This window comes from Meriones unguiculatus, chromosome 3 (assembly GCF_030254825.1).
Source record: "Meriones unguiculatus strain TT.TT164.6M chromosome 3, Bangor_MerUng_6.1, whole genome shotgun sequence".
Taxonomy (NCBI): Eukaryota; Metazoa; Chordata; class Mammalia; order Rodentia; family Muridae; genus Meriones; species Meriones unguiculatus.
In genome coordinates, this window is record NC_083351.1 from 105,793,929 (window position 1) to 105,938,107 (window position 144,179).

At 42.4% G+C, this 144,179-nt stretch overlaps 2 protein-coding genes and 1 long non-coding RNA gene across 3 annotated transcripts; all 3 read left to right on the top strand.

The window, feature by feature from the left end:
* Positions 1-9,396: 9,396 nt before the first annotated feature.
* Positions 9,397-9,858, top strand: LOC110555462 (uncharacterized protein C9orf85 homolog). Its single transcript, XM_060378706.1, has one exon. It carries the CDS (start codon positions 9,397-9,399, stop codon positions 9,856-9,858), a length of 462 nt encoding a protein of 153 aa, XP_060234689.1.
* Positions 9,859-13,645: 3,787 nt separating this feature from the next.
* LOC132653123 (uncharacterized) lies at positions 13,646-63,856 on the top strand. Its single transcript, XR_009590833.1, has 3 exons — positions 13,646-13,788; positions 14,442-14,661; positions 63,520-63,856. It is a non-coding gene; the product is annotated as an uncharacterized LOC132653123 (long non-coding RNA).
* A 16,806-nt stretch (positions 63,857-80,662) lies between these two features.
* Basp1 (brain abundant membrane attached signal protein 1) lies at positions 80,663-131,283 on the top strand. Its single transcript, XM_021648697.2, has 2 exons — positions 80,663-80,878; positions 129,648-131,283. The coding sequence occupies exon 2, from the start codon at positions 129,657-129,659 to the stop codon at positions 130,353-130,355; it is 699 nt and encodes a 232-aa protein (XP_021504372.1). The 5' UTR covers positions 80,663-80,878; positions 129,648-129,656; the 3' UTR covers positions 130,356-131,283.
* Positions 131,284-144,179: the final 12,896 nt, after the last annotated feature.

The following is a 144,179-nucleotide window of genomic DNA, read 5'->3' on the forward strand; positions in this document are numbered from 1 at the left end:
CTAAGGTGACTGCTTGACTGTGACATCCCCAAGAGGGAAAGTGTGGGTGTCCTCTATGGCAAGACAGAAAAAGCAAGCCAATACACTCTCACAATCCTCTTTATAGTAGTATCATTCCTCATTAAACAGATTAGAGATTACTCTTGGCATAACCTAAACCCACCATTAGGTCTCAACTCCATTGTCACACAGAGGATTACGTTTCAACACATCCTTTGGACAGAACAAAGACATAGAAAAACTGCAGCATCTGTCATGACTTTGTCTTGAAAGATATCTCAGGATCTCTCTGTATGGGACCATGCAGAGAGTGCTGGGTAGTGGGGTCCATTTCAAGGAATCAGGAATGCCATTTGCCCTGTGTCTCTTGGATGCCTTTGCTCTCTGACAACCTCCAAGACTTTTTTCTTTTCTTTATTCCTTCCTTCCTTCCTTCCTTCCTTCCTTCCTTCCTTCCTTCCTTCCTTCCTTCCTCCCTTTTCATTTAAGACAGATATGTTGACACTATCTTTCAGCACCTACTTTTCTCCCAGAACTTTTGTTCAGCCTTCAAAGCTACACTAGAAGTTGTGGTTTTAAAACCATTTCAGAATTTGCATTATGAATTATAGCCACCACTAATGGTGGTTAACACATTCATTATTCTTCTAAATGCTATATTGTAGGCACCATCATTTAATTCTTTCATCAATCCAATGAGATGAGTACTTGCTCTGTTAACCGGTATGTTATGGATGCTATCATCCAAATGCTTGCAGCAACCCAGTGAAGTTCATAATAGCAGAGACGCTCTGTACCATGCCAAAGACGTCCATGCAGGAAAGGTACAAGAAAGAATTATAGCCTTTGGCATCCAGGTCTTGATTTCCTGCTAATGAACCATAATTCTGTTTGCTGCTTTGTCCTAGGGACCCTCTATTCACACTGGCAGTTTTATTCAAAGGTTTAGTATCTATATTTTATTATAAACCTTGTCTCTGTAAATTCCACAAAGTAGAACCATTTACAAACTCTTAAAACGTGTGCCTGGGGACTGTGGGTTTTCCTTCCATTCAAGTCAGGGTGTATCCCTCCCAGGGGAGGATGTCTGTGCCTACATCCTCTCAGAACAATAGTGAAGCATTTGTTGCCCAATTTCTAAGTCTCAAAGCTTCTTCGGGCTTATGTAATAGACATGCTTACTGAAAGCAATTTGTGTGTGTGAATAGTTGACGTTAATGATCTACTGTTGGTGCAAAGTCTTGGGATCTTAGCTACATTCTGGGATGACTGAATATTAGATTAATGAGGCTGAACTGCTACTGTAAGAAACATTCTCTGTATAGCTCCATACATGCTTTTCTGGTCAAATCCTTTTTGGCAGCTGCTCAACTTAGCCTTTGTAGAATGAAAGCAGCTGTGGACTGTATGTAATAGAATGGGCACTGGATGTTCCAGTAAAACTTTGAGCACTACAAGTTAGACGATTCCTGTTCTAGGACAAAGCCTTTCTTCTACAGCTAAAGGAAGAAAGGAAGAAAGAAAGGAAGGAAGGAAGAAAGAAAGAAAGAAAGAAAGAAAGAAAGAAAGAAAGAAGGAAAGAAGGAAAGAAAGAAGGAAGGAAGGAAAGCAAGCAAGAAGGAAAGACAGAAAGCAGGAAAGAAAGAAAAGAAAGAAGGAAAGAAGATTTGAAACTGAGTGATAAGCTCTGGAATGAAGTTTAGAAGTCAGACCTCGATACTTTTAGAATACCCCCTGCCATGTTTAGCCAACTCACATTCAATTTCCTTCTTTCACCTCTTATAAAAATTGTAAAAATTTCAAACACTCAGAAAGATGTAAGAAGTGCCAGGTGTAGTGGAACATGCCTTTGATTTCAACACCTGTGAGACAGAGTCAGGAAAATCTCTGAGACTGAGGCCAGCCTGATCTACATATTGAGTTCTAGGTTACATGGTGAGACCCTGTCTCCAAATTCCAACACACACACACACAGAGAGAGAGAGAGAGAGAGAGAGAGAGAGAGAGAGAGAGAGAGAGAGAGAAAGAGAGAGAGAGAGAATTACTAAGGCTAAGGGGAAAATCTAATAAGACTGAACCTTTTGATGGACTCCCTACCCTACTTCTTGCTGCTCTTCCTCAGATGATTCCTACCCTGACTTGAAGTCGACCATGCCCTTGTCAGTCATCATAATTTATGATGTGCATGCATGTCTCCCGAGACAATGAATGTCAATGTGTGTATCACACGTGTCACGCGTTCTCTTAATAATTCTCTTACAATGGAAAAATCAAAGTGAAAACAAAATATTATTTTTAATTGAAAGAAGTTAGAATAATAAGTTATGATTAACAAGAAGTTAGACAAATAAGAATAGAAAATGATCTTTTTTTGCCTAATGTTCTGGATTAGGAAGGGAAAATTATGATATACATAAGTTTTTCAAAACATCTAAGATTTTTAATAAAGACGTAGGTACAAGCTGCTAGCCATGTGACACTGGCATGCTGTGCTCTCTGTGTAACTCAGTCTGCAACACTAGAGGAACCCTAGTATTGAGATATATAACACTCACAAGAGAGCCTGGAGTTTAGTACTTATTGCTTGTAATCCCCATAAATTAAAGTTCAGACTTAAGCATCCATGTTAGGGACAAAGATAATAAAAACATATTGATTGAGACTTTTGTTAGATGACATTTAAAAATCTCTAGATTGGGAAATTGCAAAGATTTGAAAATGACCTTGTTGAAACAGGAAGGTGTTGTTGAAGAAAGTATTTCCTGAGTAACAGTCAGTGAAAGCTACCAAAGAGATGCTGTATGGATTACACTGCAATGGCTTGAAAGTGAAATGTCTTGTAAAGGCTCCAGTACATGGTCCCATTTTAGGAGGTCACAGAATCTTTAGGGGATGTCATTTTGCTGGAAAAAGTAGGTCACTAGTGGTGGACTTTACAAGTCCTGGTATATCAAGATATGAGCAAGCAGCCTCCCACTTCTGCCTCACAGACAAGAACTGACCCTGTGGTTCCCCATTTTCCACCGTAGTGGATCGTATCCCCTGAACTGTGAACCAAAATGCTCCTTGCCTCCTTCAACTGCTTCCTGTCAGGCACTGGGTCAGAGTAAATAAGAAGTGATGAATGCACACAGATTTGTGCCCTTCCTGCCTCTCAGTTCATATTTGAACTGTTTCACACTCAAAACTCTAGTCTGCAGTAATGTCATGTCTTTGGGAGATACCATACTAGGGTTAGATTCTATCATAAGAATTAATGCCATTAGTAGAGGAGACTGAGGAGAACTTGGCTCTTCTTTTTCTGTTCATGACCATGTGAAGATACATCAAGAAGATCAAGAAGATGAGGTTCCTACTGACATACGGGAAAAAGCACCCTCATGAAACTTCACATCTACCAGAGAATACTTGGACTTAGTTCCCAGAACTATGAGAAATGTCTGCTTTGAAGCCATCTAGATACGGAGTTCAAGAGAGAACACAGGGATCTGGTTGTAGACCCCAAGCCAGGTGTCACCACTCACACACAGTCACATGCCTGGCAAGTTCCCACAACTCTCCAAACAAGCTGTTCACTGTAAAGTGCAAAGAATGGAAGACCAAGTGAGACAGTTGTTAGCTGTGTACATGGAGAACCAAAGTTAGACACCACAGTTAGCATTGCTGCTGTTTAGATTGTCACAAGGTCAAAACTTACAGACACAGACACAATTACTCGCACGAGAGGACTATTAACTAAGTGAACATTCTTCACAGACCTGGTCCCGTGGGGGGAATCAAAACTGAAACCCAGCTCTAGCCTGAGTAGCATGGACATTAATTCCCTTGCTGCATTCTTCTGAAAAGTGTGGTACTTAACTGAAATGTCATCAGCAAACACTTTTTTTCTTTCTTTTTTCTTTTTTTTAAAATTTTTCATCAATTACACTTTATTCATTCCGCATCCCCCCATAAGCCCCTCCCTCCTCCCCTCCCAGTCCCACCCTCCCTCCTCCCTCTGCTTGCATGCCACTCCCCAAGTCCACTAATAGGGGAGGTTCTCCTCTCCTTTCTGATCTTAGTCCATCAGTTCACATCAAAAGTGGCTGCATTGTCCTCTACTATGGCCTGGTAAGGCTGCTCCCCCCCAGAGGGAGGTGATCAAAGAGCAGGCCAATCAGATTATGTCAGAGGCAGTCCCTCTTCCCATTACTATGTAACCCAATTGGACTCTGAACTGCCCTGGGCTACATCTGTGCAGGGGTTCTGGGTTATCTCCATGAATAGTCCTTGGTTGGAGTATGAGTCTCTGGGAAGTTCCCTGTGTTCAAATTTTCTTGTTCTGTTGCTCTCCTTGTGGAGACCCTGTCCTCTCCAGCTCTTACTATTTCCTAGTTCTTACCTAAAATTCCGTTCACCTGCCCAACAGTTGCCCATCAGGCTCAGCATCTGCTTTGATAGTCTGAAGGGCAGAGGCTTTCAGAGGCCCTCTGTGGTAGGTTCTTAGGTTGTTTCCTGTTTTCTTCTTCTTCTGATGTCCATTCTCTTTGCCTTTCCGGATGGGCATTGGACATTTTAGTTAGGTTCCTCTCTCTTGCTTAGTTTCTTTAGATGCACAGGTTTTAGTGGGTTTGTCCTATGTTGTATGTCTATATGAGTGAGTATATACCATGTGTGTCTTTTTGCTTCTGGGACAACTCACTCAGGATGATCCTTTCCAGATCCCACCATTTACCTGCAAATTTCATGATTTCCTTATTTTTCATTGCTGAGTAATATTCCATTGTGTAGATGTACCACAATTTCTGCATCCATTCTTCAGTTGAGGGGCATCTGGGTTGTTTCCAGCTTCTGGCTATTACAAATAAAGCTGCTACAAACATGGTTGAGCAAATGTCCTTTTTGTGTACTTGAGCCTCTTTTGGATATATGCCCAGTAGTGGTATGGCTGGATCTTGAGGAAGCGCTATTCCTAGTTGTCTGAGAAAGTGCCAGATTGATTTCCAGAGTGGTTGTACAAGTTTACATTCCCACCAGCAGTGGAGAAGGGTTCCCCTTTCTCCACAACCTCTCCAGCATGTGTTGTCACTTGAGTTTTTGATCTTGGCCATTCTCATGGGTGTAAGGTGAAATCTCAGGGTTGTTTTGATTTGCATTTCCCTAATGGCTAGTGAGGTTGAGCATTTCTTTAAGTGCTTCTCTGCCATTCGGTATTCCTCTACAGAGAATTCTCTGTTTAGCTCTGTTCCCCATTTTTTAAGTGGGTTACTTGGTTTGCTTCTTTTCAGCTTCTTTAGTTCTTTATATATACTGGATATGAGTCCTCTGTCAGATAAAGGGTTGGTGAAGATTCTTTCCCAATCTGTAGGTGGTCGCTTTGTTTTGATGACGGTGTCCTTTGCTTTATAGAAGCTTTTCAGTTTCATGAGGTCCCATTTATTGACTGTTGCTCTTAGAGCCTGTCCATCTTACCAAAAGCAATCTACAGATTCAATGCAATGCCCATCAAATTACCAACACAATTCTTTACAGACCTGGAAAGAAAAATTCTCAACTTCATATGGAATAACAAGAAACCCAGAATTGCTAAAACAATCCTCTACAATAAAAGATCTTCCGGAAGTATCTCCATCCCTGATCTTAAGTTGTACTATAGAGCAACAGTTTTAAAAACTGCATGATACTGGCATAGAAACAGAATGGTGGATCAATGGAACCGAACAGAGGACCCAGAAATAAACCCACACACTTATGGATACCTGATCTTTGACAAAGACGCCAAAACCATACAATGGAAAAAAGATAGCATCTTCAACAAATGGTGCTGGTCTAACTGGATGTCTACATGTAGAAAAATGAAAATAGATCCATACTTGTCACCCTGCACAAAACTGAAGTCCAAGTGGATCAAAGATTTCAACATAAAACCAGACACATTAAATCGGCTTGAAAAAAAAGTGGGAAATACCCTAGAACTCATTGGTACAGGGAAAACTTTCAGCAAACACTTTTTAAGTCTGTTTCTGCTGTCGTACTGAGGTGGAGAAACCAGAGACACACAGGTATTTGAAACGATGACAGTTCCATGATAAAAGTGTCGAGGTTTGGGAGATACTATCTGAGAGCAAAGCAGGCTCAGGGAGGTGGTTTAAGGGCGATCTTTAGGGAAATGAGAAATCCTGGTATGGTCAATGTATGCCAGGTTTTCATCAGTTTTGTGGAAGACCAAATTAGTGAACATGGACTTGGATTTCAGAGCAGGGATCTCACCCTCAGAGCCAGTTTTCAGTGCAATGGCTATAAATGGTCCCTGGAGGGAGGAGCTGGCATCCAGACAGACTCAGGAAGACAAAAACCATCCCACCAAGAGAATTTCCAAGATCTCTTGGGCCAATAAGTTAATTATTTTTAGATCTATTTTTAAGGAAAAAAATGTAAAAAAGCCACAGGATTTTATAATTTTCAGTGTTATCTGAGCAACCAGCCTTTGTTGCTGATACCTCATTTGTTTATCCACTCCTTGATTCAAGGGATTTCTCCTGGCTCTGGCTCCTTCACTCTATGACAAGACTGAACTTTCTCCCCACTCACTCTGTCCTGGATACTAGAGACCAATGGGCCTCTCTTCCCATTCATTCCGTTCTGTTTTCTTGGGACTCATTCTCACGTGTCACTCAAAGATGCTTGGCTCTCCCTCTGTTTTCTGTATTATCTCAGTGAGAGGATTTGGCTCTTTCAAAATGAGTCCTACTCATGAATCCTTGAATCAGCCAGAGTCTGTGTTCACCTGTTGTCACAGCATTTACAGTGCATACCATTTAGGCTCCTTGCATTTTGCAACCCCTGCACACTTTTCCAACATCTGAGCCATATTTTCTGCCTATGAAAGTGTATGGATACATGTATCCCTTTGGAAGTATATACTAAAGTTCATCCTGAAAACTGTACCAGTTTTAAATATAGTGATAATATGGTGTGATATGGGATACATGAGGATTTCCCAAGCACCCACACACCAGCTAAAACTGGCACTTCCTTTGTTTTGTACAGCCTCTGAGCTAAGAAGGGTATTTACATTTCAAAACATTTGAAAACACTCTTAACTTTAAGACAAGGGAGAAACTAAGCCATGGAGCAGAAATTCGGGGAAAGGCATATAGAGATACAAGGGGGAAATCCCTGGCTCACTCCTGGGAAGAAATTAATATGTTTAGAAATGGGAATTCCCACGTAAGGGAATTAGGCAGTCCTCACACTGTAACCAACAATGTAGCGTTGGTTACATTTCGCAAGTGCTTTTCTAGGACTCACATCTTAAGTGTGTGTGGGTGGGCATATGTGGTGGTTTGGGTGAGAATGTCCCCATAGGCTCATATGTTTGAATGCTTAATCCTCAGCTGGTTGAATATTTTGGGAGGGATTCGGAGGTGTGGCCTTGTTGGAGCTGTGTCAGTGGGCAGTGCTCTGCCTTTCAGACTTCTGCAATGGTGTTGCAGAAGTCAACACCATTCCTAGTTAGCTATTTCGACATGTAAGCTCTCAGCTCCTGCTCCCGCGCTGTGTCTACCCACCTGCTGCCATGCCTCCGACCATGATCACGGACTAATGCTCCGAAACTATAAGCCCCCAATAAACTATTCCTTCTCTAAGTTGTCTGGGTCATGATGTCTCCTCACAGCAATGGAAAGCTAACTAAGACAGCATGTTTGTATGTGTGTATGTCAGTCATGCTAGAGGATATACAAACATTTCATTCATTTCATGTGGTTCAGGGAACTGTACAATGGACCTGTCTAAGACACAATAGTCATGCAATCTCTCCTCATATCCTACACACTGATATCTGCCAACTGTGTGGATGAACCAATGGGAATCTGTTGACACTGAGAGAAAGTCATCTACTGACTATATCACCAGCAGCTGAATAAATATATATAAGTGACTGAATTACACAACAGCAGAACCACAAACAGCTGAGCCCAATTTTTAAAAAAATTTTAAATACTTTAATTTAAATGAATATAAAAATAGAATTAAGAGGCTTTTCTTTGTGGTTAAGCCAGAGTAGAAGATAGGCAGATATTTTTTTAAATGTAAAAAAAAAATTATATTAGTTTGTTTACTTTACATCCCAAGGGCATCCCTTCCCTTCCCTCCCCCAGTTCTCCCTTCTTCCCTCCTCCCCTCCCCTCTCCTTTTCCCCCTAGAAAAGGGGAAACCCCTCCCCCTGTATTAACCTTCCCCAGCACATCAAGTCACATCAGGCCTGAGCATATCTTCATCTCCTGAGGCCAGACAAGGAGGTGTTGCCAGGGTGAAGTGATCCAAAAGCAGGCAATAGAAGCATGTAAGCACTCTGGGAGACAGAAGCAAGTGGATCTCTGAGTGCGAGACCAACCTGGTCTACAAAGTAAGTCCAGGACAATCCAGGCTACACAGAGAAACCTGCATTAAAAAAACAAAAACCAAAGCCAAACAAACAAACGAACAAACAAACAATAATAACTCTAGACTTCATCCAACAAATGACCTTCTCTGCTAACTTGAACTAAGTCTCCTTGAGTAAAAGGATGATTCAGAGCTGGGGTTGAAGAGTTACCAACCCAATTTATTGACTCCCACAATTGTGAGCTCCACGAAGATTTATGGTTTGATTTTTTTATGCATTTAATTTAAAATTAAAATTACTAAACAACAAAAGAACTGATGAGTGATAACAATCTTTAATCTACCTCCCTTTAACTCATTTGTTTAATTATCTTTTAAAATGTTTTGGTATAATTGTATAAATTATCTTGTTTTAGAATTTGAATTAGAAACAAATTACCTTTGAAATTATTGTAATTTCCAGCCTCATGTGCAGGGGGCAACTTCTGTTGTTATTTCATTATGTTATCCCTGGGAAAATATTTTTAGTTATTAAAAAAAAAACTTACATTTTTAAGAGCCCAAAGTAAGAGAGCTACAAAGTAAACCCTCATAGTTAGGCATTATGACAGCTGTTTTTTTTTTTTTTATGTCTTTTAATCTAGACACATTTCAAATCCAAGAACAAAAAATCGAAGCCACAAGAACAAAAAAGAAATATACATTATCCCATCATGCTTCACCTTTTACCTGCCTAAACATGTCACCCCCCAAATGGTGAAATGTGTAAATTTGAAAGTAGCCTCTCATTCATCCAACAGAAAACTTTTTAAACTCTTTGGGACAGTGTTGCCCAGAAGTACTTTAGATGTCTGTTATCCTGTGGGAAAGTCAGAGTCCTCTGATGGGTAATGGTCGGATGGACACAAGAGCTATGCTTGGTGTATAGGCTGCATAATTCATGCATAACTTGGGACATTAAAAGTGTGTTTTTGCCTCTTCCCTGTAAACCTAAAGGCTGCACAGGCTTAAGGTGCTTGTAATTTGAAGATGAGTTCCCAGAAAGGCAATGTGACTCTGTCTAGGCCTCAGAAGCACCAGAATACGTTCACCTTCAAAAATGACAAGTTTGATAAGAGTGTTCAGACCAAGACAATTAATGCAAAGCTTCATGATGGCGTTTGTCAGCCCTGCAAAGAAGTTCTTGAATGGAGTATAAAATACAGCAAATACAAACCACTGTCAAAGCCTAACACATGTGTTAAATGTTCACAGAAGGCAGTAAAGGACTCTTACCACATAATGTGTAGACCATGTGCTTATGAACTTCAAGTTTGTGCAAAATGTGGAAAGAAAGAAGATATTGTTATTCCATTTAATAAAGAAATTTCAGAAAGTTCTGAAAATCAAGGTTTTAACCATGGAAGAAGCTGCAAAAGGAAAGAAGATAGTGATGAGGACTTTGGTGCTGAGGCTGACTCAGATGGCGGGGATGGAGACACTCATGCCTGACAGCATGGAGTCAGCTGCAGAGGGCTCAGCAAATGCACTGACACCCTAAGGAGGGAGTCAGGAAAGGCTATTTGTTAGGCAGAACTGGATCATGAGCAACACCAATTATAACATTTGAGTAACAGAAACTTTCAGGTTTCTGCATATACAGAAACCTGCATATACAGAATATGCATGGAAACACAGCGGCCTGTTGTGTAATCTATGGAAATTGTCTAGGAAAACATATTAGCTAATGTCAAATTATCAGTGCTGAGAACTGGTGATTGCATCAGAACTAGCTCATGAAAAACTAAGATGGTTGGCTTAGGTTGCCTTTCCATAGCTTAATCTCAAGTGTGTGGCTTCCTTAGCAAAAGCCCCCTTACAGCTTACAAAGCAAATACATTATTTTTATATACTCAAAATCATGTGTTGTGATTTTCCTTCAAAAATATTTATATATATATATTTCTTCCTTTTTTTCCCTTTATCTTTTCTAGTTTAGAAATATATAAGAAAAAAAATATAGTTACTAACTAGAAAGGAAAAAAATCCAACATTCATGCCCAAGTGGAGATCTTTGCAGGATCAGAAGCTCCTGTGAGGTTCTTCCTCATAAGCTTATCCATCTCAGAATTTCATTGTCCTGAATTATCACTTTATTGCCAGTGTTTCTACTTGTAAACAGTGTAAGCTGGCTTCATGTGATTGTTGAAAAATGTGTCCTTGTGTTTAAAATCCCAAAGCTATTGAAAAGTAGCCAAGCAGTACAATTAACGTTTCCATACTCTTTAGCCTAATCTCCACGTATGTATATATGATATGTATGTACATGTACAAATGTGTGAATATGTTTGCTGACCCATTGAAATAAATGTGAAACTCCGAAAAAAAAAAGTGTGTTTTCCTCACATGCTGTAAAGGATGTGGAGAAAGAGGAACCCTCCTCCATTGCTGGTGGGAATGTAAACTTGTATAACCACTTTGGAAATCAATGTGGAACTTTCTCAGACAATTAGGAATAGCGCTTCCTCAAGATCCAGCGATACCATTGCTAGGCATATATCCAAAAGACAGATGCTCAAGTACACAACAAGGACATTTGCTCAACCATGTTTGTAGCAGCTTTCTTCATAACAGCCAGAACCTGGAAACAACCCAGATGTCCATCAACGGAGGAATGGATACAGAAATTGTGGTACATTTATGTATCATAAATACGGTAATAGGAACAGGGACTGTCTCTGGCATGAACTCAGTGACTGGTTCTTTGATCACCTCCACCTGACAGGGGGGAAGCCTTACCAGTCCATAGAGGAAGACCATGCAGCCAGTCCTGATGAGACCTGATAAGCTTGCAAGTGGAAGTGGAAGAAGGACCTCCCCTATCAGTGGACTGGGGGAGGGGCATAGGAGAGGTAGAGGGAGGGAGGGTGGGATTGGGAGGGAATGGGGAAGGAGCCACAGCTAGGATACACTGTATCTAATAAAAGCGAATAAACTGTAACTAATAAAAATAAAATAAAAATTAAAAAAGTGTGTCTTCCTAGCAACATGTACAAAAGCTGTCACAACCAAAGGGAAGGTACATTTAAGACTAATGCACACACACACGCACACACACACACACCAGCTGCTTTTATGCACCTATAATGCAGAAAACTAATCCTGCCTTAGCCTAGCAACGATTTTACAAAAGTGCCAGTGGCTTTTTAAAGGTCTTTGCAATGAAAACACCTCCATCCCTCTTAGGAAAGCAGAGTGTCTGACTCTAAAGCCTGTTTTTCATCTTTATTAAATCTAGAAGCAAAAATGGAAAATATGTCACTTTTCTTTTGAAGGTTAAAACAATTTGTTTTGGCTAGTGTAGAGAATATTTTCTCATAGAGAGTACTAATCTCATTGTAAGAAAAATGAAATGAGATGTATTTTGAGATGCCAACATTCCCTGTAAAGAGAACCAGTTTCACAAGAAACACACAAAACACCCACCCATGCTGTATCATATTAATGCAGCTTAGACAATGACTAAGTGTGTGCATGCATGTGTGATATTTTAGTGAACAAATAAAAGTCATCTGTTAGGAAAACATGCACATGCCGCCATTTTAACAATGGAGCTAAGCAACGTCCTACAGTAAGTGAGAGGCCAGGGCAGCAGTGTCCACTGCTAAGTGCGATCTCTCTTATTAGCAGCCAACTACCACTGAGACCCCGTTTTCCCTTATTTTGTCCTGTGGGTTGGAGTTACCCTAATCTGAATTTAACCTACTCTTTTCAAAACATGAGTTGTGATGAAAAACTTCTTACTAATTCTGAGACCTGTGTCATCCAATAGATTTATAACCATCCCTTCAAACCAAGGCAGCTTTAACAAAATGAAATGGTATGAATCACAAATCTGAGTGTAAATAAAATGAGATTTATTTATTTATTTTTTTTTATAAAATGAGAATTATTTTGGTGGATAGGTGCTTATGTGCTTTTAGCTAATGACTGCTTTTTCCACATACATATGAACACTTTTGGTAAAATGTCACTCATTCAATGTATTGAGTACCCGCTGCTGGCCTAGATGTTTAAGTTCCTGGAACCTGGAGATGAACGTACACTTGTAACAGGGTTTGTGACCCCTAAAACCTTGTTGCTCTCTCCCTCTCCAGAGTGCATTTCCTCAAAATTCATCATGCAGAAAGATCGTCTTCACTACGAGGGGGCTTAGAAAATATCTTTAGAGCTTTAGGAGCAAATCTCTCTCTGGCCTTTTGCTCCCTTACCTCTTCCTTCATCATACTTTTCCAAGGTAAACCAGAAATGTGAATTCTTCTTCTCCCACTGAAGCCATAGAAATCAGAGCCCCCGTTCCTCAAAAGCCCTTCCCTGGTCTTTCCCTGGCCACAGACAAACCCTGTCTTGTCTGGCAGCAGAATATGTGACTCCTGCTCTAGAACAGGGTTGTCTAGCCCTCAGGAGAAAAGGAAGTTGCAGTGAGAGGCAGAGGAGTGTCTTAGCAGACAAGCCTTGCTGGCTTCCTTTTCAATTCATCAGACCCTTTCCGTCTACTCCAGCCTGCGCAGGAATCTGAGTTAAGGTACGCACTTTGACAAGCCACTCCACTCAACAGGAAGACTGAAGTGTTGCGTAAAACTGTAACTGTGTAACTGTGTTATGTCACCTTTTGTTTACCTGGCTTCCTGTTAAGCATGCTGGACATACCTATTTAGTTACGATTCCTCCTTTGTCTGACTCTGTATCCTCTCAGGGGAAAAGGTCAATGACCTTTCTTCATTGTGACTTGCAGAGACTGCAGATCTGTGTGGGTCTTGGCTGTGGCTAACACAATCTTACACCTCTGAAGTGTTTGGGAAGCAACAGAGGGACTTAAGGCAGGAGACATTAAAAAAAAAGGTTTATATATTATTTTTAACTGTGTGTGGTTACATGAGCCTGTGGACATTAGAAGAGGATACTACCCTGTAACAGGGGGATTGTAAGCCATCATGTAAGTGGTGAGAACCAAACCAGGCCCTCAGCACAAGCAGTAAGCACCCCTGAGAGCTGAGCCATCTCTCCAGTCTCAAGGCATAGACTTCTGACCAAGCAGATTGCCGGTCTGCACTGATCAGAGCTCCTAATGCAATGACTCATGATGAAAAGGGTTTCAGAGTTTCCTCTGGGCCCTTGGTTTCCACAGCCACAAGAGAACTTCCTTTGTTGCAGGAAGAGCAAGGCCTACCAATCCGGTACTCTGTTATAATCTGTCTGTGTTTTCTCTATTTTAGCCCGCTGTTGGTAGCTGGCTGCACAAACACATAAACTGGTCCGCTGCTGCACACCCGTGGAGGAAGGATGCAGTTGAATTCACTGGGACACATCCACTGAGTGAGCACTGAGGAGATGCAGGGGTCTGGGTCCTGGATGTGGCTGGCCAGGCTTGTGTTCTCTGTGGTGAGTCTGGCTCCCTCTGAGACTACATGGAATGAAAGTACCCATCAGGGCCTCTACACTCTCTTCTTATTTCAAAACAAAAAGGCCACGGGTCTCTGAGTCACAGCAAAACCAAACTGAGTTAAAATCCTGTATTTAAGGGTATAAAAGATAATTTAGGGACACTCCTGCTGAATACAGTACTTCTTTATTTTTAGGAGTTCCTGTGGGTATCAAAAATCTACACGCTCGTGTTTTTTTCTATGAAATAGCAAATGATGTGCCTATAACTTACACACATCCTCTGAACACATCTCCAGGTTGCATGTGCCTCCTAGTATATTGTATACGGAATAAAACTAAATGTAAAAGCATGCCTGTACAACTCAGGACAGAGGCAATTTACTTCTATGTGTTCTCAGTGACTCTGTACGTGTGGTTGTACAGTAGGATTGCAGACAGGATGTTGCTGGGATAATGTAACGCTGTAATTTGTGGGGGGACTTGTTAAAATAGAGTAGGGCTAACCTTGAGCCAGTTGAGGGGAGTTGTTATTTATTTATCTTTTACTTCCAGGTATGCTAGTTATTATAGTAGCCATAGTTAGTTACCTAAGGGAATAAGTGGATTTTCTTGAGATTCAATGCCAGCTTCTGATGCGGGTTTTCTTTCAGACTCAATAGATAGTTTAAGCTGATCTAGAGAAGAAGTCACAAGTCGCCTTCCTGGGTATTTTCATCACTGATACAAAGCAGCAGTGACAAATCCGCTGCACCCAAGTCTCCTTGATGGACGCTTAAGCTTGTACTTCCAGAGGCCAGTGGGTAAGAAGAGGTACGGTGGGTGGAGAAAACGCCAGCTGCTGCACCCCAGCCTTTGCCTTTGCTTCTCACTGTAAGTATCTTCAAACTTACCAGTTGTCTAAAGTTAGGCTTCGTTGCTATGGAAAATGCCTGAGACAGATAGGAAAGATTTATTTTGGCTTTCAGTTCCTAGTGGTTTCAACCCATAGTTGCTGACTGTTACTGAGGTCCTGAACTGAGTCTGAGTTTCATGGCGATAAGCATGGAGTAGAGAGAGGTAGATTGCCTCGTGGCAGACAGGATGGGGAAGGAGAAGGGATACCTTTCTAGGTGTGTCCTTAGGAACCTATTTCTCTAAAGAGACCCCACCTTCTTCTTTCTATCATCCCAATATATCATGATATTACGGATCTGTCAAGGGATTGATCCACTTACTAAGTTAGTAATCTTAGTTTCCAGTCACATCTCCAAAGCTGATTAGCTGGCAAGTGACCCCAAGAGCAGGAATCTAAGGAGACACTTCATATGAAAACCATAGATGGGTCTATGCTAGGACAGCATTTCCAAATTATTCTCTGGGGAAACCTGTATGGCCATCCTGTCCTGAGCACCAATGGGAAGGCAGCCCATCAGATTCCAGCAGTGGGAGAAGCCCAAAGGATGCTTCCTGTTATCATCTTGAAGAAGAAGAAAAATTGTGGCAAAATCATGAGTTAGACTCTCTCTCCTAAGTGTTCTAAGTTCTGTAGCTCTCAGTAGATCCATACTGTTCTGTTTTCACTTGGTTAGGGTGTGAAAGCCAGAGTAACATGAGGAGGCCGTTCGTACCTTCTTCAGGACAGACACCTGGTAAAACTGAGTTTTCCTATCTTATTGCACATGGAAACCTCTTCCCATGGCTGAACATAACTTGGGAGATGATAGTCTTGTCACCATTGTATCTTGTGTGGTAATAAACTTACTAGGCAAGACTTTCAATTTAGCACGTTTTGGCTTCTAGAAGCATCTGTAGACTGCGTCTAATTTCTACAGGAGCTGGAGAAGTACTGCATTTCTGATATCCAAAGGTCTGAGAAGTTATGTCTTTCCCCCTTGGAAACCAGCTGTCTCACAAGGGCTCAGAAGCACAAGAAACACACACAGGCTGGACAGGGTGTTCTTCATTCTGGAAGGCTTTTCAAGAGCAAGTCAATAGCCCTCAAGGGAGAACAACTGGTACCTCTGATGTCTACAATATAATGGGTACATGATGGGATTTTAGGAAGTTGTTACTGAACAAGGGACCTCTACTTATAACACACTCTTGATTCCCAAGTAAATGGTGGATTTTGAACTATAATATTTATAATATACTTTGTTTAACAGTTGTATTTACCTGTAAGGAAAAATTTTAAGAGTGTTGTTTTTTAAATCACTTAAACCATCTCTTTAAATACTTTACCATAATGATTCTGTTTAAGATGATGCATCAGCCTTGACATAAAGAGCACGTACCAATGGTCTGTCAAGATGTCATAAGGTGGCTTGCACTCCAAAATAATGTCTCACGTAGATGAATGGGTCTAGGCCCACAAAGATAGAGTTGTTTGTCCCCAGAATACCGAAAACAGGCCAGAACTTCTGTCACCTGGATCTTATCCTTTCAGTCCTTCTCATACTCAATGTTACTATTCTGAAAGTTATTTCTTTCCCTGAGAAAATATAAGATAGGAATTGAGTTCTAACTCCTCATGAGGAGACAAAGTCTTACATTGTCCTCCAACACTTAGCAAATGATGTTCATTCTATTTTCTATAAACTACAGCAGGGGGTGAGGCTTGCATTCATTCAAAGGCCAAGTAAATGGCAGTTCACAACTGTGCTAACGAGATCAAGGTTTTTATTAATATCCTAGTCCATTTTCAGTCACTCTAACAAAATAGTTGAGACTATATAAATCCATAAACAGTTGAATTTATGAATGTAGGGAGTGCCAACACTTTGAAGCTGACATATGTTTCTATCTGATGAAAGAAAGCCTTTTGCTGCTTCATGAGCTGGAATAGAGTATCATGTGGCAAAACAGAGACAACTATGGTCATTGTGCTTCTTGCAAATCCTTCAGCATCATCAGTGGGACCGCATCTTTTAAATGCCTCAGCCCAAATACCATCAACATATTTGGGGAGACCATGTCCCAGCGTGTAAATTTGGGGTGCACACTCAAATCATGTCACTTAGTGTTTGGAAAACTGATGTCTGAAAAGGAAGGGAAGGACAAAGGATTAAGAGATGGAGAATTGGGACTGTGACTCAGTCCTGACAAAGGCTCCAGCTGAGAACAGAGGAAGCCTTGAGGCTGGGCAGCCCTGCAAAGCTGATTCAGCCTGGTATGTACACCTCAGTGTACATCACTCCCCGGATGGGGCATCCTGGGTTGCAGCGGGAGTCTAGGACAGAGGCTTCCTCTGACCTTCAGATGGGGCAAGCACTGGAGGCTGTGGGTCTGCTAGCAGGAAGGCTTTATTCCTGAAGGGTAGTCTGTGGTCATTTTCCAGGACTCCTGCCTCTATCTGAGCTGGTGATTATTAGTTCAAAATGTTCTACATGAACCTCATGTGCCTCAGAGAACAGAGGCTGAATCCAGATTAGAAGTCGCTACCAAGCAGATTCCTCGCTGAAAACAACTCCGGACAGATAATAGTAATCTTTTTAAAGGCCATCCTGTTGGATGCCAATGCTGTTTACTTTGGTAGAAATTAGAAGTTATAAATGAAAATAGAGGCCTAGATATTTTAAAAAACACAGGAACACCAGAATATGAATATAACTATTATTGGTTTTTTAACTTGAGTATTTCCCTACATTTGTATATTTACATTAGTTTTTAAATTTTTAAATACTACATGATATAAAGAATAAAGTTGTAGCCAGAGAGCAGTGCACATCTTTAATCCCTGCACTCAGGAGACAGAGGCAAGCAGATCTCTGAGTCTGAGGCCAGCCTGATCTCCAGAGCAAGTTCCAGGACAGCAAGGGCTACACAGAGAAACCCTGTTTTCAATAAAACAAAACAAAAATAAAAAGACTAAAGTTGTCCCTGCCTCTAAGACAGTCTTTAGTCTCTGATGCAGACTCCTGGTCTAGAGCCAGCCCACCAGCTCTTTCTCTCCATTACACATGATGAGTAGGCAGGGGCCCTGAGTTCCCTGCTTCATGCCAGCACTGTCTCAGAGGCAGCCCGGCTTCCCCCGAAGGTGTGGCTAAAGGAGATGTTCACGTGGAGTCCAGGCTTGTTCAAAATGCACAGTGTCGGGGTGTTTTCCTCTGCAGTTCATGCCCTTCTCCCTGTCTTTCTGCTTGACTTGTTGGGAACCTCCTTTTCTTTCCATTGAGGAGAATTTCCATTAACCTTCCACATATTTGTGGACCTCAGACAGGGATTTCATTTTCATGTTTAGGCCCATTCAAGTGAAGGTCGCTCCTTTTCCTACCTGAATCTGGGAGGGGATCAGGATTGCCCTCAGTCTCTTTCTTGTGCCTGGACACAGCTCCATTTCTCCTGTGAGAAAGCCCTCTTGGTTTTGAGTCATGTTGCACACCTAAGGGACCCTCCCCCCCCACTAAAGAATGCTGCTGTCTGCTGAACATCAGATTGTTCCACACAGTGGAAAGCCTTGGGGACTTGGTTCATGTTTTCCATCTCTTGGTCTACATCTGTGGCATTTAAGACCAACCGGACATCCATGTAAACAATCCACACAGTAGCCTTTGCTGCTTCTTTATCTCAGAGACATAAGCATTTGTTTCTACTTCACTTTAACACCTTGGTCTCTTTAAAACTCTGAGTTACTCATCTCTACACTTGTGTGACAAAACACTTGACATTATACACACACACACACACACAACATACGTATGTATGCACATTACTCAAGATAAATAATTTGAACAGGAGGGTTACTTTGGCTCGTGGCTTTGGAACACAGTTCTGTCTAGTGCTTAGGCTGTTAGTGGTGGTGGGGGGCAATAGTGTGTTTCAGAGGAAACCAATCACCTCGTGGAGGCAGAAAGCAGAGGTGGAGAGTACAAAATAGATCACCCTGGAAGACACACCCTGATGTACTTCATCCAACTAGGAGGCCCCATCTCCTAGAGTTTTAAGACTGCCCAATAACCCACTAAGGAATGAATCCATAAACTGCCTAATCCATTCATAAGGTTAGAGCCACCATGACACAATGGCCTCTTAATGACCCCTCTACGGAACCTTGCTGCTTTGGAGACCGTACTGGCTGGTTTTGTGTCAACTTGACACAAGCTAGAGTCATGAAAGAAAAAGGAAACTCTCTTGAGGCAATGCTTCCATGAGATCCAGCTGTAAGGCATTTTTAGAATTAGTGCTCATTGGGGGAGGATCCAGCCCATTGTGGGTGGTGCCATTCTTGGGCTTGTGATCCTGGGTTCTATAGGAGAGCACGGCATGGGAAGCAGGCCAGTAAGCAGCCTCCATGGCCTCTGCTTCAGCTCCTGCCTCCAGGTTCCTGCCCTGTTTAAGTTTCTGTCCTCAGTTTCTCCAGTGATGAACAGGGATGTGGAAGTATAAGCCAAGTAAACCCTTTGCTTACCAGCTGGTTTTTGGTTGTGGTGTTTCATTGCAGCAAAGAAGCCCTACCTAAGACAGAGAACAAACAAACCTTTGAAGCATGTACTTCTGGGGGATACTTAAGATTCACACCCCCAGCTCCAAACTGATTTACCTCTGAAGAACCACAGCAGCAGAACCTGTACTTTGGGGGTTTCTCAAGAAGCAGACTTTGAACACAGGGGATTCACATGGACATGAATCCTGCTAGGAGTGGGTGGAGTATCGAGACAATGGAAGGAAATAAAGTACTGAAGGGTAGAAGGGCAAGCCAGTTCTGACTGTGGGCAGCTGGAATACTCTCTGGGAGACAGAGAGCTGGGGAAGTCTGGGAGACAGGAGTAAACACCCCAGACTTGGCTCACCGTGGGCAGGTGAGGGGGTAGCTATCCGTTTGCGTCCATTAGGGTCGCTTCTTGCAGCATGACTGCCCAGGCCTTCTGACCTGCCAGAAAGTTCAGTCAAGAGCAGATGGCGGCTTGGCAAGAGCAGAAGCAGCAGCTGCTTCAGCGGGGTGGGCACCCTCATTCTCTTCACCTATCCCTTCAGCTCTCTCCTCCATTCACCTTCTCTTACCAGGCAGCTCATCTTTACTGGGACCTCTGATCACTTGGAAGTGTCCACTTTCAGTAAACCATGGCTAAATTCATACCATGTGGAGCCTGAACCCCAAAGACAGAACATTTTCTCTTGAGCTGCTTAACTTCATTGTTTTCTTATGTTTTTGTTTTCTTCTAAAAAAAAAATCCACAATTGAGGATTTCCCCGCTAAACTCAGACGATCATGGTGAGAAATAATTGCCTATCCAGGCAAACCGGTGCCACTACAAATTGATGGATGTCTGTCTTGTTTTTCTTTCTTGTTTGTCAGCTGCCCCTTTAATGACTCCCAGCTACTCATTTAACCTTTCCTCCTCTCCCCAGCATCCTCCTTGACTTTTACTCCTTTCTTTCACAGCTGATGACTCAGCCACATTGCGGGAGGGAAGTTCCTGTGTGCACTCTGTCGCTTTCTCTTCTTCTTTATTGTTTGGCCCTCTCCAGGCCGGACCTCCATGCAAACTATCCCAACTGTCATTGATATCCTTGCCAGTTCTTCTTCCTAGAAAATACCACCCCCCATATTTTGTTCCACAAATATATCTGTTTTTTTCTTTATCTTCCTGGTAAAGAAAAGTCCCATTTCTTCATGTATGCACTGAGCCCTTGAATTTCACCACTTTCTGTCGTGGTCTCTTTTCCTCTGTATTTTATCCTTATACAATGTTATGGCCTCCTCATCTACTTTTATGTGCACAGTTCAGACTCATCCTTTGAAATCTAGACTCAGAACAAAATGGTCTAGTTGACAGCCACTCTTGGATGTTTCAGGGATATGCTAAAATTAATATATTCAGATGTAAATGGATACTCTTCATTCCAACTCTCGCCCATTTTCAGGATACTTCCTCTTGATAATCTATCCATCCTAGCACAGAGCCAGAATCTCTGAACCAGCCTCAGTGTTCCTTATCCTATTGGATGCCACCTCTCGAGTGTCTTTTAAGAAGTATAATATTTTAATTAATTCTTTGAAAATGTCAAAGCTGAGTAGAATATAATTTGATTATATTCACTCCTGAATCCTCCTCCCAACTCCTCTAAAATCTACCTGTCCCTCCAAACTTCATGTTCTCTTTATATTTTAAATCCACCAAGAACAATCTGTGCTTTGGGCCAGAGGGCCTTCCACTGGAATCCACAGGTTAAGCTTCTGATAAGTACTGCCAGTCAACAGCCTGTTTTCCAGCCTACCTATTCCTGAGAGTGGGATTCCTCCCGGTTTGGGGACTCCCCTCCTCCAACTACCAAGACTGTGTGCCTAAAAGTCCATGGGCCTAAAAGTTAAACTCCTTACTTTTATCTTCTGTTATGTGTGGGATATATGTATCTGGGATGCTGAGCTAGCTCATGTGGGATGAAATAAGGACAAGGACAGGAAAGACAGGAGGACAAACAGACTCAGATGCTTATAAGTGTGATGCAGGGACTTAAGAGACAGCAAACTTTGTTGACATCTGGGATCAAGTGGCAAAGTATACAAGCGGTGTAGGGGGAAGGGTTTGGCTCGGATTGGGAATCTGCAGACAATATGAGCGCAGGAAGAGGTAGAAAACAGCACACTATTAGCCTGGTATATCTGAAGCACAAGCCAGCTTTGCAAGTAGAGTAGAGATGCCTCCATTCCTCTGTGGGACTGCTGGCAGGCGCTGGCGGTGGGGATGTCTGTAGCCGTTCTCCCAGGGCGGATGTCCTTGCAGTAATGCATGGCCTGGGGAGTCAGCGCTGGTGTTTGGTTTCTTCTCCTACATCACTCTGTCAGAGCTTCATTAGTTCTCAGACTGCATTTTTGGACCTTAAATCACCAGTATTTTACCTGGCATCTGGCCCATGATGGGTCCTCTACACCTCCCTGAAAGAAAGGGAAGTTTTCGTAGGTGGTACTTGCCAAGGGCCTGGCATTTTCTATGGACTAATCTTAAGTTGGCTAATTTTATCCTCAAGCATGGGTATGATACTAGCTCCCACTTCACAGGTGAGAGCTCAGATGATAGCAGTGTGAAGCGGCTTGGCCAAGGCCACTGCCACCGGCGGGAGAGGCCCTTGTTGTCTGTGCTCCTGCTCTGAAGCTGCCTCTTCTGGAGCTATTCTCTTCTTCATCTCCTGGGCCTGCAAATTTAACTTGCAGAAGGCTGAAGATTTAAAATCTGGGTTACATGTGGTTTGTAACCCAACTGATCTCAGTGAGTTTCTTTTTAACTGGTTTCCTTCTTAAGAAACCCTGGTTTTGTGTGACAGGAAGCCCCATTTGTTTGTAGAGGTAACCTCAAAGAATTAATTCTCTTAGTCCTGGTGGGTGAGTTCTCTTGCAGGGAGAATGTCTACTTCACTCCCCCTAACTACCTACCAATTCTTCTTAGTGTCTTCCCTCCAAACTGGGGAGATTTTTTTTTCACCCAACTTTTTATCTCCTCATCCATTTATTGAGGTAATTCGTCACTTTGGAAGAGTGATGTTAGAAGCACCTGGTTTTGGGGTAACACTTTTTTAAAGAATTAGCATGAGATCTAACATGTTAATTTTTAAGAACAATGTGTAATTTAATTTTCTCTAGCTAGGCTTATGTCTTCAACGCCTTTGGCGAAAAATGGGAAATTTTATATTTGTTCAACTTTGTCATCTTACCCAAGAGTTGAACATTTGTATTTGGTCCAGAAACATTCAGAGTTTAATTTTCCTTTTTACTTAGTTGTATTTCTCTAACCTGTGATGAGAACTGAACAACAGAGTAATAACAGAAGGCTTATGTGTCTGAAGTCTTCTAGTGAAAAAAAAAAAAGGAATTCACACCTAGCTTGCATTTCATGAGGATTTCACATGCATTACCATTTTTCTCTGGATCCCCAGCGGACTTCTAAACATGTATATGTTGACATTTTTGGAGTGAAATTAATAATCAAGAGTTTTTTTTTTATTCTAACTTTGTTGGGGGGGGAGGAAAAGGCATTGTGTCCAATACGCAATATCAACACCATGGCCAACTTGCAATGCCTTCTTAGATTTAGATCTTGAATACTATTTAGTTAAAAAATAATAATAATCTTTTTCCATCCACCCCAGGTCTCTTCTAAACCTATAGCTTGTTGGCTTCAGAGCCTGTAAGTGCTCTTGCCATTTCTCTTGAAGACCTGATCTTCATAGAGGCGCGCAGGATTCTCTGCTTGCCTCTTTTCCTAAAAATAGAACTGTGTGATATTACAATAATTTAGACCACACTTAAATGTGAAGGGTGCAAAACTCCAGCTTTTCTGCTTATTTCTCTTTAAATTACATTTCATTTTTTAAACTTGACCTGAGGAAGATGCATGTCTGTGTGGCTTTAGTTTCTGAGCTGGGGTTGGTAGATTTCCAGCTGCAGGACTGGACCTTCTTTTCTTAGATGTTACAAAGTTAGAAGCACTTTCCTAAGATCAAAAAAGTTCATTTTGGAAGAAAGACTTTATGTGGTTAGTGATGGAGAAAAGTTGGCTGGGGTTCTAATCAAAGGTGTTTCAATCCCTCTCTCCATGGATCATTTGCATGTGCCAGGCCCCATGCCCTAATTTTCAGTTTGGAAAATGTGGTCCCTGAATTAGTTTCCTAGGTTGGCTGTAACCAAATAGCAAAAATGAATGGGGTTAAAAAAAAAGAGAGATGATTCATCTTCTTATAGTTGTGGATGCTGTAAGCCCAAGATAAAATAGGTCTACCCTGAGCCTTTCCTCTTTGCCTTACAAATTCCCATCTTTTTCTGCATCCTTAAATGGCCTCTCACCTGTGCACATACATGTGTCTTACTTAGCATTCTCTTCTGGTGAGAACACCAGTCATAGAAGACTAGCAACCAGCCTGAGGCCATGTTGAACTGAGTTCCTTCTTTAAAACTCTAATCTCCAAGTATAGTTAATCAGAGATTCTGGGGGTTAAAAATTTAACATGTCAATTATAAAGACATTCAATTCAGTCCATAACAGTATACAGCTATATGTGGTATGTATCTCTTTCAGTGCATGTGTGTGTGTATGTGTGTGTGTGTTGTGTGTGTGTTAACCCCTGGTTGGCCCTTGAGTCTAAACTCAGCTCATCTGGATATATTAGTTTTCCATTACTGTAATAATATCAGAGATAATCAGTTTATAAAGAGAGAAAATTTGTCTTGTCTTGCAATTTTGGAGGAGTCACTCTGTGATTGGTTGTTTGGTCCATGGGGAGAGAACCACATCACTGAGGGGAATATGTGTCAGCACCTCAAGAGCCAGGAGACAAAGACACAGAGTGGAACCAGGGCTCACAGTCCACTTTATAGTTCTACTGCCAACGATTTAAGAAACCGTCAGAGAGCTCTTCCTCTCACAGGTTTTGTCACCTGCCAAGAAAACAGGACTTTTAAACACACAGACCTTTGGGAGCATTCAAGATCCAAATTACAGCAATGGCCCTACTCAATGTGTCTCGTTAATAATAAGTCCTCCTACAGTAGATGGGTACAAAGATAGAGACCCATAGCCAGACATTACACAGAGAGTGCCAGAACTTGGAACACTCAGCCTAAATGAGTGTTCATTAAATCCTTCCCCTTCTCCCCTCGGAGAGAAGTATAAGAGCCAGAGAGGTTGAAAGAAAACAAAGCCCTCTAAATCAACACTATCAAAGCTCGTATGAACTCCTAGAGACTGAGGCAGCGTGCATAGGATCTGCATGGTTCTGCCCCTAGTCCTCTGCACTTGGATTATGGCTTCCAGTTTAGCATTTTTATCATATTGCTGAGTGTGTAAGCCAGTGTGTCTCTGATTCCTGTGCCTTCTCTTGGGCCCTTTCCTTTGGTTAGTTTGTCTTGACCAGCTTTGAGGCATTAGTGTTTACTTTATCTTATCATGTTTTATTTTGTTATATGTTTTTTTTTTTAATTAATGAGTAAAAACCAAGAACTAAAGTAAAGGCTAACAACTGAACTGCCATTTATATCTTCTGGAAGAGGAAAAGTCAGTTTTTGAAACACTAGTTATATTAACCATTCCAGAACAGGCCTCATTCAGGAGTAGTTGACCCCACAGGTTTGTTTTGGCATGCTTTTATTTGGTTACAGTTTGGTGTTTTATTTTGTTTTGTTTGGGAGGTTTTATTTTAGTTTGTTTTCTTAGTTTTGAGGGTTCTGTTGTACTGTTCTTGAATGTAAACTTGGATGGGTAGGGACAGGAAAAGGATGAAAGAACTTGGGAGAAGAAAAGAATATAATGAATATACATTTAAATTTTGTCTTAAATAATAAAAATATAATAGAAAAGAAAAAAATAACAACTGAGGAACAATGATGACACAGAGGGATTGATGCACAACTTAATACCACAAAAGCATAAGGAGTGTTTTAACCCCAAGAAAACATTACAAATAAGTAAATTAATTTTATTATATAGTAAATATAAGAATCCAGTGTGCTGTTGGGTAATAGCAGTTTTGATCAGCAGTTGCAGAACAGTGGCTTACCTGTCTAGCCATTCTATTGTTGTGAGGGGATACCATGACCAACATAACTTTAAAAAAAAGCATTTAACTGGGGGCTTGCATATGATTTCAGGGAGTTAGGCAGTTGTCATCATGGTGGGAAATATGATAGCAGGCAGGCAGGCATGGTACTGGAGAAGTAGCTGAGAACTCACATTTGATCCAAAGTTGCAGGCAGAAAGAAGGGGGGAAGAAAGAGAGAGACAGGAGAGAGAGAGAGAGAGAGAGAGAGAGAGAGAGAGAGAGGAAGAGAAAGAGAGGGAAAGGGAAAGGAACAGAGACATAGACATAGAGAAACAGAGAGACGGAGAGAAAGAAAGACTGGGCTTTATAAATCTCAAAGACTACCTCTAGTGACAAACCTCCTCAAGGAAGACCATACCTCCTAGTCCTTCCTAAACAATTTCATTAACTAGGGACTAAGTATTTAAACATATGAGCACATGAGGGCCATTCTCATTCAAACTATCACATTACCAATAATGATTAAATAACTTCCTAGTGTTCATTAAATGATGAAAACTTAGAAAGTAATTAGTTAGTATTTGTCATCACTCACTCTAGAGCAAGCATTCTGCTCAGTGAAGTATACAATGTTAAGGCTTCTGTCCTCGAAGTATTCGCCCCTTAGTATGTCAATCCAGGTACAGTGGGGTCACATCAGGACTAAGCCCGATGTCAACAGGGCATTCCCACCCTCAGATTCCCACTCAGATCTGTCTGAGATCTAGGTCCGATCTGCTCAAATTTCCAGGCAAGCAGACAACAGAAGGTCAAATCTAGTGCCAAATTCTCTGAACATTCCTGACATGTTGAGTCACCTCTGCATTCATCTTCCTGTCTCTGCTGAACTTCATTCTCCTCTGTCTTACAGCCATTCCGTCATCCTTTCTTCAGAGTCAACTCTCAAAGTTAAGTGATAAGCTCAATTATGTGTTCCTTTCAATAAAGCACAGTGCATGTGAACATGGCTCAGCAGTTAATGTCTGTTGCTCTCGCAGATGACCTGGGTTCTGTGTCTAGCACCTATATAGCAGCTCACAACCATCTGTATTCCAGTTCCTTGGGATCCAGTGCCCTCTTCTGGTCTCCTGGGGATACTTGAATGCACATGGTACATATGAATTCACACATACACATAAAAATAAATAAGGAAATGAATAAATAAATTAATACACGTGAGTCAGCTGAATGAGGCACATTTTTGCTAGCAGTATGACGACAAAGCAGGTTATGTCACAGAGGCTGAGAGAAATTGATCTATAGTAGAGCCAAGGAAGCAGGGCAGTGCCTCAGGATAAAGACTCATGTACAGGCCTGATGACTTGAACTCCTTCTTGGACCAAACAAGGTGGTGGAGAGTACCTCTACTCTCAAGATTGCCCTCTGTCCTCCACGGCCTAGCAGTGCTCACATGCACATATATAACATACGAAATAAATAAATCAGTATTAAAGTAATGTAATGGACTCCCTTATTCTTCAAGACATTACTTAGACATTTTTATTCATTCTCTTTCATTTCCCCACTATTCTGAGAAATATTTCCTTCCCCTTTCCTGCTTCCTGCCTTCTCTGCTCTTCTATCTTTTGTTGGTTGCTTCTACCCTTTATCTTTTACACAAGCATAACTCTATTCCTGAGAGCCGTTGGAACTGGTGGGGACAATAGCAAGTTCCCTTAACTGTGTAGGCAAACAAACAAACAAACAAACAAACATAGCATGGAAGCAAGAGAGATTTGCACAAATTCAGTGAAAATTTAGGGATGGTGTGACTTTGTAAGGGTTTGTGTCACAGTGACTTTTCTGCATCTCAAAGGGTAAAGAAAAGGGTAATACATGTTTATAATTTTGAAACAGGTAATCATATTTTGTAATTATATATCTTTTTGGTTTTTATAAATCCAAGTTTTAGGACAAAAGTAGGTGGGCATGAGCTGGTTTGATGGTATAAAACAAACATTGTTAATTGTTAATAATCATGTAGGCCCAACTTTCTCATGGGCTATAACTGTTATTTGGAGGACGTAGAGGTGGGCAGGGCAAACAGATGTAATTACTGAAGGGAGGAATGCTGAAAGCCTGGGTTAATTAGCAGCAGGGAGGAGACAGACTGAAGAAACTTCTGTGTAGCAGGGTGGGGGTGTGGTGGAAAATGGATGTGGGCATGAAGAAGGGGAGAACGGAGCACAAGTGTGAGGCATCTGGCAGAGACAAAGAGTCTGGGGGCTCCATGGCTCAGCAGGTAAATGAGGTGCCATGGCGTATATTGGGGTACACATGGGATTACGTTTCGGATTTATGAGTGACAAACCTCCCCTTCTGTCATATGACAGGGCTTCGCCTCCCCACATTCACATCTTCCCTTTTCACCTCCCTTCCTTCCCCTCTCTTCCTCCTCCATAAACCACTGAGTTCAATTAGCACTTCCCAAATGCTTATGGGGTGGGGCTACCTACTGGAAGCGTGTGCAACCTACCAGTGACCAAGCCCAGAGAGAAAGAAAGGAAGAAAGAAAGAAAGAATGAAAGAAAGAAAGAAAGAAAGAAAGAAAATTGTTAATTACCTAGAAGCCTTCTCTCCTGTTTGTTTGTTTATTTATTTATTTTTAATCTGGGTTTTGGGAGTCAAATTCAGGACTTCTTGAGTTCAAGGCAAACAAGTACTTTATTATCTGGCTTCTCTCTGTATTCCAGCAGCTTGTCTTTTTCAGTGTGTGCACGCTGAGGTGTACATGTGAGGTGTGTGTGTGTGCACCATTTTCATGTGAAGGACAGAGGTTGACCTCAGGTGTGCGCTTCCTAAGGGCCGTCCAATTGATTTTGTATGTGTGTATGTGGTATATATAATGTTTGTGTCGGTAGGTGTGCACGCATGTGTGTGCACATGCATATGGAGGCCGGAAGTCAGCTTCCATGCATTCCTTAATTGCCTCTTTCCACCTTATTTTTTGATACAGTATCTCACTGGACCCAGAGTTGGTCAATCCTGCTAGGCCTGCCAGTGAGATCTACCTTTCTGTAAACCCCCAGTGCTGCTTTTTGCATGCTTGCTGGAGATTCTGAGTCGTGTTTATGCAGGCACCTGTAGTAACTGAGCCTACACCTTGTGTTTTGAAACAGGCATTCTCAGTAGCCTGGAACACATTAAGTAGAGGAGGATCTGTCCCAGGAGCCAGGGACCTGCCTGTTTCTGTTCACCACCTCGTCTAGCTTTTCGTGTGTGCTGGATATTGAACGTGGGTCCATATGTGCGAGCTGCAAGCATTTTACTGGGAAAGCTCTGTCTATGACCTGTGGGTCTGTTTATCTGTGTGTGTGTGTGTGTGTGTGTGTGTGTGTGTGTGTGTGTGTTTATCTCTATAGCCACGTCTGAGGCTGTGTGGGCAAAGACAGAAATCTGGAGTGGCAGTGGTCTGACTTCAGAGTAAAACCTGAAGACCATAATTGCAGGACTTAAGATAGAATCTTAATTATGATCTTCTATTATTTCAGAAAGGTTACTGTGGTGATTGTTTTGAACAAGAAATGCCCAAGTAGCAAAGAAGTCTTGTACCCGAAAAGGATGTGAGGAAATAAAAGAGAAAATTGAATGCATGTACATTCTTTAGTTTGAAAAAAAAAAGTTAACTTTGCTGAGTTTTCATACATGCCTTGAAAGTAAGGGCATGGATAATTTATAAATAAACATCATTCAGGAAATGCCTGCTCAGAAGTATTTTAGTGATAAGGACATGTGATCCGAGAAGGGTTGAGTTTATTGGTGTGGCCCAGGATGAGAAGCAGGCGGGCTAGATGAGGCTGTGGTGTGGGAGGGAGGGGGAGGGCAATGAGCACTAGGATTATGAAGACAGATAGGGATGACCTTTAGGAAGGAGGTTACGGAAGAGTTCACGAATGATGTACTGTAAGTGGATCTTTGGTGGAGCCCTTACCCTTGATGAAAAACTTAATGTCCTATACTTTCTCAAAGCTGCCATTTCTTTTTCACCTGGCTGAGATGTCCTCTCTCTCTCTCCCTGTGTGTGGGTTGTGCGTGTGTTTGTCTGATTAAGAGTCAGTATTTCATATGGATGAGTTTGTATTGTTTACTTATTGTTGTCTGTAAAAAATTCAATACAAACATTAATGTTGATCACAAAATATGCAATACCCACTGTTTCTTTACTCAAGTATTGGATAGGACTTATAATGTATATACAAAGAACAGCTTAGTTTATAAAACCATAATTATGCATAAATGGGGAAGCACCAAAATTGCTGCCCAATGGGATCCTGGGTTCCAAGTGAGAAACGTTTCCTCCAGATGAGAAGGTTCTCCAAGCTCTTGAAAAAACACTCAGAGACACCACTTCCAATGCAACTTATTCTTGAAGACAGATGTTTGCTTTCATAGCTGAGTAGTTTCTGGTCTTTGAAACGTATGGACTGAGAAGCCATTTTACCCAAATCCTTCATTGTTTTCTTTCTGTCTGTCATTCTTAGCTGTATTCTCTTTCTTTTTAGTCATTTGAGACCGTGGCTCCAGCAAGTCAGGAGCTATAATCTAAGTGTTGTGTTACATGCTTTACTAAATTAAAAACTTAACACACACACACACACACAAAGGGGGCTGGAGAGATGGCTCGGTGGTTAAGAGCACCGGATGCTCTTCCAGAGGACCTTGGTTCAGTTCCTGGCACCCACATGGCAGCTCAAGCCTGCCTGTAACTCCAGTTCCAGAAGATATGACACAGATATACATGCAGGCAAAACATGAATGCGCATAAAATAAAAACAATTAAAAAACCACATATCTTTGTACAAGAGGGTGTTCTTAGAACTTTCCTGCAAAGTTAATAATAATAATGCATTACACGATGCTGTGGGAAATGGGCTCCTAGGGCCAGCCTTAGGATTGCAAATCAGTGTGGTCATTGCTGGGGTCAGTTGTTGGTTGAAGACTGGTATTTAAAATTTATATGGTAATTAAAGGCACTGATAAATATTCTTAACTGACAAACTGCAATTAGAGTAATAACTAAACATAAAGGCTATTTTCTCTTTCTAAAACTGTGAGTGAAAATCAGCCATAAAAATTATTTTAAATGCATTTCCTTTGGGACACGTAGGAATGCTGACTATTCAGCAAACAGAAGCTGCATAAAGATTTCGGGTCCCATGATCTGGCTGAAGGCTTGCAGGAACAGCTGCTTATCTCATGAATGGAATTTCCTGTTAATATTCTTGCAGGCTAATTGTTCATCAGAAGTATAACAAACTTCAACAAACATCACCACCATCTTACGTTTTAATATTTTAGAGACAGCAGAAATAGTTCAGATGTTTAACTTGTTTGTGACTTTAAAAAGCAGCAGCATGATCTTTGGCTTTTGTCACTAGGACCCCTACCGGATTAACTCACCCAGAGTGAAGGCTTGGTTTGGACGCCCTCTCCTCTTCATTTACATAACGTGGCTTATGATAGGCCAAGGAAAAGAAAAACAGTGTAAAGCACCTTTATTTTGGGTGGCTTTCACATACTTTTCATCCCAACTGCATGTGGAAATAAATTTTTTTAGGATTAAAAAAAAAAAAGACTTCAAACGGACCCTTAGATTCTTTGGCAAAGACCACAAAGAAAGCTTTCTTCATCCGATGTGAGTCCCTCTGGGTGGCTGAAGGTCTGAGCCCTAGGAAGTAACAACATCTCCAGGACATCAAGGTTTGGATCTGAGGTGGAAATGAGTGTTAGTCAAGGCCTTCCTGGAGGACAGACAACAGATTTTGGAGAAGCGGTTCCATTTGTTTCTTTCCCCCAGTAAGACAGGCATTTCGCACTAGGGTGAAAACCGGAAGCTGATTTATAAAATTCCTCAAGGGAGAAATTTTAGCTCAACACTGTGTAGCACGGATCACGCCCTACTTGCTTTTCTGAGCTCTAACAGTTGAGGTGCCAAAGCCCTGGGAACCAGCTCCAGGTCTCTGCTTCCTTCTCCAGTGTTAACTCTGTTCCACTTTCAGATAAAGATGGAAAGGGATGGCAGTTTCTGGAAACCAGAACTTCCGGTTCCTCTCATTGGCCTCTTTCCCCCGAAGAGGGGTGGAGGCAAAACAGGCCGAGTGTCCGTAATCTGAAAATACAAACCTTTTCTCTTTACACCACAAGTAGAAAATGCCTCACTGACCTCATGTGACCAGTCTAAAAACTATAATGCAGAGTCATCTTCAGAATGTGTGTAAAATAGACGTGGAACACAAGTGAATTTTGCGTTTGGGCTCTTCCCAAAGATACCATGTTTATGTATATGTAAACATAGTTACTGCTAGCCACTATGGGGGTTCTGTAATGTTATTATTAAAAAGCATGAGGCTGGTATCAACCGATATTCTCTGCAAGAAGTTAATTAGGAGGGTATGGAGGAAGGGGGAAGCAGGACGAGAGAGAGAGAGAGAGAGAGAGAGAGAGAGAGAGAGAGAGAGAGAGAGAGAGAGAGAGAGAAAGAGAAGGGAAGGGGAAAGGCCCCAAGAGAAAAAGGGAGAGAGACAGAGAGAGAGAGAGTAAAAGAGAGAGAAAGAAAGAGAGTATGAGAGAGGGAAAGTAAGAGTGTAAGAGAGAGAGAGAGGCCACGTGTCAGGGTTAGCCCTTTAAGGGGCAAGGTAACCACTCCTTCCAGGTGTGGCCACCTGGCTGGCAACACACGATGACATCATAGGTTGCTGGGTAACCCAGGGGCAGGTTGTGTTCCAAAAACAGGTTCCATGAAGAAATTTCAGTACTTGTGTCTCTCCTTTTTTTTCCCCCTTAAATCTGTTTCTGTACATTTTTTAGTCTTCCTTGGATATTTGTGTTTGGTCCCAAGAAACCAAGTCTATAACTGTCAGCTCCAAGGCCACCCTCCGTACCACTGTAGTCCAAGGACAGACGGAGCACGTGCCTGGTATGTGAATAGGTCACTGTCCTTAACTGACACACTGCATTTACACATCTCATTTTTCCAGTTTTGTGCAGCACAGTTGTCTAGACTATTAACAACATCCTTGAAGTATGCTATAAGAGAACAGACTGTAGACGAATCCAATGGCCATTTCCTCCACATTGTGCTATAAGGGGAGCACACAGCAGTGAGCAGGTATTTTTCCTGCCCACAGTGTACCTGAATTAGGAAGACAGTGTAAGGAAGGTGTTGGCAAAGGATGACTCAGGGGGGTATGTATTTCAGAACACCATCTATTGCCACATGCCCTGCTAGTTAAGAAGATAAAGGATTATCAAAGAAAGAAAAGTATGCAGGATAGTTGTGTGTGACATCCTGAAATAGTTTCATCTGGCCCTTCAGAAAAGCCACCTCCTGATCCTGGATACAGGACTGCAATCAGGAATATTTCAGGATGTCTGTTATGAATAGCCATTGGAGTTCAGAGGAGGGAAATACCACCCTTCACACATGGGATCAAAGCAAGGTCGATGGGTCTGGGAAGAGAGCTGGAGAAATCCTTATTTCAATACATGGAAACAGAACAAGAAAGAGAGAGTGAGAGAGAGGGAGAGAGAGAGAAAAAAAAGATTGCTTCTCACCCTTTAAGTCCCTACACACTGAGAAGGTTTGAAAAATATTCATGTCACTTCCTAAATGTGAAAATAAATGGAAACAAAACCACACAATAGCATACTAAACTGGAAGCATAAGCAAATGGAAAATAACTAAGTGTCATTTGAACTCAGCACTCCAACTATGATTCTCTACTTGTGTAAGGACAAGAAGAAGTGTGAAGGGACTCAGACCCTCCCCTCCCCACCTGCTACTTAGCAGCAGGAGGCCTGCCCTGCGACTGTGAAATTGGTTTATCTGTGTTTGGTTGCAAAGCTAATGACTAAATATGTTAATTTTATTAAGAACCAAATTTCTCGTGTAATGAAACAGTGATATAAACAAAAATCAAAGGAAATCACCAACCTGCCTTCATTTGAGGCTTAAAAGCCATCTTACAGTAAAGATGAAGGGACAATGGCTGCCCAGGGTTGAAACTGGGACTCCAGGAGAATTTGAGGGGCTGTTGGATCTATGTTCTATCTTACTGGCTTTTGTGGTTACACAGGAACATGCATTTTTCAAGACTTGCAATGAAACTCTACAGAATGGAAGAATGAATTTTTACTGTGTGTAAAATGCTCTGCTTCAAAAATTTAAAAAATTGAAACTAGGTCCATTCCTGTTTATGATTAAATCTGTTTCTCAAGGATTGGGCTTTGTAACCTTAACTACAAATGGTTTTGTATTGCATGTTCCAGGAACAGCAATCATGTTTTTGTTTCAAAAAGTTGTTTATCACCATCTTGTAAACCTACCTTTGTTACAGAGGGTTGATATAACTGCCCTGCAATGACTACCTGTTGTTATGACCATCTTGCAACCATGTCTTTGCTTCAGGGGAGACTAACTTGTTATGCTTATGTTCTGCTCCGTAACCCTGCCTATTTTGTTCCCAAATCCTTCATTTGGAAATCCCCTACCCCTGAGCTATAAAAGCCTTGCTTTCTTCATATCCAATGCTGACCTCTTGAACACCGCCTTAGGGTTAGGCAGCCCATGTGTACAAATAAAAAAGCTTGCTTTAATTAATTGCTTGTGTTAATTAATTTGGCCAAAATGACGTGGGTCCCTGATCTTTATTTTCCCATCTTTGGGATTAACAGTAGGGGGTTAACATGAGCTGGAAGTAGTGATATGAATCCATGATGTAAACATATGTTCACATCCTAGTTTTTATTTGGTGAGTGCATAGTGAAAGATTCTAAAAGTCATGATGTCCCAGAAGCCATAGGATACCAGCAACCAGGCCTTTGGGGGACTGGCTGCTTCTAGGTTATGTTCATGCAAATTCAAGGATGAGAGTGGAAATTTCATTGGGTCAGCAAGCAAAAGTGTCAAAAGTCAGTAATACCATGTCCAGGGCATAGGGCTAGAATGCAGTTTCCTAGGAGGAAATTTTAGGAGAATCTGACCAGTAAAACAAAAGCTGTTATCAGTTAAAAAATATAAGATAAACATTTCTAAGTCCACAGTTAAAGAAAGAAAGGAAGAAAGAAAGAAAGAAAGAAAGGAGGGAGGAGAGAAGGAAAAAACAGAAAGTGAGAAACGCAAAACAAGCCGCTTGCTATTTCTGGACATAACTGCTGTAACTCTTCCCCATGAATCAAAAATGAGATGGGAAAGGTGCCTTTGTAAACACCATTATGATGACAACGAGCTGTACTTCATGAGAGAATGCCAACTGAAAAGTAGAAAGGATGTGAAATGTTAAAATCAGCTATACAGTTCATACACGTAGTAAATGTGGAAAAAGACTTTGTTTCTGATATTCATACTTTACTAGATAACTTAGCAATCTATACGTTTGTGTGAAGGCAGGTGTGAAAACATCTCTATGATTTTATTCATAGCAAATAAAAACTAAGTGTCTTAAGTACTTCTCAGGGGAGAAGAAGAAGGAGGGAGGGTGGGACTGGGGGAGTTGAGGGAGGGTTCAATTGGGATATATAATGAATAAATTGTGAAGAAAAAAATTAAATAAAACAAATAGAAATAAATAATACAGTGATTGCAGTGAAGTAGTATGAGCAATATGAAGGAATTGCAGATGCTGGGAACATGAATGGATCACAAAAACATCTTGCTAAGTGAAAGAAGCTAGACTCAAAAGGCTACAAAGCATTTTATTTCAGGTATGTGATGTTCTGAAGAAAGCAGATCTAAAGGGACAATGGCTGCCCAGGGTTGAAACTGGGACTCCAGGAGAATTTGAGGGGCTGTTGGATCTATGTTCTATCTTATTGGCTTTTGTGGTTACACAGGAACATGCATTTTTCAAGACTTGCAATGAAACTCTACAGAATGGAAGAATGAATTTTTACTGTGTGTAAAATGCTCTGCTTCAAAAATTTAAAAAATTGAAACAATTAATTTAAGCAAGTATCATTGATGGATACTAAAAACAGATGAAGTTTGGCTGAGGAAACAAGATATTTGTGGGCTGAAATACTGCCTAAAATACTCCTTGCTAATTGCACTTGATCTCATTAAGGGATTAATTATTCCTTCTATCTCTTAGCATGGTTTTAGGTAAATCAGCCTTCCTGAGGCATGTTCTCCTGACCAAGTGATTGACAGGCCCAACTGGATTAGCTCTTAGAGAAGGAGACATTAGTATGTAATGTTCTAATAGTTGGAGCAGAACAGAATGTTATGTTTCCATCAGGGTTAGACATAGATTCCATTATTTTGACCAGGAGCTTCTCCTAATGGGTCTCAATAGAGCCCTGATATCCATCTTAAAAGTCCCCAAGGCTACTGTAACACAGAAAGAAAGACGGCTTCAGGGGAGAGGTAGGATGGATGCTCACCCCTTTCACCAAAGAATAAAACTCACTCAACAAATATAGTTACGTGACTCACCCTCACATAGAAGATTATGACCCATAGTTTAAGAAACTACGGTATATATGCCAGCTGCTGTAATGTAAATCCCATTTGCTATGAGTTATACTTTGGCCAAATGCTTACTTCTTTATCTACCTCTTTAGACTTGAACTTAATTCTCATGGCCTTCCTTGAAACAATATATATTCAAGTTAAGTAACACCAGAGAGACAATGGGCTGCAGAGAGATTATAAGGCAGTCCATTTGGCCTTGTTGTTTAAACATCAGTGTAAATCTGGAGGAATGACCCCTCAGTTAGCAGCACTTGCTGCTCTTACAGAAGACCAGCCTGTAGTCACCAGCACCCAAGGTGTCTCATAACTGTTTGTAACTCCAGTTCTAAGGGATCCAATGCCCCTTTCTGGCCTCTGTAGGCACTGCAGGTGCAAGACACATAAATGGACATGAGCAAATACATAAATCTTTTGATTATTTTGAATACTTATTGCATTATTTTAAAAATCATGTGTATACATATGTGTGTATGTGTACATGTCAGTGTAGGGACCTTCAAATGCCAGAAGAGGATGTAAGGTCCCTGGAATCTGGAGTCACAGGTGTGGGTTCCTGATGTGGGTTCTGGGAACTGAACTTGAGTCATGTGCAAGAGGAGTACATGCTCTTAAGATGCTGAACCATCTCCTTAGTACCTTTACGAATCTTTTATTTAAGTCAATGTAATGAAAAAATAATTTAAAAATGAGAGAACAGTAGAAACTTGCTAATTAAATTCAATGTAAAATATTATTTCACCCTTTATGTTTAAAAAAAAATTTCAAGAGGCCTGGAGAGATAGCTCAGCGGTTAAGAGCACTGACTGCTCTTCCAGAGGTCCTGAGTTCAATTCCCAGCAACCACATAGTGGCTCACAACCATCTGTAATGGTATCTGATTTCCCCTCTGGTGTGCATGAAGACAAAGCATTCACATACATAAATAAAATAAATAAATCTTAAAACAAAACAAAGCAAAGAAAATTTCAAGAAGTTGTAACTATGGGCTGGCTAGTCATAAAGCAATGGTGATATTTTCTGCCATGAGATAATGAAAGTGTAACTATGTATAACAACACACTTATTTTTGGTTTGTCATGTACTGAAGTACTCAGGGATCAAATGTCATATTTGCAAAGTATTTCCAAATAGTTCATCTATCTATTTGTTTGTCTGTCTGTCTATTTATCGATCTCATACTGCAAAATAGTCTCAGTGATGATGGGTGTAGATTTTCACATTGTAATCATTAAAATCGTTCTTGATGTTTAAAGTTTTAGTTAAAAATTTACAGGAAAAACAGACTCTACTCCAGTCTTAAATGAGTCAGGATGTCTTGGGGACAGGATCTATACTGCAACATTTTTGAAAAGATTTATTTTTATTTTATGCGCATGTGTGTTTCGCCAGTATATCTGCACACCATGTTGTGCTTGGTGCCTTCAGAGGTCAGAAGAGGGCATGGGATGCCCTGGGGTTGGAGTTAAAGATCATTGTGAGCCACCACATGCATGTGGAAACCAGACCTTGGTTCTCTGCAAGAGCAGCAAGTGCTCTTAACTGATTAAACATCTCTCCTGTTCCAGCTACAACATTCTCAAAAGGCTCCCTGGATGCTTTTAAAAAATGTTAAAAAACGACCATTATTTATGGCTTCTGGGTTGTGATTGAGGAACTCAGGCAGCACAAATAGAGACTGTGTGATTGTGCAACTGCCAACAGGGGCTTCAGCAGGGGCCTCAGCATGGCTGCTTTGTGCACAGGGGTGGGGCCATCTCGATTTGTCTTCACTCATGTTTATGTAGGTTTGCTGTTGGTTGGAACCTCTGCTGGCTAACCAGTCAGGACATTTCCCCCGGCTTCTCTCTCTGCATGGCCTTCAGGTGATTCTAATATAAAAGCAGCATGCTTCCAAATGTGAATATCCACTACTAAACATTTATTGAGGTTAAAAATCTTTGTCCCCTTCTCTGTAACTAAAAAAAGGTCTACCAACATTATAGTTAAAAGTCCCTCCAGTAATCCTAATGAAAAGGCCTGTCTGAAAGCTTTAACCTCGGCCAGCAATCCTGCTTCTGTCTTTGGTTTTCTTCCCCCACCTTTGACAGACGGGGGGTTGAACCCATGGCCTTTCATGTACCAGGCAAACACTTTAACACTCGACCATACTCCCAAGATCCTATTGCTCACTTTAATGAAGGTCTAGTTTCTGCTAGTTTTATAAAAGATATTACCTAAGGTGGAGAGATGGTCGGCATTGAAGAGCACCGGCCGCTCTTCCAGAGGACCAAAGTTCTGTTCCTCACCTCCACATAGTGGTTCACAGTAACCATGATTCCAGTCCCAGGGATCTGATGCCTTCTTCTGGCCTCCACAGACACTGCGCTCAGGTGGTCCACATTCATACACACAGGCCAGAGACTCAATGCTCAGAAAATGAGAACAAGCAAGGCTTTAAAAAAAAGATTCTGTCTAGATGACTCTAAGATAGAGTCTCAAATTACAGCTGACTAGGGCCCAACATTGGCTTCTTGTAAACAGAGTACTGAGACATCATGGTCATGCTCATTTGTGCATGTTACATCTGACTGTTTCCAACCGCCAGAGGCAGAGCGGAGTGGCTGAATCCGAGTGACATGAAAACCTAAAAGCCTAAAGCGTCATTATCATGCTCTTTACAGAAAACTGGCTAACTCCAGATCTCAGGGTCATTAACTAGTGCTGCAGTTTTCTGTACATTAACGGTGTTGGAGAAAGGGCAATGACGGGAAGATAAAGTTCTCTGTATGTTTCTTTCTTTCTTTTTTTTTTCTTTTCTTGAAGTCATGAACATTGACTAGGGAGAGACCATTCAAATTTTCTTTTAGGAACTTCTGTTTATTTATTTATTTATTTATTTTAAGATTTATTTATTTATTTGTGTATTGCACACAGTGTGTGTGTGTGTGTGCGCGCGCGCGTGCACGCGAGTGCATAGAACCAGAAGAAGTACTTGTAGTCTTCTTTGTCACCATCCTTTGAGACAGGCTCTTGCCCTAACCCAAAGTTCGTGTTCTCACAGCTAGGCTGGGAGCTAACACAGTTCTCATTTGGCGCTAGAGTTACAGGTGTGTACAGGATGGCCAGTTTGTCATATCCAATCTGGGATCCAAATTCCCATTCTCATGATTTACAGTGAGGGTGTCTTAAACACGGAGCTGTTTCTCTAGTCCGTAGGCCTCCCTTAAGAGAGCTGCCACTATGTTAACATTTGGCGGAACTCCAATCAGACCTCATCTGCGATTTGTGGTGCAGTGGTTACGTTCATGGGTTCTGGAACTACAGTGCTTATGTTTGGATCTTGACAACTCCTCTAATAAACTTGGGCAACTCAGTCATATGACTGCTCTTTACATCAGCCTCAACTATACCGTAGCACTTGCAGTCTAGGGTTACTGTGAGGGTCAAGAGGTCAATGCCCAGAGTGCCTCAAATGATGGCTGGCTTATTAGCCAGTATTCTGTAAACCTCGGCTATTAGTAGCATTCATTTGATTTTGGATCATCATAACACTCTCTGACAAACCCCTGGCATGCTCCTTGTTGATGCAGGTTTGCAACTTAGGAAAGGAGATCAACTGTCTGACTCAAGGCTCTGATAAATATTCTTCCAAGTGATTTTTAGGGTGTGGTTCCCAAAAAAGCAGAATCAGGAACTTGGTAGAAAAGTAAATCTGGCCTTGAACTCACAATCCTGCCTCTTGAGTGCCAAGTACTGGAATGACAGGTGTGCTTCAAAGCTTTCCGGATGACTTTGATGTGTGCATGCATTCGAGAACCATTATCCTGATTTGTTTACCTGGAGTTGTGGTGAGAAGGTGTGGCAGAGAGCAACATTTCTGCTTTAGGCTGTCTGGGCACCATCCCAGCCTTTAGTTGAAGACCTGCAGACCTTAGGCAAGTGCCTCTCATGTAGTTGTGCATGACTACCCGTCAGCCATTGCCATCATTGCTCCAGCTGCACGCACAGCTGCCACAGTCAACCAACACATCACAGATCTGAGGAGCTATGGGGACTCTTACTGCTGTCCAGGGCCTTTGGGTGAGATGGTGATGTTTCCATCGCTGCATTTTGCAGGCAGATCTGTAATCCTTCCCTGAGGTTTTGGCATGTGATAGACTGTGCTTCACCGTGATTATGTGAGGCAGAAAATGGTTTTTATTGCTAAATTTTATGGGATGATCATAAAAATGGTCACTTACAGAATCTTATTACCACAGCAGGTTGAGGTCTAGGAGGTGGGCAGGGAAAAGTTCTGCTTTGGGTGTGAAAGGGAACTTAGTTTCTTCCTGATATCCTCCTTCCCAGCACATCAGTTCAGCTGGCTTCATGTATAGAGACACTGTAGCGACAGAGAGGCCATTTTGGTAAAGGCAAGTCCAGTGATGTATCTTGCATTTTTCCAGCCTTCTCTTTTCCGGACTGTTCACACCCACTGTTCTCACGAGCATTGGTGTCAATACCTGAGACAATTCACTGAGAAAGAGAAAAGCTTTGCTCCCCGTGGATCTTCTGGGCGGTCTTAGTTTGTGATCGACTAACCTGGTTCTTTCGGGGGCTGTGTCAAGGCAACACTTCATGCAGGGATGATGTGGCACGGCAAAGCTGCTCACCTCCGGCCAGGAAGCAAAGCACAGACAAAAGACTGGGATCTCCTGGTGCCCCTTAATGATCCACAGCCTCCCAATGGTTCCATGGACTGGGGACATGGAACTCCAAATACAAACTACAGCACTGCTGTTTCTTCATTGCTGAACCCCAACTCCCAATCTACCTTCTCATTTGTGAACATGCCCCTTGCTTTGCTCAGACACCACAGGAAAGTGAGGTGCCAGAGAGTTCACTCCTCATCCAGCCCTGTGAGTGAACTCTGATTGGAGCTCTGTTCAACTCAGCATTTTGTGACGGTGATTATCAGTCTATGTGTGTAACACCCAGGACAGAGAGTACCAGCTTTATGGGTCGACTGAGCCCTGAACATTCGATGTTTGTGACCGAGCAACTGAAAATTGAATTTTACTTCATTTAAACCAGAAATTTCAGGCTGGAGAGAGATGACTTGGCAGAGAGGAGTCCTTGTTGGCTATGTAGTGGCCCCGGGTTTAGTTCCCAGCACCTATATGGCATAAGCACCTGCAACACCAGTTCCAGGGGATCTGACACCTTCTTCTGGTCTCCAGGAACACTGTACACATATGATGTGCAGACAAAAATCCACAGACATAAAATGAAAGTAAACCTTTATTTAAAAAAACTTCATTGTACGTGCACACACACACACACACACTAACAGAAAATGCTTTATATGGCTGGTGGCCATTATGTTAGAAGCACAGAGAGTCTAAACCAGTGGTTTTCAACATGTGCGTCGCAATCCCTTTGGGGGATGGAACAACTCTTTGCCTAAGACCATCAGAAAATAGATATTTACATTATGTTTCATAACAGTAGCAAAATTACAGTTATGGGGTAGCAAGGAAAATAACTCTATTGTGAGGCTGACACAACATGAGGAACTGTATTAAAAGATCGCAACATTAGGAAGGTCGAGAACCACTGGTCTAAACCATGATAATTGCATCCTTGTGCCAAGATCAGCTTGGAAAGTATCATGTGAAAGTCTAGAGCATCCAACAGTGAAGGATGAAGGTCTGGGACAGACTACTTTCCTTTTGAAAGTGAGAAACGTCCAGAAGCTCAGGCCTGCACTACTTTTTGCCAGCTCTGTTCTGTGCTTTCCTTTCTTACTGGGCGTGGCTATCGCCATGTGCCACGTGAAAGGTTGCTGCCCTGGGACTGTCTTGTAACACTAAACAGAAGTTCTACATAAGTAAAAACAGTAAGGAGTGACATTTGCATGCTCCTCACTCTGTGCCAGGTTCTGGAGAAGCGCTTAGCTGACTTTGCCCATTTAATGGTAACAGCAAGGGCACAAGGGAGGTACTAACTATTATTCTGTCTAGTTGACAGAGGAGGAACCGAGGCTGGGGATGGTAGATGACTTGAGGAATCTTGAGGACCCGGGAGCACAGGACTTAAACTCAGGGAAATGTGGCCAAGGCTCTACTCCTTTTTGCCATAGCATCACTGTCCTTCTAAGGCAGAGGACTGCAGAGAGCTGCACAGCCCTGGGTCCTCCTGTCTCTAGATTCCTTGTTAAGTGAGAGAAACTTACGATCTTACGTTTGAAGCTATATTAGGTCAACTCTGTCTCCTTTGTTTGTAACCTCAAACATCCTCAGGGACAAGGAGACATTTTAAAAGTGGCTCCATTTCAGTACCTGATTGACCCAGTCCTCTGCTGAATGTTGATTGGCTGTAGCTGTGGGTCGGGAACCATCTCAGTATCAAAGGAAGGAAAAGCCCTCTAAGACTGGGGGCAGCAATGGATGTTGCAGTTCCAAATGACGGTCCCCACAAGAGGATTTCATCAGTGTTCTACTCCGGCATGCTCAGCCTGCCTCCTACATCAGCTCATTTGTCTCAAATTAGGAAAACTCTGACCAAAGGTACTATGAGAACAAGCTTCTCAAAGGCACAGATAGGCTTTGAGAACATCTCTAAAGATGTGCTGTGCTCAGTCTTTGCTGCCTCTGTTTGTATCACACAGCCAGAGTCTGGATTGTCCCTGTACCCTCAACTGTCTTTTCTTAGGGTGACCTGACGTGTTTCACTGATAAGTTGAGTGTGACATCTAGACTTACAAAAGTTTAGAAAGAGATGAATGGACCAGTGAGAGGTAAACATGGACCAAAGAGGATGATGTTGACAGAGAGCCCTTGCTCAGTAGCATGGGATGCAGTGAGCTGGCACAGGACTGCCTCTCACATGAAGCAGTTACAGTGATTCATTTTCCCTCCTCACAGCTGCCAGACATCTTTCCTGGGCTGAGGGGTAACCTTCCTTCCTTCATTCTCCTCTCCTGATGCTCCTGTTATCAGAGTTGTGGACACATGACTGTTGGAGCCTCCTCTGCTGGCCCTGACAGCCCATTATTAAAGGTAGGCTTGCCCACTCATCCTCAATGGAAAAACTCTAAACACAAATAATAGTGAAAAGCAGAGAGAGGAGATTTATTCAGTACAGCCATGTTGAGAAGAGGATGAAAGAGGTTTAGTGATTCTTCTCATTCATCCTTTGGGGTCCTGACATGAGGTTTAGGTGTAAGTAGAAAACAGGAGGTATGTATAGCTAAGCAGCTCCGGTTAAGATGTGCTCCCTGGTCATCATTGTTTCAGCTTCATTATCCTGAAAGGTGGTTTGATAGCTTTTATCTCTTCCAGAGAGTCAAGCTCCTCATTAGCATGGCACCAGGCTCCAGCCTTTTCCTCTTGCCAGTGTGACACTCCTGGGGAAATTTCAGTCCCTTGGGGCCATTCACTCAATGATCCGATAACTGAAGGGAACATCCTTATAAAACATCTTCACTCCTGCCAGGATGTCACATTCAGCTTGGGCTCAAGTAGGGTCAGAGCTGCAGGACTACAACGAGGGCTTAATTCCAGAGGAGAGGAGGATGGGGGTGACCTGTAGAGAGGCCCTGGGCCTGTCCACCAGCAAAATCTTTATTCTTCTCTCACTCGCTCAGAGTTATGGAGCATATACTATATGCAAAACACAGGCCATGCAAGCATAGGGGATTTCTTCATGGGAGACAAAGCAAACAGCTTGAGCATCCCTCCAGAGTTTTATTTGCATGTCGTTTTCAGTATATTGAAAGTGCCAGCCTCACTTTTGTAACCAAGCTGGAAGGCAAGATATCACAGTCCTGTCTCTCACAGGAGAGCATGAATACTAGCATCAAGTAACTTTCTTACTTGTAACAGGATGTGAGTAATGGCAGCATTAACTTTCAAACCCACACTGACTCATCACCCTCCTGAGTCATGTGATGTCAGACCCTGGCCTGGGTAGGCCAGTCACTGAAGGCATGCTCCAGCTCCGCCACAGAATCTCTGCGCCCCCTGCTTTCCTTGTGCCAGGAGCCCCATGTGGTCGGGAAAGACGGACTCCCTGAACCCTGCAAGAGCCTTCCAGTTAGCCTTTGAAGTATAGGAGCCTGGGATCAAAGAAAATGTTTTCTTGAACTCAGTATTTGTCCTTGCTCTGCTACAAACCTCAATTTAATTAGCAACATAAACTTTATAAAGACATCATTGGTTTAACTGATCTCATTTCTTTTAGTTCTAAGTAATTTGGACCAAATATGGGAGAGGTGGAAATGAAAACTATAGACTATGTAATACTTCTATCTTGTGACTGTTTCTGGTGGTATTCACCCAAATTTGTATGCCTGTCATGCTTTGATGAGTAATGAGTGACGGTGGGAAATTTTGGATTCGACTATTGACTTGTGTCCCAGAAAGGCAAGCCTCCCAGATTCCTTGATGCTTGAAAAGATAGTATTTTTGGAAGGAGCATGTCAACCTTGTGATGCAGTACTTAAATCAGGCGTTTTACAAGTTAGCAGAGCAGTCAACCATTACAGGGGTCTGGAACACAGGTGTTCCTTTTCTAGGTCAGAGAAGAAATCAAGTGGATTTTCCATGGTCACATGATAGATTTCCATCTGTGAGAGCAGGGGCCAAGCCCTGGTGTGGTCCACTGGCTCCGTGTGCCTTCTGACCGTGGAGAGACCAGTCCAGGCTCCTTCGCTTTCCTGCAGAACTGAAGAAAAGCCATCCTGGAACTTACAGTCTGTGCAAAACCACACCCTCTCTTCCCAGGGTGACCTTCCCTCTCATTCTTACAAAAAAGTGTATGTGTGTTTTGTGTGTGCGTTTGTGTGCTTATTATGAGTAGTTTTTTGTATGTACTTCTCAGTGCAGTGGGTTACATGTGTCATAGTTACTTTTTTTTTTATTGATAAGGCACCATGACCAAGGCAACTTATAGAAGGAGGAATTTATTGGGGCTCACAGTTTCAGAGGGTTGAGTGCATGACCATCATGAGGGGGAACACGGCAGCAAGCAGGCAGGCACGGCACTGAGCAGCAGCTAGGAGCTTACATATTAAGACAACTATGAGGCAGAGTGAGAGAGAGGTGGGAAAGGGGAGTAGGGGAGGAGGAGAGGGAGGGAGAGGAAGAAAGAGAGGGAGAGTTACTTTGTATCCATCCATCTTCCCAGGGTCTGCTTTCATTGCAGAGACAGATTTGCTATAAGCATTGGCTTTAGGGTGGATTCCATGTGGAGGTGGAGACATTTCCGGCCAAGATTTCATCGGCCCTGACCAATGTCTTGTAAAATCTATGTTCCTAGCTGTAGACGTGGACAGATTTTGGGTTGGTCATTTGAGTTCACCAGATCCCATAATGAATGGTTTCATGACTCTGGTAATAAATTACATGGTAAGACCATGAGCTAAAATTGGCAGCTCGCTGCTTGTATTTTTCGCTTTCATTTTCACCTTCCAACAACCCCCGTGCCCTGAAATTTTGTAAGACACTGCTAACATAAATGGTAATTTGTTCTTTTTCAGTCAGGGCATGCTCTTAAAACAAGGCAATAAATGGAGAAAAATAGTGAGAGAAGAAGGAGGGAGGAGAAAGAGGTAGAGGAAGAAGGAAGAACAGGAGCAGGAAGAGGAGGAAGGAGGAGAAAGAGAAGGAGGAGGAGGAAGCAGAGAAAAGCCATGATCTACATTAGCAGAACTTGTAATATATAGGCCAATATCTGCTCGCTGCCCCCAAATAGAGGCTAGTTTAGGTTCCTCTAGAATAGTCTTCCTTGATTCATCCTAAAATGACCCCTCACAGAGTCTTTCCTTTAGTAGTCTGCTAAGTGCAATCTCCTGACTTGGTCAGAGTTTTCTAAAATCAATGTAACATGTATTTCCCTCCCTCTGTCCCTTACCACTGCCATCATTTCTTTAGCTGGGAAATTTCTAAGCTTCTTACTGGAATTTGTTGCATGAGGTTAAAACTCCAACAAGCAAAATGGGATCTTGGCATGAATCTGTTTTGTTTTAGAGTCACATTCAGAACAAGTTACAATGAAATAGATTGCCTGGTAATGAAACTCCTAATGATTTCTCTGAAATCTTAATTGAAATGATTACTCTAGAGGATTTTGCCAAACGAATAGCATGTAATTTGTAATAAAAACAATTTCAGTGTGAATTGAAACATGAGCAGAAACATTGTGGAAGCCAGGAACGTGCGCTAGCCTGCATAAACTTGATTCTCTTTTCTTTCCTTTCTTTCCCTTCCCTCTCTCCCTTCCTTCTTCCCTTCCTCTCTCCTCTTTTCACCCCTTTCTTTCTCTCTGTATCTACTAAATACAATTACCACAGTGAGTGGGTGGTTGCTGTCTGCTGAAACTGGACAATGGGCACAGAGACTATCAGTACTTTCCTTCATTCTGTTTTATATGCTTGACACTTTCAATAATAATATAAAAAAAAAACAAATTTTCAGGGTCATCAGTTTTCTGTAGTGGCTTAAGGTGATCTGCACTCCCTATGAAAGTCAGCATGAGCCTGTATCATACATAGAGATTTTAAAAATAATAACCTATTGCCATTCCTGGAGCTCAAAGCTGTCTTAGAACTCTGGAACCCTTCTCATCTACACCAAGCCATCTGCTGGGAGGGATCCCCTCCAAATTTAGATAGATTGTTTATTTGGGCAAATCTTTGCTGCATTCTCTTCAACAACAACAACAACAACAACAACAACAACAACAACGGTCTCCTTTTTAAACCTGGAGGAAAGGATGCTTCAGAAGGGAGAAGAAAAAGAAAAAGAAAGCAAGAAGAATGACCAGGTTATCACAGAGTTAGTGGCGCTAACATCCAGAGGCTGTTCTCAACTTTAAAGAGCCACCCAGGAGAACCGAACAGAATAGGGGAATGGCTTCTAATTTAAAAAGCATTTTCCTTGGAGACTGCCTTTTCCTGGAACCCTCAACCACTCTCCCAAACTGTTTTACCACATTCCAGACTAGCAGCGGCCAGGCATGATGAGAATATGGGATGATTGGGAAAGTCGGTGATACAAAGTTAGTGGCTGGGTGAGTGAGTCGGTTCTCAAATAGAACCCTGACCAAAGAGACAGTCAGAGTAGGCTGAAAGCAGTGATCTCGGGGTGACTCATGTGACTGCTGCACGCTTCCTACCTTCCCCAGGGCTGAGGATATGGTTTGAGGCTTTTGGATGTTGGGATTACTAGGTCCTGCTCTTCATGGGAGTGCCTTGTCCTACCTTTTCCAAATAAGCAGCATGTCCAACCACACTCCAAGCAAACTGTTGTGCTTTGGATTTTTCAGGGAAAAGAGGAATGTGCTGTAGGCAGATTATTTACCTCTCCCGCTGTACCAGGGTTAGCCTCTTAGGGCAGTTAATTCTCCTGTGAGGTTGGCAGCTCCAGGCCTGCAGCAATGGGGATCAACGCTCCTTCCTTCCTCTCCTAGTCTGTAGACCCTACATTCCTCTTCTGCCTGGTGCCCACTCACTGGCCCCAGAGTGCTGCAGTGTCCTGGCATCTCCAGGGACAGGGAAACTCTTGAGGGACTGTTGGGAGCTGGTGAGTTGTCCTGGACCTGTGCATTCCTGCCCTCCCAGAGAATCACCAGAGTTCCTGCCTCTCCTCAGCTGTCACTTTACTCCACTCTGATTTCCTTGGGTCTTTCCTAGGGACTTCTGGTCCTTTTGAGCCATCTGTCTAGAGTCTTCGTTTCTTGGGGAGTAATCCTGCCCCTGTCCCCATTCTCACAGAAGTCCCTCTGTGAACTCTCTCATGGTTCCCTCTGACTAAATTTTCCCCACTGGGGTGGGTATGTGCATTATATCAACAACTCTTGGTCACTTCCTGTCTATTATGTGCCTTGTGTGGGGTGATGTATATTCTCTGTTGAGTCTCTCATGCTTTGAGTTTTTTTCTTGTGTCCATTCACCCCTGATTTCTGTGAGGGTCAGATGATTAGTCTTGTCACCTTCAATTGGACTAAGTGGTGTGTGTGCATGTGTGTGTACTCACACTTAGCACCCTGGCTAACACAGCTGGGACTCGAGCTCCAGTTTTGATTTTCTGCAACTCTGATGTCTTTAGGCTTGCTGGTTCTTCTCTGAAATGTGGGTCACAGAAATGTCCTATGACACAGTATTTGGAGGATTACATGATCAGATAGACACACTTCACGTGAAGTGTGTCTTATCGTGAATTGCAGGAATTAGCATGAATTGGGTCTAACTCAAGGAATGCTGACTATTATCATATCAGGTCTGCTGGCCTTCCTTCCTAATTCGCCATCATCTGAGGAATCCCCATGTTTGTTGGACCTACACATCCGCCTTTCCAATGTTTTAAACGTTTATTTAGGATAGTGTGTGTGTGTAAGTGTGCTATGGTGGCCACGTGTGGCCAAGTGTGCTATGGAAAGCCAAATGACAACTTGTAGTTTTCCTCTTCCTTCATGAAGATTTTGGGGCTCAAACTCAGGCTGTCAGGCTTGGTGGCAAAAGTCTTTAGCTGTGTGCCATCTGATTGAGCTCAACACAGCAGTTTCTCATGAGGGTTCCTGCCTTCCCTACTCCCAGGATATGCAACTCCCACATTTGTCTCTTCCTAATGGCTGCCTAACTCCAGACCCACAGGTTTCTTATCTCATTTCTTCTCCCCACTGGAAGCATGCCTATCCTGTTCCTTGCATCCTTACCTTTTGGTAGCCTCATCCTGCGTCATCAATCTCATCAGGTAGTTTGCTTTTACTGAGATCAATAGAGGCCGTGATGTGTTTGTGATTCATCTTGCCCTGGTGTCACGTCTATTCTGTGGTTATATTTCCAGTAGTTACTCCATTATGTGAGGTTTTGTGGGGACGAACCACTCCCTAACGCTACCATTCTAACCCCCAAGCTCAGTGACATGTGAGGAATTTTATCACCTACCACTCACCAGGAGACTAGACCTTAGGCCTTGAATGCCTTTCATCTGGAGGAGGTGAGACGGCGCTTTTCGTAGAGATTTTTACTGTTTGAATTTGCTGTTGAGTTTGGAGGAGAGGTGGCAGGGCCTTGCGAGTTGTGGGAAACCTCAGCATGGGTTTAGATTTCTATGATTTCAAGTTTCTCTCAAATTGTATTTAGTACTTTTAGAAATGCCAGTATGTTTCAACTCTGCAGAAACCCACAAGGACGAGCTATCGGGAGAGGTTGTTACAAAGGATGCTCTTCCAGTTTGGGTCAAACCCCTAAGGCAGGACCCACCGTGCAGACAGAGTGCCATTGGCAGAGGAAACGCTGAGCACCAGCTAAGAAGTTCAGAGTGACCATGGCACAGAGATAAGTCTGAACAACTGGCTTAGGACTCTCCCATCTCACGGACAAGTGGATCCAGGACGTTAAGGGAGAATACTCAGCTCTGTTTGTGCCTACTCAGTCCAGTTGCTCTGAGAGGTGGGTGGCTTTTTCGAAGAATGGAATAGGCAGAAGGAGAAATTCTTGTAGGCAGCAGAACATGAGAGCACGGCAATGTTCTTGGATTATTCCGTTTGAGCTTTATGAATTCTCAGAAACAGGAGAGATTTCCAAGCTATGTACCTAAATGCATTCTAGGAAATAAATACCCTGTTAGGAGGGTGAATTTGTCCCTGTGTGATCACTGTGCATCCATCTCTACTAACCTGGATAGTGCAGTCTACACCACACACAGCGTGTATGCACAGCGTGTATGATACAACCCTCAGCTTCTCGGCTGCAACTGGGAAGCACCTAACTGCAGCACGCTATGATCAGCTGTGACACAGTGGCGTGGATGAGCCTCAGAGGACAGACTAACAGCACCAGACTGAGGAATTTTTCAGCTCCAATGAATCTTACAGGACCACTGTTACATCGACCTGCCATCCATCACCCACCAAAGTCCATGCACAAAAGATCTCCCAAAGGCAACTACTTATTGGCTGTCATTTGGGAGCATTTACTCATTCGTTTAAATGTTAATGAAGAATAGAAAGTAGCTGGGTTTGGTGGCACATGCCTGTAACCCCAGCACTTGGGGAGGAAAAGGCAGATGGATCTCTGTGAGTTTGAGGCCAACCTGGTCGACAAAGAGAGTCCAGGACAGCCAAGGCTACACAGAGAAACCCTGTCTTGAAAAACGAACAAACAAGCAAGCAAGCAACAACAACAACAACAAAATAAATGGAAGTAATAGTATGATAGAGGGAACTGGAAACTCCTTTGCATTCTTTTATTTTTTTTCTACTTTTTCCTCTCCCTCCCTCCCTTCTCCCCTCCCTCCCCCCTTTCCTTCCCTCCTTTTTTTTTTTTTTAATTTTTCCTTTCTGTATAACAGAGTGAATCTGGAACCACATACTTGCTAGGGACCTACTCTGCTAATGACCTATATCCACACTCTGTAAATAAGTTTCTCTTATGTTTCCCTTTTAGCCATCATAAAGAACAGGAAAAAAATGACAGCAAATACTTTGAGCGACTCAAGAGAAAACACCTACCAGACTATGTAGTTTTCAGGTTTTTAAGGAGATCTGTGAAGTAACGCAAATGGTTTCAGAAACGCCAAGGGCTGTTCACTTGGAGAGTACTGAAAATGATGCTCTCTTTTTAAAAATAATTGGAGTTGGATGGAGAAAAGAGGAGACAGGGAGACAAACGCAGAGAAATTTCCCAAGACCTCTGTTAGTGAAGTGTCTCTTTCACGGGGTTTTCTAGTCCCATTGACTTTTTCTGACTTTGGCGACAGTGTCCTCAGGCTGCCAGAACAAACACCACAAGCTGGGTGGCTTGAACATCATCCCCGTGTTCCCACAGTTGCAGAGGCTGGGAGCCCAGAGCCAAGGTCTGGGAAGGGACGGCTGAGGAGGCTGCCAGGCAATATCACCTCAGCACAGACCGCTGGGCTGTCACCAGGCCTTGGCGTCCTACAGACGTGCCACCCCAGTCTCTGTCTTTGTTGCTCCATGGCGTGTCCCTTTGCATCTCCAAGGGCCCTCTGCTCAGAAACATCACAGACACTAGGGGCCAGGCCTCTCCCTGATGACCTCCTTTAACTTGATCGCGTCTGCTAAGACCCGCTTTCTGAAGAACAGCACACTCAAAGGAAGGAAAGGGTAGATGGGATTCTGATGCAGTTTGGAATGCTGTCCTGCCCACGGGTCTGATCAAGCGAGCTGAAAAGTTCCCTTGGCCCCAGGCATCAGGGAGTTTTCTGTGTGAGCAACGCTTCTTCCAAAGGCGGGGAAACCCAATCTGTTGCTGCACCCTGGAGCACACGTGGGCCGAGCTTTGCATGATTTCTGTCTGCCTTGCCCTACCCCTTGCGTGTTCAACTCCTAGTCTATGAATCTATTTTTAGTTTAATGAATAATTTATGTGTTTTGAAAATGACTAATGAAAAAAGAAATCAACTGCTTCGGACTGCATCAGACCACGAGTTTCTGGTCTCTGGCACTCTCTTCAGTTTTCTTCACATCCGTCTGCTTCAGCGAGAAGGAAAGGGCCCACCTGACCTTTTCTTTTTTGTCACAACGGACCTTTCTACAAGTCAGTTGTGTCCTCACTCAGCTGGGGACATGCGGCACATTATGAAATTAAACATCTGCGCGCGCACACACACACACACACACACACACACACACACGCAATCTTACTTTCAAGTGTCTGTGAGTTGCCTACATTCCCTTGTTTTTCATTATCAGTAGAGTTGGGGGGTCGGAGAGGCGAGGCACTGAGTATGTTTTCATCTGAGCAGAGCCAAGAAATCTGACATTTACAAGACCCTTGTGTTGTTTTGGGCCTGAAGTCTTGTGCACATTCTTGGGCTGGTTCAGGTTTCCTAAACACACACTCTCTGATCTTCCTTTGTGGCCAATTCTGCACGGTTGAGTCAGCTACTTTTTAGCTACTGGGGCCAGAATTATTTTTTTTTAATTTTTTTCAGCAGAGCCTTGTGAAATAGTTTTGCTGTCCTACATCCGAGAAACAGTAACATTTCGTTTTTTTCAGAAACACTCTCTTTTTGGCATGGCAATAAATTGACCCGTGTTACCCAAATTAGGGGTTTTTGAGGTTGTACTGGAGAGTTTTTTAACTATAGTGCCCCCTAGTGGGCACTTTGTGGTACTCATGGTCGTTCTGGCTGATCAGTCATTGTCAAGGCTTCCCAAAAGTCCTTGCGAAGCTACTATAGAGAACTGCAGAGGTGGATACTTCTTCGTAAACAAGCCAAAAAGAAAAGGAGGGCTTTTTTTTTTTAATGGGGGCTTAAAATGTTAGCTATTTTCTTTTTATTTTGCCTTGTAATTAAAAAGAGTTTCTCCTGAGCTGACTAGCTATATGGGCGCACCTTTGGGAAGAGATTCCTGAGCCTCTGATGTGGTCTACCGATGCCTCTTTGACAGTATGTCTTTGAAAGCAGAGCTCCAGCGTATGTCGTGTGTAAACGGATGGTCTAAGAGAAACATGCTCCTGAGTTATAGAACTTGTGTTCTAGTGGCCACGGCTTGTTGACTTTCAGGGTCCTTGGAGCCTAGGGGATTCCTTGTTTAAACCCACAACAGCAGCACAGAGCTTTCCATGAGTCCGGACAGGTAAATGGAATGTGTCCCACAATTTAGACCGCAGAAGAAAGATTCCACAGCTTCTGGGGAAGGAAATTTCCAGACTCCTGGATTCACTGGCTTAGAGCTGGAAAGGTTATAAAATCACTTGTTTGAATTTTCCCGTGTTACTAAGTTGATAATTAGCCTCCAAGAAGCAAAGGACAATCAGAGATTCACTGAGATTGCAAGGGCAGAAGTGGGAATGAGCCCTGCAATCCTGAGCTAGGGAACGTCTCAGAAGGTGGATGGGGTGACCCGTGACTCCAGCCATATCACACCCAACCTGAGCATAAAGCCACCCTGTCCCTCCTAGGACAATGGCATTAGTGTGCTTACCTGTCGTGAGCCGAGTAAGTCTCTTTCTGAGAGTCTTTGCTGGACTTGAGCCCATTACTTCATTGGTCAAGCATTAAGTGCTTGCTGCATAGTGGAAGGACGTCAGATCAGATCCCCAGGTCCCATGAAAAGTAGGGTATCTGCAACCCCAGTGCTCCTAGGGCATGATGCAAAGCTGAGACTGGAGGATTCCCGGGAGCTTTCAGGCCGCTTGGCTTCTTGGTGTATGCAACAGGGGGCAACAAGGGGAGACTGTCTCAAAAAAGGAAGGAGGTGAGGACCACCAGGAGGCATAGCTCTCTCTGACTTCCACACGTTTCCCTCATGCACACAAACATGCACACACATGTCCACACACACACATCAGTGACACTATGTGCACACTCAAGATAAAAACAAATTAGAAGGTTTTATCTTAAATAAGTTTGTTTGTCTTTTTCTTTTTTCTCTACATTTGGTGCCTTTATCAAGTTTTGTTTCAGCTAGGCTATGGTACTCTATGGTCAACACAATAAAGCCTTTGGGTCTCATGCTCTTCTGTCTTCTGTGCGTACAGCTGCTGTCTTTCAGTTTGCTGCTTTGTCACCTGAACTTCTGAATTAGTTTTTTTTTTTAATAAATGTGACTACTGGTTTTTGGATGGTGGCAATGTAGAGAGTTGAATGATGACCCCCGTCTCCAAATATATATCCCCAACCCAATCTCCAGAATATATAGACATTTTTATATTTTCAGACATGATGAATTAAAGATCTCTCCACGTGGAGAAATTACTGATCACTTGTGTGGGTCCTAAATCCATGGCAGACACCCTCATAAAAGATGCCTGTTTGGTGGGAAGAAGGAGGAAGGCATTGGCTCGATGTGGCCACCAGCCAAGAAGTGCTGACAGCTACTGGGAAGGAGACCTTTCCCCACCGCAACATCCATGCTGACACCTTGTCTTACAGCCTCCAGGCTAGGAGGAGTGTATGTTTTCGTTGCTTTGGGCAACCAAGCAGCAGAAATGTGTTACAGCAGTCACGGACGGCTACAGCAGTCTTCAGTATCAGCTCTACACATTGCCTGATATATGAAAGTCAATCATGATTTTGTTATTTAATGTTATTTCCAACTATCAACATTAGAAAATTAGTGTGTCCTGCACAAAACTAAAGTCAAAGTGGATCAAAGACCTCAACATAAAACCAGATACTCTAAATCTGTTAGAAGAAAAACTGGGGAACAGCCTAGAACTCATTGGCAAAGGAGACAACTTCCTGAACAGAACACCATCAGTACAGACTCTAAGAGCAACAATCAATAAATGGGACCTCATGAAACTGAAAAGCTTCTGTAAAGCAAAGGACACTGTCATCAAAACATAACGACTGCCTACAGATTGGGAAAGAATCTTCACCAACCCTTTATCTGACAGAGGGCTAATATCCAGTATATACAAAGAACTAAAGAAGCTGAAAAGCAGCAAACCAAGTAATCCAATTAAAAAATGGGGAACAGAGCTAAACAGAGAATTCTCAACAGAGGAATATCGAATGGCAGAGAAACACTTAAAGAAATGCTCAACCTCATTAGCCATCAGGGAAATGCAAATCAAAATGACCCTGAGATTTCACCTCACACCCATGAGAACGGCCAAGATGAAAAACTCAAGTGACAACACATGCTGGAGAGGTTGTGGAGAAAGGGGAACCCTCCTCCACTTCTGGTGGGAATGTAAACTGGTACAACCACTTTGGATATCTATCTGGCGCTTTCTCAGACAATTAGGAATAGTGCTTCCTCAAGACCCAGCCATACCACTGCTAGGTATATACCCAAACTTTGCTCAAGTACACAAAAGGGATACTTGCTCAACCATGTTTGTAGCAGCTTTATTTGTAATAGCCAGAACCTGGAAACAACCCAGATGTCTATCAATGGAGGAATGGATACAGAAATTGTGGTATTTTTACACAATGGAATACTACTCAGCAATCAAAAAGGAGGAAATCATGAAATTTGCAGGCAAATGGTGGGATCTAGAAAAGATCATTCTGAGTGAAATATCCCAGAAGGAGAAAGACAAACATGGTATATACTCACTTATATAAACCTATAAGATATGATAAACATAATGAAATCTATACACCTAAACAAGATAATCAAGAGAGCAGACATGGGGTAAGATGATCAATCCTCGTTTAGAAAGACAGATGGGATGTGCATTGAACGTATGACAGGAGTCTACTGAAGACATCTTGAAAGACTCTAACTAGCAGTGTTTTCAAAGCAGATACAAAGACTTATAACCAAACCTTTGGCAGAGTACAGGGAATTATATGAAAGAAGGGGAGTTAGTATGATGGGGAAAGGATAGGAGCTCCACAAGGACCAAATATATCTGGGCACAGGGTCTTTTCTGAGACTGACATTCAACCAAGGACCATGTATGGATATAACCTAGAACCTCTGCTCGGATGTTGCCCGTGGTAGCTCAGTAACCAATTGGTTTCCCATAGTAAGGGGAACAAGGACTATTTCTAACAGGAACTCAATGGCTGGCTCTTTGACCTCCCCACCACCCAAGGGAGGAGCAGTCCTGTTAGGCCACAGAGGAGGACTTTGCAGCCAGTCCTGAAGATACCTGATAAAACAGGATCAGATGAATGGGGAGGAGGTCCCCCCCATCAGTGGACTTGGAAAGGGGCAGGGAGGAGACGAGGGAGGGAGGGTGGGATTGGGAGGGAATGAGGGAGCGGGATACAGCTGGGATACAGAGTTAATAAAATGTAATTGATAAGAAAAAAATAAAATTAAAAAAACAGTCTAAAAAAATTAGTGTGTGTTTGTGTGTGTGTGTGTGTATGACACACACAAATACACCCGAAAGTCAGAGAAATTTGTAGGAGTCAGATCATTGTTCCACACGTGGGTCCTCGGGATGGAACGCACATCATCAGAGGTGGTGGCCAGTGCCTTTACGCACTGAGCCAGCTTGCGGCCCCAAGCCTTTTACATGGCATTTTGAGTCATCAGCTTCATTCAGGCTGTGCATTCTACTCATGGTGTTTTATTTGTGGAATTCCAGTCACACAACAGGTTGGCGGGCCAATTATCTCTGCCAATCTGTGTCTAGCACTGGAGGCCTGTTCGTTTTTACCAGCCAGCTTAAAGAAATGGATTTATTTTAGATTCACACATTTTGGAACAAAATGCTGGGGAATGTAGCGGATGAAACAGTTTGAAGTCTTAAAGGGAATAAGAGTCCAGTGATGCTTTTGAACAATGGCGCTGACATACATTTTAAAAGCTGTTCACATGACATACTTTATTTCCAATCTGCAACCATTAAAATGCTTTCTAAGTCCACACCGTACAGTCTGAAATAAGACACGGGGCAAGGATAAGGCACAGAGCAAGAGAGCTGGCACACTAGACTGTGATTCTTGTGAATGGCAAAACTTTATTTTTCTTTGTGGCTGAAATCACCTTCCCTGTGTCTTCATACCATGTGTTTATTTCGTGTGTGTGGAGGGGGAGCTGGGGGAACACATGTGTCATATTGTACATGTGGAGTTGAGAGAACAGCCTGGGAGAGCCAGTCCTTCCCTTGTATATGTGGGTCCCTTGGATGGAACTCAGTCTTCAGCCTTGACGCAGAGCCTTTACCTACTGAACCGTCCTGTCGGCTCTCTGGATTTAAAGAAATATATATGATAGTTATTCTGAATGGGGTAAGATGAACTTTCAATGTAGGCCTACAGTTCCCTAAAGATTCATAAAGATGCCTAAAGATTATCTATCCTTTGATTATATATTGAATCTGTCATTTCAAGCACTTCTTAAAAGGCTATTTATCTAGTTTCTGACTATTATTTTAGCTAAAATATGACCTATGTATCCTGTACAAGTATGACAATATGCGGGAAATAAAGAGAGACCCCACCATGCTACCCATTCAAATCTGGGACAGTGCACACACTCCTTGGCCGTCTAACACAGGCTGGACACATGAAATTGTCTGGCATTTCATGTCTGGAGTAGGTACTTGGTGATGCCCATTTTGTGTGTTACTGGGATCGACCTGCATTTCTGTGGGCACCATACTGCCTACAGTGCTCCCACACTTAAGCCTTGGTAGTGTTGGGGTCTTTCCAAAATCCCATGAGCTTGGACTCTACCCAACTTGAAGGTCAGTTGGTTAGATATCTTTTCCAGGACCCAAAGTGTACCCCAGGATCTAGATTTCATTCTAAAAGGATTACTAACCACCCCTACCCCCAGGATGTTGTATTTTTGTCTCTGCTGAATTCTTTCACTTGCCTTTGGCATACTCAAGTAGACAATCCCTCCTTTCCTAGAAAAGCCAGGCAGATTGTATCTCCCTCCAGAGTTGTCCTCTATAATGGCAAGGTCCCAGCAAGCACTCCTTTCTCTGATGGAAACAGTATTATGGGGTCAATGAACCCAACTGCCTTTCATCTGCTAGTATCCATGGTTTAACTTTCATCATTTCTATTTTATCTCCCTAGTTGGGTTGGAAATTCCTCACTGAAGAGCTCATGTCCTATCATTTGTCTTAGTCAGCATTCTATTGCTGTGCTGAGACACCATGGCCACAGCGACTCTTATAAAAGAAAGCATTTCATTGGTGCTTGTTTCCGGTTTCAGAGGTTTCGTCTGTTTTTATCACAGCAGGGAACCTGGTAGCACACAAACAGACATGGTGCTAGAGAAGTAGCTAAGAGTTCTATGTCTGGATCCTCAGGCAACAGAAAGAGTGAACTACTGGACCTGGCTTCCACTTTTGCAACCTCACAGCCCAACCTTAGTGACACATTTCCTTCACAAAGGCCACACTTACCTCTAACAAGGCCACACCTCCTAATCCTTCCAAATAGTGCCACTTCCTAAACAATCAAGTATATTTGAACCATTCTTATTCAAACTCAACACCATCACTTCTTAAATGACTGGCCTTAAGGACTCAAAGTGCTATCTACACATAAGTTAATAAACTGTCTTTACAGAAAAACTCAAATTCAAAGCAAAGTTCTTTATTCATTCAGTTTCATCTTTCCATCTTCCCAATGTGAAATAAATGGCATGGAGCCTTCTGTTCCCAGCTGATGCTCCTGGACAATTCCCCTGTGTTCTATTTTTCTTCCTCCAGTTATTGGGTTGTCACCTGGACATATTTTCTGTTCAGTTTCTGTTATGGGATAGGAGTCAGGTGTTCTCAGCCAGGCATGGTGACATATACCTGTAATGCCAGCACTTGGTAATCCTAGCTTACAGTGTGATTTTGTGGCTAGCCTAAAGTGTTGCCTCAACAAATAAAAATAAAATAAAGACAGACAGACAGACCAGTGTGTTCTGATAGCTTTTCCTAGCCTTACCCTCTTTCATCCTTGTTATGTTATGTCAGTATTTACATTGCTTATGATTTAGTTCCCCTAGCCAGGTAGAATATATAAACTAATTTCTTGTATAAACATATAGTATTTCCTGAGGTTGCTGCAGCTTCCCTTGTTTTGGTTGTGAGCCTTAATCTTTAACTGTCAAGTTATCTCTCCAGCCCACTTTCTCCTTTGTTCTGCTGTCTCTGAGACCTGTTAGTCTCATTTCCACATGTATATCACACTTATTTTCCAAGTACATCAAACAATCATCAGATTTGCTTATTTATTGTTGTTAGGTGCTATAGCCTAGATCTAAGATGTCCCCAGAGGCCTGTGTTGAAGTCTGGGTCACCAGCCTGTGGGTATTGGAATGTGACAGGACCTTTAAGAGTGAAGCCTAGTGGAAATCAGGTCACCAAGAGAATGGGAATACCAACGCTTTCACTTCCAACCACTCAGAGGCAAGTGGCTTTCTCCATCACTTGCTTCCTCCGTGATGCACTGAGCCATCAATGGTTAAGTGACTAGATGTTGAAACTTATCAAACTGTGAGATAAAACCCTATAGTTAAAAAACAAACAAACAATCTTTCTAAATTGGCTACCTCAGGTATTTTGCCGAAGAAATGGAAAGCCGAGTACCATACAGGACATGGCCCTCACAGGCTACACTGCTCTGACCTTGCTAATGTCCTGCTGGGTTTTCTTACTTTGTCTGTGTGGAGCAGTGCTCTTTTTGGATTGTCTCCTTCCTCTTGATTTGACAGAGAGTCCTTAAAAAGAAAAAAAGACTGCAGAGGCCTGATTTTTCTTTCTTTTGATAGGCGGATGGGGAATGGGGGATGACGTGCTAGAATGGGAACCAGTTGGTAGCCTACTCTTTATACATTTGAACTTGCCATTTGGATCCCTGATCCTGTGTTTCTGGAGGCCCCCAACATCTTCCCATTATTGCTGGGGTTGTGAAACTTCAGGATGGAGTGCTCTCTCATAATATTTCCACTTGCTGTGCTTGATACTCAGAGTGAGCAGCAACTCTGGGAAAACTTTTCTATAGTTTCTACTCTCTCTAGAATATCATAACTGTTGGATTTAGTGTTTTAGATTTCCTTTTTATTCTTATTTTCTATTTGTCATTATATTTGTGTTATTGTCTAGGATTTCTTTTTATGTTAATGATCTAATCATCTATTAAAGTTTATATTTTGATTATCACATTTTTAACTCCCAAATTTCTAGTACCTCTTTAGGCACTGATATATACCCAACCCCTGTATTTCTAGCTCTTTTGGAGGCTGTACCTTCCTCCCATCAAATTTTCTTCTTTTCAAATTGATAGTATGAACCATCACAGGAGTGTCTTTCTTGTTGGCTACAGCAAATAGGACTCATATTGTAGGACATGTTATAAATGTCCTTCTGTCCCTAGGCTGTCTCAGCTAAATCTTCATTTTCAGGCTTAAGCCTCATGCTCTCTCCTCCGGGCTCAGCAGTATCAGTTACACTGGTAGTCTAAGCATGTCCCTTTGGGTACATTTCCTGTCAAGAAATGTATCTATCATATTGGTTCAAGAAATGTCCCTATTATACGTTCCTATCATATTGGTTTCAAGCCTTTGGCAGTCAACTTGCCTTTGCCTTCTGAGTGCTGGGAGTATAAGAATGTGCCACCACACCTGCTGAACCTGCTACTTTCAAAGTAATGTAGCAAGAACATTGAATGTCAGGAAATGCTAAGCTTGAGCTCTTGGTTCTGTGGCTGTTCCTGTGGCCTACTTGACCTGGGCCTAGTTGTTTTAAGTGTGGTGATGGTATATTGTTTTCTCTAGGGGCTTCGTTATGAAAGAACAGTAATGTGCTATTAACATGATCCAGGAATGTAAATGTAAATGAACCAGATAGCTGTAGCTCATCTAACGGAGTCGGGAGCAAATTCCTGTACAACCTGGGACATTTCTTGGTTTTAAATCCTGGACTGTGCAAGGACTCTGTGGAGAGGGGGGAAAAGATGCTTTTCAAAGTCTTTGTGAACGTGGTAGTATGGAGACATTTGGTTCTTTATCAAAGGGAACAGCAAGGAAGTATTGCTGGGACTTGTCTGATTCTGTCCTGATCACAGTGCTTGGTCTGGGCTGACAGAACCAGCAGGAACTGCAAGCCAGCAGCTGGGTCTACCTGTTAACGTGCAGACAGACATTCAAGACCACATTAAAAACAATTAGATGAGAGCTTGCTTTCTTGGAGGGCTTGCAAAGATTCTTACAAATATTCTAATTTGACACCAAACAGGCCTTACTTTGTCACTGTGCCCCAGCATGGGTCAGGTGCTTACAGTCGCCTGCTAAGTCAGGTGCTAAGAACTCAGAGAGATAAATGGAAGAGGAAACTCATTCAGTGAGTTAAAGAGATTAAAATGCCTTCGGTTAAAGAATTCTTTTTATTCATTGTATTTAGCAGAGAAGTGTAAGCCTCCTGAATAACGGAGGCCAGAGTGCTGTCAACAGGGAAGAGAGCACTAAATGTCACTAAATATTCTTCAACAAAACACATCCAACGGATGGGATTTAATCACCTTCACTTTTCATTGCTTTCTACACGAGGATGTTTAGCCTCTTCATTGGGTCCTAAATACTGTTTTAAACGTTAGAAAAGTACTAACGCCTTGTAAAGGAGGTAAGATAAGCACATTTTAACTACGGCAGGTAAAATGACTGAACCACTAAGGATGCTATTGATTTAACACATCTCCGATGCTTAAGATATACCATGTACAGAACATCCAGTCCTAAGTGGGAGGTATGTATCAAACCTCAAGGCTTGGGGACTTGTGTGAAAGAGATGGTGGAAAGATTGTAGGAGCCAGAGGTGAGGACTCCAAGAATATAGTGTCTTCCAGACACATAGGACTGTTGCATTTACGAACGGCAAGAGACTGTGGCAGTAAACACAAGCCTGAACAGTCAAGCCAGATAGTGTCCCAGCACTGAGACGGGGAAGCAGATAAGGAGTCCTATTCCTAACTGAAAGCTATTTGCTATTGACACAGGCTGACAAACCTGTGAGAATCAGTTTTCTTCAATTGAATGTCAGTGAGTGCATTAACCACATGAGGGCAGGAAAGACCTCATGTTCAGGACTAGTTAGACTCACAAAATGAACTCTGTGGTACTTTGTAGACTTTTTGTTTAGGCAATTTTCATCCTATTTTGACTGTTTCTTTTGGTTTTCATTTTTGTGTTTGTTTCTTGCTCTTTTTTTTTGTTTTGCTTCTTGTTTTTTTGTGTGTGAGAGATAGACAGAGAGACAGAGAGAGATAGGGAGAAGGCAGTGGAAAGAGAAAGAGAGAGAGAAAGAGAGAGAACGAGCAAGAACAAGCCTAAAGTTAGGTTGATAGGGAGATTTGGGAGTGATAAGGGGACGGAAAACAGTCAAAAGGTATTATATGAAAAAGAAACCTTTTAAATGAAAACGATATATCATATACATGGCTAAATATTTTACAGATGTTGGCTCACTTCTCAGAGTCATCTTCAAAGACACTGTATTAGCCAACTTACATTAAGTTATGCTGAAAAAAAAAGCCCCAGGGCTCATAGCTGCTAAGCAATTCACATGTATTTCTAACCTACATAAGTCCATCATGGGACTTGTATTACTGGGTATCCAAAGGTGAAGCTCATATGAGTTGCTGTTGGTGGTTTTTGAGGTAAGAGCTGGAAGGAAAAGAGAGAGGGTGAGCCATGAGCTTGTTCTTGAACTTGTGCCCAGAGGTGGTACGTGTGACATTGCTCCTAGACTCAGTGACCAGAAGAAGACACATCTGAACCTCAGGGGCACAGACAGGTTTTATCCTATCACATGGAAGAGCATCTCAAATCACACAGCCTCTCTGTTACCAATGGGTGAGGTGTTAGGGGTTCAAATCTCCACCAGAGATGGGCAGTGCTGTAGTTTGAGTAACTGTCCCCAAAGGCCTGTGTGTCAAGACTGGGCTACCTGCCAATGACACTAATGAGAGGTGGCGGCACCTTTAAAAGTTTGGGCCTGTGGATGGTCCTTGAATTTATACCCTTTAAGGGGGATTGCCAGACAGACCCCAGCATTTTTCTCTATTCCTTTTACTTCCTTGTTATGGGGTGAAAATGGTTCCGCCCTGCCCTACAACCAACCCAACTGGGGCAGCTGATCCTGATCTGACACCTTCAAAATGATGAAAGTACAACCTTTCTTCCAGTCAGTTGACTATGCCAGATATTTGTTAAAAAGATGAGAAGATGGCTTCTTTCCAGAAAGCATTTTGAATAATATTTCCCTCAGATAGTTGTTATTATTATAACCCTCTTGATTTATCAGTGGGAAATGTAAACAAGTTTAAGAATGCCATTCAGTTCTTAAATTTTATAAAGAAAAATACGTGAATACTTAAAATGCTGAATAATTAAAATCTAAGGAAGAGCTGGGTGTGCTGACTCCCACCTCAGGAGTCCAGTGCTCAGGAAGGTGCAGTGGATGACTGAGAGTTCCAGGCCAGCCTGGTCTACAGAGCCAACTCTGTCTCAAACGTAAAAAAAAAAGAAATAGTGAAAACAAACGCAAGCAAAGCCAAAGAAAGCAGCCCTGCAGCAGAGTGGGTGTAATCCAGGATTTAGAGTCACACGCTGGATGGCTGTTCTTCTTAGAGAGAAAGAACAGCTCCATCTCAGTGTGCTCATTCCACTGGGAAGGGAAAATAAAACGTTAATATTGTTTTTTTTCTATGTGGACTCCTATTTTGTTTTTGTCAGGGGACTGAACCCAGGGCCTTTCGTATGCTGTGCACATGCTCTACCACGGAACACCCCAGCCCTAAGAGTTTTTATACAAAAAAAAAACTCACGTTCAAAAATCTAGATTTCTCTAGATTTCAAAGAATGTTCTGTTCACACTAGAGACTCTCTTGTGTCTTAGATTTATCATTCAATGTTGAAATTTACCAAACTAATGAGATTCAGCCAAGAAGGGAAGGACATTATTATTTTAAGGGGAGAAATGTCTTTTTTTTCCCTCTTGAAAATAGATCTTTTTCCATACAGTACTTTCTGATTTTATTTTCCCCTTCCCCAGTCTGCCATACTGTCCCCACCCCAACCACCCAAATTCATACCTTTTCTTGCTCTATCTTATAAGAATACAAACAGACATCTAAATGAATAATAATAAAATGAAATAAAAGCAAACAAAACAGAAAAGAACAAAACAAACATGAAAGAGAGAGAGAGAGAGGCACAAGAAACACATAGATATCGAGACATGCATATTCGAACACAGAAAACCCGTAAAAACAAAATTGGAAACCGTAATTTATAACAAGATCTGTAAGGTTAAAATAAACAAATAGAACAAAACAAAACAACAAGAAAACCAGACAAATCACGGTGAGATTTAAAATAACCCTCCAAAAATCCCGTTGAATTTATTTTGTGTTTTCCAGCTTGCTAGATTGTCCGTGAGAACGGGTCTCATCACAGGGCGGAAGCCAACCAAGTCGGTGTCTCTGGAATGTCTTGACCGAGTCTGCCACCTGGTGGCTGTTTGGAAAAGCAGCCAGGTAAATGAAATAAAGACAAATTAGGAAACCAGTGTGAAACAAGTATGTTTGCAAACCAAGCAGCAGAGGGGTGGTCAGAAACTGATAAAGGCCTCGACACGAAGGACGCTAATGGCACGGATTACACGTGCGGGAATGTGATGGCGCAAAGCTCCAACTGCTTCCATTTAAGCTTACACTGCGATACCCGAAAACTACGGCAAAATTGGAAAAGAAGCCACCAGGATTGAGCAAGGAAGTCATGAAATTTGCATGCAAAAGGTGGGAAGTAGAAATGATTATCCTGAGTGAGGTATCCCAGAAGCAGAAAGACACACATGGTATATACTCACTTATAAGTAGATATTAGTCATATAATATAGGATAAACATACTAAAATCTATACACCTAAAGAAGCTAAGCAAGGAGGACTCTGGGTAAGATGATCGATCCTCACTCAGAAAGGCAAATGGGACCGACATCTGAAGAGGGAGAAGACAGGGAACAGGACAGGAGCCTACCACAGAGGGCCTCTGAAAGACTCTACCCTTCAGGGTACCAAAACAGAGACTGAGACTCATAACCAAAATTTGGGCAGAGCGCAGGGAATCTTATGAAAGAAGGGGAAGATAGAATGACTTGGAAGGGATAGGAGCTCCACATGGAGAGCAACAGAACCAAAAAATCTGGGCCACGGGTCTTTTCTGAGACAGATACTCCAACCAAGGACCATTCATGGAGATAACCCAGAACCCCTGCACAGATGTAGCTCATGTCAGCTCAGTGTCCAAGTGGGTTCCCTAGCAAAGGGAACAGGGACTGTCTCTGACATGAACTCAGTGGCTGGCTCTTTGATCACCTCCCCCTGAAGGGGGTACAGCCTTACCAGGCCACAGGGGAAGACAATGAAGCCAGTCCTGATGAGAGCTGATAGGCTAGGATTAGATGGAAGGGGAGGAGAACCTTCCCTATTAGTGGACTGGGGGAGGGGCAAGGGTGGAGAAGAGAGAGGGAGGGTGGGCTTGGGAAGAGATGTGGGAGGGGGCTACAGTTGGGATACAAAGCGAATAAACTGTAGCTAATAAAACAATAAAAAATAAAAAAGGAAAGCTAGAGCAGGTGTCTGTACAAACTTTCAATCTCTGTGCTTGGGAGGGAGAGGCAGGCCGATCTCTGAGTGAGATCCTATCTCAAAACAAAAACAAAAACAAGAGCTAAAAACTGTGGATACATAAATAAACAAAATGCTAGAAATATTACTGGTTAAAACATGTGTATAATAATCAATTGCATTTCTTTTCTATGAAACAAATGCATCTTTTATATGCCCTTCATGAATTCCCACCTTGGAGATTTTCATAGATCTATACAATGTGCTCTGGTTATTCTCACCCCACCCGACAGCATCTGCTTTCACTCCTGTCAGCATTCTAAGTCCCTTTCTCATATCCACGTCCTTTTGTTTTGTCCTGTGACCCTCTGAGTTAAACTAGTGCCTTTTGTGGTCTCTGTGCTCATGGGTAGTATTGGAGCCTGGTGGGTTCACCTGTGGGCGCACAAGTGAAGATGGTGGCTGCCTCTATGCTCAGAGTCAACCAGCAGGGTGCCTTGATGGTCGCTGAGTCCCTCCTGATCCATGATGAAATCATCCCCAGTCTTGTGCAGTCCTGGGCTCTAAATTATGTATATGATATTAATGTTTTGTTTTAACTCTGTCAGTGTGGTTTGAATAAGAATGACCTCTATAGACTCATATGGGTGTGGCTTTGTTAGAGGAAGTGTCATTTGGCTGGGCTTTCAGGTTTAAAAAGCCCGTTCCAGGCCCTGTCTGTCAGTTTCTCAGTCTGTCTGTCTCTCTCTCTCTGCTTGTGGATCAAGATGTAGCTCTTAGCTACTTTTCCAGTACCATGCTTGCTGCCTTGATACTGTGATGATACACTGCTATGACACAGTACTAATGGATTGACCGTCTGAAACTGTAAACAAATCCCCAATTGAATGTTTTCTTTTATAAGAGAAGTATAGAGTCTCTTCATAGCAATAAAATAATGGCTAAGACAGAATTTGGTATCAGGAGTGAGGTATTGCTATGACAGGGCCAGGAACCATCTCTGCTGTGAGACTGTTTGTAATGGCTGTGCCACGGGCAGGTGATGACATTTCACAGACCTTCTTCTTGGTTCTTATGTTCTTTCTGCCCTCTTTTCCATGATGAAGCAACAAATTATTTTCTTTTATTATAAAATAGTTTAATTAGGGTTACTTACAGGAGCATGGGGAAACTTAACTGATGGTCACACCACTGCGGAAGCAAAAGTTGTCTCTCTTCTAACAATAACCATTAACTGCCTTTAGGTCCTTAAGGAGGGCCCAGTCTTGATGAGCTCCTTCTCTCTACTCACATTCATCCGTGGCCTCTGCTATCTGCACTCCCCTGGAACTGCCTTGTCCACCCCGCGGCCCACCCCACCCCTTCCTCTCTTCCTCTCATCCCTGTCTCTCAGCTTGGACTTAAAGGAGCACTGCCCCTGTCTATTCCTGTGGTCCTCAGAGGTCTTGGATGCTCAACCCCTGCATTCTCCTCCACATCCTTGGGGTGAGGGGCTGAGTGGGGCCTGGCTCTCCTCAGTCATGCATGAGCTTCATGCTAGGAGAGGCCTCTCCTGACCATATATCACAAACCGGCTCATTTGACATCCATCACTCCTCAGAGAGAAATGACTATCTGGAAATGACCATGCTGCCCACAAGAGTGTCTTCTGTTTGGTGATGTCTGAGACCCTAATGCCCACCATCAGTTTCTGGCATCCAGTAGAGACTCCAGAGACACATTTAGTTTGTGTGTCCTCAAAATACACATGGTAGGAATTCCCACCCTCACCCCAGGTTGTCTACGAGGGTCTTAGTTACTTTTCTGGACAGTGATAAAATACCATGATCAAAAGCAACTTAAGTGGAGAAAGGGCATCTTTCTGTCTTACAGTTCCTAGCGGGTGTAGGCAGAAAGGGCAAGGTGTCAGGAGCAGGAGGCGGGCTGGTCCCATGTCACTCACACTCAGAAAGCAGAGAACTCTGAATACACTCTGCTGCCAGCTTCCCTCCTCCACAGACATAGTTCATGAATCCAGTCAGGGAACTAAGCTGGGGGTCGCAGGCTGTGTCCCAACCAGGTTCAGCCATCTCGTGTCAGGAAGCCAGTTAAAAGAGTAACATTCAGAGTGGAAAGCAGAGATAGGAGATTTATTCAACACGGCCACACTTGGAAGAGACACAAAGAGATCCAGCAATGATCTCCCTACATGCCAGTCTGCCAGGGAGAGGCACCTCTAAGCCGTCCTAGGCAAGCTGTGCTCCCATCCACCGTGGACCGAGGATTGCGCAGACTTTAGTGTTTTCCTGTAATCAAGTTGTTAGACTGTGTGAATTCTCTTTATAGAGAGACAAGTTCCCTCTCTAGCTGGGGTCTCTTCCTTCTAGCATGAGATTCCCAGGGCAGTGGCGCGGGAGTGTGTGTGTGGGATTCCCTATTTCTCTGAAGTCCATTGTTTCCATAATCTGGTAGCCACAATGAGAAGCACAAGTGTCTCTTCAGACTGACTGTATTTCTGCCAGGACAGAATGGTGCCATCCTGGACTTTCCACCTCAATCACTTTCACAATCAATATAATACTCTACATACATTCCTGGAAGCATCTCTGACAGTCAACAGTAACCATCCCATGAGTGCTTGTGAAATACAAGTAGGACGGGCACTGAACTCACAGACAATTCTAATTTATTGGTACTTGGGAAGATCCCTAAACCTTAACATACTGAGATCCCCCTTTTGCAAGATGAAGGAACTGAGCTGCAACGGAGAAGACAGTCATACAGCAGTTTTGAGCTACAGATTGGCAATGGTGTCTGGAATAGGGTCCATGAGTGAACCTTTACCCACAGAAAGGATGTGATTGATTAGCAGTTCATGACTATCAATCTCTACCCTAGTTGGAAAGTAGTGGGCTGGGCATTTCTTGACCATATGATTCTTTTAAATTCTAAATACTTAAAAGTGACTTTTTTTAAAGACACCTTTCAAAACTTGAACTGAATTTTAGGATTGAACTTAGCTCAAGCCTTAGAATATTTCTCAACACTGAATGAAACTTACGTTCGAAATTACAGCCATTGGGAATTAATTGAAGGCAGATAGAAAATGCATCATATGGCATTTAAAAATTCCTGAGCTAAGTGTGGTGTCCATTAAGCTTCGCCCCTTATTTCTCTGAAACCGTGTATTTTTGGCGTGTTCTCACTGCAGGGGGTGAGGCTTTCACTGTTTTCTTTTCTCCCACGTTCCCTCTACACAGGGAGAGAAGTCAGAGCAGACTAGAAGAGAGTGCACACTATGTTTCGGGCACTGAGATAATGTGGGGAGTCATGAGATTACAGTCAAATAAACCCCAGAAGGGACTGAAAGTCCCTCTTTGGAATTGAGTTCTGATTTCATCACCTCAAGCAAACATGCACTGTTTTAAGTAGATGGAAGAAAAAAAAAATAACTGAATGAAATTGATTCTATAGAAAAATGGGGGGGGGGGCTTGTCTTATGAGTAGGGAATGATTTTAGAATATAAAAATACATGAAATTTTGTACCTGTGTTAAAAAGTTTACAGAGCACTTTTTCTCATTTATTTGTTACCTCTAAATAACAAGACAACATACATGTTAAATAAATTTCAGCTTTCTTCAAGGAGGTTTCCAACTCATGCTTTAGAGTTTACACATGATTTTATGAGGAGGAAATGGTCAATGTCAACCTCAGAGACAAGCAGCTGTCTCTGTGTCCCTTTTCTTTTTTTAAATTTTATTTTATTTTATTAATTCACTTTATTCACTTTGTATCCCCCCATAAGTCCCTCCCTCCTCCCCTCCCAGTCCCACCTTCCCTCCCCCTTCTTCAGGCATGCCCCTCCCCAAGTCCACTGATAGGGGAGGTCCCCCTCTCCTTCCTTCTGATCTTAGTCTATCAGTTCTCATCAAAAGTGGCTGCATTGTCATCCTCAGTGGCTTGGTAAGGCTGCTCTCCCCTCACGGGGAGGTGATCAAAGAACAGGCCAATCAGGTTATGTCAGAGGCAGTCCCTGTTCCCATTACTATGTATCCCGCTTGGACACTAAACTGCCATGGGATACACACGGTATATATTCACTCATATAGACATATAACATAGGATAAAACTACTAAAATCTGTACATCTAAAGAAACTAATTAAGAGAGAAGATCCTGACTAAAACGCTCAATCCCCATCTGGAAAAGCAAAGAGGATGGACATCAGAAGAAGAAGAAAACAGGAAACAACCTAGGAACCTGCCACAGATGGCCTCTGAAAGGCTCTGCCCTGCAGACTATCAAAGCAGACGCCGAGACTAATGGCCAACTGTTGGGCAGGGTGCATGGAATCTTATGTAAGAAGTGGGAGATAGTAAGATCTGGAGAGGACAGGAGCCTCACAAGGAGAGCAACAGAACCAGAAAATTTGAACACAGGGATCTTCCCAGAGACTCATACTCCAACCAAGTACCAGGCATGGAGATAACCTCGAACCCCTGTGTCCCTTTTCTTAATGAATAAAGTTGTCTTGGTTTACAGCTAGACCCATTTGTTTATGTCTTGCCTTTTGTGGCTCTCCTGCCATAGTATCAGAATCAGGTAGTGAAGACAGGAAAGCCACTGCTCTCAGCCCTGGACCATTCACTCTGCTGACTTTCCCTGCAGCTCATCTGCTTCCCATTTGACTGTATAGTTTTGAAGGCAGTCGTTTATGCTTAATTTCAGTTTTCAAATGCTCTTAGAAATACACTGGTTCCTTTGAGAGATAGTCTTTCAATTTACATTTAAATAAATAGCATTCATCTCAAGCTTATGTGGGAGGGCCTTACCTATAAAACTTTCATAGCAGTTTTTCAATGTCTTTTTGATTTACCTTCTTCTTCTCATTGGAGAGAACGTGTGTGTGTGTGTGTGTGTGTGTGTGTGTCTGTGTGTGTGTGTGTCTGTGTTCTGAGTCTCCATTCCGGCTAAGAGCTTCAGCATCCCTCTTGCTAAGGAGGCTCCACAGATGATAGCTTCATTATCTTCTAGCCTGGATCTCCTCTCAGAGTTACCAGGAGCCATGCGGGACACTTTTGACTCCATCCAGTTAGTAGATGTGCTGTAAAAATCCTTCTGGCCCAGGCTGCCCCTTCCATCTTCTGGATTTTGAACATTAGGGTATCTACAAAGTCACATGAAGGCATTTGAGTTCAACAGCTAAGCCAAGATGCCAGGAGTCCATTGACAGACTCTCACAGTGGGTACCCAGAAAGGAGTGGGAGAGCTCTCTTCCATAGGGCTAAAACCTCAAAAAACAAACAAACAAACAAAAAACACCAAAAAAAAAAACAATGAAGGGGAGGACAGAGTTCTTAAAATGTAACTTTTTTTTTTAATTCACTCATTGTTTTAGCTAATACAATACCTACATCAAATTTTCATCTTCAGTATTTGTTTAAAATTTACTTTAAAATATCTGGCATTTAATAAGAATCTAAGGAACTGCTTATTTAATATGCTCAGTATGCTTTATGTACGCAATATACTCAAGGCCTTAGGTGAGATCTCCAGGACTGTGAAGAACAGAGGAGGATGAGGAAGAGGAAGAGAGGAAAGAAAAGGAAGAAGAAGAAGAAGAAGAAGAAGAAGAAGAAGAAGAAGAAGAAGAAGAAGAAGAAGAAGAAGAAGAAGAAGAAGAGATAATTTAAGGGGGAGCTGGGAACTCGCTGGTCTTCATCCTTAATTATCTCAAGAGTCTAGGGTGTCCTGGTTGCCCAGCTCCTCTTTAGACTCAACAGAAGAGGCAGCTCTTGTGGGAGAGTACTTTCATGATATTTGCTCTCTTTTTTTTTTTTCCAATGCAGTTTATTCAGGAACCTTGAACAATCCTTGGACCCTGGGGAAAGCCAGCCCACAGCTTAAATAGCCTCTGGGTAGCCAACCCAGGCGTGCCACGTGGGCAATCCAGATAGGTCCACATACATGGAAGCAAGCCAGATTCTCAGTCTTAGCCAAATGTGGAGTTGTTTGTGACAGAGAGCACTCACCATCGGGAAGGTGGAAGGCAGAAACCAGCTCCATCTTTAAGGCATAGCATTCCACAGCTCTCTACAGTTCCCCCTTTTTGTTTTAGATGCATCAGGCAAGAGTAGAGGTCTGATCTCTGATATTAGAAATAAATTGGGACTTTGTACCGATGTTCATTTAGGTGTCATCCACCCAAAGAGCATCAGACCCGTCCAATACCTTTTTCTCAGAGGCGGGACCTGTGGCATCAACCCGCATGCAACCAGACATGCTCTTCTCTGGGTCCAAAGCAGCTGACCCTGAGTGCAGTGCTTAGCCTCACATCCTGAGCGTAACATTTTAGCTTTTTATGGTATCCAACCATGCTTGGGGAGAATGTCCTGCTTCAATGGCTGTAAAGGCCTGAATGATCATGGCTGCATCACACTGTTGTGAGACTCTAATCTTGCATATATACCACAGGCAAACCAAGGAGACCAACACCAGAAGGCCTGCTAACGCTCCCATGCCCGCCCATTCCTTCAGATGATTCATGGCTGCAGCAATCCATGATGATAATCCTGTGGCTAGTCCTGCGTCCACTCTGGTAAAATTTACTGTGACAATGGCCACTCTCAGCTGCTCCATCGTAGTATCGAATTACCAGTCCAATTACCTAAAATATAGCTCGACAATTGTTTAGACAGATTTGCAGCACAGGAAAAATTCTCATGTTATATGCTAGTGACTCAAAGTCCAGCATATTTTCATTGAGAGCCAAGTTGAGCGATTTGCCATAGGGTATCAATTTGCTCCTGCACGAGGTCACTCCTCTGATTGAACACCATCAAGCTTCCTTTTAGTTGAGCATTAATTCCTTTATGTACAACTAAGGCATGAGCTACATTGGCTAAATGATTGTTCAGGGTCTGAGCAGTCTGCCCAGTATGACTCATGGCTAATGCCCCGGTTGTAGCTCCGATATTTGCTCTCTTAACGGGAACTGTGACACAATCCAACAGAGGATCTCTTCAGGGAATTTCTTGTTTGGACCACATTGTTTTCACCTTCTCAGAAAATGGTTTAGAGTTATGCTGGCAGCTTCTGTAGTTTGGTGATTGATAAATACATGATCTCACATATTATACCATTTCCAGTAAAAAAAAAATCTTATTAAAGTTGCCACTTGTGAAATTAATTTTTCCTTATGTTTCATTACATTAAGGGTTGTATCAGCAGGGCCCTCTCAGAGCTGCTTGCTAGGAAGAACTGTCCTTCCTGTTGAAGGGACTCTAGCCAGCCCAATCATAAACACGGCTCTGGCAGGCCCTTCTCCCCCATTCCCGCTGTCTTGCTAGATTACATCCCTAAAGCTAGCTACCAAAGTCTATTCTTTTATTAGGCCACTTTCTACCCCTTAGGGTGACTACTAAGTCTAGCTAGTACTGAAATCCAGCAATTGAAACTCCCTCTTTGGCTGCCCTAATTTACATGCCCAATTAAAATTAAACACCTCATCCTAATGGAAGCTTTCCCTTTATAAACTGTCATTTGCCTATGGGCCACATGTGTCTCCTCTATATCCAGAGGCAGTCCTTTGTCCCTCAGGGACAAATACCCCTTTCCTTTCTCCTGGTTCCCTTCTTTATCTTCCCTGTCCTCTGTCTCCTTTTTCTCTTATTCCCTGTCTATTGTCCCCCTGGGAAATAAATCTCCTTTGTGCTGAGAACTAGGTCTTGGGGTGTTTTGTGCTGAATACTGATCTCTTCACCTATCACAGGGTAACCTTTGCTTTAATTAGATGTTGGAAGTTAAATAGTTTATAGTATTTCCTTTATCAGCTGCCAGGAAGCCAAAAGCTAAAGATCTTCTACAAACACGCTGATACAGACTGCTACTTTTCCATGATGGCTTTTGTGCCTTCTGCCCTCTCTGGCCTGGGGCTTACCTTTGGTAGATCATTTCCTTAATGCTCTACTGATGCTGCTCCAAAATTCACTTCTAAACACACTTATTGAGTGTGTTTTATGAACTGATTAAGTGTTTTCCAAAAAAGCAATACTTAGAACCAACCACTCTTTGCTTGGATCTAAGGTACATTCCACAAAGTGAAACCTGTTTCTGCCGCTATTATTGGGGCCAAGGGCCTGTGTCTAGCACGGCCATTGGCCTTAGAGAAGAGCTTATTACTATTAATCTGCTAAGGGGACATAGTATTAAACCAACTCTTTATGACTTATTGGCATATCCATAGATTAGTTAATCTCTCAGTTCTTATCAGAGAAGCTTCTATTTTCAGTAGAAGAAATTAATAGAGGCCCACAACTGCCAAGGTGTGGATAATAAGAGCATTCAGAATGCTCAGTCTTAGATAGGACAACTATGTCATACTGTCTCCTCCCAAGGCTCAGTGACCATTGTGGAAGAGGGGGTAGAAAGACAGTAAGAGACAGAGACAGCAGATGACTATGATGAAACAGTGTTTTAGACACAGGAGTACAGTTCCTCATATGAACTCACAATGGTTGTCTCAGTGTGTACAAGACCTATGCAAATTCAGACAGAATCCTAGTATGGAGAGGTAAAGTTGGCTTGAAGTCCTACCCCTAACCAAGGAATTACTGGCAGTGAGCATATATTCACTGTGAAATGTAGGGACAGTTTTCTTTGTGTGGCCTCTGGTAGGTCACCCATGCTCTCTAGGAGAAGGGCACACATCCAAGAATATATGTGTATAACAAATTAGACTTGATGGGTTTAAAAATTAGACTTGACTGGATAGGGAAGGGCGTGGATCTGTGAGGAGTTTGGGACGTGGGGTGAATATAATCAAAGAATTAGTAAAAAAATAAGTGCAACCTAAAACCACTCTGTACCTATGAAGAATTACTGGTGTATAGGTACAAGACTTCTGGATAAACTGGTTTTCTTAAGTTCTTTTGATGGTACCGAATTTGTTTCATCTTATTGGAGGGCAGAAGCCATAAAAATCAACACAGCTGTGATTGATACATTCAATACCTAGAGCCATATACAGAATATTTCAAAGGGTGAGAAGTCTTTTGAAGTTTAAAGCTGTCATAGCTGCGTTATTAGGAACAAGAAAAAGGAAAGTAATGGCTTGCCGATATACATTGTTGAAACGCTTCGATTTGTCAGGAATTCTATGTAACAGGCCGTTCAGATAAAATTAGGTAGAAACAAAAGTATTACGCAGAAAGGAGAACATTGTGCCTACATTCTGGGCCCATCGGCATAAAAAGTTGACACATAAGCGAATATGAAAGGCTAACTATACAAGGCTAACTACAAGAACTCCTTGTTCCTGAAGTTGCTCTTCACTGATACACCACCTTAAAACCAAGGAGGCTGGAACAGAGAGGCCATTTGCTGAAGTCTAGGGTCCAAGCCAGATCTTTCTGTTCTGAGGTCAGAATGAGGTACATTTCTTATCCAAGTGGAGACAGTCAGATACAAGTGAAGCAAAAAGATGTAGGAGGCATGGGATGGTAAAAAAAAAAAAGGCTCTAAGCAGCTATTTCTTAGACCTGAGCAACTCCCCAAATTATAGAATCTACTCAGTGGAACAGTAAATGGTCATTGCCAAAATTTTTATTAAACATAGGATTGTTAGGGTTACCATCGCTGTGCTAAAACACAGTGACCCCAAGCAAGTTGAGGAGGAAAGGGTTTATTTTGCTGAACTCCACTAGACTAGGAACCTGGAGGCAGGAGCTGATTCAGAAACTATGGAGGGGTACCGCTTACTGGTTTGCTTCCCATGGCTTGCCCAGCTTGTTTTCTTACAGAACCCAGAGCCACCAGCCCAGAGGGGCACCACATAAAATGGTCTGCACCCTTCCTTATCATCACTAGTCAAAAACATTTCCTGCAGGCTTGCCTACAGTGCCATATCATGGAGGCATTTTCTCAACTGGAGAGTTCTTTCCTCTCAGATGACTCGAGCATGTGTCAGGCTGGCATAAAGTCATCCCGAACGGAAAGCTAACTCATCTTCTACCTTACTTCAGAAGGAGCACTGATTCCCATGGAGAACTGTCAGTAATTGCCCATTGTCAGTAATCTAGGGACGAACGCTGCAACACCCTCATATTTATTTATAACCTTAACAAGACAATACTGTACACACTGAACAGCAATTTGCTTTAGGCACGTGAGAGTTTGCTTTTGACACAGTCATTGATAAATTAATAAAGAAAAGAAAACTTAACAACAATAACAACGGATGCTCTTGCATGGGAGCCAGGATTTTCTCATTGTGTCAAGTTCCCTGGGCATATTCACGCAGTTGACACTTCATCTTCACACATCAGCTTGGCTCCTCCATAGAACTATTGATACATAGCTATGGTTTTGTTTGTTGGTTGGTTTTCTTTCTTTTATTTTTTTCTTTTCAACTGTTCAGGCCAGATCTCCCCTTCATACATTTTCAGCCTGGCTTTCTTATTTCATATCACCTTATTAGTTTGAGAAAAAAACAAAAAACAAAAAACAAAAAACAAAAAAAACCAACCAACCAACCAACCAACCAAACAAACAAAAACCCAAAACCCCTTCATTCTGATGTTCATTCAGCTTTATTTAAGTAGGAGTGGCCTGGCCTTGAGAAGCAGTCACATTATAGCAACTGCTTGGATTTTTTTTTAAGTTTAATTTAAAAAAAAAATCTAGATTGTAGCCCCCTCCCTCATTTCCTCCTAGTCTCATCCTTCCTCCCTCACCCCCTTCCCCTTCCCCTAATTCAGTGAAAGAGGCAGTTCTTAACCCCTGCCATCTGCCCCTAGCTTATCAAATCTCATCAGGACTACCTGAATCCTCTTCCTCTGTAGCCTGGCAAGGCCACATCGCCAGGGGGAAGTGATCAAAGAACAGGCAACCGAGTTTATGATAAAAGCAGTCCCTGCTCCCCTTACTCAGAGACCCACATAGAGACTGAGCTGCCTATGGGCTCCATCTGAGCAGGGGGTCTAGGTCCTCTCCATGCATAGTCCTTGGTTGGTCATCAGTTTCTACATTTCCCCTTCCCCCGCCCCAAGGCTCAGATTTTTGGATCCATTGAAAGAGCAGAGGCAGGAAGACACTAAAGTTCGGTAGTGTTGAAGTGGGCATCACAGGACCTTTTGATTTGCTTATAACAGAAGGGTGAGTCCTTGACACTCTGCTGGGCCACTTGATTTTGCATTTACTAGTTTACTTCAGGCACCACTCCTTGCACTGCACTTAAAACAAAGATGTTTTCATAAGCATAACTCTGCAGGAACCTCTCTGTGAGCAGAAGCAGGTACTACGGATGCTCCTGAGGTTTACTTACTTCTCTTACTCAGGCCCCTTCAACAGTCTCAGTGAGCAAGTGGATGTTCTATGACATTCTTTATGACTAGTAGCTTATCTCCTAAAGGAATGAATATGTAAGGGAGCCCCCCAAGGTAGGGACTATTTCCCCAGACTAAAGCCCCTGAACTTTAATCCCTTGTTTGGTGTCTTGTGGCAGCAGGCATGTCTTGTCTAGAAGAGCCCTTGTTGCTTTGGCGGGCAGACCCTGTTTCCCCTTAGTTTCATGTGGTTTGTTCATACAAAGTGCTGGTGAATAGAAATGCCCTTTGGAATAGACGGATTTGTGGGGGAATTACTGCTGATGGAAGGGAGTGAACTACCCAGGGGGACTCAGATTGCTTTCATCTTGAAAAAATTCTTCTAGTACAATGCCAATGCCAGCCAATCCCTCCCACCTCAAGCCCAGAGTTTCCTCATAAACAAGTGTTCTCTCAGGCTTTCAGCTATCCTTTTACATACATAAAGAGCAGGTGAGCTGGGGAATTGGAGTTAAGCTGTTTTCTTTCAGTTAGCCTGTAGCAACAGGGAATGGAATTCAAATTCCTTAATGGTAATCTTTGGCCTTGCTCTAGAAGCAAGAGGCCTGATTTCTTTTGCAGGGATGGAGAGGCTCCTGAAGGGCTGGTAAACGGAGCTCTTTACTAGGAGGCTTATCTAAGTCTGTCTGTGATGCTCTGAGGAAGACAACAGAGAAAATCTCAGCTTCCTCTGCACCCAGCACTACCAAAAACAAACAAATACAAACAAACAAACAAAACCAAAACCAAACAGAAAGCCCTCGCTTCCCCAGCCTGGTAGCATATGTCATGCTCAGTTCTCAGCCGGAGATCTCAGCCTCTTCATTCTTACCATGACTGATATTCTGGGCTAGGTAACCATTATGGGGCTGTCTCCTGTCCTCTACCAACTTGATGCCAGTTCCATCTTTCCAACTCTCACATGACAACCCCAATGATATTGTGAAATGTTTTGTGGGAAGCAAGACAACTCACAGCACTGGTTCAGTCAAGGAAATCCTTTCCTTTGGCTACATGAACTGCCTGCAAAGCTGGGGCTGGAGAGGGGAAAGAAAAAAAAAAAAAAAAAAAAAAAGAAAACCAACACACAGATTTTTATATTTTTCCTTGGAAGAAAATCTTGAATATATTTAGGGGAAAAGAGCAGAGCCTTTTCATGTATAACACTGACTAAGTTTTTGTTTGTAATTTGTAGATGATATCTACTGATTCTGTGGCCAGCTGCTAGAGTGGAATATACTTTCAAAATGGGTCTCTGGGGATTGGGTCACTCCAGGGATATGAGTGGGGAAAAGATAATTCAAGCAAAGGTGGTTGGACCAACATTTTTGTCACTGTGTTTTCACTTTATTCTTATTGTTTTATTTGGGTGATGCTAGGTCTTGGTGGGTGATGGGAGAGGTAGGAAAAGGGAATCATAGGTGAGACTAGAAGGTGAGTTTAGCTCTGTCGACCTGTTGACATAATCCAATATCAGTGGTTCAACGGGCAGCACAGGCATGATTTTAAAAGCTGAGTAGACATGAGATGAATTATTTTTTTTTAATAAACGGGGTAATTTTAGTGACAAAGAGTCTCCTATGTTGCAGGCAACTTTGTGGCAATTCATTTAGCAAAAATAAGCAGGTATCGAGCAGTTTGTATTTTTGATGAAAACCTTTATAATGTAAGTTAGTGTTCACTGGAACAAGTTATACAGGCAATTAAAGTGACAGTGATTCGGTGTATAAGCTGTGTAGTCTAGCCATTTTTTTAATAGTCATTCTTTTGGAAAGGAAAACATCCTTCTTTTCATGGCTGTGATGGATAAAGTTAAGTAAATTTACCATGAATCATATCCTTAACCATTTAAGGTCTCAAATTCATTAGTCTGTAACATTCACAACAGGCAGTGCAATGCTTTTTTTTAAAATTCAAAGCCTCATTGCTAATTCTTTGACTGTGTATTTTAGAGACATTTTGAAGAGAACGTTAGTAGACTGGCCAGAGGTGAAGCCACGCCCCCCCCAACACATTGTTCTCTGTCTGTGTCTCTACTGAACCTCCCTGTGTGCATGAGTGCACGCACACACTCATGTGACACTATGGACTGAAGGCAGGGCCTCCAGCATCGCAGATGCAGATAAGCGTTTTGTGCAGCTGAGCTTCACCCTTCGCCTCTTCTCCTCTTCTTTTGTGTATATATATATAATATATATTATATATATATTTTGTGTATATATATATATTATTAAAAAGGGGGAAGACAACTAAATCCACTGAGACACAGCAAAAAGGAGAGAGACTTGCAATTCTGTTCATCCACATACGCTTGTGCCTCCTGTTTCCATGGTAACCAGTGATCTGCATTCCAGTCACACCAGTCTTATTTTCTCCCTCCATCCTAAAAACTTAGCCAGAAGCACCAAAAGTATTGGACAATAATTTTTATCTTATCAAACACGAGCATACACAAAGCAAGACAATACCTACGACCTTATCCTGAAAATACAGTAGAAATTTCCACTAATTTTTAAGATGATCACTGGGATGGAAAAATACCCAAATCCTAGATGAATGATGCCACATTGTATAACACCCACCCCTGCTTAGTTACTTTCCTAAACAGTAAATATCATAAATTATAAACATCTACCTAGTTAATAGAGTAAAACAGAGGATTGTTTTAAGGATTTTAAAAATAACTCATCGGTTTTTAACCTGGTATGTTTTTTGCCTCCAAAGGACATTTGGCCAAATCTGGAAACATTTTTGGTTGGCATAATTGGTGCCGGTGTGGGAATCATAGCACCTCAAATAGCTTCACAGGTGATATGCTGATAGAAGGAATGTTCAGGTGAATAAATCTTATTTGTGATTTGATTTCCTGTTCTTGTACTGTTTGATTTCTTAATTAGTTTAAGCAGTGAGAGTATGGGAGGAGGAGAGAAGTTGGAAGAAGTATCTATCTATCTATCTATAGAGAAAGAGGAGAGAAGTGAGGAGAGGGAAAAGGGGGAGAAAGAGGAAGAGGGGGAGAAGAAAAAAGAAGGAAGAGGAAGAGGAAAAAGAGGAGGAGGGTGCAGAAGCAGAAGCCACCATTTTCCCCATCACTCTTTGATTAAGATGAGACACTTCCACTGCCACTCTCATTAAGCTTCTATCATTTATTTTTTTCTGTTAGGGGAAGGGACTGATCTTTCCCAGGTGAAATACTGACTTACCTTCGGAGTTTGACCCTCTAAATGTAGTTATATTTTGTCGTCCCGACCTTGGAGGGCAAGCTCTTCCCAACTCCGCGCTCCACTCATGAGGGTAGATCCAACCACGGAGACCCCACGCCTTTGGCCCCCCTTTTCTTTCAGCATGAAGCAGAACAAGCAAGCAATCCTGACACAGCCAGAGGGCGCCAAAGTGCCGCGAACGGAAGTTCCAGGGCTCCATGGGTTTGCGGGGTGGTAAAATTGGCTTTTGTCTGAAGAAAGAGCTGTGGTTCTAAAAGATGTCATCGTGTGTTGTTTTCCAAGTTTAAAATTTTATTTTGTCTTTTCTTTTTGCCAACAGGTAAGCATGGAGAGCATATCTCCTAACCCTGGTGGCTATTGTGTGTCCCGGTGCTGCCCAAAGTGCTCGCCGACCAAGACACGCGGACTTAGAGCGGTTGGCCACAGCCTAGCCGGACGTGCTTCTGAAAAGCCTCTCAAGCAGCCCTAGAGCTGGTGACTTCCATGAAAGCACAGGCACAAACAGTCAAAGCCCATTTTCCTACGGTGCATTTCTTCCTTTCTTCCTCTCCGAAGTCAGGAGAGCCTCCCCCGAGAGGCGGTGCCGCCCACCCCTCCACCCAGACCTGGGCTCTGGGCGGTGATGCCTTGCAAAGCTTCTGGTCTCCTGGTCGACCCTGAGGGCGAGCATCTGCCGGAGGCGCCCCAGATGTGCTTGCCTTGGGGGACACCCTAAAACCCGCGGACACGCATTTCCATTCCATTCCATCTGTCTTGATGGTTTCAAGGGAGGCATCGCGTCTCCCCCAGTCTCATTGCCTACGTGATAGCAGAATCTCAGCCCGTCGTCTGGAGCGGGCTGGTTTGGGATGCAGAGGAAGCTGGCTGCGGCGGGGGCGTAGTTCAGCAGCCCCTCAAGTCTGAGAGAGAGCCCGAGCTACTTATTCAATGCTTTCAAATAAAATGTGCATGAGACAGAGAGGGGAGAGAAATTCACAGACAGTCCCGCCGCGGGTGTGTATGTGGGGGTGGGGGGTGGAGAGGCGTGCAAGGAGGGAATAGGAGGGGGGACTGGCAGAAACTGTTGGGGAGGCAGGCAAGGCGCTGGGCTGGAGGGGAGGGATCTGGATGAGGGTAGCAGAGGGTGGGGGTGACTGTACGGGTGTGGCGACAGGGGCGCTGGATCACGGGGCGTCTCGGGGCGCAGGGGCTGCAGGAGAGAAGTTGGGGTGCCCCCTCCCCGGCTGGCGGGGCGCGTGAGGAGCAGGCGGGGCGCGGGCCCGGAGCGGAGGGGCGGGCGCGAGGCGGGCGGGGTCGGCGAGCGCAGGAGCTGGGCGGGCGGACGCGCGGGGGGAGGGCGCTGGGCAGGAAGGGGAGGGGGAGCGATCGAGAAATGCAGAGGCTGCAGCGGCGGCGGCGGCAGCAGTAGCGGCAGCGGCGACGGCGGCGGCGGCAGCGCTCCAACTCGCTCCACGCTCCGGGCTCCGCCGTCGAGCCGGGAGAGAGCCTTTGCTGAGCGGCCAGCCACAGGGCCGGACGACGCCAGCCACCCGGGCCCTTCGGAGGCACCGCGCTCACCCAGGGCCGGCACAGGCACCCAAAGTCGGTAAGGAGGAGCGCCGTGGGTCCCTGAGGCCACCGCGGACTCAGGGCCACCAGTTCCCCAGGGCCCCGCCCCACCCCGAAGCCTAGGGTTCGCCAAGGGTGCAGCCGGGGCGCGGCCGGGATTAGACACAGTGGGCGTGGGGTTCCTCTATGTGGGCTCTGTCGCACTTGGGGATCCAGGGTGATGCTATCCCCCGGGTGTACAGCTTCGGTCTTTCGGAGGGTGGGGAGCCTGAGGTGGGTGGTGGCGAGGCTGATGAACCGAGCTCGGAAGGAAGGGGGTGGAGGATGGGATGCTGCTGGTGACCGGGAGCTAGCGAATGCAAAACCCCTTTAAACGCACCGAACCCGCGAGGCCACGGTTCTGTGGTCTGAACTCAGCCTTCTGTCATGCGAACGGGCGCAGCCACCGAGAAAGAGCTGGGCACGAGGGGCGCAGCAGCAGAAGATGGAGGATGGGGGTGGGGTGGGGAGGGAGAAAGAAGACACGAAATCTGGTCAGATCCGAAGGGGCGGGGGTTGGCTTGGCCCTCGGGACTCCTGGATCTTGGTTTGGGGTAACCGAGGAACACGAGGTTCGGAAAAACGCTGTGCACGTCCCGGGCAGATCAAAGCCCCAGCGTGGTCTGCGGATGAACGGTTTCCCCGCTAACCTGTGGACGTCTCCAGCATCTGATTTTTTGAGCCTTGCGCTCGGAGAACGCGCCGCGCGCCTCCACCGCCGCCCCAGCCTTGGGGGGTGTGGGCTTGAACCTGACAGCGCGCGGCCCGAACGGGCTCAACCCTGCTGCCAAGCCATGATTTCTGTCCATTTTTGCTAGTAGCTCAAACGCTACAATCCAACGTCTGGTTCCCGCTTCCCCTCACCCTTAAAAGAAAAATTGCCGAATCTCTGGATCCGATGGCACACAATGCATGGCTGGGGACCGCATTCTTTTCATGAATATTCATCGAACGCTTGGCCCTGTTCCTAATCTGCTTCCCCCGAGACATTTCCGCCTTGAAATGAACTCGGTGGACGGCCTCTGCCCCAGTGATTTTCACTCTGCTGAAAGGAGCACAGCGCACATGGGTGCAATTTCAGTGTTTTGTGCAGGGTTGACACACCTCTGTCTTGGCCAAGATCACTGGCCACTTACATGGCGGGTTAAAATAAAACATGAGTACCCAGGGCTGCTGTTGGGGTGTGGACTAATCCCCACCCCTGGGAATATAGCAAGGGCTCACAGACCTCCAGTACTGCGGGCAAAATGAATGAATCGGGACTGTAATTACCTATTCCTTTGTCTTGGCCTCGCGCATGCGCCGGAGAGCAGGGTGTGGAGGGCCAGGCAGCCTCATCTGATCTCCCCATCATCCATCCTCCCACTCCTCTCCCGAGCCCAGGAACAAAGGCGTTTGCCCTAAATGTTTCATGAAATCCTTGGACACAAATGACACCCCCTCTCCCTGTCGCGGTCATGGGTATGCTTCATTTTTTTTTTTCCAGGCCATCACGTCTTACCCATTCTTAGAGATTTCATTAACCAAAAGAAAAAAAAAAAACCCCACAAAAAAACCCCTCCCAATATCAGTTCTTTTAGCGAGGGAGATTGTGAATTTAATATATATTTTAAAACGCACACTGCTATTTTCCTTTCTAGCAGTGTTCATTGTTCCTTTTGCTCTAATGTATCGCACTGCAGGGATGATGGTTTTCTTAGTTTGCACCAATTAGCTGTTTGCCTGACAGATCTTTATTGCGGGTCATTTGACCAAGGAACATTAGTCTCAAACCAGCGATGGTGTTGCCCCTGGTGATACCACCTGGGATAGATTAAGACATCTTGGCATTTAAACGAACAAGATGGCCTACAGAAGTCAGCGTGAGAAAATGGTTACCTTTTCAGCAGCCTAAACGTTTCTGAATTCTCTTGATTCCTACTTTATTGTTTCATTAAGGATTCCAAAAGGCAAACCCCACTGAGATGGGGAGGAAGAAGAAGCTAGGGTTGCTGGGAAGAAGATGGCCGAAGCACCAAGTCCATTACGCCCCCTCCCCCCATCCAACAGGAGCCATGATAGTCCTTTGATGACAGATTTTCTTTCAAATGATATATTTACTAGCTTATGGCCCTAAAGATTTCTTTTGGGGATGGTTTACTTCTGCTTTTCTAAATAAGACTTACTAGATGTATCAGACAGTATCCTGATGCTCTGTTTCCGCAGTGGTGGGTTGTGTTTGAAAGGGTTTCATGCTGAAGGATTTCCAGTATGTCCTGGTGGAATAACACGTGGCAGAAAACGGCAACCCATCCTTTTGTTCCTTAAAAAATACCCAAAATACCCTCAGTATTGACAACACTCACTATATCACAGCTTGTAACTGGCAGGGCGAGAGCCTGGCTGCCTCTTAGGTGGCCAGGATTTCATTCTCTCTGATCCTTAGCAATGAGTTTTACGTATTGAGAGTAATGTATTATTCTGTATGAATTATTCGTTGAGTAGTATAATTTAGAGGGCTGTCTGTACTTTAATAAAATCTTTTTTTTGCCCCCTAGGTAGCGTTTTTGAAGAAGGGTGCTGGGATAGTCTAAAATCAATAGCTTTCAAGTCAGCGAGCTTTACATTTTCAATCAAAATAATTTTAAAATCAATTAAAAATATTACATTACTTTTTCTTTCTTTAGCCAGTTTTCTTGGCAAGCACCAGCAGAAGAGCCAGGGAGCTCTTTAAGTCCTGATATATTGCAGCAGCAGCTGATTATATGGACTATCTGGACAGTGGCATTTGTGTTCCTTAACTGGTGTTCAAGCTGTCTGTGGCTTATGAAATGGATCTCCCTCCATTACCCTAATTTAAATATTCAGCGGAAGAGCCCTCAGCATTAGGCTTCTTGTGCTGGGAGGCCTCTTTCTAATCCTCCTAGATTTTCCAGAACAAATCACATTATGGTTTTAAATGTACTAATTATGTTTTCTTTATTTTTATTTCCCTTTAACTTCAAGTCATTTGCATTTCATGGTCAAAATAAATGGTGCATGAAATCAGAGAAAAACCTACCTTTTGGGAATGCTGTTCGTTGTAAAGTAGATGTCTGTGATATCCGCAGCAATTTTGTAAAACATTGTGCATCAGAGCCATTCTGCAAGCAGTGCAAGTAGCATGTATGCACACATGCATATGTGCACCATAGATGCATCACCCATGTTTAGATGTTTATACCATGCATATTAATTAATTACAATACTAAATGAGTTGGTGTAGAATGTTATTTTGTAGTGGTTTTGTATTAGTCTTTGAAAAACAGTTCATTTCTGTCCTTTTAAACACATACTCGAAAGGGGATGCCTTACTAGCCTACAAACACACTTATTACCATTGCTGTTTAGCTCTGATGTTCGTTTTCAGGCCTCAGACTCACACTAATCACCATTATACTTTACGTGCTGGAACAAATGCTACCAATAAAGGATTTATACAGATTTTTTTGGTCTTATTTTTGTGATCTCTTATAAAATTTTGCTTTCAAATGCTGTCCAAAAATGTCCTGAGAGCTACGCCAAAGCAGTGCCCTGGGGCCTGGTTCATTGGATTCGCGTAGGCCTCTGCTGCTGTAAGTGGTTCTCACCTTCGGTTCCCCTAGTGTAGCTGGTAACTTAGGTAGCTGCTGAAGACAGCCCCCATGCGCATGGACAAGTTGACCCTCTCCAGGACAGGCGCAGTCTCTGTCCCCCAGTTTTCTCTCAGTTCAGTCCCCTCCAACTCATTCTCTCCTTAGACCTGAGCTAAGCCAGTGAGCATGAGATTTACTCTTTGAAACAACCACGGAGATGCAAATGGGAAGAACTGCTTTAAAGATAAAATATGTGTTTTTGGGGAAAGGTGCAGGGAGATTTCCCTGGGGTTTAATGGAAAGAAACTGGTGTGGAACAGCTTTAGAGACTGGCTTGTCTACTTAGGGCAAATGACATCACACCTTGATGAATCCTCTCCACCCCCTTTTTTCAGTTGTAAAATAGAGGTAGTAATGCCCATTATCAGGTTATAATAAAGATTACATGTGTCTGTGGATGACTATGAATAGTGACTGGCCCTTGAGGGCTCCTTAACCTCTGTTGTTTGATGTAGTGGATGGGACTTATGTTTCAACCCACTTTCTACTGTGTGGAGCTGCATTTCTGACCCACCAGGGTCCTTAGCAGCAGTGTACAGAAACATTCACTCTCCATATGAAAGGCAGATATCCCATATGTGTATATATGTATGTGTGTATATACATATGCATATATAGACACATGTGTATATATACATATGTACATGCATGTATATGTGCATAGACATATTATATACACGTGTGTATATATACATATGCATGTATATGTATGTATATATACACATATGCATATACATATATGTATGATATATACATAGTGTGCCGTATACATTTCATTTGATATTCTGCGGACACTGTGTAGATTTGCTCCAAAGTGGGGTTAATGGTCTCAGATTGGCCTCTTTGATCCCCAGGGCTGCTTATGAAAATCAAAAGGGGGTGTTTAAGTTGTTTTGAGTTTTCAAAACCATAACCATAACCTGTCTGCCAAAGGAGAGTTGCTGCTTCATGCCAGTCCCTCTGTAGCTAGAAAGACAGACATACTGATAAATGTCACATGAGAAGGTTGCAGATAATCACAGTCGTGTTCTCATTGGGTATAGATGAATTTTAATTCTGAGGATACATTAATGTAAGAAATGGTAGGCTTCAAACAGCATCCTCCTTGTCCCTCCAGGAGTTAAGCATGAGATGAAATGAGAGGCAGACAGAGCCCAGGAATAGGTTTTCTTCTGTACCCAGAGGGTTTAAACACAAATCCAAGGAAAAACCTAAAGTAGAGCATTTTGAGTAGCCCAGGTACTTAAAATGAAGAGGGTGTGACTGAGGGGAGTTGGGAAGACTTTCCTCAGAGCTTTGAAGATTTGGAAGTAGAAACTATTTGTGAGTACCTCAGGGGACTTGAACATTAGGAAATACTTCAGGATATTGTAGGAATGTGGGGTACAGTGGAGAGGGTAAAACCTTTGCACTGTGTTTTCTTCTTGTCACTTAAAGCATTCTCTGAACTTTTAATTAGTTCAACTTTCAATTCATAAAAACTTACTTTTGGATAACTGGATTTCAATAGGTTTTAAACACCCTCTTTAGGGAAATGAATATTTCAGCAGTAGTTTGTGCATTGTGTATGGAGTATGGCACGTAGAGGGAACATATTTGTGTGGGTCAGTGTGGCTGGGGCTGTGGTCACTAGCGTAGAGTCCTGTCTCAGGTGACTTGGCCATTACTATTGAGGTAAACTTCGGCCAACTGTTGAGTGTGAGTGTGCGCTAGCACTCATCCTTAAAGTAGACATTTTTGTAAGGATGAAGGGAAATTGTCAGGTTAGGACAATGACCCAACCTTACGCAGCACACCCTTTGAGTCCACGTTCACTCTCAAGTGGTAGACGCGCCCATACCCTTTCCTTTATTCTCTTCGTCTGTAGCTAGTCACATGTTCCTTAAAATGAGGTCAGTGTTACAAGCCAGCCCCATGAGAGTGCCTTAGAAAGCATTTAGAAGAACATAGAAATCAGTGACTAAAAAACAAAAACAAAACAAAAAACAAATTAATAATTCCAATTCCTTGAGTATGTCACCAAGATCATTCCTAGTTCCACAGTTCCACTATGTTTGTCATTATGTTGTCATTGAATTTTAATCCTCTCACATTAATCGTAATATGAGTTTCACTTGTAAATAAATGGAAAATAGAGATTCAAATAGTGTGCCTAACATCTGAGGGCCTTCATCCTTATTTCATTCATTAGTGCTAACTATTGGGCCATTTTATCTTGGGTAACACAGATCCTCAAAGCTAAGTAAGTAATTTTTAACATACTAACATATCACCCTCAATATTTCACCTACAGTGGGTGATACTAAGTTTCTCGATGAAAAGAGATCTACTATACAATTTAAATATTCAAGCTGTGTGATACAGTTAAGGCCTATCAAATAGAGATGGCTAGAATCAGTGCCTACAGGCTAATGTCCTCAAGTCACACTTTTCTAGCATGGTGAAAATGGTGGTTACTGCTGTTACGCCTTTCTTGCTTTCTTAAACCTCACAGGTACAAGCAGTATTCCAAATGTCTGTCTGTAACTTGGCTCTGGAGTTATGAATGGGGTAGACATACAGCTATTTCCAAATGTGCAGCTACGGTTACCTTGTTGGAATTAGCCCGTCTACCTTCATGTGCCACGCACTTATGGAAACTGTTTCTAGTTACTTTCTGAACCTCACCTCTTTGTAGGTTCTTGCCTCATTAGTGCAGAAAACAGGAAGTTTTGGTACTGCAATGCTTATCTTGGAACTCAAAAGGATCTTAGGGAAGTCACTGGCTTGCACAAAGTACTATGAGCTGGTTAGTGGCTAAGGGGAAGCCAGGTTATTTCCCAATGTCAATGTCATTTCTGCTGTCCCATCCAACTGAGAGAGAGTGAGGCAGAGCAAAAATCAAAATGTCCAGTTGGGTTATTCATATTCATGGTCTGAAGCTTACGACAACAACAACAACAACAACAACAACAACAACAGCAAAATCATGTTCTTTCTTTCTCTGTTACCATTGTTTGACAGTTCAGTTAGGTTCCTGTATTCTCACTGTTTTTCTCTACAGGGCGGAGCCTCTTTCGCCTTTATGACATCACACTTGCCCACGTGGGGAACTCCCTAGAAACTACCTGTTATTCCTTTATCCCAGTGTCATCCATCTGCTTCAGTTTACTTGTCTCTATTTCTTACATTCTATGCATGTCATTTCCTTCTCACTCCAAGCAACATATGGCGTGTATTAAAAATGACTCACGAGGCCAGCCTTTGATACTGTGTCTTGCCTTTCTTCCTAAAGTGAACAATGGTTGCAGGATTAAGTGGCTGTGGATAGAAGGTGCACGGTTGAGAAGAAAGCCAGTTTTTGGAATAAATTTGGGTCAAAATGACCTAGAAATGTTTGGAGGCCTGGCGACATCCAGTGTGTGCATGTTTGGAGACAGGTGACAGATGCCCAGAGTGTCTGTGCTCATTGCTGGTGTTATCTGGCTTGGGAGCTTCAAGAAACAGGAGGCTTAGTTTTTCTTTATTTGAGCAGATTTGGGGATTTGAAAGACCCATGGCCTTCTGAGTAGTCTGTTAAATTTGAAAATTGACACGGGGCTTGGTTTTAGCAAGTGATGTTTACATGTATTCAGGTTTGGACAAACTGTTTAGTTTTAGGTAGGAAACTTTTTAAGTGCACATTTAAAGAGTCTAGAAGTTTGTGTGGCTGGAGCTTTGAGGGATTTGTATTTTTCCAGAGAAACATGCAGTGTGTGACTTCAGAGCCTTCGGCTCTACTTTTAGTAATTACTCACGCACTCTCAGATGTGGATATAATCTTAGTGTAAGCTGAAATTAGGAGTTTTTATTCTAAATTGATGAAGAAATAGGCACACAAGACAGGCTTGTCTGATAGAAGTTTGAGTATTAAGAACTTCCTGAATTGCCTGGCAGAGTGGCTTTGAGAAGGCACACAGCTAGTTCCCATTGGTGGTCTATTCAAAATATTTGTTACCCCAGACTAAGAGAGGAGTTAAATACTAAGGAACTCTATTGAGGGGAGTTAGAAAGGAAAGCAGCAGCACCCTGTTGCTGGGTCTCACAGACAAAGGGAGTGAATTTCTGGTTGCATTGTGGAGTCTCTGCAGAGACTTCTGTCCCATAGCCTAGGCTTTCCGAGGTTGACTCACAGACTCAGAGCTGGGTGGGAGTTTTTGCTGTCTTTGACTTTTACAGATGTCCTTCACTATCTCAACTGGGAAAACAGTATCAGCATTTCTGTATTGGCTTTTAGGCTCATCAAATATGGTTAAGAAGGAAAAGAGGGAGAAATCTGTGACTCACAGATGCACAGGCGCTTTCCTCCCACCCCACCCCCACCTTTGTCCTGTAGTTCATGGACAGGGTAGGGGGAAGTTGGGGGAATCACTTGGATTTTTGATAAGACATTAACGTGATCTACTAAGGAACCTTGGAATCATTTCGTGACTCTTGTTCCCAAAGACAACGACAAGAATCTTGGTTAAAGACTGGTGGTGGCAGTAGTTCATAGGGTTTTGATCGCATATCCTCAGGTGAGCGTGACAAGTATCACCCTATTGACAGGGGTTATGGTGATACCAGGCCTTCCTCAGGAGCCTGGGTGATCTTTTGTTGACAGTTCAAGCTCTAACTAACTTTCCAGCGTTCACTCAATCGGACTCTAGAAACTTGGTTTCAGAGTTGTTGGTGATTGGTTTTCATACAAACAGGGGTATGTTGTTCTTTTGGAGGGGTATATTGTTTATCAGATTGATAGCAGTCTCCCAGGTTCATGTCCCTTCTGATTTACAATGGAATGAGAGCTCCCTTTCTTCCTGTAGTGTAATGACTGACCAATGAAACACCTAATGGAAGGCTTGCTATTCCTTTCACTGGTGGATGAAACAAAGGCAGAAAAAAAGCTCATTTCATCCACCACTGCCTCTGTGTTGTGATTACTTCTGTTTCTGCCATCTAGAGAGCTTGGCCTTGACTTTCTCTCCACTGAAGTCTTGGATGGGCAGGTTCTGGGTGAACTCCACTGACTACAGTGCAGAGCAGGCAATGCCACTGGAGCCTAGAAGTTGGTCTCACAAAGGTGAGACAAGATGATCTCTCAGTGGAAAAGGATTCTGTTAATATCACTGAGAGTATATTTAACTGACAACTGCTCCGAAAGTGGAGACTTTAACAAAAGGATAATGTGAAAACAACAAAATAAATGCAAAAGTCATCTCCAGTGACCCTTAAATGTTGTTAGTTAACAAACATCACTTTGTTGCTCTAGATGTGTTAAGGCTGCCAGGAGCAGCACTTTTTTTTTTTTTTTTTTTTTTTTTACTATATCCTTGTTTCTAGCAACAAATGTGTGATAAGGAGAAAAGGAAGGGTGATAGGGCATTTTGGGCAGACAGGGACAATGGAGTTGTGCTACAGGAGTTTCTCTATATGGAGACATGAGGTTTGATGGATCTTCCTCTTATATTGATACTACTTGGCTAGGCATACCACCAAAGGGTCCTTTGTCATCTCTCCAGTGATCTCATCGAGCTGAGAATCTCAGAGAAATGACAAAGTAGTTTAGAATGATGCACGGTAGGGAGGGAAAAGTGCAGTGCTGTTTGTAGGGGGAGTGAAACCATAGCTGGATTTGAGTTGGGTGTGATTTTTACTGGAGGAGGTGAGAACTGGGGGAGGTATGTCTTTAAAGACTGCCCTTAGGGCATTGTGTTAATATTAGCACACACGGCAAATCAGCATGCCCTGGCATGTTAGCCTGGCATGTTTGCCTAGTTTACCTTAGTAGGGGAAAGAGCCGACGATGAGAAATGGTCTGGAATACTAGCATATTCAGGCTAGTGTGACATTTAACTGTCTGGGATGCATTTCTACAAGACTTTCCGATTACACCTTTATCTGCTTCTGAAGCTGATTCCACAGCACCAGACTTGAGGGGGCGAAGATGCACTGTGAACAGTAAGGTTTCTCAGTAAATACAGATGTTGGTAAAAACCCTTCTGCAAAGGAGGAAATGGCTGAATGTGAGGGAAGTTTTGAACCAGGGTACTTTTGCAGCCATATTTCTGGAGGGTGAGAGGGGGAAAGCTATTTTGTTTTGCTTCTATTAGTGTCTGGATTCCCCTAATGTGGGCACGATTTCTGATAAGTACAATACAGGAAGCAAAACTACATGGTTTGATGTCAGCAGTCTGTGAACTCTGGAATCTCAGCACCACCTTTGGCTCTTCATAATGTCTGCAGTGGAGGAAAGAAGAATGCGTGAAAGAGGAAGGGGGAGAAATGGATGAGAGGGGAGTGGGGGTGGGAAGATTCACCTCAGGGAAGTGGAGGCACAGGTGTTTACTCTTGTCTTAGTGTGCCCCAGCAGCCAGCCCAGAGCTTCCCAGACTGGGTGACAGAGCCGGCATAGTAACTTAAGGGAGGTTCATTTTCGGGGGTACAGTCGATCACCGCTGGAGAGTCCTGATGGCGGGAGAGCGATGCCTCCTGTCATATTCCATCTACAGTCAGGAAGCAGAGAGAAAGCAATGGTGGTGCTCAGCCGCCTTCCTCCTGTCCACGAGCTCCGGGACCCTATCCCGCTGAGTAGTGCCGCTCACCTTCTGGGGTGGATTGGAAACATCCAGAGAGGTCTCCATGGTGATTCTAAAGACAGTCAAGTTGAAGACAAAGAATGGAGATGATGGAGTGTGCACATTACTGCCGACTTTCTGGATGTCCTAATTTTCCTTTTTCATGAGGACACAGGCCAGATTGGAGTAGGCCCTGCCTAATCGGGTTCAGTATTAATCAAAATACCTCTTGGAAGGCCTGTTTTCCATATACAGTCACAATCGAGGAAACCAGAAGGTAGGCCTTCAACTTAGGAAATTTAGGGGTATTTAATTCGGCCAATGACAGTTCCCAGTTGATCTCAAAAAAGATAGTTTGCTATTGGAATCCTTGGGAGTTCATCACCTCAAAAGCGCAAGAGGATTCTATTTACCTAGAGCCCAGGTTGAATCTTCATGAAGCTGTTGGTGCCAAGTGTAAAGGTTCTAATTTGGTGCATGGGATGAAGGGAAATTAATTTTCCTCAGATTCTCACCACTATGGAAAGCAGAGACTGGAATCAGAGACAGGTCCCTGGACTTACTAGGCTATGAATGGTAAAGTGGTTATGCAGGTCCCATTATCTTCTGTGCTGTTCTCAAGAAAGCCTTGGGCACATGGCAGGAGCCTCTGAATCTTTACCCTTGTGCTCTAGGCGGCTGGCATCACCTAGTAGTTAGTTATACAGAATATGCGGTAAAACCTAGTCTTCCTCCTGATTCTGTCTTATTCTGCATGAAGACTCCAAAATACTGCAAGAAAGTGAAAAAGGGTCAAGAGAAGGTATTTCTCAGTGTAGGCAGACGGGGATTCTTCTGGGGGAGCTTCTTGTAAGTCCTATCAACAGTGGTAGTGATGGGCATAGAAGCATTGAGCAGATGTGTGAACCACTTCTGAGCCTACCCCAGCATCTGGATTAGTGGTAGGAATTACTTGGAGATAATTTTTTCCTTTTGGAAATTGGGGACTCTAGTCAAAGCAGGTGTCAGAAGAGCCTGGGATTTTTGATAGAAGACTTCAAAGCAGTAGAACATTAAGGCAGGGATATTGTTGTCCATGTCAGACAGCACGTGCCTCTCCTGATGACTGCCAAAACTGAAATAAATTTTGGGGCCTTTCCCTGTAAAAAAAAAAAAAAAACAACAAGTAATGATACATAAAGGGTTTTTATTTTTTTATTTTGAGGGACATTCTCAACATGCGCTTTTTATACTTGCTCTTCTTTTTAAAGGGTAATTTGCAATTGTAGAGGGTGATTTCTCAAGTGAATCAGCCATTGGTTTCTTGTTTTTAGTCTCAGGTCATGTCAGGTGGTGTCAGAGATAACAATGCAAATACGACCTTATGAGTCCCACTGTGAAACTGAAGATATTTTCACTACATGAAATAAACAAGTCCAGGGCCCTAACTTAATTGAAAGGTGATTTTACTTAGTTTCTTTTCTAAAAACTTTCACTGGTAGATTATCTTCTATGAAGACATGTGATGTAATTATAGAATGTCAACATTTTAACTGTGTGCAATGTCTGCCACTAGTGATCCTCTCAAGTGAATCTTCTTCATTCATGCCTAAATTCTCATAGTTATGCTATTCCCTCTAAGGCCCATCCTGGGTACCAAAGCCGGCGTGTGGCTTCTGTCATCTGCCTACTGTCGCATACCAGAGCCACAGCTGGTGTGGACTGTCCATCCATCTGCAGCGCCATGGCTCCGACTTTCACTTTCCATCCTGGCATCTCTTCACCCCATAATAGGAAACATAATTCTCTTTTGCATCTCTGATAATAGGCACCTTTAGCCGATGTGTATAGTCCTGCATGTTCATCTTCCAACTCCTTTCACACGCACCGTCATCCATCTCCGTGGCCTGGCTACAATGCCTGCTCATGTTCTTACCATGCTTCCAGCTCATTCTACTGTTTCTTCTGCCCAGACTATTCTTTCCCCAACTGTCAAAATCACTTCAAGTAAAGGGCACAGGTTAAATGACACTGCCACAGAGATCTACCCCTCCTAGCACAGTGGACATTTTTGTGATTATTTGATACCCTTGTTTTTCTAGATTAAAATACTCAGGAGGCAGGGATATGCCACTCTTATTAACCCTTAAGGTACCCTGTACAAATTGGATGCATCCCAAGAACTCTATGTTTGTTCAGCATACAGTATATTCATGGCAGGCACATGTCTTCTGCCAGTTGCCCATAGCAGCTGAGACGACATCCATATGGGGACACTAAATTTCACCTCATCAGTTGTGCTTACTATGAAGATGAATAGCTGATGAACTCCAATTAGTGTAATTATTCTGTTTCCAGGCAGTAACCTTAGTAGTAATTGTCCTAAAGCCCTGAGACATTACAAGTAATTAGTGTTGATGGCTTGCGCATCTGAGCTTCCTCCTAAGGTAGAGTCTCAAATGAAGAATAAAACTGCTGTTTGTGGGAAACAAATAATATCGCATTGTGGGGAACTTTGCACAGCACAACTCATTGAGTGAGAGGTGGGGCAGAGTGCAGTGCACATCGCTTGTCTTTTCTTCCAAACCACTGAATGTAATTCGTTTGCTTTAGGTCAATCAGGACTGAGCAATTTAATCAGCCTTTGTGGAGTTGGGAGTTTTAGGCCTGCAGATGAGCATGTGACTTGAGACTGTTACATATTACTCAGGTCCAGACCTACTAAGGGAGTGATATATTGTTCCCTGACTCTATGCTAGGACCGTTTACTATAAATTGTAAGTTCTTTGAGGTCAGGGCACTGTTTTGCCCATCTTTATAGGACTACTTCTAATGGAATGTGTGGACTGGAAGAGGGCTGAGTGCATGGAAGGGCATGCTTCATTGCCATGTTCATTGGGGTAGACAATAAAGCTTGTTTCAGAATGTTGTCCTTGGCATAACTTCGCATCCAGGAACCAGCTGGTAATGAACCTTCAACAAACACAATAACATTTGTAATTTATCCCCTTCCTCCCCAGTTTTGATGTACTCCATGACAGTCTGCACTGAGTTCTTTTTTTCCATTGTCTTATTCATAAATATCTTTGGTTTCACTTAGGTGAAGTTATTTTTATGTCTATCTAGCAGACTATAAAAGAACGTGCTTAGTTTTCTTTCTTTAAAAATATTTTTATTTATGTGTATGTCAGCGGCATGAGCACAGGAATTTGCAGAGGCCAGATGAGGGCAGTGGATCCCTTAGAGCTGCAGTTCCAGGTGATGGAACCATCTCACGTGGGTACTGTGAACTGAACTGGGGTCCTGTACAAGAGCAGTAAGGACTGTTTACTGCTGAGACGTCTCTTCAGGTCCATTATGTCCAGTTTTCTTATGCTTATTCTTATCAATGGAGTGCTAATTATAGTAATACTTTTATATTTTAAAAACTATGACATGGCTTTGATTTCTGAAGTAACTTCTGGTTGAGGAATAAATACGTTGCTTCAGTTGATGTAGCATTTCTAGGGATGCTCTTTATACACTTTAATCAAACAATTCAACTGGCTTCTATTGTACATGCTAAGACTGTAGTTATCCTTAAGGCAATTGTAGAGTAGTGGTATGAGGCAGTCTCATGACTTTGACATAATTTATAAAACATTTGATATTTTATAAAGTCAACATATTTTCTCAAAACCCTGTCCCTGGAAATGAGTTCAGTTCACAAATTGTCGAGTTTTGTCTTCCCTTGAGATTCCTTTATCCTTCTTCTTTCCAGTGCCTTTTTCTATTACTTCTTGGATACATCAGAAGGAGTCTGAAGGAGTGGAGAGAGGGCTCACATACCCACGGATCATCTAATGCATGGGGTCAAGTCATCTTGATTATACTCAATGTTAGAATAAGAGGAGGAGAGGATGCAGGCAACAGCAGATAGTGCCTTGTAGTTTATTCTATGTTAAGTAGAGTTTAGAGTCCCTGACTTATTAACATCCTGATTCCTTGAGTACCAATGTCAACGTGTCATTTGGAAGCCTTAATTCATGTGGATTTTACATGTGGAGTATGTCAGTAGCTGGAAGGACATGATACGATGGTTGAGCAACCGATGATGACACAAAAGTGTCCAGGTGACCAGCATACCTTTGACATGTATTTCCAGGCAGCTGCTAGGTTTTGTTTTGTTGCTCTTGTTGTTCCCTTTCTTATTCCAACATTTCTTTAAACTTCTGATGATGACATTTAGTTTAAAATTGGAATTCAGCCACTGTGGGCCACTGTGAGGACCCGAGGCCTTAATAACGTGCATGTTAAGGCTGTGCTGCCTTTGACCTCTTAGAAACCCCATGGCTCAGCCTCAGTCTGTTGGTAATATCGCTGATCCTTCACCCCACTTTGAATATGGGAAGATTGTTCTGTTCCCACTCTTTGCTATTTTTGGGTTAGAAGAACATGGTACACACTTAAGCATTTGAGACATTAAGTAAAAAAAAAAATTTTTTTTTCTTTTTTCTTTTCTCTTTTTTATGTAGCTAAAACCCTCCCTGGAAATCTATGATGAAGACATGATTTCTTCTCTTTTAATTTCAACCTAGAAAAATACAAACAACAATGAAATGTTGTAGAGTTAATTTTTGTTTGTTGATGGAGCTGGGAAAGACAAGGAATTATTATCTTTTTAAAAGGAACTTAGAAGCAAGCAAGGAGTGCTCTAATTACAGAGAGGTAGGTATTGGCCAATAGATTCACTAGACACTGCCCTTGCAACAGGCATCCAGTCAGCTCTGTTAGCCATTAGCCTTGCTCTTCCTCTTCTACTACTGTCTATCTGTAGATCTGAAGCCACGTGAGACAGCCCAAGTTCAATTATCTATTATTGAAAGAGTTTAATGTAAAGAGCACTTTCGACAATGCAGGGGAATTCTGAATTGATTTAATTGAATTCAGTGGTCTTAATCACTAGAAACAGAAGACATTTAAGTATCTTAAGCATCCATCAAAACCCAAGCCTTTGGTGGATGAGATAGAGAAAGAAAAACTTTCCAAGAAGAGTGAAGTCACCCCACAGAGAGAGTGTGCTTTGAGTATGGACAGTGGATACTTGGAACTGATAGATCTCTGGAAGAAGTGTCCCTAAATGTTCCAGGTGACAGTTTACCTGTGACAGCATAGGCCACTTGGTTTGGAAAAGAGAAAAAATAATGCTGTTGTCCCAACCTTCAAAAATCTTACAAAAAACTCCCAACAGTTTGCAAGATCTTTCAAGGCTTTCCTATAGAAGATTCTTACCAAATGTCAGGAATGAATGGTATTTGTTCTTTGTTCTAAACAAAGCTGTAGTGGCCAGGGCTTGTGAAAAGAACTCTCACCTATTAGGGAACCTCTACAAGAGAAGCATTTTATTTTGATAAAATATGATCAGAAGATGTCAGTGTAAGTTTCTTTGCAAGACTAGCATTGACAACAGGTTATTTCCCCAGAACTGTTTCGATAAGAATGCACTTCTGTGCCTACACAGGTGTGACTGGAACTTCTGCCCTACAGTGCTGGCTTCACTGGACTCCTGAATAGATTCAGGTTGGACTCTGGGCCACAGGCTTTTGTTTTTTAAAATTTCTCATCAAACTTGAAATGGAGCTAGCAACCCAGCTCTTATTGTTATAGTCTAGCCTTCACCTTTTTTTTTTTTTTAAATTCCCTGTCATTTTGAGTGGATGACTGATTGGCTTTGTAACGAAATTCCCGGGATGGTTAACCCATCTTCCTTTTTGCTTCCTTAGAACTTCATGTAGTACTCGGCCCAGTGTGGTTGTTTGATGTGAACTGACACATCATCTTTGAGACAATTTTATTTTCTTGCTAAAAGAAAAGCAAAACCAATTTATTGTTACCCTTTTATTTATACTGGTGGTACTCAAGGACAGATCATCTGGTGTTTGTTTCCAGGTTGATAAATGGAAATTACTGCTACATAGTTACATGGCTACTATATCCTGAGAGCCTGTCCTAAAAGCTTAGTTTTCATGTCATTATTGGTAAAAAAGCAGAAACGGTTTAGTGATAGGAATGAAAGATTTATCTGATGACACTCATATTTGAGACTCTAATAGTTCAAATATGGTGAGCAGTGAATTCTTTTTATTAGATCTGCATCTCTTTTTTTAATAGGCCATCTTGGTTTAAATAAACCACAGTTCTCTGTCTCAAAGGATCTGCTTAAGCTACAGTGTAATTCTTCTGGAATTTAGAAACGATGAGATGTTTCAGTATACCTTTCAAGCTCCCTAATGGGATCTTCCAGACCACACCGCAGTAATCAACCAGGAATTCTTCATGGAGGTGGAATTAGGAAAACTGATGAATGTGTCTAGTTTGGGCCAAAGAACTCCCTCTGAGTTCAACTGAGATGCTTTCCTGAACTAAGGCACAGACTCAGGTTCTGTTGTTTTTATTTAATATTCACTATTTATTTACAATTTATTCATTGTATATCCTGATTGTAGCCCCTCCTTCAACTTCTCCCAGTTCCACCCTCCCTCCTTCTTTACCCCTTATGCCGTTACCCTAGTCCACTGAAAGGGGAAGTTCTTCTCCCCTACCATCTGCTGCCTGATCACTTGTCCCTCGTGATGTGACCTTTCGAGGCCACAGAGGAAAAAGATCCAGGTAGTCCTGATCAGGTCCTGTTCTTATTTATTTATTTTTAAATTAATTATTTTAAAAAATTAATTTATTTTTAAATTTATTACAATTTATTCACTTTGTATCCCAGCTGTTGCACCATCCTTTGTCCCCTCCCAACCCCACCCTCTCTCCCTCTTAATGTAGCTCTCTAGTCCACTGATAGGGGAGGTCCTCCTCCTCCCCTTCCATCTGACCCTAACCTAGCAGGTCATTTCCTAACATGAGTGATTTAGAAACTTCCACACTTAGAAGGGAAACTGCCCAAGGCTGCAGCTGGAGACTCTAGAAAGGAGGACCTGTGACCTGGTTCTTCTGTGTGACTGCTAACATGGAGTGCTTACAGTTTGGGGTCACAGCCCCACTGAGACAGAAAAGACACTGTCATTCCTTAAGTACTTATTGGGAATGTGGCACTTGTCTTGCTGTGGGTAGCAGCCCTTCTTTGAGTGGTGTAATCATCCACTAGCTGGTACTCCCAATGACGCCTCATGTAGGTTTTGACTCAGGATGTCTGGGTGCCTTTCTATTTTTTTTTTCTTTTGGTGGGGAAGGGGCCTCTCTGATCCTTTTTCAGAGTGGCACTGAATTTCCTTTCACTCTCACAGTTCATTCATTCTTACTTCTCCTGCAGGCAAAGGTGGTGGCTGATTCCATCCAACTCATCTTCATGGCTGGCTCTCTGAGTTTTTATTTCACTAAAATAAAACTTCAAAGAATCCAAAGAACTCTGGGCTTCCCTCCTCTCCCTCTCAACCAGCACCTACTGATGTTTATCTTGGTGATAATTTGATGCCTATTTGAAGAAACCTGTAGTTAACTGTGCTAATAGAGACTCATCTTAGCTTTAGGACAGTGCGGATAGACTTTAATGGTCTGTGTTGAAACTTAACACTCAAAAGCCCTGTGAAACTCATGAGAGCTGGGGTAAAATTGTTTGCTTGGTCCCCAGGTCACTTGAGTGAAATATCAAAGGCTTGCCATAGTTCATTCCAATCTGAGATTAAGACTTTTCTCTCTTTTCTGCCATTTTCCAATGTTGTCGTTCTCCTTGCCAGCACTGTGAACTGGGTATAATTTTTGACAAATATGTAATTGGGACCTGAGGTGTATAACTACTATAGTATGACTCATTGTGAATTATATTTAATTAGTGATAGGACTAAGTGAGTTTTCAGAGACGGTGCAGAATTGTTTCCACACCTATTTTCTGTTTCACCTGGCTTATCTCCAGCAAAGCTTCCTTGTCTTTCCAAATAGGGACTTCCCAGCTCAATAACAAATGGTAAGAAAGAAGAAACTTAGTTACATCCTCACTGGTAGCCGTGTCAGAAGTCTGCTTGGCTTGGTTCACCTGGTGGATTGTGTAACTGACGAATGAAGCCACATAACTCTTCCTCATCTGAATAATCAACCAAGACATTGTCTAAATATTTCACGGCCTCCAGCACATTCTGAATGAAGGAGTGTGAGAAAAGGCCTCTCATTTACTATAGGAAACAGTTTTAAGGTCAACAAATTGAGGGTATGTTTAAATTAGGTCTTTATTTATTTTAATTTTTTGAGACATTGTCTCACTATGTAGCCCTAGCTAGCCTGGAAGTCGTTATGTAGACCAGGCTCCTCTGGAGCTCACGGAGAGCCTCCTGCCTCTGCAAAATCACGGAGAGCCTCCTGCCTCTGCCAAAGGTGTATATTACCATGCTCTGCAAAGTAGATCACTGTTAATAAAGGCAGCAGAAGGCCACGGATTTGATGATAGTCATAGACCTCATGCCCAGTGTATGTAGTAAGTGACCTTGGCACTTATAAGAAGGTTTTTAGTCTTACAGTTCACCTTTGACCCAAGTCTCCTGGAGCTTGAAGCGAGGCCGAGCCTGTTGGCCAAAGGAACTCTGATATGTGTGGCACATTCTCATGTGGCAATATCCTCTCACAGGTGGCACCACACACTTAATTTAGTGAAATAAGACTCCTGATCTGTTCTGGGAAGTCGGGTGGGTGAAAAGGAAATAATGGAGAGCTGTGGGTATGATCAGAGCAGGTGACATGCGTATATGAGTATGTCACAGGAAATCCATCATTCTCTGTAATTAATTTTCACTAATAAAGTAACAGACTCTTTCTCTGGATTCCAGATCTGTTAATTTATGTTGACCCTTGGCCCCTTTCCCCGGAAACTGCCATAAAGGAGGAGTTAGAAGGGTGATGCTTACTTGCTATCTTGAATAGTTTCAGCAGTAGTAAGTGCTACTTATAGAAACCAGATAGACAATTGAACCTATGCTGTACTTTAAGTGAATTATCTCCCTCCCTAATTTATACCCTGGAACCTGGTGCCCAGGGATATAATACTAAGAGGAAGAGCCTTTGAGGATGTGTTTCCATCCTAACTAAGGAGATTAGGGTTCTGCAGAAGTCTCTGGGAGCGTCATCTCTGCTTTGTTCTCTGTTGGAGATGTCACCTCTACAAGAACAGTGAGAAATAAACATGTATAATTCACTCAGACTCAAGGGTTTTGCTACAGGCACAGGACTGGGCTTTGATGAAAGACAAGGAATTGATAAGAGCAGATTGTAATTTTGGTCCTAAGTTGATAATGTAAAACTATTATTATTATAGGAAAATTGAAGCTAGTCAAAAGATTTATTTTTAAATTAGAATTAAAAAAGCACATTGTGGTCTCTTTTACTGGTAAGGTTATAAAATAAAATTATGTAGTCTGTGGAAGACGCTCTTGCCTTGTGCTTATTATGTTCCAAGCTGTCTTGCGTGGTATTTGTGAACACACAGCTGGAGAAGGTAGGCTTTGTGGATATCTCTTGTACAGAAAGATTGGGACATAGTCAGTGTGGCCAGGATATCCTACTTCATGTCCATGTTTTTCATTGGTTGGCAATGGGCCAGCCAATTAAAAATAAAGTTTAATTTGTTGCCCTCAGCTTAAGTAAGTTATTTTTTATTTCTTTAAAGGTACTAGACATGGCTGAATTATTGGGAGTGAAGGGGGGATACAGAAACATTTTAGGTCTTTGCCGGAACTAAAGTGACACCCTCTTCTAAGCCCTGCACTATTCTGGGTGGGAATTTGGCCTACAGGGCACATCACAGAAACATGCTGGATGCTGAACAATTCAAGAAAACCAGGAAACCAGCTCCTAGAGGCAACATAAAGACTCAGGCTTTCTGAGACCCAGCGTTTTAAAAACACATCCAGAGGGTATCTGAACTGAGATATTGGGCTATTGTGCCTTTGTTGAATGCAGCACTACATTTCAAGGATAAGTGGGTACCTAAAACACACACACACACACAAAACCAACAATACCACTTTCATTCATCCCCACCCTGAATGCTCTCTTGATCGACAGGGAAAGGAGCACACTTCTATTATGCTGTTCCCTGGAATAGGAAGTCATTCCTGTCCTCACAGGAACAGTTTTAGCAGTTACAGTAAGCTGCAGACAATCCGTGGTTTCTTTTTTGCTTTTTATATTTTGTCAGTGAGTCAGTTAATAGAAAAGCAAAGAAGAAGAGAGTCAGGAAATGGTAGAAGTTTTCGCATCTATTTTCATCTGTAATGAGCAGAGGTAAAGATGACCTGGTGGTTTCTTTTCTTTCTTCCTCTTTAATACCATATTTTTTCAGAACAGTTTCGTTTTCACAGCTAAACTGAGCAGAAGGTGCAGAGAATTGGCATGTGCCCTCTCCTCCCACACATGCACAGCCTCCCCCATTCTTCACATACCCTATCAGGGTGGCTCCTCTTCCAGTTGATGCACCTCCATTGACGCATGCCCATCACCCCAAGTCTATATTTTACAGCATAGTTTATGCTGACTATTGTACACTGTATGGGTTAGAACAAATTTATTACATGTCCACCAGATTGTCCATAGCATGACAATCTTTTTTCCTCTTTTTCTTACGGCTCTGGGGACAGAGTCCTGGGCTATGTACATGCCAGGCAAGTGTACTGCTCAGCCATGTTCCCTGGCCATTTGTCTATTAATAAATGCTCAAGTTAGGGCTGCTCATTTAATTTAAGAGGGATTAAATGGTGGTAAGTGCATTTGTTAGGTCATTATGCCCGTTTAAAGAATGTGTGCTGTTTCCAATTACAGCTTTAAATCACAAACGTTAACATTATTTGTAAATAGCACAGACTAGCTCCACGTGCTCATGTCTTTCCAGGGTAGTCATAAATCAGAAACAAAAGTCAGCCTAGTTAACAAAAGGCACCCAGGGCTGATGACCCTAATGTGTATGTAGAATGCACTTAGAAGGCTGAGGGTGAGTCAGGAGGAGAGCAAGTATAAGGCCTGCCTCCAGAGCAAGGGCAACGCTAGCCTTACTTACTTACACCCTGATTCAACATTAAAGGTCATAAAAGGATTAGGAATATAATTCAGCTATAGAGCACTGGAGTTCTAATCCCAGTAAAACATACATGCACAGGTATGCACATACACACACACACACACACACACACACACACACACACACACACTATTTGCTTTCTAAAATGGTTTTTTGAGGGTGGATTTAAAGAAGTGGACATGTGCTTATGCTTTTCATAAGAGTTTCCAACCCTCGAAATCTGCACTCTTCATAAAATCTGGGTTGTAGAGTAGTCTATACGTCTAAGGTGAAAGGGAATGTTCTGGAACATTTGTGGTATATGTCTGTATCAGTCCCTTGCTGTAGATGAATGGGCAACATGAGAAACCCGCCTGGCTGTAACCCGGTGCTTCATCCATTATTTGCTTTGGTATGAACCCATCCCATCTCCTTTGCTCGTGTTAGCTGTTCTAAGTTGACATTGGGAGGTCTGCTTCATGTTGGGATAAAGACAGGCCGGGCACACAGTCGCCTGCCTGCGGTGTGCTGTTCCTGCCACTCGCCTTCCTTGCTTTTTTCTATAGCTTAGGTCTTTGCTTCCTTTAAGACTTGTGGCGCATTCTCAGTATTCTGTTGGTAAATGTGCCTTTCTTACTGTGCAACTGGAGGATGCTGTGGTTGGTGAGGCGGCTCGTTGTGTGACCTACCATCTCCTTTCCTAGCCTACTGTATAAGTGCTGTGCTATCGGGCCTTGTGTTTGTCTCCATGGCCGTGTCTTTGAGACCCTGCGTCCTGGTTTTCAGTAGATATCTACCAATGCAAACTGCCATAGCTCTTGCCAAAGTGTCAGCAGACACAGTAAGTCCTGGGTACTATGAGGAACTAAGTAATTCTTTGTGTGTATTTACAGAGTAAACTGCAAAGCAGAGTCAAAGATTCTTAACTGCTATCTATGTTCTCAGATATGGGGAGCTAGATTTCAGTTTGGTGAGACGCTGTAAGCAAAAACCTTCTAATACCTTCTGATAGGAAGATACACACTCTACATTCCCCAAATCTTGAGACAGAAGGATGAGGTGAGTGGTTGGCCGACAGCTGCCTGTCTGTCTTAAAATCAATGAATTTAGCTAATGCCAGTAATGATATTTGTGTCTCTGCACGATCTACTGTACACACAGGGTTTGGAGTGGTGTCATTTTGTCTCGTTTGTTTTGTATGTAGGGGTAAATTTTTTACTGAACTTTAAACATGAATAAGATAGAAGAAGACAGGAAAACACAGTCTACTTGAAGAAGACACACACACACACAAACACACACACACACACACACACACACACACACGTATGCATGTAATTTGGTGGAGATCTAGGAACCCGTGTTCTAGTTAATTACTGTAAGCATTGGTTACTAATATTGGACATGCTCTGAAGACTTCTGGGAGTTATCTCCTCCTATTTCTGGGATGAGAAAGCTTATAAGGGTCTATGAATTACTCCAGAGCATGCTGCCATTATATATGCTGTCAGATTTTAAAGTTTGTATTTGAATTTGCATGGGACCTAATAGGAGCAGGCAACACACACACACACACACACACACACACACACACACACACACACTATAGTTTATAAAACTTATCCCCAAACCAATTTAGAAATAAAATGTTTTCCCCCTGTAATGATTATGAAACAAATAATAGTAAAATCAATGTTCGCTCTCTCCTATTATGAAGATGGCATGCACATTAGCATTGGACACACTTTTACCAATAGAGCTAGTCCACTAACATTAGATAATTGTTAGAAGACACTGGAAATGATAACCCTAAAATGTCAAACTCATGTACATCTTTTTATATTCAGGAGACTAGACCTATAAATACCTCCATCGTTCTAAAACTAATTCTGTTTTCAGGAGCATCCTTTGAAATTTCTTTTCTTCCTTTCTTTCTTTCTTTCTTTCTTTCTTTCTTTCTTTCTTTCTTTCTTCCTTTCTTTCTTTTTTGTTTTTTTTTTTTTTTTTTTTTTGAAATAAGGTTTCTCTGTGTAGCCTTGGCTGTCCTGAACTCACTTTGTAGAACAGGTTGGCCTTGAACTCAGAGATCCACCTGCCTCTGCCTTCCCAAGTGCTGGCATTACAGGCATATGCCACCATGCCTGGCTCTTTTAGGAGCATTCTTATATCAGCAATTTAATATATGAGAGTCTGAGATTTGTGATCAATAAAGTGTAAAGTTATATAGGCTTTAAGAATTACCTTCTCCATCAAAAAATTATAGTTTTTTTTTTTCCTTCTAGGTCTAGAGTTTTCTTAGTCTTATAGTGTTTTATTTTCTCAAGAAACAAAGATAAAATTTTTCCCTGTTGTGAGAAAGAAAAAATGGCTAAAAGGAGGTGGGGTCAAGGTAGAAAAAGGCTAGACTTCCTTGAGAACTCAGGTGGTAAATAAGGTACCAGGATACAAAAAGATCATTGGTGGAATTCCAAAGTTCAGGTAAAAATGGGAGCTGTAAAGTACAAAGAAACTATAATATTATGAAATATGTGGGCAGAGAAAAAACATCCAGAAAAGCACACAGCCAGATCTTTTCTAGAGTAGGTGATTGTCTCATGGTTAGGGTCCTGTCATTCTCCTCAGGGGTTCAAGACAGCCTTCTTTCTCTAGTATTTGGAAGATGTTTCTCTTCTGGAAGCTTGGTTGCAACCAATGGGGATGAGCTCTGCTCCCTTGGGGGATGTCAGAGACTAATCTGACAGGCACAGAACCTCCCTGGAAACAGGGACAACCCTGAAAAGCCCCGGCATAATGGTGGGAGGCCACCAGGACTAGATTTTCATCAAAGCACAGGCACCAACTCATGGAATAGGGCCAAGGTTCTCAATCTACAAATGACTCCCCTTTTCCCAGCCCCCCCTGCTCTCCCCCCCCATCACATAGGGGGTGGAAAAGCTAGGCAATGGCAGACAGTTCAGTTAGCTGGAGAAGTCTAATCTGGATTTAACGTGCAGCCCGGGTCATTACCTTCCTTACTGCTACTTAAGAAACTGTTAAGCATCAGTCATTGTGGCATACTTTGTGACCCCTTAATACAGTTCTTTATGTTGTTGTGATCCCCAACCATGTAATTATGTTGTTGCTACCTCATAATTGTAATTTTTTTTGCTGTTATGAATCATCACGTAAATATCTGCTATGCAGGTTATCTGATGTGCATTCCTCCAAAGAGGTTGCAGCCCACAGGTTGAGAGCCACTGCTGAAGAAACCCATCTCTCTGACCAGGCAGCGCAAGTCTGTTGAGACAGAGCAACTCGGAAACATTTGGCGTGGCCACATTTTCCATCAGTTTTCCAAATTTGTTTTTCAAACCTTTCTGTTAAAGGTCTTTGAAGAAGTTGCACACTCCAAGATCCCTCCCCCAGCGTCTGGTATGAACTTTGAGGATCACCCAAGTTTTAATCTAATCTTGGATTACCTTGTACAAATGGTTTGGATTTCTGAGTGTTGGCTTGCTAAAAGTTTCACATCTGAAGTATTGGCCCCTGGGTGTCAGGTTTTGGATCAGGGCGTCAGTGAGTGAGTCCTGTAGCTTTGGGGCCAAAGATCACGACTTTCGCATACGTCAGCCGTTTATTTATTGTTAAGTCTTTATTTAATTGAAAGGATGGCAACTATAAATGCTGCCTTGTCTTCATTTAATTATGAAGAAGCAGGTTAAAGCAGACACCCAATGAGGATATTTTCTGTGTCCTGTGGGGCTTTGAGACTGCTGCGGAGTCGTAGGACTCACGGATGCTGCCTCTTCAAAAGGTACCTGAGGCCGGCAAACAGCTTTGGTGTGGCCTGTTAGGTTTCTGGGCCACCTTTTGAGCCAGCCTTGCACGACATAATGCCTCTGTCAGATTTGTGGAATGCGGTCTCTTTCACTAGGATACAGTGTAGGTATGAAGCAAGGCCAGGTCAGAGCCCTGGCTCTTCACTCTGAGCTCACAGTTGACATCACATTCAGGAGACTTTGTGAGATGTGTGTCAAGGAAGAAAGTATCGGAGGGGACTTTAGCAGTATTTGGCACTTCTGTGTTCTGTCCAGTGGTTCCCCTCCTTCTCGACGGGGTGTCGAGGACACTGAAATCTTGTGTACAGGCTGCCATGCAGTCCTAGACTTGCACTCAGAAGGCTTGCTCTCTTTTGTTCTCAGTTATTTCATTATTTTAGCCCAGTTGTTTGTGGAGGGGTGCTTCTAGGCTTGTTTGTAGCCAGTGACTGTGTCTTACGTGTATGTGTGTAGACCTGTTGTCGGAATTCTCACTTCAGACGTAACCGTAGCAATCTTTTTGGCTTACTTGTAGATTTAGCCCTATTTCCTGCCTGCTGCAGTTAAAGGACCAGGTTTATATCCAGGGCCTATCCTATGAGGCAGCTTCTACTCTGACCTTAGTCTTATAAATTTGATGTGAAAATAGTGGTAGCATACATTTTAGAAAGGTTTTCTGTTTCTCCTTCCTCATTATCTGTTGCATGTCTGTGAGCTAGATGAGTTTTGTAAAATTTTTTTTTAAGTGACACGACTCAGTGGCTGGCTCTTTGATCACCTCCTCCTGGTGGAGGAGTGTAGCTGTACTAGGTCACAGAGGAAGACAATACAGCTAGTCCTGATGAGACCTCATACGGTCAGATGGAAGGGGAAGAGGACCTCCCCTAACAGTGGACTGAGGGAGGGGTATAGGAAGAGAAAAGGGAGGGAGGGTGGGGTTGGAAGGGGATGAGAGAGGGGGCTACAGCTGGGACACAAACTGAATAAATTGTAATAATGAAAAAAGTGTCAGTGTATCGTGGTGTTAACTTTGTATTGGATTGTCAATCTGTTTGCTGTTAACTGAAGGGAGGCTACTGAAGAAAACTGTCACAAAGTACCTGCTCCAGCTTGAGTTCAACTATAGTGGTGTGTGTGTGTGTCTGTGTGTCTGTGTATGATGATGTTTAACAGTCATTATTACGAGGGCCCAATGCCATGCTATGACTGAGCAGTCTGGTTGTATTAATAAACCAAATTCTGACACCAGTGTTCTTTCATGCTCAGAAGGCAGGGAGCCAGCATGCTCCGATGTACAATGTGAAGGACTTCCGACCTGCAGAGCAGCACCAGGTCCTAAAACAAGCAGGTCTTTGTGTGCCTGCATTAAGCAAGATGGCGCAGAATGAGTGTCTCTTGGGGGAAATGTATATAACGCATATCTACATCAGTGCACCTATTTTAGGAATTCTGAATTCCTCTCCTCCCTTCATGTTCCTTGTTCTAAGAGCTCTATCTCCTCCTCAGAGAAGCCTCGCTCAAAATCTTATTAAGCGTTAACATGTGCTCACATCCTAAATTAAGTGCAATTTGCAAAATTAGAAATATGTTGAGTTGTAAAACTAATTGGCATTACCTATTACTGCAGATGAACACTAATTAAAATCTAGAGGTCTTGATCATCCTGGTTTGGGGCCATTATCTACTGATTTGAGATCTCGCTTTAGCATGCTTGAAGCAGATCCCATCTCTATTTCTGGTCTGGCAACCCCTCTTCTCTTGGTGGGGCGAACCTGTGTGGGGTGCAGTGAATGTCAATCTTCTTGCAGCCTTTCTTCCTGTTCTTTTCTTTCATCAATGTAGTGGCCAGGGGATGCCTTCTACTGCTCCTCTCTCAGGCCTTTGGAGTAACAATTGCCTCATGAGCTGTGGAGGTCTGGATGCATGTCATTAATAAGACATTTGGAAGGCCAGATGGAATTACTGCTTTGATATTTTCATTTTTTATTCACTCAAGGTGGAGCCTAAATAGAAATGTTAAGAAGAGAAAGGGGTTGTGTAAGTGATTTTAAGTGCAGCTAATAAATAATATGCAGGGAAACTGGAAACATGTATGCATGCTTTTCTTTTTCTGTCTGTTTCTATTTCTCATTTTGGTCCTGGAAGACTCACTTGTTGTAGTCCAAGGTGACCTGGAACTCTGTTAAATTTGAACTCCTGATCTTCCTGCCTTCACTTTCCAATTTCTGGGATGACATGTGTGTGCCAGCATGCCCAACGATTCCAAGCGAAAAGAGAACATAAGCAGCTCCTGCAAGGCTGGTAGTGCTGATGGCGAGATCCCAACCTTCTTGGTGGGCGGCAGAGTGCTTGATTGCTCTCACCTCTAAGATTTGAATAAAAGAATAGGTTCAAGTAGGTGGCAAAGGTAGTCCTCAGCTGACTTGGGGGAATTCCAAGCTAGAGGTCTTTTAGAGTTGTCCATTTTGTGTATCATTGTGCCTGAATGTAAAGCGTGCCCGTGACAGTCAGTGATCGGGAAATCATAGCATGCCAGAGGCTCTGGGAACTCAGAGCCACTTGATGTCCTAACAAGATCAAGGCAAAAGATGAGGTCCAAGGTGACGCTCCCAAGAACTTTTGGAAGCAGCCCTGGACAGGGAAGAAGAGCGCAGGCTAGGCTTAATGATGGACAATAGCAGTCTGGGGAGAAACTCATTGTTTGGAGCAAATGTCATTTCTTTTCTCTTCCTTTCACCATTGGTCGATTTTTTTTCGACATCATGGAGCCATGATAGAGATTAACATTTTAACTTTGGAAGGGGCCAGGCATGATAGGATCACAGAGCCCCACATGGACATGTCCTCTGTTCAAGGGGAGCCTTTAAACATGTCACCTCAAATTCTATAAATAACCTCTCATGTAAAGGCACTACCTATGGCTGGCCCAGAATATGGCTGACCTGCAAGAGTCGTGTTTCTGTTACATCTATGTCTTTTTGCTGTCAAGAAGTCTGAGTTATAAACAAACAACAAATAAAACTACTAAACCCCCCCAAGCACCCCCCCACTCTTCTTTCCCAGTCTACATGCATTCCCATGTGTCAATCTTTCTCACTGACAACCCTGTTGGAAGCTATCAAATGTCTGATTCATCTTTGCAGCCTGCACTAGACTTGAATCAAAACTTCCCACCTGATCACTGGGTAGTTCACTTCCACCCAATGGAGACTCAGTTCAGCAAACCCTCCTTCTTTACTTCCTTGACTTTCCTGTCATCCTGCATCTACAGAGGTAGCCCAGGCTGGCCTCAAACTTGTGATCTTCCTGTCTCAGCTCCAGAGAGCTGGGATGACAAATGTGTCATCACTCTGGGCTTAGCAACTTAAAGGACCAGATGGGAACTATTTTAGACTTCTGGCTACACACAGTTATGCAGCTTTGCTCTTGGGATGTGAAGGAGCAGCAGGCAGTTTGCCACTCCTCAGTTTTGTTGAAACTTCATGTCTATAGAGAGCCTGGTTTACTGACCACTGCTCTTGATGAAGGGGTTAAGTTTTGGAATTTCCAGCTTTAATCCAGCAAGTAAAATCACCTGACAGAACTGGAAATTAGCCATTCTTGTTCTTCATTTACAGGATTCAGACGTCTTAGCTGCAGTTTTGAAAATTCTTCATCTTTACAATGGTACTGTTCATAAGTGGATCTTGTCTTTAGGAGAACAGCTGCAGTCTGAAGGTGGACTTTCCCTTGGTTCTGAATTTTAAATTTCTCCTGATTGCTTTTGATAGAGTTGAGTAATGAAGCTTCTCTCAATATCTCAAAATAGACCATATCTTTCAAAACTTCCTTTCAAATTCAGTTGATTACCAAACCGGGAGGCCAAATTGCTTTGGCATATCTGTGTCTGCCAATGCCTGTGTGCTGACATGGTCAAGGGATGGTTTGACTTCTTACATTATTAGTCAAATTATGTGCATCTTATCCACAAGCAGTGAGACAACTAACTCATGCAGGAATCTTTATGGAACATAAGACTCCTTCAGAGTTAATCACCCCATATGGAGCTTTGCATTTGTATTGTGTAAAGATGTGTTTGGCTACTTAAGAAAAAACATAAATGAAATTTGCATTCAGGCACTGCAACAATGTATTCTAATTGAAAATCTTTATTTGTACCATACTTGAGAGTATTTAGTATTTAGAGCTAGACTAATCTTGAGGAGAAATTCTTTTTTTTCTCCTCAAAGAAAAGAACAAGCTAGTAGTTTAATATCTTATATGCAAATGAGCACTGTTTGTGAAACATATGCACAATTCATTTTTTAAAAAACTCATAAGCAGTTTCTCTATTCTTTTTTAGCAGTTAATTCACATTTATTTGTAATTGAAAAAGCAACTGTATTGAAATGACTGTAGCTTATGCTTTTTTAAAAATTACTCTTCCTGTGAAAGGTTGTTTGTATTGCAGGGGTATAGGGGAACACATGTAGCCAGTATACTTGTGATGATTGTAGCTTATTTGTCTGCCATTGGTGTCCCTCCTGTTTACAGAGCATAGAACAGTTCTGCTGTAAATGAGGGTAGAATGACTGGACGTGGGGCGGGGGTTGGGAAGCCCTGAGGAGGCTGGGAGGGTTACTGTGTTTTACTCACTAACTCTAAGGAAAGGGATATGGTTATCTCAGAGAATTGTTCTAATTCTGTGGATTTTTTTTTTTGAAGTGCACTTTCCAAGCCACAATTGGATGAAATCAGTGTAGCTGCAAAAGTAAAATGAGGGAGGTTAATTAGTGGGTTGTTTGTATGTAGTGAGATCTTGATGAGGTTTCAGAGCTTAAGGCTGAAAAGTGCAAGTCCCATGTGTAAGCCAGCATAAAGTGTGAACTCTGTGACCTGGACCACTGAAAGTTTAGTTTAAGTCACACTCAGTTCCAATCCTAGGATGTGTTGGAGTCGTGTAAGAGAAGAGGGACTAGTGAAAAAAAATGGAGAGAGGAAATATTTTTTCTCTTTAGAAAGCTTCTGAACATTTATTAACTGAAAAGGGGAGAGTTTCGCCATGTTATCATTCAGGTATACCCTTTGCCATGTTCACCCAAGCGCCTTTTCCTGTTCCTGATCTTACTTGTCTATTTCCTGACCCCAGCATGTCTTCCTTCTACTTACACATCACAGTATGCATTGTTTATAATCCACATGTGAGAGAAAACGTAGTACTTGCCCTCTGAGTTACCCTCGGTTAACTTCTCACTCCAGTCAGGAGGTGTGTGATGAAGAAAACAAAAACCGCTGGTGAGGACTTGAGATCAAAGCACCTTTGTTCATCGCTGGGAGAATGGTAAAAATGTAAAGCAGGCCGGCCACTATGGAAATCAGCATGGAAGCTCCTGAAAAATGCAACAGCGCTGCTGAAAACATGTAGTAGCTAAAATTGCGTGCCATGCACGCCTGTCAACCTGTGTCTAACCTCAGAACCCCTGGTGGGAGAGAACCTTCCTTACTCCAACTTCCACACATGCTGTGACACACACAGTACCTGAATTCATGAACACACAACATATACACATGCACACTAATAATAAATCAAAACTATACATGTGATCTAGTCATACATCTGGAAATATACCAAAAGGACTCTAAGACAACATACTACAAAGGTACTTATACGTTTATTTTTCTGACAGTACTGCTCACAGTAGCCCAGTTATAGAGTTTGCCATAATTGGATGGACACACAGACGCACATGCACACACACCATGAAGTGTTATTCCGCCATAAACACCAAATTTATGTTATTGTGGGAAAATCGATGGAACTTGAGATTGGCAAATGAAGAGAGCAGATCTTTAGTGCCATCAATACTGGCTATCTTTGTTTCAGTAGCGATCACATGGGACAGCCTGTTTCAGTTGGCGCCACAGGAAGTAACATTCTGGTTCTGATTGCTATCTCTGTAGATGTTCCCTGGCTTGGTCTTGGGTAATTTCAGTTCACCTTCTGCTTCTCAGTTGTTTCAGCTGGTTGAAGATATAGTTTTGGTTACCCCCTTGCTTTTTGTGATAATATATTCCAAGCAGCAATGTCCTAAGTTCCATTTCCCAAACATGCAAAAAGCAGTTTGAACCTTCAAGTGGATTGTCTGCAGGGAAGGGAAGGAAATCAGGTCATCACACACACACACACACACACACACACACACACACACGTGCACACACACACACACACACACACACACACAGAGTAGGTCTTCAGTCAGTTTTTGTTCATATCCTTCTACCTGAAACAGTCTCTGTTGTACCCCTATGGAACAAAGCCAAAGAGAAATTGTATAGTTTTTGTATTTGTGTCTTTAATCCATGGGATTTGTGAGGTGAAGTAGTTGGTTGTTTTATAGAGGAGATTTGTGTGTGCAAAGATATGAGGGACAAGCACTGGGTCACAAGAACTGGGGGTGCTGTTTGAAGAGATTTGGTTCAACCAAATCTATGTTAGATCCTCTTGTCTCATGTTAATGACACAGTGAAACAATCTACCCACTTAATACTATAAGAGGTTCACTAGGGTTTTCCCATTAAAACAGGCTCGCCAGTCATAGATTAGTTCTCCTTTTCAAGGTTGTATCTTCGTCTGAAAGGTGTATGAATTCTCTGGCCCCTAGGTCATTTTTGTGGCTGCTCCCAGTGTTGAACCTTTGAAGCCTTTCATCAGCTGCCCTGGGTTAATCAGCAAGTGTAATTTGTAACCCACCACCCACCACACTAAACAGGGTAGTAAGTTTTAAATGTGCAAGGCTGGTTGTGTGCCTTGGCCACCTGTAGGAGACATGGTTGAGTACCTAGGATAGGCACCTTGTTTATTCACCCATTTGGAAAAAAAAATTGTGTGCCAGATTGATCGAATCTGGAGATGCATTAGTTACTGGCATCTGAGATTTAATTATTGCTCCTTTGTCTGTTGTCTGCATACTTTCTACACCTTTTTGTACCCCGTTTCTTGGCAGCTCACATGGTGTTCCATGTCTTGGTCAGTGAACCACAAGTTTAAGGAGAGAATGCAGAAACCCTCACCATGTATTATTCTACTCTAGTTCTTGTAAAATAAATCAATTTTCTATTGTAGCTGATTTGCTCAAATTGTTTAAGCTGTCTTATCTGACTTTAACCCTTAGGCTACCTTTGCCCCATTACCTTTGACCCTTTCAGGAGGCAGAATTTTTTGCGATACAGGTAGTAAATGTTTGGAAGTAGGTAACTGATCTTGTTTCCTGGGTTCCCAATGTGTACCAAGATGTTTGTACCATTTCTGAAACAAACCAGTAGGTGGATTTGAGTCTGTGAGACAGTCTTGTTAGACACACTTATTATTACACACTTTTAGAAGACGAGTGTTTAGAGCTAAGAGTGCAGTTCTAGGCATCCACACTGCCGTTGCAGTAACCAGCCCTGGGAAGCTAACAGTGAATTCAGTGTGAACCGTTAGTGCCATGGCTGAGGTGAGGCCCAGTCCTTAGTTGAATGTGTGTTTACAAATATAAAATTTAAAAGTCCTGTGTAATGAATGAAGTTAGTTGGTTTTCTGTGGAGAGTGACTATTAAATTAGGTGCTATTGAGTGTCTTGAGCAACGAGGAAGGGCATGTTAGGGAGGTCTTTAGGATCTAGGAGGCTGGATCCATCATCATGGAAAGCATGTGGCATCCAAGCTCAGTTTCTTGGCTTGCTTTCTCTAAACCTGTAAGGAAAAAAAAAATGGTGATGCCTGAGTTTTGTCCTGAATTTTGTGCTGAGGTTGATGACAGATTTCTGTTAGTTCTTTTCAAACTCTGTTGCCTGAATATAAGGATTTACAGCCTTGGATGTATAGACAATACTCTTCTGTGATTTAAAAATGACACTGAACCTCAAACAGGTGAACTGACAAGAAGAGAATCAGTCACCGAGTCTAACCTGAAGAAAGAGAGATGGAAAGAGCTTGGAAACACTCTGTCTTCTGAGGGCACATTGAGCAAGATCCCTCCTCTTCCTCGTTCCCTGGGGGCATTTTCCTACATCATCGAGACCCAGCCATTTGGTGTTCTGGGTTTTATTCATCTTTTACTGGTGTGGACTGACTTTCTGTTTTCCTCATTGTAAGCTTTATTTACATTACCTGTTCTTAGAAATCTAGAGTACATAGACTGTGCATTTTTGCTGTGTGTGACCTAGGATTATAACAGTAAGGAAGGTGATTATTTTATTGTAATTGAATCAATGCTCTCTTGTTTCTCGGTTGTGAATGCAGTGATTGTCTGGTTGCTGTTTCATTCTGGGTTTTCAGGGTAACTGGAATTTCAGTTTGACTCTGTTACATGTAAATACAGCAGATGCTTTGTTTCAGGTAGAAGAATGTAAACAAAAATCAGATGGAGACCTACTGTGTGTGTCCAGAGATGATTTCATCCCCCTTCCTGCAGATGATGTATTTACTGCCATAATGACCTCCTAACCCTCCTCTTCATTCAGGCAGCTTGGCTTTGTGGAGGTGACTTCCCTGCCCCAGCTCACATAGCTCAGTGAGATCTACTCACCTAAAAACCCCCAAACTTTTTTTTTTGGCACAGAGTATATTGGGTCAGAGTTCAAGCCATTAAGGTTTTCTATTTGAACCCCAAACCTGTTTTCTGAAATATGAACTCTTAATTGCATAAAGGGGATGCTTCTGAGAACAGGATTGTCTTATAGCATAGGCTGCAAATCTTGAACAACAATCCAAGCCTTACCTTATGTAAGAAGAGGGCATTTAGAACCAAACAGCACCTGTCCTGTGCTCTCACAGCTAAGCACTAAGCTGTTGGTGGTGATAAGAGCTGACCTAAGTCCTGGCGCATGCGCAGGGGTTTCTCAGCAGCAAAGGCGGCTGTGTCTTGTTCCCTTTGTGGCTAACCTATGGCACTAACTGAAGGGTTTGGCAAGAGAGCATCAGAGGGGAGCAGGAGATGGGGGGTTGGCCGCTGAAGAATTTTGGATGGTGGAATGCACTCTAGTGACTGTAATGTGTTTGTAGCTCTGCCTGTATAAAGAACTCCAAGGCAGGGTGTTCTAAGACTTGATGATGTCTCAGTGGGACCAAGTCTACTGCATTCTATGTACCCTCATCATTTCCAGGTTAGACAAGGCTAGGTTTACTGGCTCTCTCTCTCTTTTTATCTTATTTATTTTTAATTTTTTTAATAGCCGCTGGCAATCTTACTAGTTCTCTTTTCATGCTTCAGGAAGTATAGCTGACGCAAAAGTCCTAGGCCTCTTGTACTTCTTGTCTGAACTGCCCAGTGTATACTCTTGGCCATGTGCTAGTTTTTTAATGTGGTATACTAATGAATATTCCGAATAGGTTCTAATCTAGGCCGTCCAGTTAATCTCCTGAGAAGTCCCTGTGACCCTACCACCTGCCTTTGTTTTTCCAAGCTCTTCAATGATTGTGGTATATGTCAGTCTTACTATTATTGGACATTTTGTGTTGAAGTGGTGGCAAAGTCTGGTTATTCTGGTTAGAATCCATTCCCACCCATTCACTCAGAAAGTGATACCAAGTTTCAGCTATGCGCTGCGCTGGGGATGAAAGGGTCTTTTCTAGAATTCCCTGCGTGAGAAGCAATCCCTCATTTCTGTTGATATCTCACAGCATGCCGGAACATTTCTTCCTTGAGTGGTGTCTCACTAGGTAGCTTGGAGGCTCAGACTTGAAGAAGGTGAAAGTGTGGAAGAGAACGTTAGCACTGTGGGAGAAAAGAGGGGGAGGCACATCCACTGTGAGGAGGAACACAATGACCACTGGATGTTGCACCGTGTTGTCTGTGCTCAGCTTTGCAGTTTCCTAGACACGGACCTAACACATACTGTTCGTCTGATGACTTTTCGTTCCTTTATTAACTTAGAAGACATTCACTGTGCCAAGCAAGACACCAAGGAAAAGCACATTCTTTGTTAATTAATTAAGGATAGGTATAAAGCATTCTTGAATGCTTTTCTGTAATAGTGATTAAAACTAGAAAAGTGGTTTTAAGGCTGGACATTCTAGTTGATTGGAGAAAACAAAAGGATACATTAAAATAAAAATATACGGCAAGTTTAGGCAGTCATAAAATGTGTGACTTGTCTGTTTATATTTGGGGGTAGAAATGACTGGAAATAAGTTGTAGCTATTCCTGGTGTTGGTGGACCTCCCTTCCTTGTCAAGCAGCTACAAGCAAGAGAAAGTGTTATGGCCCCAAGCCCATCATGTCTTGTCTGGTCCACTAATAAGCAGCAAAAATATCTCAGCTGCTATTAGTTATTTTCCCCCATACTTTATTTTGGACTTGGTTTGAGAGTTCTAAATTAGTTGTGGTATCATGCATATTGCTTTCCTGAGTCTTTGGAAGGGAAATGTGGCTTGCATTTCCTGAGGTAGTTGGTTGTGGTTCACTTACCGTATTGAGTGAAAGCACAGGTGATTCATAGAGAATCCTGTGTGAGGATGCTGCAGCCAGTGCTTTTGAAAGGACCACCCAGTAAGTGCAAATAAATAACAATGAGAAGTCATGGTGGACTCTAAAAGCATATTCCACAATTGATGAGAATGTATAATACATGAGTTCTGAGAGTGCCTGCCGAGTGTGGCAGGATATACAAGAGGGGCTCTGAATAACGTCTGCAGTCAGTCAACCTTTGCATTCACAGAGAGGCCTCACCTGCCAGTTTCATAGCAACAGCACAATAATCAGCACACTTTTATGGTTAAAAACTTGTAGGCTCAATTAGAAGAGGTACAACTTGAAAACTGACCTGTCTAATGTGTACATAAAGTGGAAAATTTATGACATTATTGTTTGTAGGATGTCTGAATTTTTACTGTTAACTGTACTGTGGGTCACCATGACAGAGTTTGCTGTCATGGATGTTGCCTGGGACATAGTCATATTTCATTCAATGGAATGGAAATCTCAAGTGTAGCTTAGCATACTTATTTTTTTTTTTTTACTGCTGTGTAAAAGAAGGATTTATATAATTCAGTTTGTAAACATTGTTGTATTGATTCTTTTCATCTTACGATTTTATAGCCAGAGTTTCATGTTCCTATGTACAGGGAGTTTATAGTATTTGTCAAGCTCCCATTGAACAGTAACTACCATAAAACAAACACAAAACAAAACCTTTGTTCTATAGACATCAGATACATTTGAATCAATATTGAAGAAAAGCTTTAGGTCATAACTCAGGTCAATTTGACTGCTAAAACTATTCAATACAATATAACAGAATATAAAAGGATTAAGCAATCAAATGACAAATGACTAGAGATGAATAGTTTATCCGGAGAAAAAACCAGGTTTTGTAATAAAGGAGAATAAGGGTTTCGCCTGAATCAAGGCCCTTTCGGTACTGGTTGAGGATATACACTTGAAGTCTTGCTTGGTGCCTCAGTTCATCAGAAGCCCACAGAATCAGGGAAAATACCAAGAGTCTTTTTACTACTACATGGTCACTGTGCTGCAGCAAGATGGCCCCATGCCTAATGGTCACCAGGTCAGTTGCACAGTCTTTCAGCTGGTAAAATGCCTGCGCCTTTGCTCCCAGTACTTAACATATTCTATTTTGAATATTAAAGAGCCAAGAGGATAAATGACTGGTAGGCTGAAAACCTAAAACTCTAAAAGCTGAAGAAGACTTATGGTCCAACATTACTATGCAAAGATCTTATGAAATACTTTGCTTGGAATAGTTCATATTTCACATATTCATCCTGAAGAGAGGGCTGTTGAGTGAGGGAACCACCTTTAGAGTTGAATTTACTTCTCTGTCCCTTCCCCTTCTGAGTAGCAGCAGCCTGACTTTAACGAGCTTTGAATCTTCTAGAACCTTCCTCCATTAATATATTTCCCTCTTTGTTCTTTGTCTCATCTCACATTCTCATATATATTTTCATTCCTTCCAAAGCCCTCTTGCAAAAGAGAAATCAGCCTTGCTGATGCTCTGGATTTCTGGAATTGCTTTGTCCAGACACTTGGTGTTGACTGAGGCGAAGTCCTTTCATGCTGCTTACATATCATTCAGGCTTTCCCCAGCAAGCATCTTCCCTCCAGTAGCAAAGTCATGGAGGGGATAGTAGTTCACAGCCCCCTGACCTGGTCAAATTGCATGATCTGTTCTTGTCTGTCTTAAGTAGCCTATGACCTCATGGATATACTTCCTAAAACTCTCCTTGATACTTGACACAGTTTTTCTTCTTCCCCCCCCCCGCAACTGTTCTCACAGTTGACTCTTCAGTGTTGTGCCGTCTAAATCTAGATATTCTCCCCATTAGGTAACCTGTATCTTTCTGGTCTACAGTTCCCCATTCTTGGTAAAAGAGTGTCCTTGCCTACTTCACGAATGTCAAAACGTTTTCTGGTAATTTTAGAAGCACTCTTCCTGTTTGTTCCCAGGGACACTAACACTTTGCATTTCCTCTTGGTTTTCCAGTTGAAAGCTTATTTATCCTTCAAGGTTACTTTTCCTGTGTTAAGGAGTAGCCCTGTTCTTTCAGGCTGCTTTCCCTTTGGTTAAGGAGCTGCATTGGTGGGCCAGGTTGCAGCTCCACAAACTGTAAGTTGTTTGCTGGCCAAGGGTGAGTTATTTACCTCTTATAATCCTTAATTTCTTCATGGTAATGTGGGGTTAGTAATAATTTCTTCCATATAGGACAGTTAATATATTGATGTACACAAAGATCAACCATTAAAATCATCTTAGGGAGAATAAGTCATATATGTAAGTAATTTTGATGTTTCTACTTAATCAGTAAAGGTTCCCTGTTCCTCTGTCCTCAACTGTCATCTCTTGTTTTTCATTCGTATGGTATTTATATGCTTTGACTCTACATACATTGAGTTCACTCCCTTCTGCTTACATCCCATCAGGGTTTAGACTCATATACTTTAAATAAAGGTCCTTTCCTACCCTGATTAATGCATTTTTCTAGAATGCATTTTGATCATACTAATTTCTTCATGCTCCTCTGCATACTGGAATTTCTCTTTTCCCCCCTCTCTTCTCCCCTTCTCCCCTCAGAGTATGCTTCTGTAGGACTGGGATGAGTGAATTACAAGGAATTACTGGGATCGGCTGTTTGCTGTTGCTGGGAAAGCTTTCTGTATTCTTGTACATTTCCGAGCTTTTGTAGACAAAATTCATCTTGGTCATTTGTTGTAGAAAATAAAAATTGCTAATAATGTTATTACTAAAAACCTGTAATTATTACGGCAGTTATCATTAATCTGCTACCATATCAAAAAAAGACTCAGACACCTGTTGTATTAAAATAAAACTTGTTTCACCTGGGGCTGGGCAGAAATTATCCCCAATCTACCTTGTTACCGCTCAGCCTTATATCACATGCCATTTGCTTTAATCATTCCATTCTGGGCTACTTCCTATCCAATATCCCCATGAATACTTGTGCATGCTTTCCTTCTGGGCTGCCTTTCTCCATGCTGCTTCTTCTCCTTGCCCATGTGGTTCTTTACCTATCCCATGGCGACTCTGTTTCCTTTTTCTGTATCTGTCTCTCTCCTTCCTATGATTCTTTTATCCTCTAAGTCCACAAACTTTACCATGCGTACCTCAATTCTGTCCTGCCCAGGTGTGTAGGCATTTATTCAACCAATCGGGGATAATTTGGAGATTTTTTTTTTAATTTGGGTTATAGAAGCATGAGTGTGTGCATTTGCATGTGGGGGTACATTTCTTTTTGTCTTTCTATTTTTACCTTTCTTCCCCCTCTCTCTCCCTCCCTCACTCTCTTCCTTTCTTTCCAATAACGCCTTCCAATATATTTTCATAATTTGTCACATTTTATTGTGACAGAGAAATAAATTGTCTTAAAATGCTTTCTCTCATTTTTTCCTCATGATATTTTAAAGGTTTGCCTTGGGAACTTAGGTTGGGTTGACAATTCTTAATATAGTTCTCTCTCCCTGGAGAACATTGCCATCACTGAGTGATAGTGGATTGTTGAATAGAAGCTTTGACTGAACCAGACAGCGACAAAAAGTAGGTCTAATAATGGAGATTATCACCAGGCCTTGAAGAAACCTGACAGCAAATCATTGTGATGGAACACAGACTGGTAAGAACACCCTCAATACAAAGGTACCTCATTTCCCTCTTTTAGAATAGAAGTTTTGACCATTTAAAAATAAAGAAACCGATCATTTGTTCAAAATAGAAATTGGTGGGCCTGACAAACTATTTTAGACACTTTCTTCTATTTATACTTACTAAAAACACTCTTTGCTTCTTTATTTAATTCTTTCTCTAAGGTACGACGAGACTCCCTCCCAACATGTTTCAGCTAGTGTGTGTGTGTGTGTGTGTGTGTGTGTGTGTGTGTGTTGGTTTGTTGCATTTGTAAGAAAGAAATCTTTGTCCTGTAGCCTAGATTGTCCTTGAATGTTCAATCCTCCTGCCTCAGCTGCTGTGGTGTTGGAATTATTGGTATGCATGTACCACCACACCCAGTCCCAGCTCCATTTGACAGATAGCTCAGATTCTTGTGTCCTGAGTAGTTGTGAAACTTGTGTAGTGATAAATGTGTCAGCAGATGTAGCTCATGAGCCAACTGTAACTTTGTATTGCTTTCAAAAAAGTCGATAGTTAGTTTTCTGGCATGTAAAACTGCTTAGCTTTGCAGCTCTGAGTTAACCGAGTGACAATTTCTTGTTCAAGGATGTAGTTAACACACTTAGCCATGTACCGAACTTTGTTAAGAAAGGAGGACTGCTGCCTGGCATCCTTCCGTGGCAGACATATTTTCTTCTGATTATAGATAGAAACACAATCAGGAGAGTGCTTCTTCTGTGTACTACATGATGAACTTGAAATCAACTGAGAAACAACACTCCAAACAGGCTGTTGTATATTCATGTTGGGTTTTACTTGCAGATACGGAATCGTCTATGTAATAATGTTTGCTATCATACTTAAGAACTCTATTCTGCTGATTCTAGACGAACTGGCTAACTAATCCAAATTTGAATTTTCAAAATAGAAACTTTGCAGTGTTTGGTAGCTTTCTGTGTGAGAAGTGCGTGGATGTCATTAGTGCAAAGAAAGAAGACGCAAGTAGAGCTAGCCTGTGAAGTAACTGACGTACTCCCCTTTAGACCACACGGAGGAGTTTGATGCCATTTTCTTGTTTTCAGGCTGTTAGTGTGTGCTGGTTAATGTATGCCAATGAGTTTTATCAAGTAAAAAAGCTGCATTCATTGACGAGGTAGTATTACTATAGAACGTGTAGATGGGAAATGGAATTGAGTCTATTATGGAGAATGTTAGTTAATGTCCTGGGTTGATATCCTTGTGCAATCATGCATTTTTCTGAAGAGCGTTAGTGCTCTGACTGGGGACCCTGTTCTTCAGTCACTCAAAAAATTGGGTAGCCTATGTTTTCCGAATAGGACCAAGGAAGCTCTGCTAGAGTGAAAGTGACTGCAAATCATGCTCCTCTGCATGTCAAGCAACCAAACTTCAGAACGCAGATTGTAGAAAACACCCTTAGTTTTGCTTGCTGTCAAACTGAGGGACATTTGGATGGCCCAAGTCAGTACAAGGACTTCTTCGAGGAAGCTTCATTCATATTGTTACTTAGGCCTTCCCCAAAGAGTTGAAGGCTTGTTAAAATTTATAAAACTCTTGTTTCTCTTACTCAGTGCTTGATTTACTCCAGAGTTCTTCCATTCTTTCTCATCTACACCCAGGCACACCACTGAATGTGTTTTATTTCAAAGAATAGAGAAACTACGTGTATAACCATTCTTAGATATTTAGGTGGGTTTTCGGGACATGAACTTAGGTCTGTATGTGTACTTTCCTGCTGCAAAGTGCATTTAACTGCGGCACTGTGCATTCAGGCCTACTGCAGTTCTTTTGACTAAAACTAAAAGAATGTCTAGTTAATAGGCCTGCCATGCCTTTTAGCCGGTTACTGCTGGTAGGGGTTGAGGAACCTCAGAGCTGCTAGGTGTCGTCTTCTGAAAAGGATCCAATCACTGTTTTTCACTCCTGTAACTGGGTCAGAGAGTTTCCATTCACCAAAGCAATTTGTCAGGGGCCAATGGGGCTAGAACGGAAGACAAGGCCCTGCTGGATCTGCTGATTCATAACGCCATTGCTTTTACTTTTTTAAAAAAATGGACCCAAGGCTCCAACGCTCTTCTGCTGCATGCTTTTGCACCACATTCCTCTGAAAATGTCTTTAGGATAAATCTGTGATGTCAGTTTCTATAGGGTTGGGTGTGGAGCAGAGAACCCTCCACAGACTTAGCTTCTCTCAACATGAGCTGCTCTTTCCACTCCGCTCTCCTGCCCCTTGCTCCCCTGCCCCTTGCTCCCCTGCTGACTTTTATGTGAAACTAAAGGATTTGTGGCCTAACTGTGCTTCAGGTCACCATGACTTTGCCTTGCCATTCTCAAAGCAAGGCCAGTGGCTTTCAAAGCCATAACTGGTCTTCAAGATCCTCAGCTTATACATACCAAACAAAAATTACAAAGTGTTGTCATTTAAAATTTTTTTAAAAACCAGTTTTGTCTTAAACATGATCTTCTCTGTCCCAGGCTGGCCTTGAAAGTGTGTGGTGCTCCTGCCTCTATCTTCTGAGTGCTGAGATTAATCAGCATGGGCACCACACACAGGGCCTCCTGCAAGATCCTTGATCTCTACCACCTACCTCCTGAGCTGCATTCTCAGCCCCAAAATGTTGCCCTTTATGATTGTCAAATGGTAATGTGTCCTTGTTTGATTTTATATAGCTTTTTCATTTTAGAAATGAAACATAGAAATAATACCTTTCCATTTGGAGAAAAAAAATCAATTGGTAAGAATTTCTTACATAATTTCATCATTCCTGAGTCTATTCGAGAGGCCATGGGTATTTAGAAATGAACTAAGTATCTTTTCCATTAGAAAATAAATCCCCAGGCTCCTGAGCTCTGTTAAAATCAAAACAGAAAGTGGCTTCTGCTAAGGTGAGAGGTATTAACTAGAACTTATAGTGTTTGTGTGTTAAGACTTAGGTCTGTGGAAGGAGGAAAAAGAACAGTATAAGCAAAATTTTGGCCTTTATTTGTGCTGTAATATCTTAGCATTTATTTATTTGGAGGTATTTTTGGTTGTTGTTGTTTTCTTGTTCTCTTCATAGAATTCAGGATACTATCATCCCCCCTCCCCTCCCTGGAAGATAAACCTGATTCTATATGTGATTGTCCCCCAGTTTTCTATGTTGTTTTCATGTTCCTGAAACAAAGGTGTCTGTGGTTAGGACCAGAAGAGCCATGAGATGCACCAAGGAAGACAGGTGCCTGCTCTGCTATGGAGATGATTCTACCCTTCACTGGCGAACTCGTGGGAGGAAGTTTCTGGCAGATACAATATGCGCCTATATGTGGCTAAGCTTTCATTCAGAGTCAGTGTCCTGTGAAGCAGCTTCAGAAAACAGAAGAGCTCTATTTGCATGGATCATGTGTTCCTGAGGCTCTGCAGACAATGTCTGCTCTATGGACAGTCCTGGAAGAGGTGGTAGAGGAAGTGGCTGTAGAATGATATTTCCTGCATTCACAAGAGTTGACTTATTTTTTACAAGAGTGTTTTATATGCAGGAAACAGATTTCTTTGTTCCTCTGAGATTATTGAAAACTGACTCTACATCGTAGGATGTAGAGTGGGTAAAGGAGATTGTTTTAATTTACCTCTCGAGGTTCTATATTTGTTTTACAGTTCTTTGTTTCTATTAGGCTAGCAGTAACTTCCTCTCTGTTCGTTCTTCTTTCTTTCTTTCTTTCTTTCTTTCTTTCTTTCTTTCTTTCTTTCTTTCTCTTTCTTTCTTTGAAAGAGTGAGAGTTAGGCAGATACATTTCAACAATTAAGTCTTGCCTCATTTGGCAAACCTCATACTGAATATCACACATCTTAAATAAAAAATTATAGTTTATTATTTTTTCCCTAAATATTGTTTATGATTGACCCTTCCATCTTTATTTCCTGAGATGGAAAAAGTAAGTTTTAATTTAGCTGGCTGCACTGATAGACTGGCTAACTTTAAGATTAGGACTGTTCTAGAGGGCTGGGTTTTTGTCAGTATCCAAATCATACTGCAGTTTGTGAGAACTCAGGTGGTGTTATGAACTCTGTAATATTGCTGTTTGGGGCTTCCTGCGTCCTGGGGACTGTCTGTAAAATAAGCACAACTTAGATAATGTGAGCAGCTAAAGAACATGTATGTCTGCTCTCAGACAGGCTTCCTGGAGAGAAAGCAGTAAGTACCTACAAAAACATTTCAGACCATCTCTGTTAAAGAGTGCCTTCATTATAAGTTCTGAATTATTTGTCACCTTTAATTTCCCAACCTTTGAAATAAACATAAAAGATAAATATTTATTCAAGTATTCAAATTTTGTGTAGCTATAAAATTTTCATACTTAAAGTATGCAGGATCAAGAACCAATTCATCATTAAGGTTTGCTCTAGTGCCAATATAAAAGATCACATTTCTCCTCTCTGTGAAATTGAAACTAGTAAAATTTTTTTTTTCCTGTAAGAAATACTTATCAATCCCAAGAGTCTTAATACTTGACTTAGAGGAAGAACTGAAGTGCAGTTTTTATTATTACTTTTTTTTTCCTAGTTATTTTTTAGGAAAAAAGAAATCATTGTAACTGATCTTTCTGGCTGGGACAGTATTTCTTTATGAGCCTTCTTGGGTGTAATGAAGTTAAAGAAACTTGGTTTTAGATGTCTCACAAAAGGGCCTTGGGGCATGACTGAGTCAGCTACTAGGACCTGAATTTCATCTCAGAAGCCAGTTTTAAAAAGCCAGGCATGGTGGCATATATTTATAATTCTAGCACTGGGGAGAGAGAAGGACCCTGGGCTTCAATTTGGCAGTCTAGGCAAATTAGCAAGTTCTAGGCCAGTGGGAGATTGTTTCAAGAAAACCCAGGGGACTGTGCCTGAGGAATATAACTGGCAAGGTTGCTGTCTTAGTTATTTTTCTATTGCTGTGATAATACACTATAACCAAGACAGCATATAGAAGAAAGCATTTCAATTGGGGCTCATGGTTCCAGAGAATTAAAGTTCATGACCATCATGGGAGGAAGGCAGGACGCTGCAGTAGTGGCTGGTAGGCTACATCTTCATCCCCAAGCAGGAGGCAGAAAAGAGAGCTAACTGGGAGTGACTGGGCTTCTGAAACCTCGAGGCTGGCCCCCAGTGACACATCGTCTCCAACAAGGCCACGCCTCATAATCCTTCATAAACAATTCTAACAACTGGGGACGAAGCATTAAAACATATGAGCCTGCGGGGGCCCATTCTCATTCAAACTGCAAGAGTCGTCCTGTGATTTTTACATTCTATGTCTGTCTATGTACACACATGCTCATATGCTGAGTGCCACAGACGTTCTTTAGGCATTCATTAGGGAATGAGCAAAGGGTATAGTGTACGGCATCCACGGGTACGGCATCTATGAAGTTGGTTTCAAGGCAGCCGGCTCACGATCCGTGCTACACGGAGGCAAACTCTGAGCTCCCTGACAGGCAGATGCCAGGGGGGCTCCTCCTTCACTTCTGTAGCGCCGCCCTCTCTTTTATTGCTCTTCATCCCAGCTTGCTTGCCTCTGCTAATGTGGCTCCCTGCTGGACTGACACTTACTTTTTTCATAACAGAAAGCAGGGCTTTCAAACATTTTTTCTGGAATACTGGTTTGTATCCAACTGCAATGAATTACATAGATGCTGAGTTTCTACAGAGAGAGAAAAATATATAGAAGACAGTTGTGGGACATTTAGAGTATGTTGTATGTTAGTGCTTTAAAAACACTTTATTTTTTTATTCTTAAAAATCATGTATAGAAAATGTCAAAAAAAGACATTTGCCATGTTGTGATTTTCTCTCATAAAAACCCTACCTTTGACACATTAGCCAAAACAGAGATTTATTTCTTTACTGTTTGCATATGAATTCGAAGCAATTGATAACCTTTAAGTAAAGAATGTGGATTCTTTTTCATTCCAGTGTACAAAATAGAGTTTCTTGTTTCCTTGAAATAACTGATGGAAAGGTATTGAGGACACAGTGGAAGGTGAAATGAGTGACCACTTTGTGACCACTCAGGACTTGATTAAATTGAGAGGAAAGCATTTATAATCGTGTATAACTGTTTTGTTTTTGATACAAGGTCTTGTTATGTAAAGCAGGCTAGTCTGGAGCACAGGACCTCACTGCCTCAGCCTCACAGGTGCTAGGATTATAAACCTGTTGTGCTCGGCTTCTAACCTGTGGTTTTACAAATCTTTGTCTAGAAACAGATTTACTGGTAAAGTGGATGATCAGTGTGTTAGGAGAGACTCATAACATCATGAAAATTATATATGTCTAAAGCATTCTCACCAGCGAGGCAGACTGATTTTGGTATCAGCCGTTAACTATGTAAACTTCTCACGCACATCTGCAAAGACAGCAGGAGCCTTTTTGGCGCATACACATCAAACATCTTTGAATGACCTTTTAAAGGGTGTCTGCTTTTTTCAACCATGTTTTAATTACATTGTTTGTAATAGCTGGTTCTAAGACTCATCTGTGTACTGCCTAAGTTCTGCTATTCTGTTGGTCTTTCTAAGTGCAGAATTCTCTGGGAATTGTAAAGTTAGGTGTTGGGGAGAGGAACCAACATTTCGGCAGACCTGTGAAATGTCAAACTCTGGACTGACGTCCCACTTTAAATCCCCATGAAATTGGCATTTATTATTTTACAGGAACTAGAGACAACAAGGTTCATTAACTTGCTCAAGGGTTCAAAGCTGCCTTGGAGGGGGGATTCATGGATCAACCATGGCCTAATGTCCAAATTCTCCGTGAAATAATACTTGTCCGCTGTTCACCAGACTCAACGTGGCACTGCTTCTCCCTCTGCTCGTCGTTGCTAGTCATATTTTTATGTGTATTTGAAATTGTGATTCTGTAGTGCTAGCTCTTGTGGCAGAAAATGTTCTTGCACTTTTAAAGAAAACATCAAAGGTGCTTCCTGTTGAGATGTCACGACTGAGCTGAACTCTCGTGCTTGCCCTCATTGCCACACACAGCTCCAGTCTGTGCACTCAGCACCTGCCCCTGTTGTTCATGGTGTCACTCGTTGCTAGTAGACATCCTAGCTGTGAGGAAATGCAAAGCAAACTTAACTCTTTCAGTTTGTCACTTTGGATCAGGCCTACGTAACTTCCAATGTAGGTCACTTCTTGACTCAAGAAACCTGTTTTTCCCCCAACCCCACCTCTCTCATGGGGACATGTGTATAGGGTGGTTGCAAATATGTGTGTTCAAACATTTGCTCATTTGTGTGAAAGCCCAAGGTTGATGTCCAGAGTGTGCCTGGATTACTCTCCACTTTATTTGTCAAGGCAGATTTTCTTAATGGCAGCCAGGGTTGCTTGAGAAGGCCAGTCTATGTATATTGCTCAAGGCACCCCAGTCTCTACCAGGGTGCTAGAATTGGAGGTACTGAGTTGTAGGTTCAAACTCCATTCCCTATGAGCAGCAAGCACCTCTGAGCTGTCAAGCCATCTCTCCAACCCTGTATCTCTCTTTCTTTTTTTAAACCCAAGTGTTCCAATTTTCTATACTAACCAATTTCTTTCAAAACTAGAAGTCATAGAAAGGAGAGGACTCATTCAACTCCATGCCCAGGGTCCTTGCTTGCTCTCATTTCTTAAGGATCTGATAAAAGAACTTCACTAGCAAATAGGAAGAGGAGAGCACCCACAAAATTTCTTCTGTAGCCTATATCCTTTCAGTATGCTGAGCTGGGCCTTTCTGGGAGGTCCTGCCTCAGAATCCAGGAAGGTACCAGATCAGCTTCACCTGATAAGTGTTGCCTCTTGCACTAACACATTCTTTTTGGGCTTTGACCTTTGTTTTATGGTACAGCTTCATGAACTCAGCTAGTTAGATTCCTTCTGAGCAAAACACACCATTGCATGATGCTCTTGAGAAGGTGAAATAATTTAGATAAATCATTTAGGATTAGGACTGTTCCCGACACCTTAGATTTTAATTTGTAACTGTAATTTACCCCTCAGGATGCTGGGTAGGTGTTAATTCTTATTCTTGTGGGAAAAAACCAGATAACCGCTTTCCTGGGGCTCTAGTGCATTTCATAAACACTTCTCTAGAACTCTGCTGTGTTTCATACAGGTAAGCCAGCTGAAAGCATAGGGTGCTTGTGTTTAAAAAAAAAAAAATCGACATTATTGAGACACATTCTCTTACAACTTGATTGTGTCTGTTCGATTTCTACCAAGAAAAGAATCACAGCTGGGCTTAAAACAAAGAATAGAATGTGGCTTTAATTGTGTTTCAGAAAACCCATTTTAGTAACTCAGATTTTAGGGTTGTAAACCAACAGGACTTTAAACCTCTGGGGATTGCTATATAGAATTTCACCCTGTGGGTGTCAGAACCAAGCTCTCCATTCTTTGTTCACAAGAAGACTACATTTACTCTTTGCTTTTTAGGCTGCAATTTCTAGGTCGGTGTATGGGTTTTTGTTATACAGCTGGGAGAAGAATCTAAAGGTAGACCTATCAGGTTTTCCATTTCCCACTTCAACCTAATGCATCAAAATGTAACATGGAGTACAGGAGCCGAAGTCATGTGTGATACCAACAACTAGGGAAGTGTCTAATTTGATGAGGGTGTTGTAGAAAATGGAAAGAGTGTTTTAGTCATCTTTGTGTTTATTCATTTTTTTTTCTGTCTCCTCCAACTCTTAAAGTCAACCCAGTCAGGGAATTAGCATAGAATGGTGAGACAAATTTTGACTGAAGAATAGTACTCTATGCAACACCTGACTTTCAAAAGGTGTGGGTTATTTCACTGTCATGAATCATGATTTCAAGAAGCGTAGTGAAGAAAGAGCACCTTTTTCTGCTCTGAAAGGATGCTAGTAAGGGGATGGAGGGTGGATAGCTAGGTGAAGAGAGTCCAAGGGTGAGCAGAGCCAGGAGAGCTCACAGTCTCTCTGAGGCCCTTCACCTGTACTTCCGCGCTTCCTGCGGGAGGGGGGGGTAGGGGGAGTGGGGGGGGGGCGGGGACCGACAGGGTCAGTGGAATGTTAGCTTTTTGAAAGTTTTGCCATCTTGCATTCATGAAAAATAATTAAATTTTCTCAAGAAAGCAACATTGAGTGACTTCACACAGACACGCAGTGCTATGAAAACGTGCAAAAGAATAGTTGAGAGACTTGTGATTTATGCTGGGCAATTTCTCCAGAAAGTTATTTGTAAATTTTCAGATTTTGTTGCTGTTATTGGCGGAGGTTTGTAAAACAGCTAGATTGTAGTTCTAAGATGGCTGTCCCTGCCATTTTGTGCTGCAGTGTTCAATGCTGGATGTATAATATAACGAGACATATAAGAATCCAATCCCAAGCCACCCGTCCTCTAGTCCTCATTGATGACCTTTACTTGACGACCTCCCCCACCCCCACCCCACTGGCGTGCAGGCTTGGCTGCTGAAACTTGTCTTTCTTTGTTTCGACGGGATACTACTTGTAATTGTGCTAGAATGCATGCGACATCCAGGCCACCACTTGGTTGCCCCCTTGCAATTGCCCGAGCTCCTTGACCCCTCGCTCTGCAGGAGGCCTCCTGCAAGTTTGCCTACTTGACCCTAACCCCCCTCTGCCTTCCTCTGTGCTTCCTTCCAGAACTCCACGATGGGAGGCAAGCTGAGCAAGAAGAAGAAGGGCTACAATGTGAACGACGAGAAAGCCAAGGACAAAGACAAGAAGGCTGAAGGCGCGGGCACCGAGGAGGAGGGGACCCAGAAGGAGAGCGAGCCCCAGGCGGCTGCCGACGCCACCGAGGTCAAGGAGAGTGCCGAGGAGAAGCCCAAGGACGCGGCGGACGGCGAGGCCAAGGCCGAGGAGAAGAAGGAGGGCGACAAGGCAGCGGCCAAGGAGGAGGCGCCCAAGGCCGAGCCCGAGAAGAGCGAGGGCGCCGCGGAGGAGCAGCCCGAGCCCGCGCCGGCCCCCGAGCAGGAGGCGGCCGCGCCCGGGCCCGCTGCGGGCGGCGAGGTCCCCAAGGCCGGCGACGCCGGGGGCGCCGAGAGCACGGGCGAGGGCGCGGCCAAGGAGGAGGGCGAGGCCAAAAAGACTGAGGCTCCCGCCGCCGCCGCCGCCGCCGAGACGAAAAGCGACGCGGCCCCGGCGGCTTCAGACTCTAAACCCAGCAGCGCCGAGCCCGCGCCCTCGTCCAAGGAGGCGCCCGCCGCCTCGGAGGCGCCCAGTTCCACAGCCAAGGCCCCCGCGCCCGCCGCGCCCGCCGCCGCCGCCGCCGCCGCCGCCGCCGCCGCCGAGCCCCAGGCCGAGGCGCCCGGCGCCAGCTCTGAGCAAAGCGTGGCCGTCAAAGAGTAACCGGGACAGCCTAGCCAGAACCGACGCCACTTGCAAACGACCTGTCTCACGCTCTCTCTGTCTCTCACTCTGTCCTCTCTCTGTCTCTCTATCCTATACTAACTTGTTTCAAATTGGAAGTAAGGATATGTATTGCCCAAGGGATTAAAAAAAAAAAAAAGAAGAAGAAGAAAAAGAAAAGAGGATGTGTCCCATTAGGGGAGGGAGGGGGCGGGGAGAATCCAAATAGTATTTTTGTGGGGGAAATATCTAATATACCTTCAGTCAACTTGACCAGTCAGTCCTGGATTTTAGAGATCATTGTCTGAAAGTACATCATCTGTACCTGAACCGCTGTCCCGTATACGCCATCGATAAAAAAACCCCCAGCATCTCTCTTGCGGTGCAGTTGGGGAGGGAAGCGTTTGATTCTGCCCGCAGGGCCAGTGCCAAGGCAATCAGATCTTTATGAAAGCAGTATTTTCTGTGTTTCCTTTTTAATTTACAGCCTTTTCTTATTTTGGTATTTTTTTAACGTTGTGGATGAATGCCAACTTTCAGACGGAGCCCACTTAGCTTGTCCACATGTATCTCCATGCCAGCCCTCCATTCTTCCTCTCCAGATATTTTTGGGAGTAACAAACATTCTCTCATCATACTTAGCCTACCTAGATTTCTCATGACGAGTTAATGCATGTCCGTGGTTGGGTGCACCTGTAGTTCTGTTTATTGGTCAGTGGAAATGAAAAAAAAAAAAAAAAAAGTCTGCCTTCATTGCAGTTCCAGTTTTCTTCCGTCTGTGTCACAGACACCAACACACCACCCATTGGAAAATGGAAAATAAAAATAAAAAATAAAAATAAAAAATGTACAATGGATGCATTGAAATTATATGTAATTGTATAAATGGTGCAACAGTAATAAAGTTAAACAATTAAAAAGTAGTAAAGACTCTTGCCTTTCTTTCCCCCTCCCTTTCTATAATGCTTGTTTTTCCTTCCTGCGTATAATTGAATAAAGGTATGGAGCAGAATCCTCAAGTGTTCTTGACCAAAATCTTTAAAAACAAACAAAATGAAACACACCAAATAATGGAATCAATGTCACTTATCCCACAAGATGAACAGGAAAAACATGAATTTACATTTAATAATAGTTTGTGCATAATTATTAGTACTAAAAAAAGAGCAAATGTTTTGCATGAAACGTTACATGACAATCAAGAGCTGTACCTTAAAGGCTGGAAGAACAGTATGATCTTAGAGAAACACCCTGTGTGTATAAACTGTGAAGCCCTGGACCAGCGTCTATGCCTGACTCCAGGTAAATGGATAACAGAGCAAGGCAAAGAATCCGGAATGCCATCATGAGTAGGTAATGGGATAACAGCCAAAAGAATGCTGTAGTTTCTTCTGCTTTTAGTGGCTTCCATCTTCTCCAGACCTCCCTTGCTTTGGCTTCAAGGGAGCATAAGCCCCTGACCTCCAAGACAAGAACCCTTTGATAGCTGACATATGTAGAAGTTTGTGTGCACATGCCAGGGAGGAGTGTATACTACAGGTGGATGTGCTAACCCATCACCCCTTGGTGACTCCATTACTGGAATAGTGATCATCTGTGTGCTCAGGGTACTCCTGTGCCACGTGGAGAAGGGGCTGGGGAACGATGGCTTCTCTACAGACTCAGCACATTAGTTCTTGAGTGTAAGAAAAGAAGTGATTGTCTCTTGAATCTCAGAGTAACTTGGGAGAGTTATAATCTGATACTGGAAACCACTGAAAGAAAGAAAGAACGAAAGAAAGAAAGAAGCCAGGTACTGCAAAGATTTGTCAGACCTGAATCAGAGAAATGCCCAGAAAAATAAGTAACAGGTTTATCTTTTAGAGTGTCACTTAGAGAGTTTCCTGCAGAATTTGTGAAGGCCATGAAACGTGCGTGATCCCGTGGATGAGAGCTAACCTGGCTCTATTCCTATATGCTACATGAAGAGGGCAAAGATCCCCTCCAGGCATCTTCTGGGTGTCTGGAGTCAGTGCCACTCTGGGAGGAACGGAAACGGTTGAGTTGGACTAGTTAACACACTTTTTGAGTTCAGGCCGTGCCCATGATCACGTCTAGCTCTTGGGGTTCTTGTTTTTATAATGAAATGAATTTGAACTCTTAATTCATGAAAGCATAGCACACATGAACTATGTAAAAGCATTAACCACCAGCCAACTGTTCTAGGTAAGAAAAGCAATAAGGAGCATCCAGAGCATTACCAGTTATTTAAAAAAAATAAAAAGTCATGTGGGGTGGGGTTTGTATATTATGGAAGTGACAGATTCAACAAACTGGAAGACATTTATAAAATCACATGTTATTTTTAAAATTAAAAAGACTAATTTAAAAAATAAATTTATTAACTACAAAGTAGTTACAAATATTAAATCCCATTTATTCATTGCAACAAAACATGCTTGGTGGAAATAGTATTTTACAGATTATTTTCTTCTTCCACCATTTTCTTTAAGACATTCACAGGATTTTGGGTGAGAACAACCAGTTCAGGCTCTCAAGGTAACATTTACCATTCTGTGTTTTTGTATGGGATAAATGAAATAAGGAGACACACTTCTGCTTATGTGTTGAAGGATGTGATACAAGATAATTAAAATCTGAGCTACATCTATTCGTTTATTTTCTAACCGTTATGTAATTAAGCAAATAAAGAGAGGTGGTCACCACAACACAGGAAATGTAATTTTAACATGAGTAAAGTATATGACTTTTAATGTTATCATCATTTAAAGACCTCTTACAGTGCTGTTTGAAACAGCAGAAAACTTAGAACATGGAATCGACTGGCTCAGCCAGGAAGGAAACAGGGTTGGGTACTCACTAGCCTAGGTCCTTCCCGCCTTTAGATTGATATAAAACAAAGGCACAAATAGTTGTAAGTCCCAACTATTTGTAAACACATAGTTGCTTCATTAACTTGGGCATCTGAATCTTTTCTGAAGACTGAATGGCTCTGGGATTCACATTTGTTTGGTGCTTGTGTATATCCTGCAAGGCGGAAATGAACAGAATCAGAATGTTTCCAAGCTTGCTGGGTTTGTCCCGCCTCTTTGGAAGTTCTACCCTATAGCTGATGCTACCTCTGAATGTTGGGGATAGGTAAAGAGCCACAGAGCAGGGCTGTGCCGTGAATCCTGGGATGGTACAATGTAACCTCAAGCCCAGGCAATCTGGGGCTGCTGAGGAAGAGGGCAGTTGGTAAAAAGGTAAGAGCACCCACCATTCTTCTTGGGGCCTCTTCTGCTTACTGGAGTCATGGCCCTCGCTGGGTAGAAAGAAAGGATGTGGTTATCAACTACCTGCCACGATCTAGATGTTCTCTGGCTGCCAATGCCCAGCTGCTTCACTGGTACCAGATCCTGCTTTCGTTGAGCACCCTAGAATTTTAATCTTGAGTGAAATGCCATAGCGTACTGGATCATGGGTTCCTTACCCAGACAGGCAACATAGAAACTAAAACCCACCACCAAAACTGGCCTTGAATGGAACATCAGTTTTATATTATTTCTTTTTAAATGTCAGAGTTTGACATACAGCAAATTACAATTATTTTATTTATTTGGGAAAGGATCTACTTAGAAAACCTAGCAAACTTTTAATTTTGGTATTACCCAGTCTCTTGTTTTAGGATTGATGAGATCCGGTGCCATGATTTTGATTCAGTCCAGCCTTTCACTTTCAATGATAACATTGCAGATGTATTTATTTGAGATGTGTTTTAGCTAATTTGCACAATATTGAAAACTGGATTAACAGAGGGCAATCTTAAATATGTCCCATGGTGACATCATTAGTAATTTTTGATTTATTCAAGGAGGTGTTTCATTTTGTTTTTTGGCACAGTCTTACTGTGTAGCTCTGGCCTAAAATTCATCATGTAGACCAGGCTGGCTTTGAGTTCACAGAGATCTTCCTGCTTCTGCCTCCCAAGTGCCAAGATTAAAGACACGTGCCAGTATTCCCAGCTAGCAGAAGCTTTGCAAAAAGAGCAACAGTTAGTTTCATTTGAAACTGGCAGTATTTATTTTTCCTTTTTTTTTCTGCCAAGCAGTTGATATCTAAACTATTCAGCTCAGGGACAGATCTTTAACAAGAGCATCATTCTGCCATAACCTTGTCTGCTAAAGGAGAAGTAAAAAAGGGTAACATAGAAGGTTTTCATGACAATTTGGTGTGTCATTAGTTTTGAAATAAAGCAATTCTTCATCATGAGATTATATGCTTTCTGACTTTTTAATGACAAAATTTTCAGTGGTCTATGAAACCTCAGGTCCTGGGGACTGGCTGGCTTCATACATTCCTACCCAAGCTCAGTCTCCAGGCTCCATGTTATTAAGAGCAGTTTCCACTGCAGATCCTCATATTTCCATTCACATCTGTACTCAAGGAGATTCCTAGAGGGGATATCATTGGAAGAGAACATGATCTTGGAAAAAATCCTAGTGCAATAGCAGTCATGAAAACACAGGCTTCCCTGTACGTCACCTACCCCCGCTTCATACACTACTGTTGTTCAAACATCACATTTGTTTCTTATTTTGTTTTGTTCAAAAGTAATTTTATATTTCCCCTGAGTTCTCCTCTGGACTCAGGAAATTCACTTTTATTGTTACATATAAATCAACTGACATTATCTAACATATCTTTTTCTTTTACTTCCCTCAGGTCAGCGTGTTAAAATGCCAAGGGACGGATGAACTTGCCCAGATTTGAGGTCATTTGAGAGAACACTCACAGTTGCTTTCTTTCATTCAGTTTTGTCTTCCCATCTGTCAAGAATTAAAAGACTAAAACTTTCCCAAGAAAGTTTCTTCTTTCATTAAGAAGAAAAACAAACAAATAAACAACCCAACATGCAAAAAAGTGTACTTTATTAACCACTAACCAGCGTTTCAGCTAATAATTAAAATGAGAAATTTTTAGTTTACATGCTTCCCTGTACATTGAAACTTTAAACCAATTTACTTCATTCAGTTTCTAAAATGAGATAGATATTTTGATAAACAAAAAGTCTAAAATTCTGAATTCCAGACACTAGCAAGGGAGGCTCTGCATTGACAACCTCACTGTCTTTTTGCCTTTTAAGCTGTGGATTTGTTTATTCAGACAGAAAATGTTTGCATAGACACCCGAAATTTCCAGCTGGTAATGGAATGATAAAGCCTTGACTTGCTGTAGTAAAGAGTCACATAACCTAAAATCCAGCTACATAATAACACTGTTACTCAAAGAAGAAAGAAAGAAAAAAAGGACCTGTTTTGTCTTGAGGAAAATATGTTAACTTGTGACACACTTTTGTTAACAAAAGTGTGAGGGTGGGAGTGCAAAGAGAAAGAAGAGAAAGTGCTGAGCCTTAGCTCTAAAGAGAGAGCAATCCTATTAACAGAAGACAAAGACTATGTTTCACCGTTGCATTATAGAAACAGCCTAGTTTTGAGTTTTGCCAAGAAAAGGGGATGGTACGCCTCATTACAAGAGCTTTTTGCACAGGTTTGGGAAATTTGACGTGACGGGTGAACCCCATTAAGAGAAATGACTCTAAGATTCCCTAACAGCACTGAGCAATCTATGTCCCACTCAGGCTGAGCCTCAGCCTCAGCACAGACATCCAAGAATAGTGCTTGCTCTCAGCCGGAACCACCCACTTCAGCACTGAAGTCTGACTCGTATGCAAATTCCCCAGAGGGGACTTAAATTGTTTTTTTTTTTTAAGGTAAGAATAATAGAGACTGTATTTTGCTTGCTATCCATTCAGCTGCCTTCTCTTCCAGTAGCTGAAACTGCCTTGGTTTTTAGAGCAATTTCTAGCTTTTCAAAATAAACACCCACCCCCAAATATCTTCAAGAATATCACAGTAAGAAGATGAACTACGAGAATACATATGGAAAGAGTCGCTTACATTTCTGAGGCTAGTCAGAACTTCATAATAGCAAATTTGTTCTTTATTTGTTGTTTATTGTTTCTCTACATTTTGTTGAAGGTTGTACTTTTTCTTGGCTAATCATTTAACGTTTGTTTGTCTGTCACAGGGTTAACTGCTTACATTGGGTTAGAACTATAAGAAACTGCAAACACCTTAAATGTATCATTCTTTTAAAAGCTTATTTTTTTTTAATTTTATGTGAATGATGGTTTTGCCTATATTTATGTATGTGCCCATGGTAGCCAGAAGAGATGTTGACTGTCTTGGAACTGGAATTGCAAGCTGCCCGCCACGTGGGTGCTGAGAACTGAAGCTAGGTTATCTGCTGAAGCAGCAAGTCCTTTTAACCACAGATCCATTTCTCCAGGTCCAGATGCACCATCTTAAACACAATTCAAGTGTTCCGTTCCTCTGGCTCTGCAGGGCCCTTATTCTGCTTTTGTTCTGAAGTCCCTTGGCACTCACCTGTGTTTTGTCTATCTTCCTTCTCCTGGATGAATTCATCTGTAAGAATAATGGGGAGATTAATAGAGGACGTATTCGGAATGTAAGGTAATTCAAAATGGTCTCTACTCAGAATGCTTTTCAAAAAGAATCCAGAAGTTTCTACCACAAACTGCTTCCATAAGGAAGAGAAGTGCTTCTGAAATGCCATTCTATTTGCTTATAAAAGGAATCTTTGTCTAGATGAGCTTAGAGGCTTACACTTCTAATACCACATGGGAGGCAGGAGCTCTGAGCGCCAGGCCAGCCAGGTCTACCAAGTAAATTCCAGGCAAGAACTACAACGTGAGACCCAGAAAAAAAAATCCCTGACATATTAAAACAAAGAAATTCCATCCAGTTCTCAAACTGTGGCTCCACTTCTGCAGTTCTTATGGAAGGTAAGGAGTGAGGTCCAAGCTTAATTTTAAAAAGCCCTTCTTTGGGGTTTAGTATGGATAGCATGACTTTCACAAGATTTGGAATCAGTCTGGAACTGGTGTATTGGTCTATGAATTTAAGAAAATTATTTAGTATCTCTGAGGTTTACACCATCAGAAAAATGCGCTCTCACACACAAGCACAACAGTGAGTGAATACATAAATAAATGCAATAAAAAATTGAAAAGTACAGAGGAGGCTCTGTCCTGTCCACTTACTTCATAAAGGAATATTTAATGGGAAGATATTACTCAATGTTTTCTTGAAAATATAGTGGAAAAGACCATGCAACTGAGACCTAAGTTACCTAAAAGGACGAGCACTCTTTGTGGGAGAATTTTAAAATAAGCACAATATAGAGAAAGCATTGTTTTAGGGGACATGAAAATCCAAGACAGTTCTTCCAAGAATGTCCTAATCACATTACTGAGCTATTTGAGACATAAACCCAAAGAATAATAACAAGTTGCCTTTGCATGGCGCGGGGGGGGGGGCGGGCTGTTGGTGGAACTTTGTGCTTACTAGTCAGCCTTGTGGCCAGGAAACAGGCTCAGCTTACCTGAGAACTGGAGGAAGACCTTGCCTGGAGGACTTCTGGGTAGGGCTGAAGATTGTGCTTCTTTCTGTCCTCAAGGCAAGCATCACTGTCACCAGCACATCACTTCTGGACTATGTGAGCGGTGGAGGTTGGCCTAGTTCTCATTTCCCTTAACTCGACTTTAAGAAAGAGATCCTCTTAAAAGGGAAGATCTCATTTTATAGATGAACTTTGGCGTGTTGTTTATTTGTTCTCCGTGTGTAACATTTTAATGTGCCAGCTCTCCTACCATGTTCTTTATTGCTTCACTCTTATCCCCCAAACTGTCGCTTTCTGCCAGTAACTGGCAGTCATCATATCTCTTCAATTCCAAAAACCTAATAAGCGTGGAAATTGAGCACAGATTCCCCTCTTCAGGAGTTCAGGATGTAACTTACCTCAAGTCCCTCACATGAGTGACTTAGAAGGGTCTTAAAGGTAAGTTGTCCAAAGGGGAACTGCCGATTGCCGGAAATGCTTCCTTTTGGTCTCCTGAGCCTTAACGCTGATGGCTTTATCCTCAGATTAACGCTGATGGCTTTATCCTCAGACAAGCAAGCAAAATCATTCACTCTACCCTTGCTTTGCCTTTTCCTAGGCTTCATAACCCACATGTGGGACCATCACCTGAGCAACCAACAGAACTGCAATGCAGGCTCTTCTCACACCATTCCCTTGTTCAAATTACAGCAAGAACTTCCTTACAACTTCTCAGCGTCCACACTCGTCATTGGCTAGCATTTCGCAACAGAACGGCCACTGCCAGTTTGCTAAAATAGAGTGTGATGTTCAACACTTCACACACACACACACAGACACACACAGACACACAGACACACACAGACACACACACACAGACACACACACACAGACACATACACACAGACACACACACATACACAGACACACACACAGACACACACACAGACACAGATACACACACACACACACACACACACACACCTTCAACTAATTTTGCACTAGGCAGAGGAATAGCTAAGATTTTCAGTAGACTGTGCCTGGCAGTGGGACCAATGGCTTTCAGGTACTCACATGTTTATTGGGATTTATTTTAAAAATTTCAAGGTGGTAAGAGAAAAGCACTAACCAGACCAGGAACTCTTCTGGTGTGATATCTTGTGTAACTGTCCAGGTCTCACAGCCAGTAGGCTGCTCCTGCCCTCAGGTGCTCAATGAGACCTCCCTTTTACCTCTCCCTCCACTGTCTGATGTCATCTCTTGATGCTGTGTCCCTTGGCCTTGTGTACCAGTGCCTGTGGCTGCTAGCTGTGCTCTGAGGTGCACCCAGCAGGGACTGCGCTGCCATTGTGCCTGTACTCTTGCTAGTCATCTGTCTGGAGTTTCCCACACCCTTACTTCCACCTTGAACTTTGCAAATGAGGCCATTTTTCCTGACCATCTTCTTTGTAGACTGCCACCCACCATGCAAGCTCTTTGTACATACACACCTTGACCTTCTACACATTACTGTTTTCCCCTTGGTGCTAATCACCAAGCTATGATGGTACCCTTTCCTTAAACAGCATACTCCTTTGGTGTTTCCTTCTACTGTACTATAAATTTTATAGAGCAGAATCTTTTAACTTTTTTGTTTAATGTTAGGTCTTGGTGGTAGGAATGAATAAATCAACAGTAGAGGGTACAAGAATTAAATCATCATCCAACAGCGTATGTAATTAACCTGAGTTAGGCATTGTGAGGAGATGTAATCCAGTTTCTCCCAAAACTGTAACCCTGATAATATATAGGTTGAAGAGAGGGAAGAATGAAGGAGAGGAAATAGCAGAAAAGGGACCTATGTGATCAGAGTTCAAGGGACAAGGCAGGCTAGAAGAGATGGCAGGAGACCGTGGTAGGGGGCATTTGAAGTGAAAAAGTAAAGTAGGGAACAATGAGTGTGATATGTACTTGAGATCTGGTCCAGCAGGCCTTGGTGGGCTGGGCTGAGGGCTCACATCTGTAGCCCAAGGGTTATAAAGAAGCCAGAGATGCTCTCAAACCAGAAGAATCATTGGAGGTCTAAGGTGGAGAACTCCACCTTAGTGTGATGAGGGCCCAGAGAACTCCACCTTAGTGTGATGAGGGCCCAGAGCACAGACAAAAGTTCTTTGCAGGAGGCAGGCTGATGGAGGTGGCAGAAAGGAGAAAAAGCAGACATTGTTAGTTAAGAAGTCCTGAGACCTGATGGCTTGACACTCTTGATACATAGATAGGATGCAAAGCTCAGGTGGGTGAAAGCTCTTGAGCAGGGGATGAGGTCCTTCTGGGTCCAAGAGAAAAGCAGGAGAGGTGTTCTTGGAAAGGATGGCCACCTTGGAGGCTAGCAGCTAGTAGCAGAGACTTGGAGAAAGAAGAGCATGGCTGGAGTATGTGACTGTTTTAGGAAGAGGACTGTCTGGACAAAGAGTGGAAACCTCAAAATGCCCTCTTGTTTTCCATGAGAAGGTGATGGAATAATTTTTCCAAGGCAGTGGTAGGGAACACGGAGGAAAACAACTTTATGTAAGATGGCTGCTGGGTAGTGATGTCCTGATGCACTTCAGGAAAACCAAGAGAAAGAAAGGGGTGGTTCAAAGAGGGCCAGGGGGTAAAAGTGAGTTGGCATTGATGAGACAGCATTTTTTAAAAGAACTTCTTTTTGATTCTTTGTGAGTTTCACATTATGCATTCCAGTCCCACTCATCATTCTGTCACCTCATATCTACCCTTCGTCTTTGCAACCTCCCCACAAAAGAAAGCACAGATACAAACAACAACAACAACAACACCAAAACAAAGCATAGGAAACATGTTATCATGGAAGCTGAAGCATGCCACCATGCGCCCCATGGTATAACTCTCTGTTATAACTCTCTGTGCACACATCTTCATTTGCAAATGTTCATTGCAATGAGTCATTGGTCTGGTTCAAGGCCTCTGGCTTCTGTGACACCATCAACATTGGATCCTCACTGGGATTCCTCCTGGTTATCTTGTTGTTTTCCTGTGTCATGGAGTTCCTGAAGCTTTGGATCATCAGGACTGGCCCTTTCATGGCATCTCAAGCATTTGCAGATGATAGAGATTTTGGGGTAGGCCAGTTCAGAACCCTGGATCTGAGTCTGGGTGGTAGCTGGGCTTGTCAGCCAGCTAGTTCTCCCTTATCTGCACTACTAGGGCAAGCATGAGACAGCATTTTGCAGGACATAACGACAGCACGCAGGAAGTGAGGGAAGAGAACTGCAGAGTCTGGGATGAGAAAATGCAAACGTTATGTGCTCAGCGGTGGTAAAGCAAGATGCTATCCATGATGATTTTGACTTGAGTGCTGAGTCATGATGAGGGAAATGGAGATAAGACTCCAGCAGTCTCATAGAGGACTGTGAGCCCTGGACCTAACGACCAAATATTTAGTTTACAAGACCTTAAGTGGAGGGTAGGGTGTTTAAATCATTCATAGAGTGGTCTTCCTGTGCTTCTGAGTAGGGTGATGAATTTGACTTCTGCAGAGACTAACCTATCTTAATGAGAAGAAAGGAGGGATTTCGTAATTTTCTCAAAGATAACTTCTGCTTTGTTTCAGTAGACACAGCAAGCTGGCCTTCAAAGAAGCATACAAAGATGAACCTATTTTAGTCCTCCTAGGTCTTTTTGCTCTCTCATCGTCATTGTTCCATTGCCCACACTTAGAAGACACTAGCAAGGTCCTGGTTTGAAGTTTTCTCCAATGCTTCACAGCTCAATGACCTTAAGAAAGCCACTGAGCCTGTTTTGAATTTGTCTTCCTTATCTGTCAAGTGAGAGTAATAATGACTTAATTCATAATGTTGTCATCAGAACCAAATGACATAATTGATCTGAAACGTATGAAACATTGTAAGAGATTAAAGAAAATGTACAGCCCTGGTTCTTCCTACCCGTCACTGTACTTAACTGTGTTAAACTCACTCCTCTCTCATCACTGTGCCCCAGATACGACCCTGGGATCTCTTTTCCTCCATGTTAATCACCTCTGAGTGCCATCCTCCATACCCTGAGTGTCTAGAACTGCCTACTCATTCTCTTTCTCTCTACTTTTTATGTCCTGAGCCAGAACTAAGACACAACCACTCCAGTGATCCTCTTCGATCACATAAAACTCCCTTATAACCATTGATGTTCTTTAATCATGCAATTTTCCCCCAGTGAGCTGTGAGTGCTCTGGGGCTGAGAACACTCCTAATCTTCTTATCCCCAGTACCTTGAACACTACACCAGCTGAGACATGAGTGACTTGTATAGTGTGACTTATCTTTTCTCTCCAGAACACACTTGTCTTTTAAAAGAAGACGAAAAACTTTAAGTGAAAATAACTCTCAGTTTTCAAAGTTCAGGTAATAGAGAAAGGTTTGGAGGTGAAATAGGGCTACCCTGAGTGTTCAGGTCATTGTGCTGTTGGTGGGAAATGACCCAGAGCCTTGAAGTTGAATTATCACTTGTGACCATTTTTTCCTTTGTTACTTAGCTAATCCTATATCTTATAGCAATACAATGTTTACCTTATTATGAATTCAGAATTTCATATAATTGCCAGAGAGATATAAATGCTTAATCCTAGCATTATAAATTGAAAAAAAAAATGCAAGGAACTTCAGATCGGAGATGAGACCTAGCATTTTATGAGGTGTTGGGTGGTTTTCCCCAGTGTGCTTCTTGAACTTGAGTTGACTCCAGTGGATCTCCAATAGCCTCCCAAAGGATTGGGCAGGACCTGAATACGTCCTTACATGATCGTTCTGAAAATAATGTGTTACTTAATTTAAACATGGATCAAGTAAAAACAACAAAAAACTTTTTATGTACTACAGCACTCTAGTGAGCCTATCTCTATATTTTCATTATATTTTCGCAACTTATACAAAACACAAAAATTGTCATAATTATGCAGTAATTTTAAAAATTAATATTAATTTAAAAATAATAATTATTATTATTATTATTGTGTGTATGTGTGTAATGGGTACGGGTTCGTGAGTGTCATGGAACATCTGTGGAAACTAGTGAATGACTTTATGGAGCCAGTTCTCTCCTTCTACCTTTACATGGTTCCAGGGATGGAGCTTAGGTCCACAGGCTTGCATGACAAGCAATTTACCCAGAGAGCCTTGTTTCTGGCCTATATATTGTATTTTGAAAAGGAAAAACAATTTTCTTATTATACACCAGCTTGCTTAACTGTAATGTTTATAGCATAAAGAAAATACTGTGCCAGACCATCTTATGTCCGATAATTTTATTTAAAAAATATTTACATATGTTTCCTCCATTTGAACTGTAAGTTCAATTTGAGGGGAAGTTTGAACTACTTTTGCTGAATATCTAGTTAGTTGAAACTTCCTTATAATTTCTGTCTCTAACATGACTCTGGCTCAACTTAGACTTGACTATCGTCAATCTTGATTGTTTTTTTTTTTTTAAGCTTCCCTCTGTCCTGTCTCATCTCCCTGATGATGATATTTGTGAGTGTTCAACCTCTGTGGCCCAGATTCTTACACAGTCTTTTTCATTCAAATCTGAATCCATCCCATGCATTTTTCTAGCTCATAAGGAGGCCCAAGCTCATATGCAGGTAGGTTTCATAGAAGCTACAAGCTACCATTCAAATGCAAGAAGAGCAAGCCAAAGTATTGCTGTTTTTGTTTTTGTTTTTTTTCCAAACAATTTTGTCGTGTTTTACATAAAGTTTCTTTGGATTTTTTTTATATCTTAGACTATAGTTCTATATTATTGTTTGAGGAAGTTTTGTGATTATAGAAAAGCTGGAAGACAATCTTGTTTGAGCTTTAAAAACTTAATAAAATCAAGATTCTGGAGCGCTAATAGCACGCAGGATACATGACTGTGAAGAGCAGGCATAGAAAGGACAAGTCCTCTGAAAACTAGGAAACCAAGGGCAGGAGAAGCTGGCACACAGCGTGAGCACCCAGCAGCCAAGGTCAAAACGACTTCTAAAGCAGAAGATCCGGTTGTATGTGCACCCAACTCTGATGACCTCAGCTTCCAGCTGTCTGCCAGCCCACATTCTGCCTTTTGACCTAGTCCTTGAGGGCTTTTCCTGAATGCTTGAACCTTACCTCATTTCAGTTGGGTTTCTCAACATTGGTTAGCCAAATAAAGTAAAACTTTACTGCTTTGGGCGATAGTGGTGGGGGTGGAAACAGTGTAAGGATCTTTCATCAATGAGCAAATGTGTTTGAAGTAACTAGTGAGAACTATGAAGAAGCCCCTTCTGCATAAGTTTCCAAAGTTCTTTAAAATTACACCAGTGAAGGGAATGGATTGTTATATAGCTTAGAGAATTTCTCAAACTTTCAATATGTA

Bases quoted from the DNA above. Each gene is read 5' to 3' on its own strand.
- LOC110555462 (XM_060378706.1), top strand. From the start codon at position 9,397: ATGAGTTCCCAGAAAGGCAATGTGACTCTGTCTAGGCCTCAGAAGCAC.
- Basp1 (XM_021648697.2), top strand. From the start codon at position 129,657: ATGGGAGGCAAGCTGAGCAAGAAGAAGAAGGGCTACAATGTGAACGAC.